We start from the raw sequence: 125,683 nt of genomic DNA, 5'->3' as shown, positions 1-125,683 counted from the left end.
AAAGCAAACACTGACTGGATGTTGGCCCCTGGTGATACCAACCTGTAGATCTCACACTCTTTGGTGTACTTGCAGTTGATGTCGCTGAGCTGCTGGGGAGACAAGTAGCACAGCGAGCTGATGGTTTTCTCCTGCTCTTTACCCTTAGTTGTTCTTTTCAGGGATGTCTCTGTTTTGGCCAGTTCTAACCCTCCCAGCTGAAAACAGAATGAGGGTAAGAAGTGGAAAAACCGCTGCCAGCATCTCATTCCAGTGTGTTTTGACTTTTTTTTTTTTTTTTACCTTCACTCTGTAGTTCTCATCCACCAGGAACTTACTGCTTGTGATGCTCATGTGAAGCTTACTTATTTCCTCAGTTAGATGGAGTCTAGAAGACAACATTATTACACATCATTTTTATTTGTTTATGCATATATAAAACCATCCTGAACTTAGATGCTTTTGTCAAATAAGTGTATAATACTGCTCATCTCAATTTGCTAGCTTTAAGTTACTACACCCTATGTATTTGGGGGAAGTAGATGGAGGTCTAAACATCTCTGCATCAGCTCCTCATGGTGCTTCTGCTCCCAAACTTTAAGTTTTTACTATACCTGGTGAAACATGTGACATGTGACAATCCACATGTTGCTGCCCTGTTTTGTTTCACATCTCAAGAAACCCAAATCTTTCCTTTTTCCATGTAAGCCCACAAATCTGTGGGAGGGATATTTCTTGATCTGAATTTGAGCATGGCTGGACAAGGTGGGTCACGAATTCTGAATTTGAAAAAAATTAAGTTCTACACAACTCGAGATTAATCGAACCTTTTGGGAAAGTGCTTTATATACAAGAAGAAGTTTAAAGTATAAAGAAGACAGTGATGCTGTCTGAACCTTTAAAAAACAGTAAAACCGATGACTCCTGGGTTTAGAAGGAAATTCTGTTTGTTTGAATAAAATTAAATAAAGTTGCTTCCACAGAATCATACACATATAGTAGATAAGTCTCCACTGCCAGCAGTGATCAGATAAAAGACTCGTAGCAGGAGGTTCAGTATCCCCAGCCCCACTATGGACTACTGGGAACATTAAGAACTTTCCTAACAGGCTGAAGTCACAGAGCTGCTGGACAAACTTGAACACATAACAAAACATTCGGGTCTGAAATCTCTGATCTCTGCCTCTACTACTGAGAGCAGGTCAGAGGCCTGGAGCAGATCGTCTGTCCATCGTTTTCTTCCACAAAAACAAAAACCTCAATAAGAATTACTTCCATCTCGTAAAAATGTCCAAACTGTTTCAACTACTTTGGTTTTAGTTCTCTTAAGCTACTATTCACAGACACATTTTCTAATTCCTCTTTGAATCTTTAAATTGGAGTTTCACAGACAGTCAACTTTAGCCAACTTACCGATAAAGTCCCTGTGCTGCATCCAAACACATGGATGCTTTCCTGGTCCATAACAATTCATGTTTGGAGTTCAGAACATCTCGAAGGCTTCCTTTCTCACAATACTCCATGATGACCAGGAACTCGGGATTTGAAGCTGCAGAATTAAGCGTGACATAATCCTTTGCTATTTGAACTATCTTGAGCATTATGTGCATCACTACTCACTGTTCTCTTCTCGGATGCAGATGCCGAACATTCGCAGGATGTTGGGAGACTCAAAGCGTTTCATGGTGTCGATTTCCTTATTGAAGACAGACTTTACCATCCTGCAGGTAGAGAAGGTGTTTATGGCAGCAGTGCATATGCTACAAAGAGTTGAATTTCTGAGAATTAGGTTATGTTTGATAGTCTTATTCAATGTCTAGAGCAGACATGAATTTAATAAATAATAATGATAAAATGGTTGCGCTCAGCCCAGTGAAATGTCTGTCCGCTTGGTTAGAGTCCTAATCTACAGCTCTGCAGAAACTATGAACAGCACTGAACTTGTTCATCTGTGTTTTGCAGAAACACTTTGACGTCGTGTAAACGTTTGTACAATGAAACAGACATTTAAAGCACTTCTTTGATAAAGAAGTTCTCTAATAATTGATATCAATCTGAATATAGTCATTCCAAGGCAGCTGGAAAATAAAAATAAAAATTCTTAGATTATTTTGGATTACACCAAGTGATTGTCTGAGATCCTCCAAACATATAAACTGTGCTTCTCAATTTGCTCTTCAATTTCTGAAACAAAATTCACACATGACTTTAAATAGGCCACAGACCCTGGTTTGGCTCCTGTGTATTTCTTGATGGCCACTGTGAAGCCACCAAATTCTCCTTTGTAGACCTCAGAGGTTGGTGTTGTCATGAAGGGATTTTCTTCAACATTCTTCAGTTCATCTGGTTTAATCATTCGGATGTCCATAGTTATGATTCTGGGTTTATTCACTGTGAAAATAAAAGGCAAATACGATTTGAAAATTTCCCAAAAGGGTTATGATTTTACTCAACTAGAACAGCACTACTCCAGTATCGGCATGCCATTGATTTGGCTAAAAAACATTATGGATAAATAAAGTTCTAACAGTTCAAATATATATCTCGTCTGTCAATTGTCCCATGAACAAGTTTGCTACTATCTGTATGTAATATGGAGAAAGTTTCCCTGGTTGCTGTTGACTCTGGGAAACTGTTACTGCAAGAAGCTCAACTGCATCCATATTTATATTTCAAGCATAGAAAGTTAGGCATTATGATTAATCATGATTAATCACAGAGCTACAGCTAGATTAATCAGTTTCATTTTTTAATCAAGTGACAGCATCACAATATATGTAGACATACAAAATGTTGTTTATTATATATATATATATAGATGTTGAAACGGGTGTGGTAGTTGACTGTTGGTTTAAAATTTTTACATTGTTAGATATTATTTTATAAATATCCTCATAATGTATATCCTCTGCTTTAAGTTAGGTGCTGTCACTGTTTGCACATCTGAATATAACATGTTGCATTTCATGTCACCTTCCACTGTATGACTGAACTGCTGCCTTCATTGCTGTAATATTCCTGACGACGATGAAGTGTGCATAGTGACCATATTTCAGTATGGATGAGTGAATATTTTTGGCAAGAATGAGGTATCAGAAATAATAATTTAAAAAATCAAGTGACAAAATATTAAACCATTGGAATTGCAATCAGACATTTTATCAAGGCTGATGTTTGACAAAGTTTTGTTTTTTCCAAACACCAAAATGGAAACAGAAACAAAAGAGTAATACCTGAGAAAACTACAGTGTCTGGAGTTTCAACAGAGTGAAGTTACTGTATACTCACACATCTCCACAATTTTTACTACATTGGATTTAATGTCTTCAAGATCCCTTTGCATGGTTTCCACATATTCCCCGTATTCCAGGAGCACTGAGGAACAAAAACACCCATGTGACAAAGTAGGCATCAATCTGATCAGCAAGCAGATACTAAAAGGTTTAAATTTGAACTGTTAGTGTTGCATCTGATTACATAAACTGTCTCCTGAAAGTTTAATTGACCTGAATTGCTTTCTTGGCCCACTTTAACAAGGCCAAATAATCAGATCAACTGATTATTTATGCTTTAAAAACAAAACAAAACAAAAAATTATATCCCACAAGTGAGATTCTCTTAATTATCTTAAGCTTGAATCTTTCAAGATAGTTTATTTTTTGTTTGGGCTCTAGGTTAATTAAATGTGTTTTCACAGTAATTATGCTATGGGAGCCAATCCTCCCCTTATATCCTGTCTGCTGCTGTGCTTGTTCTCTTTTCTGCAGTTATCCAAATAGTTACAGAAATACTGGAGTTGCTATATCAAAATAAGTCCTTGTTTAAAATTTATTACCAGCAGCTGACAACCAACTGTGCTTTTAAGATGCAACCTATAGTGGAATGTTAATGCAGAGATGATCCTTTTTTTAAAAGGCAGCCATTTTGTTCCGTTGTGGCTTACACTAGTTTTATGTGATTTGTCAAACGTGTATCAGATTTATTTCCAGATAACTACTGTTTACATCTGCAGTTCCAGTTAACTAAAATGTACAATTTAATCTACCAAGTGAAACCAAGGTCAATTTTTCTTACTTCTTTTCAATTCCGCATCATCTTCCCTGCTGTCAACTTCATCTTCCTTCTGCCTGGAGATCTGCTCAAAAACCCTGAACACCTGATTTCCATGCTCTAGCTGCAGAGCTAAAGCCAGGCTTTGGAAGGCATCGTTGAGCCGTTCATTCACACTGTTGAATTCATCTCCATGACTGCTGGACTTCAGGATGCGCTTCACCAAGTTTGACAAAGTGTATTTCTCAATGAGCTCCTGCGCTGATCTGAGAGTGATTGAGAGTCCCTTCAGGGAACTGTCCACCTCAGCAGAGAGTTCGACCGCGTCCCTCCGTTTGATTGACCTCACCAAGTCCTCCAAGGCTTTTACTCGCTCTACAACACGAGAGCAGCGCTTTTTATTGGCCTTAACATTCTCAACCAGAGTGTAGATCTGTGAAGCAACAGACAGAATGGGCTCTACATAATCCATGGTCAGCTGCAAGGGAGAGAGAGCATGAAGTTTACAACAGAACTTTAGAACATAAGTTAAGGTAAACGCTGTGAGACACTTGCAAAAAAAAAAAAAAAAAAAAAAAAAAAAAACTACCAGAAATATCAAATAACACAGAAATACATGTGTATGTTTTATATTTTATTTTAGTTATCTTTGCAGTTTTTGAAATATACATATGTTTTATTACACTGTATACATACATACAGGAACAGTTTGACAGTGGTTTATTTATTATTAGAATACATTTTCATTTTACCTTGTATAACACCTGAACTCCTCTAATACTATTAAGATCAAAACGATGTAAAAATCAGTGTGTGCTTATTAGCATTAAACAATAAATTCTCATTAAATATCTCAACTATAACTCTTGGTGAAATGTAATGTTTCAATTGTTGACTTTTTTGTGTTTTTATTATATTAAGCACATTGAATGTTAATAAAAAGTGATGTGCAAATAAACTTGTTTGTTTGAAATCAAACATGTTGAAACCATCACTGATTTGACAATGACAGCTTGCAAAATCTAAGTATAGGCATGGTTTGACATTATGAATCATATTTTGAGTTTCAGTTTTAACTCTGCTTGGTTTGCTTTTTGACTGGTATGCAGCTCTTACAAAAACAAAGCAAAAAACCCCATTTGATTCAATTTACCTCCCTGTGATCAAACTTGTCCAGACAAACAGTATTAACATAAAGTTCACTCCAAAGAAAACCTTTTATTTGGGAAGCTGTCTAGCTGTATCTTGTCCTTGTCTCTTGCTGTGCATGTAGCCAGACATTCTTCTGACGCTTGAAGACTTCCTGGTCCAGGAGTGTAATAACCTCTGAAAACTGCTCTCTTGACTTGAGCAGCTGTCAAGATGGAACAGAGGTTCCATTCACAACGGCTTTTTAACAGCGGCCTTGAATGTAACTTTAGGAATTCTAGGTTCCTACATTGAGCCAGCTCAGGTCCTTACAGCTCCTTTTGGGAGTATCATACTGAAGAAGAGAATTTGCTTGTATTTGGTGTCTCTACAACACAGTGACCTGGTTAGCAGAGCTTTCTATGTTACAGAGGATCAAAAGTAAGAAATATAATTTACCTGCAGGAGGTAGTCTGTAGCCAATGTACCTGCTTTCCCAGTGCTGTGCTAGCCGTTAGCATGGGGTGAAAGTGAAACCTTGTAGTTTAGAAGTCCACGGTTCTTCCTGTTTGTCTCTGAAAGTTGCTGCATTGTGGGAGTGTCCTGTGTTCCTATAGTCTGACTTCTATATAAAGCACAAACATGACTCACTGAAACAGGAAGGGTGTGTTGAAGAGTTATTCTGCTGACTGCCTCTGTAATTTGCTGGGTGTCTGGGGATTGATTACAATTGCTTTGAGTAACAAATTAAGGAAAACAGACTTGGAGCAAAAATGCACTAACTCAATTGTGCACAATGTGAATATTATTGTGGTCCACCAGATGGATGTGCTGTTTGTAAAAATAACGACTCAATTCTTCCACACAAGGAAGCCGGGCGTGGAGGTGTTGGGGGATTTGACAGCAGAAGGGAGGAAAGGGGCGCTCATTCTGCTCCCCACAAGATGCCACCCTGGGTGGTTGCCCACCTGAGAGGCATTTTCAGAAACTAATGAGAAACGCATAAAACAAACAGATTTTGAGGACCACAGTTCAACATTTGTGTTTGTAACAACTCCAGCAATAAAATAAGAACTATTAGTTTTAGAGAGGATGACTATTCAGCACGTAGTAAAGAACAGTTCTTTTTTACTGACGTGACATTAAAAAAATTATAACGTTATAAAACAGCAGAGAATAATATGGAAGCCATTGGTGCAGGTCAAAAAATTACTCACATTTTTTAATTCGTTCATTTTTCCATTATTCATCGCAGCACAAGATACACAGTAACAGTAAATTAGTGAAAAACAAAAGTACTATGGGTTAGTGACGGAACATGCATGACCCGTATGTGTACACGTGAAAGCGATGATAGTAAACTGAATGAAATAAGACTGACATCATCATCAGTGGATTAAGAAATTAAAATAACAATTGAATAGTAACAATAATAACAAACAATGATAATATAAAATCAGTAAATTATCTGGAAAAGACAGCAGAATATAGACATATAATGGATCCATTAATAGAGTTAAAAAGTGATTTCTACTAGGTTGAGTTTGTTAGATTATATACAGAATTACATAGAATGGAGGGGAAGGGTGTGCATGTGTGAGGCAGAAGCTCAGATGCTTGGAAACTGAAGCTCGTAGGAGGAGCCGCATCTCGAAGGCGGCGCTAGGTCCAACTTCACCATCATGTAACAGGTGTTTTGCACCACTAAATGGTTGCCACAAGAGACTAAAGGATTTCTCAAACATGCATGAAAAAAATCAAGGCAACACTCCAAGTATGTTTTTCATGAGAAAATAATATTAATAACCTTACAACATGATGTAAAGCTCAAAAATGTTCATTCTACATAACACTGCCCCTTTGATACAACAGAGGCAAGACACTGAAATTCAAGTTACCAACCGATTCTGTGCATGAATGTGTAAATGTGAACATAAGTGTGACTCATAGTGTAAAAGTGCATCAAGGTGCTGATATGCAAGTTGTGTCCATTTAGTATTTCGGACTGCAAATTACTGGAAACCAGGGTTGTTGACTGGATAATGTGTCACAACTGTGGTGTTTTGTATGGTAATGTTCATTACAGCAGCACCAGACATTGATGCAACATTGCCAGGGTTAAGGAGACGGGCTGGAACTGAAGCAGGAAATTGGTGAGGGACCGTAGAGATGGGCCCTGACATGGGAGACAGGATGCGTGGGGCTGGCACAGCAGTCGTAGGGTTAGACCTTGGAATGGCGGGAGGAACGGCGGGTGTTGTGGGTATGAAAGGTCCTGGAGGCCTGAACTGTTGTGTTTGGGGAGGTAAAGGTGCCTGAGGTCTGAACTGTTGTGTTTGGGGAGGTAAAGCTTGTATTAACAAATGAGATTCAGATATAGTTACTTTTAAATACAGTACAGACCAAAAGTTTGGACACACCTTCTAATTGAATCCAATTAGAAGGTGTGTCCAAACTTTTGGTCTGTACTGTACATATTTATAAAAACACATAAATCACTTGCAAATATGCCAGATTATAACCCAAGGCAAATGTGGTCGGTTGACATCAACACATGACATATTTACATAAGGCAACAGATACAACAAGACTCCACTGAAAAGTGGATGCACAAAAATTCAACACCCATCAGTCCACTGATTCTCTGTACCTACTTATTTTTGCTGGGTTATGGAGGGGAGCTGTCTGTCTCCAGCGCTGGGTGAGAGGCAGGGCACAGCCTGAGCAGGTCACCTGTCCAAAGGTCAAAATAAAACAATAAAGCACATGGAGAAACAAAGCTGGCATGTAGTTTTGTCATGTGAAGGCAAGGATAAATGTAAGAGTAACTGTATTGAATATGATTGATGAATGTCTGTCCATAGAGATTTCGTATTTTAAGCCACATCTCCAACTGTTTTAATGTAAAACACAAAAAGTAGTTTTTCCATAATTCTAATTTTAAGAAAAACACTTTTAGCAACAGATCGAGTCGAAACAGGAGGTTGCTTGTGAAGTTGACCTCAAATCCTTCTTTGCAGGGGATTTTGTTCTGAATGTTTTTGTTCTGGTCATTCATACTGACCTCTGAGCAGTGCTTTACAAATTCATCCAATCACACTTATTAATGAGCATAAATTCATATTCAAACACTCACATAGGTAGACAGTCTTGGGATATTATGTAAGTACATTGATGACTTCTTGTTATAATTTATCCTTGAAACTTAATGTGTATGTACTTAATGTTACTTCTGTTTTGTTCTTTGAACAGTTTTGATTTGGTAAAATTCGCATTTTTTGCACAATTTTTGCAAGCAGCTGTTGAACAAATTGGACATAAAGTAACAGAGCTAATCCAACACGCTCCCACTATGAGCGGCGCAATTCTAGAATCTCTTGCTTCTCCAGGATTAAGTCTGAAGCTGCCCAGATTTCCATCTTGTCTCAAACCAAAATAACATGGCCCATATCCACGGCAAATGAAACGAGGCAATCAGGAGCCTGAAGGCCAACATGCCTTTAGACTTTGACAAACATCGCTCCTCCTCCAGTTGTTCAGACAACATGAACAAACAGAAATAACCAACAAAATCTAAATTCAGATGAATGTCATTTTCCAGTTGACATTTGCCAGGTCAATTGAATTGAATTGAACATGCGTGTAAACATGTCATCACAAAGTGAAAGCAATTGAGCAGCAACTCATCTACAAATTACAAAGCGCTGCACAGTGTGGTGACTTTCTGCTGAGTCAACCCATGTGACCTTCAGAGTTCTTTGAGAACAGAATGCGTTACGGGAACAGAGCAGCTTTAATGAAGCCTTCCGGTAAGAGACAGACCCCAGTCCAATGTTGAGGCTGCATTCACGCCTCAGTTAGATCCAATGGAATTATTATTAATGCTATTAGTATAATTACACATTATTATCATTATTATTAAGAAATTAGTTAAGGTTTAGATGAAGAGGAAAAGTACAAATTAAAATTCATAGGATCCACAAAGCCAAACATGTCATAAATCCTAAACCAAAGTTCAAAATCTGCATTCACTGAATCAGTGTAAATAAATTTCAGAATTCTTTCATCAGTATTAGTGAAGTATATGTCAACATCCAGACAAAATGTTTTGGTTCTCTGAAAGCCAAAGACAGAGAGTAGTAATAAATATATTACTATGTAGTGGCACACAGAAACAACTTAGATTTTAATCGCAGGTCTGGTTAACGGTTTGAGCTGCACAGGCTGTAGAGAAATAGTTCAGTTTGTTCATCAAAATAGTAAAATAGTCTGTTCTTTGGCATGAATCCTAACTTCCAAACAGAGCTTCGCTTTTATACAATACCTGTACCTCTGGGACGCTGCATGTTTGTAACATTCATAGAGCTTTAATCTACCAGACATATAAAAAAAGTGTTTCATTTTCCAACACAATAAATGATAAAACCATGCTTGATACACATCAGATGTCCTGGGAAAATATAACTTGCACAATTTAGTTCATGCAGTTTTGTGTCCCACCTGTTAAAGCTCTTCCACAATAATAAAGAGGTCTTAGGTTCAGTTTTCTCATTGTCTAATTTTTAGTGCATATTAAAACAAGTCTACATTTAGACTTGAACTAAAACCAACTCTATATGTGGGGGAAAAAAAAAACGTTCACTTGTATACCAATGTACCAAATTCTTATCGTATCTCTGAGAACCTTTAAAGGCTTTTAGTTTTCAGACATATTTGTACATAAATAGCTGTATGTATATCATAAAGTGCAATAAAAAAATGGCATTTAGCAGTGTAAAGCATGTTGCCCACAGTAACCTGGAGATCGGCACCAGCACCCCTCCTGACACCACTAAGGACAAGGGTGTTAGAAAATGGATGAATGGATGGATGGATTCTCCACACTTAGTCCTCCCGTGGAGGAAATATCATTTTAATACTAAAATGTTTTCTTTGAAAAAATCCAGATCATTGTAATAATATGAGTTACTGTGCTTTAGAAAAGAGCAGAATAAAATATATAGTCAGAAGGCAAAAGATTGCCATTAGACATAATTAAACATACAGAAGCAGGAAGACCAAGAGTTATAAAGAGGGGGAAAAGTTCTTCCTTCTTTCTTCTGTACCCACTTACAGGATTATACATAGTCTGATGACAAATAGTCTCAATATCTCTCCAGATATTGTCACCATTGGGCCATTCTCAATTCTTAGAAATACTCGATTATTTACCTTTTGGTAGACTGTCAGAAGCTGTCTGTGTTCATGACCAACGGCTCGTTCTGAGATCAAACCGGCTAAACTCTCAGGTTATATCTTTACTGTACTTTCTGTTTGGCATCAGAACCAGATGCCACAAATATTTCTGCTAAAGAGGCACCAAATATTTATCTCTAGGTTGAACTTGAATTTCCAGTTGAACCTCTGACTTCCTCCAACTGTCCGTACCTCCACCGTAATTGACTGGCAGCTGTGCTGTGGCACCTGCGTGAAAGAGGTTCTGAAATGCTGACAACAGGAATAAACGTCACACAGCATTCTGGCGAATAAAAGAAGACATGTTTGTCTGTTGTCATATTTTCAGGAGTTGGACCCACGTCCAGACAAGAGCAGTTGTAATCACAATGAACTGAATTTTTAATGAACAAACCGGAAACAGTAAACAACAGGCTTACAAAAGTAAACTGCAGACTCTCCATGCAAGGGAAAACACAGAACCCAGCAGGACAAGAGGTCAGAACCATGAAACCCATACCGGGTCAAACATAAATACAATGAGGAGGCTCGGTGATTACTGGACCAAGAAGCAGGTGGTAATAGGTCAGTAAAGCTCTGGTCTGCAGCAGTGAAGTAAAACACCTGCTGGACGACATCTTGACTTAGTGACGTATGACCTCAGTCCAGAGTGTGTCTGCTTCCTCATTCATGTGAAGTGATAACATCAGATACAAATGGTCAACTGACATTTGCAGTACCCTTCACTACTCCTCTGTTGGGCAGTAAAGTAACGAGCAGCAAAAGTGGCTGAAAATAAAATAATAAAATAAAACAGCATATATGGAGCCAGACTCTGGTCTGAACCAGACGAGTTTCTGCTTCGGTTTTAGATTTTTTTTTCCCCAAATTAAAACCAAACCAGACACTCAGGAATCTTTGGTCTTACTGGTTTATTGGTCAAACTGGGGATATCCTGAAATGATTTTGATGCTCGTGAAGTTATAAATGATATGTGTGCATTAATACAGTAGATATTATTTGAAAGGTTTGCTGTGAACTAAATAATTGCTTTTTCCTAAAAATCCAAAAAGAAAAAATTTTTTAAAACATTAATGCATAAAACAGATTAAATGATTGGAACAGAGTTTTAAAGGAATGGAGTCGAGGTGAAAGCAGCCTTGTACGAACTGTAAAAGCGACATATTTTTGAGTTATCTCCATCTGCCCAGGCAGCCCAATATTCCCACTGCTGGAGCGTTCTGGTCCAGTTAATCATTCACAGTTTGCCTTGTATACCACACACTCTGCCTCCACCATTCATTCAGATTAGTTGTTTCCCATTTTTTTCCAACCATGTCGTTAGGGACGTCTACGTTTCTCATTGTTTTGTGCTTTTGGGGATTTTCTCACTGCGGCCTCCAGACTAAGCCTGGTTCCAGCAGGACAGACCAGGAGCTGTTCTGGGGCGCTGACCAGTACGATTTCTCAGTGGTGCTCCCAGCAGCTGCCACAGAATGTTTCTGGCACTTTGCTCACCATGGAGAAAAATTTTACCTGAGCTTCATGGTGAGTGCTGAGCACACCAAGCCACTGTGGTTTTAATGTATTTTTCTGCATTTTGTGGCTCTGCTACATTTTATAAAATGCACACTTACGTAAAAGATTCCTTCATCTTTTTGTACTTCATTAACTTTTAAATTTTTCCACTACAAAAGACGTCAAAAATCTGAGACAAATTCAACAAAGTCAGAGTGAACCTGTGGCACAAAGATGTCAGAATGTCTCATGTTGACACCATTCCTGTGTAGCGAGTCCTAAAATAATTAGTTTTCTTCCATTTCTAGGTCCAGTGGGTGACAGGAGTCGGCCTCCACAGGGACTTATCAGTCACTGTTAATGCTCCCAGCAGTTTGTTAATATCCACAGCTGACGATACAAAGGGTCAGATCAACTTTGAGGTCAAGGAAACAGGTATCTCAGATTACTGCTGCTGTCATCTACAGCAGCTACACATCTACACATTTTTTTCTACACTTAACGTAATTTGAACAATGAAGTATCAGCGCATTTAATTAATAATAACTCTCTAAATACTAAACAGACTGTCACGCATTTTTGCTGGAAACCTTATTCAAATAGCTACCATAGCTACACGTGTAACAACATTTTTTTTTTTAAGTATTTTTGAATTGGACTGATCCATGGTTCAGCTATTTAAATATTCTTAGTGGGGAAAACAGTTTAAAATGGGAATAGAATATTCTGATGTGATACATGACAAGAATTTTACAAAGCACACAGGCACTTTGTCATTGAGTAACATACATATTTATATAAATATACGAACACAAAATAATACAAACACATTATAGAGAAAAAAATATGATTCAACAATGATTAATACTGAATATTTCATATTAGTCTATTCATATTTATATGCACATGTATTTACATGATACCTGTACATAGGGCTTTTTCATTTTTTCCAGCTGAGAAGTTCTGTTTTAAGAGTTTCAGCAGCTGAGTTTCAACCTGTGCAGTGAATCTGTCTGTCCTCAAAGACATTTCCCACTTCTTCCCCACATCGTGTCTTCAGGAAACCTCCAAAACAAAAATGGGAGATTTGGGAGATATCTTACTTTTTATAGAGTGAAAGAATTACATATGAATAATAGCCTTTGCCGTCTGTGTAAACTAGTGAATGTGGTAATATAATTATCACAATATATATAATATTATTTTATTTTTAAGGTAGGCTCTTGTGTCAGATAATTTAAATTAATTTAGGTGAATAATGAAAAGTTTTTAAGCGGGGGCTGAACCCCGGTATTAAACCAAGCACTACAGCTAATATTAGCTGACATTTCACTGGTGGACATCAATACTGTATCTATTTACACAATATAATATGTCCATCTTATCTGTGAAAAGTTATCCTCTGAACCCACATGTCAATAGTCCATCGATTTGAGCAGAGATATCTTGCAGGCGGATGAATCTCCTGCTGTTTTATTTTAGCCAAGGAGGACAGAAGACAACTCCAAGATGCCTACGATCATGAGCTTTATAATTTGGGTGTAAAGGGCCCGGTCATCAGCCCCGCCCCCGGCCGGGCTCTGATTTGTTCCGCTAGTGGCACCAGTATGTAGTTAGGATGGGTTGGAAACTTTTCCCCCTTAATAAATAAAATCAATATTTGAAACCAGACTTGGGTAAAAACCAGTTGCATTTACTCATTTACATTTACCTGAATAATGTTTTGGATAACATTTACTTTCAGAAGAATTTTTAACATGCTGTACTTTTACGTTAACTTGAGTATTTTTATTATGGAGAAATTTTCATAATAAAATTACTCAGGAATTGTACTTTCTGGATTCTCTACCCACTGTGAGTAACTCTACTGAATTAAGACCATTTTCTGCACTGGATTTTTCGCATTGCATTTTTTACACTGAAAATCCAATGAGCACTGGATTTTTTGCACTGCAATTTCCGCACTGCATTTTCTGCACTGGATTTTTTGCACTGCAATTTCCGCACTGGATTTATTGCATTGCATTTTCCGCACAGGAAATCCAATGAGCACTGGATTTTTCGCACTGCATTTTCCAAACTGGATTTTGAGCACAGGAAAATCCAGTGCACACTGGATTTATAACACTGAATCTTTTGAATCTCCGCACTGGATTTGTCGCACTGGGTTTTCCGCACTGGATTTGTCGCACTGGGTTTGTCGCACTGCATTTTCACCACTGGATTGTTCACACTGGATTTTCTGCACTGCATTTGCGCCCAAGAAAATCCACCGTGCACTGGATGTGTCGCACTGCATTTTTCACACATTTTCCGCACTGGATTTGCGGAAAATGCAGTCAGTGCGGAATGTAATGCGACAAATCCAGTCAGTGCGAAATGCAGGCGAACGCAGTGCGACAAATCCAGTGCGGAAAACGCAGTGCGGAAAACGCAGTGCGGAAAACGCAGTGCGGAAAACGCAGTGCGGAAAACGCAGTGCGGAAAACGCAGTGCGGAAAACGCAGTGCGGAAAACGCAGTGCGGAAAACGCAGTGCGACAAATCCAGTGCGACAAATCCAGTGCGACAAATCCAGTGGGGAAAATGCAGTGCGTCAAATGCAGTGTGACAAATGCAGTTTGGATTTGTCGCACTGCATTTTCCGCACTGGATTTGTCGCACTGGATTTGTCGCACTGCATTTTCCGCACTGGATTTTCTGCACTGGATTTGTCGCACTGGATTTTCTGCACTGCATTTTCCACACTGAATTTGTCGCACTGGATTTGTCGCACTGCATTTGTCGCACTGGATTTGTCGCACTGGATTTGTCGCACTGGATTTGTCGCACTGCGTTTTCCGCACTGGGTTTTCCGCACTGGATTTGTCGCACTGCATTTTCCACACTGGATTTGTCGCACTGCATTTTACGCACTGGATTTGTCGCACTGCATTTTCCGCACTGGATTTGTCACACTGCGTTTTCCGCACTGCATTTGTCGCACTGCATTTTACGCACTGGATTTGTCGCACTGCGTTTTCCGCACTGGATTTGTCGCACTGCGTTTTCCGCACTGGATTTGTCGCACTGCATTTTACGCACTGCATTTTACGCACTGGATTTGTCGCACTGCATTTTACGCACTGGATTTGTCGCACTGCATTTTCCACACTGGATTTGTCGCACTGCATTTGTCGCACTGCATTTTGCGCACTGCATTTTACGCACTGCATTTTACGCACTGCATTTTCCACAATAGATTTGTCGCACTGCATTTTCCACACTGCATTTGTCGCACTGCATTTTCCACACTGCATTTGTCGCACTGCATTTTCCACACTGCATTTTCCGCACTGGATTTGTCACACTGCATTTTCCACACTGCATTTTCCGCACTGGATTTGTCGCACTGCATTTTCCACACTGGATTTGTCGCACTGCATTTTCCACACTGCATTTGTCGCACTGCATTTTCCACACTGCATTTTCCGCACTGGATTTGTCGCACTGCATTTTCCACATTGGATTTGTCGCACTGCATTTTACGCACTGCATTTTATGCACTGCATTTTCCACTATAGATTTGTCGCACTGCATTTTCCACACTGGATTTGTCGCACTGCGTATTCCGCACTGGATTTTGAGCACAGGAAAATCCAGTGCACACTGGATTTATAACACTGAATCTTTTGAATCTCCGCACTGGATTTGTCGCACTGGGTTTTCCGCACTGGATTTGTCGCACTGGGTTTTCCGCACTGGGTTTGTCGCACTGCATTTTCACCACTGGATTGTTCACACTGGATTTTCTGCACTGCATTTGCGCCCAAGAAAATCCCTGCATTTTCACACCAGTGCGAGCAAAAATCCAGTGTGGAAAATGCAGTGCGGAAAATGCAGTGCGTAAAATGCAGTGCGTAAAACGCAGTGCGACAAATCCAGTGCGGAAAACGCAGTGCGGAAAATGCAGTGCGTAAAACGCAGTGCGGAAAACCCAGTGCGGAAAACCCAGTGCGGAAAACGCAGTGCGTAAAATGCAGTGTGGAAAATGCAGTGCGTCAAATGCAGTGTGACAAATGCAGTTTGGATTTGTCGCACTGCATTTTCCGCACTGGATTTGTCGCACTGGATTTGTCGCACTGCATTTTCCGCACTGGATTTTCTGCACTGGATTTGTCGCACTGGATTTTCTGCACTGCATTTTCCACACTGGATTTGTCGCACTGGATTTGTCGCACTGGATTTTCCGCACTGGATTTGTCGCACTGCATTTGTCGCACTGGATTTGTCGCACTGGATTTGTCGCACTGGATTTGTCGCACTGCGTTTTCCGCACTGGGTTTTCCGCACTGGATTTGTCGCACTGCATTTTCCACGCTGGATTTGTCGCACTGCATTTTACGCACTGGATTTGTCGCACTGCATTTTCCGCACTGGATTTGTCACACTGCGTTTTCCGCACTGCATTTGTCGCACTGCATTTTACGCACTGGATTTGTCGCACTGCGTTTTCCGCACTGGATTTGTCGCACTGCGTTTTCCGCACTGGATTTGTCGCACTGCATTTTACGCACTGCATTTTACGCACTGGATTTGTCGCACTGCATTTTCCGCACTGGATTTGTCGCACTGCATTTTCCACACTGGATTTGTCGCACTGGATTTGTCGCACTGGATTTTCCGCACTCCATTTTCCGCACTGGATTTGTCGCACTGGATTTGTCGCACTGGCTTTTCCGCACTGCATTTTACGCACTGCATTTTACGCACTGCATTTTACGCACTGCATTTTCCACAATAGATTTGTCGCACTGCATTTTCCACACTGGATTTGTCGCACTGCATTTTCCACACTGCATTTTCCGCACTGGATTTTACGCACTGCATTTTCCGCACTGCATTTTACGCACTGCATTTTACGCACTGCATTTTACGCACTGCATTTTACGCACTGCATTTTCCGCACTGCATTTTCCGCACTGGATTTGTCGCACTGGATTTGTCGCACTGCGTTTTCCGCACTGGGTTTTCCGCACTGGATTTGTCGCACTGCATTTTCCACGCTGGATTTGTCGCACTGCATTTTACGCACTGGATTTGTCGCACTGCATTTTCCGCACTGGATTTGTCACACTGCGTTTTCCGCACTGCATTTGTCGCACTGCATTTTACGCACTGGATTTGTCGCACTGCGTTTTCCGCACTGGATTTGTCGCACTGCGTTTTCCGCACTGGATTTGTCGCACTGCATTTTACGCACTGCATTTTACGCACTGGATTTGTCGCACTGCTGGTTGTCGCTTTCGTTTCGCACTGGATTTTCACTGGCATTTCGCGCATTTGTCACTGGTTGTGCACTGGATTTTTCGCACTGGATTTGTCGCACTGCGCTTTTTCCTCGCACTGAATTTTGCGCTGCATTTTACGCACTGGCATTTTCGCTTTTCCATTTTCCACAACCAGATTTGTCGCACTGCATTTTTCACACTGGATTTGTCGCACTGCATTTGGCACACTGCATTTTCCGCTGGATTTTACACAAAGCATTGCGCATTTTCCGCGCACTGGATTTCGCACTGCATTTTGGCATTTTACGCACTGCATTTCGCGCACTGCATTTCGCTGCATTTTCACTTTTGCACTGGCTTTTCACGCTCGCACCTGGCATTTTCACTGCGTTTTCCGCGTTGTCGCGCACTGCGATTTTCGCGCTGCGTTGTCGCTGGGTTTTTCCGCACTGGATTTGTCACGCTGCATGGTTTCCGCGCTGGTTTTTAATCACTGCATTTTACGCACTGGATTTGTCGCACTGCATTTTCGCACTGGATTTGTCACGCTGCGTTTTCCGCACTGCATTTGTCGCCACTGCATTTCACGCACTGGATTTGTCGCTTTTCGTTTTCCGCACTGGATTTGTCGCGTCGTTTTCCGCACTGGATTTGTCGCACTGCATTTCGCACTGCATTTTACGCACTGGATTTGTCGCTGCATTTTTTCGCACTGAAGTTTTATCGCACTGCATTTCCACACTGGATTTGTCGCACTGGATTTGTCGCACTGGATTTTCCGCGCTCCATTTTCCGCACTGGTATTTGTCGCACTGGATTTGTCGCACTGGCTTTTCCGCACTGCATTTTCACGTTTTACTGCATTTACGCACTGCATTTTCGCACTGCATTTTTTTCCACAATAGATTTGTCGCGACCGCATTTTCCACACTGGATTTAGCCGCACTTTGCATTTTCCACACTGCGTTTTCCGCACTGAATTTTCGCACTGCATTTTCGCTTTTTCCATTTCGCGCACTGCATTTCGCTGCATTTCGCACTGCATTTGCGCACTGCATTTCGCACTGCATTTTCCGCACTGCGTTTTCCTTTCGCTGGTTGTCGCACTGGATTTGTCGCACTGGATTTGTCGCTTTTCAATTTCCGCCAAGGTTTTCCGCACTGGATTTGTCGCACTGCATTTTCCACACTGGATTTGTGTGACCATTTCACGACTGGATTTGTCGCACTGCATTTTCCGCTGGATTTGTCACACTGCGTTTTCCGCACTGCATTTGTCGCCTGCATTTCTGGCGCACTGGATGCCGCGCCGTTTTCCGCACTGGATTTGTGCGCTTTCGTTTTCCACACTGGATTTGTCGCTGGCTTTTCGCACTGGTTTGTCGCTGGACTGCATTTCCACACTGCATTTTCCGCACTGGATTTTCGCACTGCATTTTCGCACTGGATTTGTCGCACTGCATTTGTCGCACTGTCATTTTCCACACTGCATTTGTCGCTGCATTTTCACACTGCATTTCCGCACTGGTTGTCACACTGCATTTTCCACACTGCATTTTCGCACTGGTTGTCGCACTGCATTTTCCACACTGGATTTGTCGCTGCACTGCATTTTCCACACTGCATTTGTCGCACTGCATTTTACACACTGCAATTTCCGCACTTGATTTGTCGCTTTACTGCATTTTCGCCGCATTGGATTTGTCGCACTGCATTTCGCACTGCATTTTATGCACTGCATTTTCCACTATAGATTTGCTTCGTTTTCATTTTCCACACTGGATTTGTCGCGCTTTTCGTATTCGCACTGGATTTTGAGCACAGGAAAATCCAGTGCACTGGGATTTATTTAACACTGAATCTTTTGAATCTCCGCACTGGATTTGTCGCACTGCTGGTTTTCGCGCACTGGATTTGTCGCACTGGGTTTTCCGCACTGGTTTGTCGCACTGCATTTTCACCACTGGATTGTTCACACTGGATTTTCTGCACTGCATTTGCGCCCACAGAAAATCCACCGATACTGGATGTTCGCACTGCATTTTTCACACATTTTCCGCACTGGATTTGCGGAAAATGCAGCGCTTAAAATCCAGTGCGGAAAATGCAATGGGTCACGACCAAATCCAGTAAATGGCATCGATAAATGCGGAAAATACCGATGCGTGCGGAAAGCATGATCCCCGGAAAAAGTGCGTGCGCAGCGACAAATTGCAGCGCGGTGAATCTGATTCATTGTCGTCGCACTGGACTTTTGCGTGGTGCGGAAAAGCGCTGCGCATTTTCCGCACTGGATTTGTCGCACCTGGATTTGTCGCACTGCATTTTCCGCACTGGATTTTCTGCACTGGATTTGTCGCACTGGATTTTCTGCACTGCATTTTCCACACTGGATTTGTCGCACTGGATTTGTCGCACTGGATTTTCCACACTGGATTTGTCGCACTGGATTTGTCGCACTGGATTTGTCGCACTGCATTTTCCGCACTGCATTTTACGCACTGCGTTTTCCGCACTGGGTTTTCCGCACTGGATTTGTCGCACTGCATTTTCCACGCTGGATTTGTCGCACTGCATTTTACGCACTGGATTTGTCGCACTGCATTTTCCGCACTGGATTTGACGCACTGCGTTTTACGCACTGCATATTTCGCACTGCATTTTACGCACTGCATTTGTCGCACCGTTTTCCGCGACTGGATTTGACCGCGCTTTCGCGATTTGCGATTTTTTTCACTGCATTTTACGCATTTTCGCACTGGATTTGTCACTGCATTTTCCGCACTGGTATTTGTCGACTGCATTTTCCACACTGGATTTGTTCTGGATTTGTCGTGACTGGATTTTCCGCACTCCATTTTCCGCACTGGATTTGTCGCACTGGATTTGTCGCACTGGCTTTTCCGCACTGCATTTTACGCACTGCATTTTACGCACTGCATTTTACGCACTGCATTTTCCACAATAGATTTGTCGCACTGCATTTTCCACACTGGATTTGTCGCACTGCATTTTCCACACTGCATTTTCCGCACTGGATTTTACGCACTGCATTTTCCGCACTGCATTTTACGCACTGCATTTTACGCACTGCATTTTACGCACTGCATTTTACGCACTGCATTTTCCGCACTGCATTTTCCGCACTGGATTTGTCGCACTGGATTTGTCGCACTGCGTTTTCCGCACTGGGTTTTCCGCACTGGATTTGTCGCACTGCATTTTCCACGCTGGATTTGTCGCACTGCATTTTACGCACTGGATTTGTCGCACTGCATTTTCCGCACTGGATTTGTCACACTGCGTTTTCCGCACTGCATTTGTCGCACTGCATTTTACGCACTGGATTTGTCGCACTGCGTTTTCCGCACTGGATTTGTCGCACTGCGTTTTCCGCACTGGATTTGTCGCACTGCATTTTACGCACTGCATTTTACGCACTGGATTTGTCGCACTGCATTTTCCGCACTGGATTTGTCGCACTGCATTTTCCACACTGGATTTGTCGCACTGGATTTGTCGCACTGGATTTTCCGCACTCCATTTTCCGCACTGGATTTGTCGCACTGGATTTGTCGCACTGGCTTTTCCGCACTGCATTTTACGCACTGCATTTTACGCACTGCATTTTACGCACTGCATTTTCCACAATAGATTTGTCGCACTGCATTTTCCACACTGGATTTGTCGCACTGCATTTTCCACACTGCATTTTCCGCACTGGATTTTACGCACTGCATTTTACGCACTGCATTTTACGCACTGCATTTTACGCACTGCATTTTACGCACTGCATTTTACGCACTGCATTTTACGCACTGCATTTTCCGCACTGCATTTTCCGCACTGGATTTGTCGCACTGGATTTGTCGCGCGCTTCCGCACTGGGTTTTCCGACTGATTTGTCGCACTGCATTTTCCACACTGGATTTGTCGACCTGCATTTTACGCACTGGATTTGTCGCACTGCATTTTCCGCGATTGGATTTGTCACACTGCGTTTTCCGCACTGCATTTGTCGCACTGCATTTTACGCACTGGATTTGTCGCACTGCGTTTTCCGCACTGGATTTGTCGCACTGCGTTTTCCACACTGGATTTGTCGCACTGGCTTTTCCGCACTGGATTTGTCGCACTGCATTTTCCACACTGCATTTTCCGCACTGGATTTTACGCACTGCATTTTCCGCACTGGATTTGTCGCACTGTATTTTACGCACTGCATTTGTCGCACTGCATTTTACGCACTGGATTTGTCGCACTGCATTTTCCACACTGCATTTGTCGCACTGCATTTTCCACACTGCATTTTCCGCACTGGATTTTCCGCACTGGATTTGTCGCACTGCATTTTCCACACTGGATTTTCCGCACTGCATTTTACGCACTGCATTTTCCGCACTGGATTTGTCGCACTGCATTTTCCACACTGGATTTGTCGCACTGGATTTTCGCTGCGATTTCACTGGATTTGTCGCACTGCATTTTACGCACTGCATTTTACGCACTGCATTTTCCGCACTGGATTTGTCGCACTGCATTTTCCACACTGGATTTGTCGCACTGCGTTTGCCGCACTGGATTTGTCGCACTGCATTTTCCACACTGGATTTGTCGCACTGGCTTTTCCGCACTGGATTTTACGCACTGCATTTTCCACAATAGATTTGTCGCACTGCATTTTCCACACTGGATTTGTCGCACTGCATTTTCCACACTGCATTTTCCGCACTGGAGTTTTACGACCGCATTTTTCCGCACTGGATTTGTCGTGACTGTATTTTACGCACATTTTTACGCGCACTGCATTTGTCGCTGGATTTGTCTTTTCATTTTCGCTGGATTTGCACTTTTTCGCGACTGGATTTGTCGCACTGCATTTTGTGACACTGGATTTGTCCGTTTTCGCTGCATTTTCGCGCATTTTCGCACTGTATTTGTCGCACTGCATTTTCGCACTGCATTTTCCGCACTGCATTTTCCGTTTGCACTGGATTTGTCGCACTGCATTTTCGCATTTTCACACTGATTTGTCGCACTGCATTGTCGCACTGCACTGGATTTGTCGCACTGCATTTTCCGCACTGGATTTGTCGCACTGCATTTTCCTCACTGGATTTGTCGCACTGCGTTTGCCGCACTGGATTTGTCGCACTGCATTTTACGCACTGCATTTTCCGCACTGGATTTGTCGCACTGCATTTTCCACATTTTCGCACTGCATTTTCCGCACTGCATTTTCGCACTGCATTTGCATTTGGATTTGTCGACTGCATTTTTACGCGCATTGTACATTTTACGCACTGGATTTGTCGCACTGCATTTTCGCACTGGATTTTGTCGTGCTTTTTTTTCCGCACTGGATTTGTCGCGCATTTCGCGCATTTTCCACGACTGGATTTACGTGCATTTTACGCACTGCATTTTACGCACTGCATTTGTCGCACTGCATTTTACGCACTGCATTTTCCGCACTGCATTTTCCGCACTGGATTTGTCGCACTGCATTTTCCACACTGGATTTGTCGCACTGCATTTTCCACACTGGATTTGTCGCACTGCATTTTCCACACTGGATTTGTCGCACTGCATTTTCCACACTGGATTTGTCGCACTTGATTTTCCAGACTGGATTTTTCACTGCATTTTACGTTTTCCGCACTGGATTTGTTTTTTTCCGCACTGGATTTGTCGCACTGTATTTTACGCACTGTATTTTACGCACTGGATTTGTCGCACTGCGTTTTCCGCACTGGATTTGTCGCACTGCGTTTTCCGCACTGGATTTGTCGCACTGCATTTTACGCACTGCATTTTGCGCACTGCATTTGTCGCACTGCATTTTCCGCACTGCATTTTCCGCACTGGATTTGTCGCACTGCATTTTCCACACTGGATTTGTCGCACTGCGTTTGCCGCACTGGATTTGTCGCACTGCATTTTCCACACTGGATTTGTCGCACTGGATTTGTCGCACTGGATTTTCCGCACTCCATTTTCCGCACTGGATTTGTCGCACTGGCTTTTCCGCACTGGATTTGTTGCACTGCATTTTACGCACTGCATTTTACGCACTGCATTTTACGCACTGCATTTTACGCACTGCATTTTACGCACTGCATTTTCCACAATAGATTTGTCGCACTGCATTTTCCACACTGGATTTGTCGCACTGCATTTTCCGCACTGGATTTGTCGCACTGGCTTTTCCGCACTGGATTTGTCGCACTGCATTTTACGCACTGCATTTTACGCACTGCATTTTCCACAATAGATTTGTCGCACTGCATTTTCCACACTGGATTTGTCGCACTGCATTTTCCACACTGCATTTTCCGCACTGGATTTTACGCACTGCATTTTCCGCACTGGATTTGTCGCACTGCATTTGTCGCACTGCATTTTACGCACTGCATTTTACGCACTGCATTTTACGCACTGCATTTGTCGCACTGCATTTTACGCACTGCATTTTCCGCACTGGATTTGTCGCACTGCATTTTCCACACTGGATTTGTCGCACTGCGTTTGCCGCACTGGATTTGTCGCACTGCATTTTCCACACTGGATTTGTCGCACTGCGTTTGCCGCACTGGATTTGTCGCACTGCATTTTCCACACTGGATTTGTCGCACTGGATTTTCCGCACTGCATTTTCCGCACTGGATTTGTCGCACTGGATTTGTCGCACTGGCTTTTCCGCACTGGATTTGTTGCACTGCATTTTACGCACTGCATTTTACGCACTGCATTTTACGCACTGCATTTTCCACAATAGATTTGTCGCACTGCATTTTCCACACTGGATTTGTCACACTGCATTTTCCACACTGCATTTTCCGCACTGGATTTTACGCACTGCATTTTCCGCACTGGATTTGTCGCACTGCATTTTCCACACTGGATTTGTCGCACTGCGTTTTCCGCACTGGATTTTCTGCACTGGATTTGTCGCACTGCATTTTCCACACCGGATTTGTCACACTGCATTTTCCTCACTGCATTTTCCGCACTGGATTTTTTTGCACTGCATTTTCCGCACTGCATTTTCCACACTGCATTTTGCACCGGGGAAAATCCAGTCCGCACTGGATTTTTCGTTCTGCATTTTTCCACTGGATTTTGCCCACAGAAAAATTCAGTGCGATTTTTTGCATTGTTGCATAGCACAATGGATTTTCCATTGCACTATGTACTGGATTATGCAGTGCATTGAATGATCCAGTGCATTGTTATAATCCCGTATGCACAGGGTTTTGTAATGAATAACCCTGTGCATTATGTAGTGCAGTGCAACCTAGTAGTGCACTGCATTATCCACTATATTTTCCACTGCATTACATATTTTTGCTAATGAAATTGTACATGAATCTGTTGGAGGGTTGTTCATCAATGACATCAATTATCAATTGCCAGTGTTTGTAATATATGACAGAAATTGCTTTACCAGAATAACATACATTGTTTAAGAGAGTTAGAATAAGGGAATCAAAACCTTTGCTAAAAAATTACTTGATGGCACATGATTGGAACATTGTCTGTCAACACAAGCATATTAATGAAACTTAAGATACATTTCTGGAAATATCCCTGGAATGTTATGACAAACATTTCCCTTTGAAGGAATGCATTAAAAATAAAAAGCAGTAGAGCAAATATAGTAATGTAGCTTGTAGCACAGCATGAATGATGTAGCAGGTATTGTCTAACCTTCCTTGCTAACTTGTTCAAGCTCAGCATATAGTACGTTTTGGTATCTACATTTAGATATCCTAATATTCTTTGAATCAAAATTAAATGCATGCAGATATTGTGAAATAACCTCAGACTTTAATATCTGCATTCGCCGAAGGTTGTTCTCTGGGGAGGAGATGTGTCCTAGTTGTTTATGGCAAATAATCACTGACACTTTAAGTTAAATTAGAGGTTTCTTTTCTTTAAAAAAAAATAGTCTCCACAGCTACTATTTGCCTTCTAAACATCAAGAACTGGTAAAGGAAGTTCAGCGCAATGCACACCTGATGCAATTGACTATGACTATTTACTATATATTAATCTAGGGGAGGCGATTGCTACAAAGTTACTGCCAGAAACAGAGTATTTAAACCCCTTGGACCTTTTAACTTTTTTTCATGACCCCAAGCTTAAATATATGCTATTGGTAATTTATTTAAAAGTAAACACCTATAAATTTTAATTGTGAAGTTAAAGAAATATATTGTAGATATCTTTTTTTACAATTTATCAGTAAAACTGAAAAGTTCTCCATTTGTGTACTTGTGCACTTGGATCAATAAGCTGTCAAATTATTTTGCTGTTAGTGTTTTACCTTATGGTTTCAACATCAATGCAGATCTAGAGACTACAACACTTGCCCATTCTTCATTACAAAATAACTACTTGAAAAAGTTGGATAAACAAATATGTAGAGCTGTCTTAAAACTGCTCTAAAACTGTAGTGTTGAACATTAGTTAATTTAATATTTCCACGAATGTTTACACCTTTAGTCTTTTATGCACTCTGTTTCACACTTTGCTATTTATTCAAACTATACCCCCCATTTTAGTCTTTTTTAACTTTATCAAAGATCAGTAAACAGACAACATACACGCATATGAACAATTCTTGATGGTGGGTATTTTCACAGAATCAAAATTCTAAACACTGAATTAGCAGAGTCAATCTTTGCAGAAAATTTTACATTTTCAGTTGGCATTGTGCATTTTATATTTTAAGTTGATATTGTCTTTTAAACAAAATAATTTCAAGTTCTTGCCATAACCTTCTTTTTGGGGACCAGGAAAAAGGTGGTACCCCACCATATTTGGAAAAGCGTGTGAATTACAATGAGGTGCAGCACCAATCTGAAACCTTAAGGGGGCAGTATCGGGTCACACACCCTAACACAAAAGTGACAGAAACATGTGATATGGGCCATTGCTGAAACTTCACCAGAACATTTAAAAGGGCTTATACAGTCAGTTAAACCCATCTTCCTTACGGGGACGAACTTCTAGGTCCCCATGAGAGAGGAGGTCCTCATGATATTACTGTGTAAACAGATTGAAGTCCCCATGATGTGATAAAAACAAGATCACACACGCACACCTTGTGAGAACGTAGAGACCAATTAACCTGACAGTCATGTTTTTGGACTGCGGGAGAAAGCCGGAGTACCTGGAGAGAACCCACCATGCACAGAGAGAACATTCAAAGACCCCAGGCCAGGAATCAAACCCAGGACCCTCTTTCTTAATCCTGCAATAACTCAATCAAAGAAATAAAACTAACCTTGTACAATCCGCTACAAAAGCCCCCAAAGTAACTATGTCTGCACTTTTAACTTGATGTTTAATTACACAGGTTTCTATCAGATGTGTTTGAGCAACTTCCACAACCGCTTCAGCACAATGCAGGTCTTCCTCAGCTTTGGCGTTTACTATGACAACCAGAACTCTTCCAAAGACGCGGAGAGGGACATGAAGGAGGAGGAGCTGAACAACACACTGAGCTTCATTCAGGTCTCTTCAATTCCTCTGAGGAATTTACTTTACTGCAAATGAATATATTTTCTGTTCAGATGCAAACAGAACATTTATTTGCATGTAGACGTTATGAATGTAAGTTTCATTCATCTGAAAAAGTAAAAACTTATGCGTTCAAGAGCATGCTTTGCTTGAAGAGCAAATATTCAATAACATTTCAAGAATTAATCTGAGTATTTTACAAATATTTGTAAGCACATTTTACACATTTATTACATGACTAGTTAAGCTGTTTGGTTTGTTTAGAAATGTGCCTGCTTATATAAAGGAGCTGTCCACTAAAAACACTGGGACAAAAACTAGAATCATATCTGACAGAAGCAGCCAGCACTTTTTTTTCTTTTTAAGATTTTGAGATACATTAAAGTCTATTCAAAACTTCTACAAGTTTAAAGTTTTCTACTGGGAATAAAAAGAAAAACAACAAACATGTGTGACTTCTGGCTGCAAAGAAGTCTCTGTTCAGTTTGTGTATACAACATTACATGTCATCTCCGGGTCCTACAAAGTAAAACCAAGCAGTTCCAAGTCTGATGCTAACCAACTGAATACTCAGATGTGCTGCATTAAGCCTTTAAAATTCAATGAAATAAATTTCCAAAATAATTTAAGCATGAGCACGCAACGGGATCACACATTTAATAAAATTATATATTATATCATTAATTATCTAGATCCAAAATGTTGTTTTTTTTATTGGAAGTGTTTCTGTGTTCTGACCTTTTTAGGCTGCCACCAGTAAAGTGGAGCGGGACGTCTTCCACATGTTTCGCTACTACAGCTTCAGCCGCATGAGGAAGAGTGCGGACCACTTCCTGCTGCTGTCCAACTCCCAGTACATCACATGGTGGTCAATGGCCCTCAGCCTGCTGATCGTCACCTCTGGGTACCTGCAGCTCCTCTTCCTCAAAAGCCTCTTTGTGAGCAAAGCTGAGGCTGAAAAGCCTCGATGCTGACAGGCAGCAAACAAACCAAGAAACATCCTGAGCAGACTCCAAACTCCCTTTAGTTCTGGGTCTGTGTGAAACATTAAAGAAATGTTCCAAAAACCTATAATTAGACCTATTTTTGACAATTATATCTGTTTTTATCTAACTGGTAGACTTCTTTTGTTTGTTTGTTTTCCAACAATGGCCTCTCCAGAAACTTAGCATGCTTCAACATTCAGGTGCAGCTTTGCTTCATGCCAGCTTTACAGGAAATGCCTCTATGGCTTCATTTAGGTAAAATATTTCAAGTCTGTATTGCACATGTTTTTAATGATTATGACCATGGAAGTGACTGGAACAGGGACTAATTCACTCAAATACCTGCAAAGTTTTCCAGAGCTGTTAAGACTCTCAGTCTGGGTCAGATGGACGACCATGAGGAAGTTGTAACAAATGTCTTTTCCATAGAAAGTTGAGTGGAAGAAAAACGTGTGACATGTTAGACTAGCAACACGCATAACCCAGTCCTGAAAGGACTGTCTAGCAACAAAGACTGGCCAGACGCTCGAGTCGGCTCAGAGCCGCGGCTCGGACAAACCCTTCACATGGACAACAAACATCACATTCCTGACCCAGAGACGTCTCACACATCCCTGCTGTTCAGAGGATCTTTCAGGGAAAGCAACATCCAGCTGCTGCCAATTGAGGATCATAATTAACTGATCAGCAGCAGTGAGCAGCTCAGGTAAAGCAGGGCGTGGCCCTCTGCTGGTTGGGAGGAAACAGGCGTTTCCCAACACAAAGCCAAGACGGAAAGACATCAGCAACGGTGTAATGCAACAACACTGGTGAAAAACAAACAGGTGATTGGCCGAACACTAAGAGCAAATTAAAGTATGGAGGTCAGGAGACATGTTGAAGCTTGTTATGCACCAAGGCAAGGGTGAAGTCTTCAACACGGCAAGAACGCTGAGCTGGGACCCAAAAGAGCTGAGCAGGAAGAAAGCTGTGCAGAAATAGATGTTAACTAGCCTGAATAAGTTTGGATGAAGTGTCGACAATTTCCTCCAAACATTGGGAGCCTCAACTGAAGCTACCTAAAGTTTATTTGGGGCCCGTGTTTAGGTAATTCCCCCAGACAACTTTTCAATCTTTCTAAAATAGAAGAAAAAAATCCTTTTCATGGTTTGTAGATCTGAAATTAGGTCGAACTTTTCTTAGATTTTGAAAGAGACCAGAATGTTTTTATTGTGTCCTGATACACAAAACTATAGAATTAAGAGTGTTGACTTTCTCTCTAAAGCTACTAAAAACATCTGCAGATAGTGGCGTGCAACAACTGTAGACAAACAGGCTCACTTTTAACACAAACCAGGTTTCTTACTTCAGAAAAAAAAAAACATTAAAATATCAAGCTGACAAATGAAATAGATTTTTTTTTTTTATTGGATTTCATCAAAATGTATTTTATTGAATATTTTGGGTGTAAATAAATAAGGCACATTCAGCAGTTTTAACTTTCAGACCCGAAACGAAAACAGTGCATAAGAATAATTAAAACACGACCAGCAGGCTTTCACACTCTGAGCTCAGAAACAGAAAAAAGGTTTGGAGGAAAACTCACAGGAGGAACAAACATGATGGACGTCCCGCGTGAGGCCGACTGCAGAGAACAGGAACACATACAGTACTGAGGCCGTCGTCATGGTGGAACACAGCTGAGGATGAACATGGTTCACATGCAAACGGATCCCTCCACTGCAGAGCCGCCTGCAGCAGCATCTTATCAGACATCAGCTCCATCTCCACATGGAAGCCTGTGTTTCCAAGCAGCAGATATCAACATGTTTCCTTTATCAACATGAGAGCCCCTTTATGTATTTTTACCGTGTCGCTTTTTGGTGCCTCAGGTCTCTGAAACGCACATCAGAAGTTTCGCAAGAATGACAGATTTATTAAATACTGCATAACTGAGTTCTAGTAAAAAAACACAAAAAAAAAAGGAAGTAAACTCTCCTTAAAATCCAGGGCCGTATGTATTTTGATCATATATCTAGAGTTTAGGAAGCAAACTTTTAAATAAGATTTTCCGCAGATTGACAAGTAAGTAGTGACCTAATGTTTTTTGTACAGTTTTGGACATTTAAACTCCATCATTTCTAAATGTGGACCCTGGAAAACAGAGGATGTCCTTCCTTTTCCCTGTGAATGTGTTGCTGTTGAGCTGCAGCAGCGGCTGTCACCAGCTGACAGAAAACTCTCCGTCCCTCTGACGCTGTGGACTGGAAGACAGCTGCAGTCATGTGACTAACGTGCTCACAGCGTGCCGAGTCAGCACAGGAAGTCATGGAGAAGCTGCAAACTGCAATGAAGCCTCATCAGTACGTCTGAGCAGAATGAAACCGACTGATGCTCATGAACCATATGGTTAACATCTTGCAGTCAGTTACATCTGGTCTTGAGGACAAATAAAACACAGAGCACCGTTTTGAAATAAAGTGTGGTGTTTGGTTTTAAACTGAAACTATTCAGACAGTGTGAAGCCAACATGAGGAAATGGGCTGCATCCCTTTTTCCCATTAAAGGTTCTACGGGTCAGACGTGGTCACAGGGTTCAGATGGAGCAGCTCGATTCAAACACACACATTCTAACAGTTTTAGTTCTCTGACTAGGATGTGATAATCAAGATATTTGAAGAAAATTTCATCCCTTCTCTCATTCCTTTACTTTTTAGTTCTGGTATTTTCATACAAGCTTCCTGGGGCAACATGGCGCCACCTACTGCTGGATGTTTTGTCAATTTTGTGACATTGGGGGAATATTTTATACCTGCCTCTATAACTGAAAATTTAAGTTAATTTCCCACGTCTGACTCAGACTAGTTGTAGAAAAAGTGGTTATTTCAGAGTAACCAGGAGTGAAATAGCCGTTATATTTTAGAAGAATCAAGTGGCTAAAACTGGGATAGGAGCCGGAGTAGCACAATCCCCAGATATTAACAAACAATTGAATAAATGATATGCAAACCTTTGAGCATTTTCCTAACCATTCAACTTCATGATCTATGAAAACACCAAACCCAGAAGAGAAAAGTACAGGAGGGGGAAGAGCTGAGACTAATGTGACAGATGGATTTAATTTAGTAACATGGTGTAAGAATGATCCATCAGCATCATCCTGGATTATTTCATGATATTAAAGTTAAATCAGTAAAAGAAACCGGAGATATTGTGTTTTCACCACAATTTCACCAGAATTCCACACACAACATTACATCAAGCTGCAGAAAGTCAAGTGGGAGAGAATCGTAGGATGGATTCCAGCATTTGACTTGAAATGTTCCTTTTGTCAAATTGGGAAGCTTTCCCATGTTGATGATGTAAATTCAGACAGAGTCAGAATGGAAACAGAAGGAATCAGTGGAGCTTTGTGGGCAGAACTAGCTTCTCCGTATAGCAACCTGTGAAATCTAGTAAAATATTGCATATGTGTAAAAAGGCCCAACAGTGCATCCACGAAACAATCAGCCAGAGAAAGTGACCTAAATCTAAAAGCCGGGGCAAATGAAACCAGATCACACGCTGTGACCCGAAACACATTGTGCGTTAAACTGGTAGAGTGCTGTGAGAAATCCCCTTTCCCTCCAGATTTGTGCTGAAGAATTGTGGTGTCAGGAACCCTGCAGAGACCGGCCGGGGTTCTGCTGCGCAGTGAGCTTGTGGTGACACAGTTAGAGGAGGGGGTAATGATTGTGCTGTCCCATCGCCTGGCTGCACCGCCCCACCAGCTGCTGTCACAACACCGACTTGCAACAAGTGGTCAGTCAGTTTCAGAGTGGGCTGGGGACTGAGCTGGCTCTGGGACCAGTACCCCACCGTCCAGGGTGTGACAACGGACCAGGGGCCGCTCCTTTAGACGAGGTGAAAAGTCAAGGCTTCCTAAGTGGCTGTTGACCTCCAGGGTCTCCCCTCGCCTCAGCCTCCTCCGCTCTGGGTTCACCTGCTGGACAAACACACACTTTCTGTCAGAGCAGCAGACCGGGTTGGCCCTGTTGTCACTCAGATTATCTGATATAGATAAACAGATAATACATACAAACTGTACTTGATTGGTAAATAGGTCAATAAAAGCCTACATATTTCTAGGTTTGTTACTTTTGATCAATATTGTCCAGGTTTAAGAGCCCAGCAGCAGAGACAAGAAGATGATGTTTTAATCTGGATCAACTCTTTTGAATTGGCTTAGAGCTTTAATTTAATTCCTCAATCTACTTAAAGGGGCGGTATTATGAGTTTTTCAGGCACATTGTGCCATTTTACAGCAAAAACAAGAAACAGCGTTATTTTCAGTTATGAATATGATGTATATAGTAAACCCTCACTATAAAACACTTCACCTTTAACGCCCTCACAGATTTTTTTTAGTGCAGTTTTTTTTATTTTATTAAATTTTTTTCCACAGTGTAAGAACTCGCATTATGTTCTGCATCCTGATTGACTTCCCTCGACTCCGTCCACAACAGAATGTATTATTAAGTTATTTGTAAGAAAAACATTTCTATTTTTGTTTCTTAAACAATTGCTTGGGCCTGAAAACAAATTGTGTTCTATAGTTCTGTATAATAACTGTAAAAAATAAAGCTGTTTTTTACAGCTTTATTTTTTAACTGTAAAAAATAAAGCTGACTACTTTGCGGTTTTTGCCTACTGAGGTTTTTATTTTTGGAACGTAACTCCTGCGATAAACAAGGGTTCACTGTACATCAAATATGACTTAAAAGAAATTTGAAATTGGGCCTCTGTCTCTTTAAGAAGCTACAGCTGTTTCTGACAGTCGGCATTCAGCACATCGTCACAACGCTGTTACTCTATTGACCCTTTTATGCAGTAGATTGTTTAATGAGCTCAGCAGATGTGCGCTTCCACCTGGTGTTTGCTAACTGCTGCTGCTAGTCTGAAGGAGCTGAGTGGAGGAGTAGTGCTCTGTGAGGAAGAAGGTTGGCTGGAGACTGCGGCTCCACGGAGCAACTGTATGTAAAAGGCAGAGATCTGTTAGCCTGACTGGTTGCCATGGAAATAAAAGGATTCTCAAACATCTCTGAAGGAATCAAAGTAACCCTACAGGTTTGTTTTTGATGAGGCAAAAACATAACATGATATAAAGCTAAAAGAAAAAGATGATTTCACATAATACTGCCCCTTTAGTAAATTATGCCGTCTTGCATAAATACAAACACAAAGGTTTGTATTTATGTATTTTGTACTTGTAATGGGACTTGATTAACAATTTTAATAAAGTTAATTGCAGAATCTCTAATTAATGAACTTAATTCATTCAAAACTATATATTGACAAACATTTTTCTTCAATCCTCAGGTTGCTGTGAAAGTCATTCAGCTTTCCAGTGTTTCCTGATCCTGATCTCTCATGATCAGTCAGTCTTCGTTACAGAAGGAAGTAGGATGTACCTGGTTAAGAAATGGTGGACTCCTGGGGGGAGAACCAGATGAACCTTTTCTCATGTGCTGCATCCTAAAGCAAAAAAAAAAAAAAAAACATACAAAAGTATTAATGATAAAGTGTATCCTTGTTGATCTTATTAAACTGTTTCTGAATGTGAAGGATGTGTTGGGATCCACCTGCTGGCAGACTGAGCCAGTTTGTGTCTCCGGCCGTTGGAGTTATCCTGCAGCTTCAGGCGCTGCACCAATGAATGAGCTGCAACACAGGAGGAGCAGGCCACAGCTGCAGCAGTGTGCTAACACATCTGAACAGTTAAACAGTTGCAGTGGTCAGCAGGTTAATATTACCCAGAGCCCCTTTGGGCACAGATAGGAGTTTGATTGGTTCATCCTCTGGTGAAAGTCCTGATGCCTTCTGCAGAGCTCGTAACGTTTCAGTGTTCTGTTGAAGGAGGAAACGGGAAAGCAGAATTGAATGTGGCAAGTAACAGGAAACTCATGGCACTTTGGAGAAATGTGAACAATTTATGGGCCACAAACACACACAAAGGTTTGGACTTCTACTGGTACTGGGACTTGATTAGAAGTCTCAATAGGGTTCATTGTAGATTCTGTAATTAATAAATTATATATATATATATATATATATATATATATATACTTTACTTTCTACTTTAGAAATGTGACTGAGGTCACTGATGTTAGCATTGGGGATGTGTGTGCTGCTGCTACATGTTTAGCATTGAGATGCTACTTTAGGCTGGAACAGCTTCACTGACAGGCTAACTCCTTTTAGCACAACATGAACAGAACAAGAGTCTTTCCCAGCGTCCGATCTGATTGCTTTTTGAAGCGAAACTTAACCTTTGGAACTGATCTCAGTAATACAGACTCTTTGGCACATTTGAAATCCAAACTCAAAACTCATCTGTTTCAAGAAGCCTCCTTTGTATTGCAATTGCAGCGTCTTTTTAAAAATCTTATTTCGTACTTGATTCTACTGTGTATTTCAATATTACGTCTTCTTATGTTCAACTATGTGAGGTAACCTTGAGTGTTGAAAAAGGCACACAAGATACAAATAAAATGTATTATGTGATCCTAAAGTCAGCGTGGCTCTGATCTTCTGTCTTGGGCTCATGTTTATCTGTGTGTTGTGTGTGTGAGGAACAACCTTGCCACCAAACTCATAAGCGCAGTCCAGCGGCGTCCTCTGCCTCCTGTTTCTGAGGCTGGGCGAGGCCCCAGACCTAAGCAGCAGCTCCACCACCGCCTGGTGCCCCCCCCGCACCGCCTCATGCAGAGCCGTGTTGCCTTGCAGATTTGCTACGTTCACCAAAGCGTTACTCTGCACGCAAATTTATTTTTATTTTTACGATAGAATATTAGTGAATACTCGTCAGCCAGAAAGCCTCTCCATTAGTTTGAGCGTGTACCTGCAGCAGAATGTTGACGGTTTCCAGGTTACCACAGAGACACGCATGGATCAGAGGGGTGTTTCCATAGTGATCCTTCTTGTTCAGCTTGGCATTGCACTCCAGCAGAAACCTCACAACCTGACAGTAACAAACACAAATTTGGGGATCATGAAATAGTGTGTATATTTTCCTCTGGACATCCTAATCAGAGAGGAATTGAATGAAAACACTGGAATATCAGAGACTTTAGTTTTTATACTGCAAAACACAGAAATATGGCAAAATAGAAATATGTCAGAAATATGTTTAATTGGCCTTTATTGAGAGATTTCAGACAGGAAAGTGGATAATGAGAGGGCAAAGGGCATCAGGCTGGGAATCAAACCTGTGACAAAGTGGGTTGTGCTTTAAGCCTCCACCACAACACCACCTCCATGGCAGGGTTTGTCTGTTTCATGGAGCTCCTGCACTGTGACGAGAGTTATTTCCATCCAGTGCAGCATTCATTTTTCACCAAGATCTGCCACTGTCCAAAGCATTCTGAAGAACAGATCAAAGACTTCCAATGGGGTTAAAGTTCAGACTCTCCTGTACCCACTGTCACAATGTCGGCCCAGTGATCCCTGGCATTGTCATCTTGGAATATTGTCATGCCATAAAATTATCTGGTCATTGAGCATTCAGGTAATCAGTCGTTATCATAACGTTGCTGAACTTTGACCTGACCAGCTGATCTTAGTGCTAGGTTAGGGTAGCCCTAACCCTTCATGACACCAGACATGAAGGGTCCATCAGGGAACAGGGAACACCAACCTGTACATCAGATCACCACCGTCCATTTAATCATTTAAATCCAGCTGGAGACTTTTCTTCTGGCCAGAGAGTTTGTATAATGTCAACACCACATAGACCATCATCAAATAGATGCTCCCCTGCATTCAGGAAAACATTTTCATCACCAGTTGGATCCTCACTGGGCAGGCAGGGTTAAACCCAAAGTCTTACTATAAATCTTTAAATTACAGTCTGTATATGGAGGTTCACTTCCAGTCAACATGTATAATTTATGGCATGTGCAGCATTAGGAAATGATCAAAAATACATCTTAAGCATACTTATTCATAAACAGATTGTCAACACTTAAACTAAACTTTCTATTCCACAGATGGTGCATGTGCAATAAAACAGTGCATCTTGTCATTACAATCATTTTTCTACCAAGATGAGACCAGAGCTAAGGAACACAATAATTGTAGTTCGTATCTACAAACAAAAAATGACAACAACAATAATAAAGTTAGTCTGTAAAACTTCATAACACAAACAAACAATATGCATATCTTAAGCCATGATAATTTTAGCATTTTACAGAGAACTCCAACATATCCATCCATCCATCCATTTTCTGTTCACCCTTGACCCCTAATGGGGTCAGGAGGGTTGCTGGTGTCTATCTCCAGCTAACGTTCCGGGTGAGAGGCGGGGTCACCCTGGACAGGTCGCCAGTCTGTCGCAGGGCAACACAGAGACATAAAGGACACACAACCAGTCACACACACACTCACACCTAGGGAGAATTTAGAGAGACCAATTAACCTGACAGTCATGTTTTTGGACTGTGGGAGGAAACCGGAGAACCCGGACAGAACCCACGCATGCACAGGGAGAACATGCAAAAAGAACATGCAGAAAGACCCCGGGCCGGGAATCGAACCCAGGACCTTCTTGCTGCAAGGCAACAGCTCTACCAACTGCGCCACTGTGCAGCCAAGTCCAACATAATCCACATTATTTTATGTTTGTACTGAAAACTATTTCAACTCTGAGAATATTTTTTTTAAGATCAATAGACTTTTCCAAGCTACAGAAGTGCAAGTTTATTTATTTATATTTAATTTTATTTATTGAGAGTAATGTTTTTGTTCATGGCAATCTCGTAAAACATGTCAAAAGTTATTAATGTTTAATTTGTTATTTTAATTGTATTGAAATTGATATTAAGATGCAGATATTAACTACAATGTGAAGTTGAAACTGTATCATGATAATTCTGACAATCAAGATACAGAAAAAAATTCATTTTTTCCCCACTTATTGCTCCATTTTAAACTTGGTAAACTGAAAGGCACCTCTGTCTCTCAGCTGACTTCTACTTAATGATCTGCTGTTTATGGGGCCCATCCCCTGCTGAAGCATCGTCCCCAGCTGTCCCGGGCCTTCCTACCTGAACATGGCTGTTTTGGCTGGCTAGGTGAAGCGGGGTGGCGCTCTGGATGGTGCGGGCGTTGACGTTCGCCCCGTGGCGGATCAGCAGCGCCGCCAGGGACGAGTGGCCGTGCAGGGCGGCCACATGGAGAGGCGTGAAGCCGTCTGCATTGCAGCTGTTGACGCCCAGCGCTCCAGCCAGATGCAGAGGCAGCTGCAGGGCACCAGAGACGCCATTAAACACAACTGTCTGTCTTCTGACTGGAGAAAGTTTTCTTCAGACAAACCCTGTCGAACCTTCTGAGCAGGACCACAGTTTGGACACTGACAGAGTGGATGACAGAGGTGTGACTCAGACTCCAGCTCTCCTTCATCCTCCTCTTCGTCTGTCCACTCCAACAGGTAGCGCATCTGAAACCCACACACACACAATGGCTCACAAACGGCCCTTTACTGAAAAGAGCTCAGATCGGCTCTCTTCCTTTAAACAACTCACCATCTCCACATCACCATCAGCAACGGCTCTCAGCAACTTCTCCACCTGGAAAACAAGCACGCAGCAGCAGATAGCACGGCTGGATGTCAGGTTCCTACTGCAGCGTCTCTCTGCTCAGCAGCATTAAGGCATAAAACTGTTGGGATCTCAGGTTCTGCTTCAGGTGTTCAGATTTGGGTTTGGCAGACTCTGCTCTGTGTGTGTGGTAGTGTGTGTTTTTGTTCACCTCTCGGTGTCGAACACGCTCAGCCTCAGGCTTGGCTTCAGAGCTCAGAGAAGACGTGCTGGAGACAGAGGAGCGGCGGCTGCTGCTGCAGTCTGAGGCCAGAGGGGAGCAACCTGCAGACTGAGGGCAAGGAACCAAAAACGTCCAACAAGATGTTCGAATGAAAACTCAGCAACTGTGAACAAACCTGTTTGCACACAAAGGTTCTGCTTTGTGTTCAATCAAAAACGCAGATTTTTGTGGTGCAACTTATAGGAACGTCTACAAGGAAATTTGGGACATTTTTTCCTCTTAATGCCCCGCCATTATTTACATATAGACACAATAGTTGAGGAAAAATTAAAAGCAGACAGGCTCGATATAACTTGACATCAAGTAAGGATGAGGCAGCAGTGTGAGAAAGTGTAAGAAATACTGCCACCTGCAGGTGGGAGTGAGCAGGTTTTAACAGAGTAACAGAGTTTAGTGACAATATCATTCAGATAAAAAGTTCCTCTGGTTCAAAATAAATAACTGGATGATTACAACAAGACTCCTTGAGGCCTGATTTCTTTGTGTGAAGCTGATTTGGATAAATGGATTTACACTGAAAAAGGTTTTGGATCAGCTGAATTTGTTTTTCTATGTTCAGTTTTCTGCAAAAATAATGCTTTGTCTGCTTTACTAGAGAAATTATGGAGCTGAGAAATGTGGATTTCTTGAAGAATTTCTGTGTTTGTTAATACTAAGACTGTAACTAAACACTCAGTCTAACTGTAGGTCACTCATTACTGCCATCAATCAGTTTTCCATTTAAAGGTCTGACTGGTATCAGTTGAACAAGCAAAGCTTGTTTCTCCTCAGTAATAACCTTTCTATCTGCTGTAACATTTAGACGCCGTTTAGAACAGGAAGACATAGAAGTAGTGGAGACTCACATCATTTCTGCTGTGCTGATGGTTGTTCTGCGTCAACTTCAACAGCATGAGGATCTGCGGGGAAAGGAAATGATATGGACTAAACAGCTGGGCAACAAGCCGAAATCTGCTTACATTATCCCAGTTAATGAACAAATAGCTTCAACTCATCAATTTTGTCCTCTCCCAATAACACTTTTCACATCTGAATCCAAATCATTAAGCTCTATGATAAATTAATTGTAGAAGAGGGTTTATTACAAAATTGGTTAGATCCTCTAATCCTCAAATGATTAGGGGAACATTCGAAATAGTTCCCCTAATCATTGGGAGGTACTAATTTAAACAGTTTGTTTGCTTTTTATTCTTATATTTTAGAGACAAAAAAAGGACATCAGATGTTGTCACCTTCACCTTTTCTAAGCTCCAGCATTTGTTCAAAACCACTGAAGTGAGACCTTCATTCTGAAGATTGTGCAACACGTTCTCCTGCAGTGAAGTCCTTTGAGTCTATGGCTCACCTTAGAGTTGAGTGCACACTGCAGTGGCGTCTCTCTGTTCTTGTTGAGGATGTGTGTGCTCGCTCCGTTCTCCAGCAGCACCTGGATGATTCCCTCGTATCCCCATCGAGCTGCTATATGCAGTGCAGTGTCACCTTTATCGTTCTGCAGGTCCAGACGGCACGTTTGGACGTCGAAGTACACCAAGGCCTTCACACACTGACGCCAGGCACAGAAAGAAACGTGGCTCTCAAAACTCTCAGCAGATTTTCAACAGGAAAAAATTAATTAAAAAAAATCTACATTCTGGTTTTCGCAGCAAGGCAGTAGAACACCAGCCTCCACAACCTTTAATCTCGTGTTGCATTTACTGCACTTCCAAAGAGAGAAGATGATGCTCTTATAAATGTTAATGTTATACTGGGGAGACTGAGGTAAATTGAGCCATTATTCACCAGATCGCTGCATCAGGGCGACCTTAGTTTGGTCGCACAGAATGTTTTGTTTAGTGGCCCTGGAAAGCAAACATCAGCATGTGGAAAGAACACTAGAACGGAATCTTTGTTGAAGAATCATAGTTTGTTTCTTGATACGTTTGGAAGTTTGGGACTCTGTGGCATCAAAGAAAAGCCTTTTAGCCTCTGCTGCTCCACTGGAGCTTGTCTTTTTCAAAAGTACGTTTTTCTTTTTTGTACCTATTCAGTGTCATTCTGTCTATTTTTGCATCCTTTGCTGCTGCTCAAACACACTTCACTGGTGGCTTTTTCAAAACTTTCAGTAATGGCTGCCCTACTTGTTTGGTGCTTCTGTACATGACACATGAGGTCCACTCTGAACATATAAATGCAGAACATGTAGCCTCCAGCTAAAATATATGCACTATATGTTTGGGGAGGTGGAGCCGGTAGCACACACGTTGGGCCACAAACTGTATGTAGCTCTCCTAACTAGTTCAGAATCAGATACAACTTTTATGCTCGTCTACATCACTGGGAAATGATTAAATGTGCTGCTAAGTCTTGCACAAATTTTTCCCAGGACTTCTCAGATATTGTAAACATCAGAATTATATTATTTTGGATCACATGTGGTATCCAATTCACCATTAATACTAGAAGACTAGAACACATCAACCTCTGAACTGAATGTGATGTTTCTTTAAAGTTTAAAGTTTTTTTCCAACTTGATACAGGTTGGAAAAACTGAACAGCTGATGAAACTGTCCTGGAAAGAATATGATGTTGCCAAAACTCCTTGTACACAATCTGAGAATACATTAGTGTCAGGTATTTTCTTTTTGTTCTGTGTGCGCTGTGATTTAAAAAATAAATACTTGGATTTGTTAACAGGGTAAAAGGTCAGCGGTTGACATACGTCCTCATGTCCATACATGCAGGCCAGGTGCAGCGGTGTGTTTCCGTTGTTGTCCTGGGCCTCTGTGTTGGCCTTGTAGTGCAAAAGCAGCAGCTGGAAGAGAGATGGACAGCAGACCAGAGGGGTGAGTCTTGGCCTCAACAGATCAAAGCAGTGCATTTGTGCATATTCCTGTGTGTTTACACTCACTGAGACGCCCTGGTATCCTCGCTGGCAGGCCATGTGCAGTGGTGTGAGGGCGTGGTAGTCTGTGGCGTTAACTGGAGCTCCTTTATGCACCAGCAAGTCGATCAACTGGGCCTGACCTGCAGTATCAAAAACATTAAGCCTTGTTTTGCTTGTTCAGTGCTTGAACCGTCTTTATTTCAGCAGCAGCTCACCACACATCGCAGCGGCGTGCAGTGGAGTGTGTCCTCTGTCATCTCTGGAGAACGGTGTGATGATGGAGAGATCGTTCAAGCGCCTGAAACAAAAAGTTACCTTGTTGGTATGTTTAAACAGCTGCGCTGCCTGCCCTATCTGAGGCTCTCACTTCACTGAGAACCATGACAGGATAACAAATGTAGACTCAGATCATTTTAATGCTGCTGATGTTTAGTCCTGGCCTAACTCAGAAAGTGAGAGGATGTAGATATGAAGCCAATAGGAACAGCTGTGACAACAGTTAAACACTGTCTGGATGAGGCCATCAGGGCACTGAATGAAGAACAAGATGTCCTTTGTGGACAACCTGGAAAATGTAGATGGCTGGTTACATGTGTGTTGGTTCCTTCAGAAACGCATGTGATGCTTTAGGCAACATTTTGCCAGTAAACCTTTGGTTGGACCATCTGCAGGGACATCACACATCATGTACACTAACAAACAGGATTTCTGTTTGTTTCAAAGTACCAAAGGTTCAGGAATGATTTGAGGCGTTCACTTTGAACCCACTGACGGACCAAATCTCCACTCAGTCATACGTCTATGTATGCACAGACATGTCATATTATTCCTGATTGGTGTGATGCAGAAATGATTTAGTCTTGTCATCACAGATGTGGTAAACGATGTGGGATGCCTGCTTTTCTAATCTAGGGGTGTGAATACGCTACGACACACACTGACCCTGACAGATGGCCGTCACAGAGGTCACAGGAACAAAGAGGATGACACATCCTGACATCTTCATCAGCTTCACCGTCACTCAGCAGACGTTCCACTTCGGCTTCATTTCCATTAGCTATGTGCTACAAAATACAGGCAGAAAACAAGATTGAACTGAGCTACTGGCCCAACAGACAGCAGGACGTGCACAGATTAAAAATATCAGAAGAGATACTTTTATAAAGAGAACAGCTCTGGAGGAATACCAACAACACCACAATGACACGAATGTTCAGATTAAATTCTGAGACTTTGTGACATTACACTTCATCACTTCTTCGGAAGAATCTCTTTACAATGCAACTACATTTAAAGTTTAGTTATGTAGATAAAACATCACACAGTTAAAGATAAAATGGTTCTTCCCACTGGCAGATTTGGATATTAAACTACTTTCACTCAACCAAAAACTTTGTTTCTGAAAGAAAAGGAGGCAGTTGCATCTCAGAAGACAACAAGAAAAAATCAAAAAGAGTGCCAGTTTGGTAAAAATTACATATATATATTTTATTTACAATGTGGCATTTCAAATAGGTTCTTTATCTTTTTTAATAATTAGAGAGAGCACCTTCATCGACATTACAGTACTCAAAAGAAACATCAAAGGACACATTTAGAACATAAACCTGACAGAGGCAGTAGGAATAACTTTGGGCTTAACTATAAATGTCAGAGGTCACAGATCAGTGAGCTCAGAAAACAAGCCAGGTGCATAGACAGGACAACATTATTATCTTGTAACGGACTGTTGGTGTCGTTTCTGTTCTCCAATCAGGACAGAAGTGAAAGCAATTCCCTTCCTGTTTTCCTGTCAATGTGTCACAAGCTTCGATCTGAATGTTTCCAATCACATCCTACTTATTTAAAACGAAAGTTACATATGTAGCTGCGGTTCCATGAATCCTGGCTGACCGCCAGAAGGCGGTGCTGAAAGCACTGAATGTTCCCTTTGCACATGCGCCGTTCTATCAACAGAGTCACACCTGTGACATATCGGATGATCAATCAGAGGCTATATAGCATGACGTCATCCGAGGCTCTGTTCCTACAGGATCTTCTCGCAAAACGCAAGGATTCTGAGTGACAGAGAATCTCTGGCGGTCATCCGGGATTCATAGAACCGTAGTTACATACATAACTTTCGTTCTATTTCATCCCTACTGACCGCCAGAGGGCGGTGCTGAAAAAACTGAATGACTAATACCAGCGTGTCACAAGGAATCCTGAGCACAAACCTCACTGAGAAGGCCCAGAAGACCCTTGTAAAAGAACCTTGTCCAGAGGATGGGAGGAGGTCACATTCACATTGTACAATCTAGTGAACGTGGTCAGAGAAGCCCATGATGCAGCAGCACGTATAGCGACCAGTGGAACTCCTCTCAAGGTTCACCAGGAAATGGAAACGCTCCTGGTAGAGTGTGCAGTCACGCGAACTGGCTGGGGGCGGCGCTCTGCAGCGTAGGCGTAGCAGATGACATCCACAGTCCAATGGGAGGGACGCTGTTTGAACAGAGGACAACCTAATCTAGGCCCCCATAACACAAGAACAGCTGGTCTAAGCATCTTATAGCAGTAGTGGCTGCAATATATGCCTCCAGTGTCCTCACTGGGCACAGTAACTCAGAACTATCACCAGCTTCCCCTGACGTAGGATGAAAACGTGCCAATCTCAATGGTTGGTTACAATGAGAAGAAAACACTTTAGGAACAAACGCTGGGTTTGGCCACAAGGTAACACCAGAGCCATCTGAACTCCATCTGCGACATGATGGGCTGACAGAAAGAGCATGTAGCTCACAGACCCTCTTAGCTGAGAAAATAGCCAACAAAAAAGCAGTCTTACATGACAACCATTTGAGGTCCGCCTGAACCAAAGGCTCAAATGGAGGGTGGCACAGAGCACTGAGGAGCAAGGACAGGTCCCAATCTGATGCTCACGGAACCATTGGCAGGTGTAGACTAAGAGCACCACGCAAAAAAAAGAGAAACCCGATTATGGCTCCCCACTATACAGCCATCAGTGTCAGCATGACTAGATGATATAGCCGCTAAATATGCCTTAAGCGTTGAAGGAGAGCGGCCCTTAACAAGAAGAGACTGAAGAAACTCCAAATAGTGGATGCGCACAGGTGACTGGATCATCATTACAGGCAGAACACCACTGGGAAAACAGACGCCATCTGTTTTCATATTGCTGACGAGTGGAGAATGTCCTGGCACACACAATAGTGTGCTTGACCGGACCTGAATACCCAGTCAGCTGCTGTTCAAGCCTCCCACCCTACCCAATTAATTAAACACGGAGGGGCAACACGTAGCCCAACCCAGAACTCCGAACAGGAGGCTTGCTAAAGTTGGGAGAATGGGCGAAAACGCTGCCATCAATTACAGAAAAACAGCGGACCAACGACAGGCAGACGCGGTCCGCTACGTCCAATAAAGAATGAAAATCAAATCAAGATTGGGAGAAGGGGCGAAAACGCCTCAGTCACCAATTAAAGCAGCAAAGAGTCAGGTGAGCACAACACAAAACTGCGATCAAAAGATCGGCTGAAATTGGGAGAGGGGGCGAGACGCTACCGACATCAATTAAAGCGAAACGTCAAATCTTAGAAAGGCTAACACCGTTAGCTAAGCTCCAACATGTGTACACAGTGGTTATAAGCTGCGAATTGGAAGGAGGCGTGAACGCTGTCATCTCCAACAAACAATACCTTGAACGAAGATCCGTCGCAGCCCTAGGAGGGCGGTACACCGCTACTCCGGCACAACTGGCAGTCGGGCGTCCAACGACGGTGAAAAGATCCAGAAATCCAAAAGGCCGAAGCCATACAAAGTGAACCCCACGCTAGAAGAAAATAGAAACCGAGCCGCGGATGACGTCATGCTATATAGCCTTTGATTGATCGTCCGATATGTCACAGGTGTGAATGTTGATATTATTACTCGAACGGCGCATGCGCGAAGGAACTTTCAGTGCTTTCAGCACCGCCCTCTGGCGGTCAGTAGGGATGAAACAGAACTATTTAAATCAAACTTATAAAACCTTTATGTAGCATTCACAGTGTCAATAATAAAAAGTTACTGAGTGGTTTGAATTGTTTACATGTTTGTACTTTTTTTATGCAGAGATCATCTAAAAAATTGTCTTAATTCAGGTGTACATTTGTTTTCTGTAACTTTTTTTTGTGGGCTAGAGGCCTATATTCATTATTAGCTTGATGTTAATTAGAAGGTTGTGTTAAACAGTTGACTGTGCAAAAGCTGCATTACTAAAACCAGAGGCTGATGAGACCTTGAGTTTAGCTCAAGTCCAGTAAGTCTCTAGAAAAAAACATCTGTGTTGAGTTGACGATCAGGCTGCGTCCACATTAACAGTGGCTACAGGTTTCTGTGGCCCTGCAGAAAGGACAGGTGGGTTCAGGGAAGCAGCAGCGGACTGTTCCAGCTCACCTCAAACAGGCGGTGGACGGGAGCGGCCATGTTCTGAGTCAGCAGACTCATCCTTTCCTTGAATAGAGCTTTGTCTTTAAGCTCACCCGTGACCTGAGAGCAAGAGACAAAAACAGAAATTATAATAATTGCAACCCTCTCAGAACCGTCACATCTGGTGAGATCCAACATGCCGTTCCAGAGTGTGTCTCACAGAGCACGTGTTCTGCAGCTTCCCCAGGTTGATGTACTCCACTGCTGCCTCGAACGTACTCAGGCAGTAGCTGAGCTCATCTTTGTTGGAGTTACTGAAGCAGAAGTTCCTCATGTAGCTAAGGTTGGCCATCCTGAAAACACACAGCAGTTTAACAATCAGCCTGCAGAGCTACAAAACACATCATCTGTATGACATGCAAGTTTAAATGATGCTCAAATATGGGGAATTTCATAATCTTTACAAATATAATAAATGAAGTTACTATCTTCACCTACAGTAGGACTCCAGAGAAGAGGAACTGAAAGCCCAACTTAAACCCGACATTAACTTCAAACCTACACGTTTGACAGGCTCCATTTAAGAGCCACGATTATGTGTTTTCCAGCCACATAATGTCATTTTATAGTACAATCAAGTAACTAGGTTATTTTCAGTTGTAAAAATGTGATATATATCAAATGTAACTTAAAAAAAATTTGATGTCATAATTTAGCACCTTGAAATTGGGCTTCTGTCTCTTTAAGGAACTCATGCTCTTTTTAATTATGCACCTCCAGGAAGTCACCGAAACATCAGGGTTATTAACCTTTAACCAGGTTTTCACCATTGTGGCATTGAGAAGTAGCTCCCATAATGAGCTCAGCTGATGTGCAGTTTGATCAGCAAACAGCTAAATGGTGGGAGTGAGGTGTGAGGGGTTCTCTGTAATGTAGAAGCTTGGAAACTACAGCTCTGAGGACGAGCTTTGTCCCTGAATGCATCGCTGGATACCCTCCAAATGTTCTGCACAGCCGAATGGTTGCCATGGAGATTAAAGCATTGCTCATACATGCAAGAAAGAATCGAGAATCCAGGCATGTTTGAGGGAATATTACTGTAACATAATGTAAAGCTCAGAGAAGTCAACTTTACATAATGATGCCCCTTTAAAGTGACGGAGTTAGACAACCACTTGAAGAAATATATCTGGATAACTGCATCCGGACGGCCAGTTTCCAAGGAAACCACGATTTCCTGTGGACCTAAACACTGCAAAACTTGTTATTTAGATTATTTATAATCTGTCTAATCTGAATTGAATCTGTTTCATTAAGAAACTTGCTTTAGAAAATAAATCAAAGTCTTCTTTGGTATGTCTGAGAATTTTCTCTTTTTTTCTAGAAATCTGAGAGGCTTAAAAGTTAACAAACATGTATGTTTTTCAGAAGGAGTTAACCTGTAGGGCCTTTCCTACCTGTCTGGGTCATTTCAGTTAGTTTTCTTTTTTTAAAATACAGGGAAAACATTCCCAGTGGATCCTCTCCATGCTCACCAGTTGGGGATTTCAGTCTTGACCAAAAGGTAAAGGACAACAGAGAGGAGATCATCTGCACTCACGGCTTCGATACTCACTGGAGGGAAAAAAGCAACACAATTCAACTTTCTTCTCTAAAGAAAAAAAAAAATCCAATGATTTTATCCATTCAGACTGCTTTTAAATCGCTGCACTCCTGACACCAACAGCTCTTCTCCCAGTGTCCAAAGCAAATGCCTAAATTGGCCTTTTGACAAACACAAATTAGGAATGATCATGCCATTCTGAACACAAACAGTCGTGCTGCTGTGAGTCAAAGCAAACCGAACAAACAGATCGGCAGCTGACACAGCGGGCACTGTGCTGCCTGCTGATCTGATTACAGGGAGGTCAGGCTGCTGCTGAGAAAGGTTCCAGACTAATTCACTCAGACTGCACACACAGCTTCTTTCAAGGGTCAATTTTTCTTCATTAGATCTTTAATAAAAGTAGTTTCCTTACACTAATAACCTTTGGTAAGCCAAAGCTCATAAATATGATTCGTTTAAACTACCATGTTTGAAATCAGGTTCCCCTCCCCCCGCCACGTTTAGATTCAATGGATGAATAAAATAATTCATCTTAGTTAGACTTTTATTTTGGACAAAATGTTCTATTTTACCACTGGGACTGCACACTTTGCATCACCTCCCATACTGAGTGAACTTTAGACTGATTTAGGATTACAAATGCTGTGATGTGATTATGTTCTTACATGTAACCTTTTAAATATTACATCTTTTACCCTGCTATTCTAAAACTGGCAGAATTGGATCCAATACCTTATGAGACTGGATTAGTACCATGTTTCCTCTAAAGTAAGTCCATACATGGACACATAAGCATCTCCAGTAGAAATCTAAACGCCGTCATGCTCACCTGTACGTCTGGGTGTATGGGTGGCAGTGAGGATGACTCTGCGCAGACACGACACTTTGAGGAGGGGGGACGTCTGCTGGTTGAGCTGACTCAGCTCTCTCTTTGCCCGAGACAAGTTCATACTGGAGGAAAACAGGGCAGCAGCAGAGAACATGGAGAATCTCAGACACACAGTTGCTTCACTGTGTGAACTGAGCACTTCATGTCCGCATGTTCATTATATATATATATATATATATATATATATATATATATATATATATATATATATATATATATATATATATATATATATATATATATATATATATATATATATTTATTTATTTTTTCTTGCATTATTTATTCCAAATATGTACATAGATAACAAAAATCTCACAATCTGAATTGAAATTTAAGGAAGCACAATGAGTGTGGAACACTAGCTGTCCATTAGCTCGCGTATTTAAAAAGGAGCAGAAGAATAGCTTACTGTCCTCACCACTTTGTTCTGACTTGTGATGCAGAATTTAAACTAAAACTTTAAGTTCATCTGTAGTTTACCAAAACGGTTCTGCAGCTCTGATCAGAATCCGTTTGCCTTGCCAACATATGGATCTCAGTCTTGACATGTTTCTTAACTGTGTCATCATGTGAATACAGTGTCACACCGGCGGCTGAGCGGCTAGCCGAACCTGAACTCTGGTTTCACTCCCAGGTCCTTCAGCTGCAGGTCCTGAAGGCTCCTGGTGATTTTGTTAAAAGAAGCATCCTGTGGAAGAGCAGAGAGTCAGAAGAGCCTTCAGAGAACCGACACAATCCCATCATTATGAAAAACCTACAGCTGCAAAAACAAAATACTGTGACTCTCAGTAATTTCAGTGAGCAGAATTGTCTGTCTTTGCAAAAGATTGGGTACATAGAATGTCTTGTTGCAAAGATAGCCTTGGGCAATGGTAAAAGCTGCATGTAGTAGCTGTAATAGTGAATTCAGCCTTAATCCCACAGATTTCCCCTTCATCTTAACCAAAACTCTAGATTTGAAACATCTATGCTCAGGGTCTGGATTTTGGTTGTTTCTGGGATGCAGGGGGAGCAGGAAGTGGAAAAATATTTAGAAAATGAAAGTTAAAACGATTTTTCACAGGCACACTTATAAGTTAGGGTGGAGCCGGTACTTGAAAATATAAATTTTTCCTTAATTATCATATTTTTTAGCATAGAAAACCATTAATATGAAGATAATATATTTGCAATAAAGAGTATTTTGTCATCAAATTAATTTAGTTTTCCACACCCTGTTATTTTTGCTATTTTTTGGCAATATTCTCAATTTATCTTTTTTAGTAAGCAACATTGGTTTCTAACTGAAAATAGAAAAATACTAAAACACAGAAATGAATATAATTATCAGAATAAATATTTTTAAATAGCTGCATAAACAAAGAGATTTCCATTCTAAAAGCCGGAGGGAAACGATGTTCCAGTAAGCTGAAGAAAATCCATCATTTGAGAGACAGCTTCCAACAGGAAATTTTGTTTTGGTATTTTCAAATGTGTGTTTTATATTTAGGGAAAACAAACCAGGAAGAAATAATAAGAAATGTCGCTGAGTGGGATTTATTTACCTGACAAGCTTCAAGAGTCCCCACAAGGTTAAAGATTAAATCATGGATACCATGATGGATATATATCTGAAAAAAAAGAGGAAGTTAGCATTGTTGTGGCAGACACGTGCACATCTGCGTTTGGAAAACTGATCTGAAAAGTCAAACTTGGTGAGGTTACCCCGACAGCTTGTTTGAGAAGAGTCATCTGAAGCTCCTGTTTTGCCAGGAGTTTCTATGAAACACAAGGACAGAAAAGTAAACGACTTGCTGCAACTCTTTGTCTTAACACAACAATCTGCTGAGGATGAGGATCCTGTGCTGTGACTATAAAACCAGACAGAACATGGATGGTCTGAGCCAGGTCAGGGTTAGGAGGTTCGGTCCTGGAGACCAGAGCAGTCCCTCTTTTTCATGTGATAAATTGTGAGAGTTCAACTTGTTTTGAGCAGGAGCCATCATACCAGCGTCCTGGAGCGAGTGCTGCACCACTGGCAATGCTTGGTCATCTGAGAGTTTAAAGGAGGACTCATCACCCTCTGACCTCCTCCTGCTCTTGTCCACTGGCTTCAGAACCTCAGTAAATGTTCAGCCTATCACACAGACAGCTTCTGGTCTCTACTCACCAGACGAGAGTCTCTCAGCAGGCACTGAAGAGATTTAGTGTAAAGTCCATTTACAGAGTCCTGGTGGGACAGTAAAACACAGAGGGAACACTTAGAACCTCTTTCAATGACGGATGTCCTCTGCTGTAAAGCAGAATAGGGGACACTAAGAGAATAGTGAATTGGAAGTCCAAAGAACAAGAATAAATCCTTCACATGTTTAGGCAAACAGACTGTCCCTTACAATGTGGTATCGGAGGCCTTTCCTCTCCTGCTCTCTGAAAGCCTGACAGAAGCTGTGGATGAACCTGTCCAGCTTGTGGGAGTGATGACCCAGGAACTCCCCGACATCCTCCAGGCTCCTCAGACAGTAAGCCGGTGGTGGACTGACCTCCGCCGGACTCAGCTCCACCTCCAGCGGTCTGGAGATGCACAGGATGCTGTAGCTCTGCTCCTGATCGTTGTAGAAGGTTTCCTCAAACAGAATGGGCACCGCAGACGGAGCTGGGAAGCCGAGGCCCAGCACCACCTGCCTGTCCTGGATTTTGACATCCTGTGAGCAAAGCCGTATTATGCATTACAAAAAGCTTTTCAAAATTCACAGTGTTAACCAAGGGAGAGCAGCATCTAGGCTGGTTTACAATTACACAGTCTAAAGGGATTTTTTTTTTCCTTTGATAAAGTAACCTTTTAAAACAGGGGAGTGTAACTTTAGTAAGAAAAATAATGCTTTTTAGATATTTGTTAAAACTGTCACCGTGTCGTGACTGTAAAGGATGAGACAGATAATCTGTGAGAAAATGGAGCTCCCTTTGCCATCACCCAGTACTCCCAGTTTTAACTGCAGAAACACACTGCAGTCAGAAGCAACCAATCAGAGCCAGGAGGAGGGACTTAATGCTGTAAATCATGTTTGTGTATGCGCTGACGCCACCAATGACATTGGGTAAAATGTTTTCCTCTAAGAGCGAGTTGTTTCTCTGCAATTAGCACATTGAGCAGCGCATTCATGAGAATGACTGACAGCGCTGAGACCCTCCCCCTGGCCTGGCTCTGATTGGTTGTTTTTGACCAGGAATGGCACATTTCTTCAGATGGTAACAGTAGCACTGGGAGGAGATGGAAGAGCTTGATTTTTTTCAGATGATCTGTTTTGTACCATACTGTCACAACATGCTGACAGATTTAACAAATATACAAAAAGCAGAATTTAAAAAAGGGGGAAGTGCATTTCTGAATCTGAAGATAATCACAAATATTCAACAATCTTTTGGATGTTTAGCAAATAGAAATAGTGTTGGTAATCATCCTTAACCTAAAAGGTAACAGGTTAGTAAGATTTCATATCAGCTAGAGTGGAAACAATGCTTATATATTTTTTTTTTTATGCAGTGTATGCAAACATCTGGCTTTACAATCCCTGACAGTAAAAATTATTTAAACCCTCTATAAAATACTTGGATTTTATACACAAGTGATTTGGTTTTTACAAGTGTTAAGAACAACAGATTCCATATAGAGATTACCAGAACAGACATGAAGCTAAAATAAAAAAAATCTTGTGATTTTAGATTTTGTAAAATTTTCAAATCTAAAGGGAGTATCCTGGTTTTCCCAGAGGCTGCAGGCATTAGGTTTGATAGACTAATATAGAAAAGGACAAACCTTTCCATTCACAGTCTTGTATCCTTCCTCCACAGGCTGCAGGATGTAGCTGTCGAAGTGAGAGTCTGAGTAGCTGCTCACACTCAAACTTCCACAACACGGAACCAGAACCTGCAGGTTTTCAACGAGGGGAGACGGAGAAAAGGTTCTGCTATCAGGCCGAGCTCCCCGCATGCATTCCAGTTACCATGACTAACAGCAGTGCTATCAAACTGAAGATGAAGATGCCCAAAATGATATGAATGAGCAGAAATGGAATAATTGTATTTTGTGTGATTACAGTAGTAGGAACTTCATGAATGGGTTGCTAACCAATCACAATCAAAACCAGTCAATTCGAACCACATTACCCACAATTCATGTGATATATTTATACTCTGTACTTCAGTAGACGCCTTACCAAATACTTTTTTTTTTACAAGTATTTTGTTCAATTACTTGTACAAATTACTGGTAAAAGTTTCCATTTTCTTGAGTATAAATATGTTGACGTATCGCTACTCTTACTTTCGTTCAATTTTCTGCCACTCTGCTCTTCTCTGATTCTCAGTTATCAAGAGAGGAGTTGTTACTTGTACAAGAAGCATTTGGCTGAGCTTATTTATTTTTTTAAACTTAGAAAAGTATTTTTTGCTCTACAAAATCCTGTTATTGGACCTCAGTCAATGTAGGTGAATGGTAGTACAGGCAAATGGAGCTATATGAGAAATTAGCCGTCGTACTTTTAATGAATAAAAAGATCTCAGATGTGAATTCTTTGTATTTTTGTTCATTGTATCATTTTCCTGAAATAGTTTTAAAAAAAGAGAATCATTTCTGTAACTCCTGTCCCAACCTTCAGTTCTCAACATCCATGATCAATGTGCAGAGGAAGTGATTGCTGTAAACTCGTCAACTTGATGCAAATATGAACAAGTTGTAAACAGAAGGAACTTTTAGAGAAAGACGAGCACGTAGGACTCACGATGCCATGGAAGTCTGCCACGCGGCTGCAGAGGTCAGGTCTCTGCTTCTCCAAGGCCAAGTAAAAAGGATTCTTCAGGATGTTCTCATCATACAGAGCCATATGGAGCTGAAGGTCTGGGTCCTGCACAGGAAATCAACAGTACACATCAATGTCACTGAAAAAAAAACAACTAACTTTACAGTTTACAGCATCTGTAGGGACAAGAGCTCGGCAGGACAAAGTTTACGTTTTGGTTTGCTAGTGAGATAAAAACTGCTATTCGTCATCTGATGCTGCAGACATCAGTTAAAAGGCTCAGGCTCAGAAAAATCATGTGACTGTTTCAAAGAGTTTACAGCATCAAATAAGAAAATGTTCAGTTCACAAAAAAAAAACACATTTAAATAAATTACATATGTGATGCCTGAGAAAATGAAAACTTGAAATCTGGTTTCCACAATGCCTCAAACTAAAATACTATTTTTGTTTTGCAGTGGTAGAGGATGAACCGTTTTTCTTTGCACACTGTCGTGACCAAGATGTTTTCCATATTTTTTCCAATCAGTGAAGTTTCCTTTCTTCCAGAGCTACAGGCCTGGATCTCCGCTGCAGATGAGGAACATCTGGCCAACCGGACAATGAAGGGTGAAGCACAGCATCACCGTCTACCACGACTGTTTGAAGAATCTTGAATCATTTGAGTCACAACAATCCCTTTAGGATCAATAAAAGTATTTCTGAATTTTCAAAGGAATTCAACCCTGGAAACCTTTTTGGTGTAAAGCAACAATACTGAACGTTACATCACTTCATCACCAGCTCTTTATTTACTACCATTCACTACCCTGCGGAAACCCGACATTAAGCAAATTTATTTTTGATACGTCAACCTGAGCAATTATACAGTTAATGGAAACGCAGCTATTAAGTGTTGTAGGATTGGAGAGTTTCCCTTAATGGGTTCATTAACCTGAAACCTTCAGGACTGTTGTCACAAATCTCTGCAAGGTACTTCCACTGCTGCATGGCTTTACTTACTGCTCTCAGCAGGGTGTTCACAAGGATTATTACAGAATTAAAAATGAGAAAACAGCACACAACTGTCAAAAAGATAAAGAAGAAAAGGATTGCAGTTAACACAGCTGTCTTATCAATGTTAGTCAAACACTGTGGTGTTGCAGACAGGTCAATTGAGCGTTTCTTCAGCCTTCACATACAGACGTCATTTCAGGAATGTGCATACCCTACATCAGGATATGATAGACCAGCTGAGTTTAATGTCTTCAAGTATCAAAGCAGGTCACTGTCAACACTAATAAACTCTACAAAGACGTAGACTACAACACGCTGAAACGGCGCGACAGCATTTGACCGAGAAACTCAGCCGATGTATGGATAAAAAATAAATAAAAATAGAAAAAAAAACTGGTTCTGTTCAAAAAAAAACTAAAAGTGTTTCAGCAAAAACATCCTCATGTAGACGCAAAGAGCTGGAGGATCCAAAGCAGCAGGAAGCAGTGGGACACCATGTTGGGTCCCAGAGAGGCTCTGAGTGGTTCCTCAGGCCCCACTGTCTGCATGTAAAACATACGTCTCTATTCCAGTAGACGTGTCAAATACCTGCACGGCTGTTTCTCTATGCCATCCAGTGCTGCACACGCCTGTTAATCACACATTCATTTAAGTCAGTTGTGTGACAGCAAGGAAACAAGACTTACATCAACTTTCACCTGTCCGCCCATCTATCCATCCCCAAGATGGCTGACAGGTTGTTTCCTGTGATAATAGTTGAAAGTGAATATCATTCCTCAGGTTGGTCAACTTTTCGTTCTAGTTTGTCGTTCAAATTAATTTTTCCCTGTTTGTCTCTTTCTCTGAAGCTGACCTCACTGCAAACACCACATCAATATTTTACAGCCAAATCTCGACACCAAAGATCTCCGGATTGACAGGCAAAAATGTTAACATGCTGACCATAAAACACAAACGGCCTTTTAAAGGATCCTTCCAGAGATCAGATGACTGACTGAATGGTCTCCACACCCAGTTCATCTGAGTCTCAGCGGCAATAAAACAGCAACAGCTCACTTCATCACTCTGCTCCCAGATCAGCTTCATCCTCACTCAGCTCCAGGACACGCCGGCTAACTGGGAGCCACCACAGACAGTCTCCCCATCTGATCAGCCCCCCCGTCAGGCGGCTGAGTGAGGACGAAGCAGAGGACTGAGTCACATGACCGCCGAGGTTCTCGTGACCTCATGGACTCCTAGCAAACAGCGACGAGTGCTGCGCAGGAATGTCCATCCCCTCGGGCTCCACACCAAGCTCATTACACACTTTGAATTAAAGCGGCTCTCTTGGCCGGAGCCTGGCTGTTGATACAGCAGCAGAACTAAAGCGGCGATTATGGGTAATCAACAATGTGCTCTGTTGACATCACAGCTGATAAGATAAGCAGTCGTGGTTCTAAAGAGATGTGAAAACTATTTGCCTCATACAGATTCTCTTGTCACACTTAAATCGATTTATCGATTTTTTTCGAGATCGATTTATTCGTTTCTGTAAAGCAGCTCAAGTAAATAAAGACGTTTTCGAATGATGATTTCATTTAATACAGCCTGGGCCTACATGGAAAAGTTATTGCTTCTCCTCTTAAATCTTGAATTAGCTTCCCAAACACGCTAGCATAAAAAACTAGCTATCCCATTGTGAAGGGTCCGCCAGTAAAGAGGATTTCGCCCTGAGTGTGTTTACCTGTAGTGATGAAGTCCCTCAGGTTAGCAACACGTCGGCATGTTGGAGCCAAAGCCCCACAGCAGCCTCCCAAGAGCCGCGGACACCGGGATGCTAAACAGCTGTCTAGCTCAGACTGGCTCCTCTTCCCCGGAACGGAACCAAAACCGAGCACATAAGGCTGGCAGAGCCTTTTGGGTTTACAGTGTGTTCAATACGTTTAAGGTAATCTAGCAGACTCACGATCCCACAGGCCATAAAAATAACGCACACGGTCAAGAGAATAGCAGTAATCAGCAGCGCTTCCCTTTTATTTTAACTGGTGTGTGTTCATACCTAATTTACAAAGGTTTACAGTGACCTCTACTGGTCACCCGATGCAATCAGTCAGTGGAATCTATATTTTTCATAACAGTCCCGGTGAATAATCAGAATTGCTTAGATTACCCCCACTACACTCTATAGTCACTGCATTCAAATGGAAATAGAGTTTATTACCTCATCCCAAGTTTGAATATTGCATTAAGAAAAAACAGAACATCTTTCTGGATTGATGTTTGTTTAGCAACACTTAACACCTGTTCTTCCAGTTACCTCATCCGGGGGGTATATATATATATATATATATATATATATATATATATATATATATATATATATATATATATATAAATTTATTGTAAATTTATTTAAGGCACATGTGATTTTTGACTGTGTTTTCTGTGTGCTTTGGTGGCCACACAGAAAAATGTTCACTGTTGTGTCTGCAAATCTAAATATGTTCTGGTGTTGAGACTAAGTGATCTTTTGCAATAATAATCTTTAAAAACGAACAAAAAAATTAAAATAAAAACAGGTGCAGATCAATTTCTTGTTTTATGAGATATAGAACAGAAAGTGCATTTACTAATAATTCAAACAACATCCAACAAACAATGGAAAACTGTAGCATCTAAACAAAAGTTTAAAAAAAAAGTACATCAAGTCCTTCAACTGATACATTCTTTTCAGAGCCATCAACAGATACAGAATATTAACAAAATAAGTCAATACAACTTCATTTTAAGGACTGATCAATAAAGCCGTACATGTTCTACTTACAGGACATAGTGACAGTTTTAACAAATATGCAAAAAACATTTTTTAGATTAAAGTTACTAGCTGCAGCTTTAACATAAACTCCTGGTACATAGGCACTTAGGTCCACAATTATTCATAACCCTGGCAGAATTTTCTCTTAAGGCTGCCTTATGGAACTGTTATCGAAAATATATTTTTATACATTTGTTAAAACTGTCTATTAAGCTCTTCTGCATTTTCCCAGTACTAGCTGCAGAAATTAGGAATGCACTGATAAATCCTTTCCAGCATTGGGAGACTGGAGATCAGCTGATACCTACATGTGAAGCCAATCTTATCCACCGATCTTATCGACCTCGACAAAGGTCTAAAAATCAACCACTGTCCTCTGTTGCTCTGCCATGGTCATGCCTGCGTGTTTGCACTAATCAATAACTGAGTTGGCAATCCCACTGTTGCCAACTCAGCAACTTTATTATATTTAGCAACATTTCTAACAAAAAAAAAAAAGAAAAAAAAGAAAAACTAACTTTCTGCCAAAATCGGAATCGGCAGGTCAGGTTTTTTTAAAGATCGGTAATCAGAGATCAGCCAAAAAATAAAAAAAATAAATAAAAAATCTGTGCACCCTTAGCAGAAATACAATGCTCTGTCAAAAACGGTGTCAATCATGCTTGTGTACACGCTGCTTACTCCCCTTGCTCTCTGCTGTGCTACAGCTTCTTCCCCTTAAGACAGCCTGTCACAAATGCTCAGGCTAGTTAGCATGGTCACCAATGACAGGAGGTAAACAGTTTTCCTGTAACAGTAAGTTGTTTCTCCACCATTAGCACATTGAGCAGCACATACACAAGTGTAATTTATAGCGCTATGACCATCCTCCTGGCTCTGATTGGCTGTTATTGACTGGGAGCAGCACATTTCTGCAGATTGCAATAGTAGCACTGGGAGGAGGTGGAGAAGCTTGATTCTGTTCACAGATTATCTGTCTCATACCATTCTGTCAGGACATAGTGACAATTTTAATATGTGAAAAAAATAAATAAATAAAATAAACATTTTTTAGAGTAACCTACTGCAGCTTTAACCACCAACTTTTTTCTGATTGGAAAATGTCAGGTATCTTCCAAAAACTAGGACCATACATACAACATATATATAGTTTTCATTTTTATCCAAAAACAAAAATGTACATGCAAAGAATTACTTACTAAAGTCAATGGAAAATGAACTGCAGCAACCAAATCTTTCCTGTAACACCTCATGCACTTTTTGCCATCTCCATTACTATTTTAGACACTCTTTGTAGTTTGGAAGTCCTTTTTACATTCTGCTAATATTAAACTCCCTAAGCTCCCAGGACTGTGGATGGGCCACTTCAAACTGTTACTATTAGTCCCAGTCATAAGAAGCATGTTGATCAAACTAAAAAGATGACTTTAAATATAAATTTGAAGAACTGTGTAAATAATTTTAACGCAAGAGTAATACAGCACCACAACAACAAAGTAACAGTAATATACCAGTTGCCACAAGGCAGCTGAGGAGGTATGCTTGTCTTACTTGCAGGTTTAAATAAAGCTTTATAGTGCCTCACATTTACTTAGTAAAGCTGCAAACAAAACAGACCGTTGTTCCTCTAAGAGCTCTCCCATGGTTGTGAACAGAAGTCAAGAAGGCAACCAACAACGTGTACTTATATACATGCCATAAAAAAGTAACAACACTAGTGGTTATCACAAATTATAACTTGTGTAGGTTATACTTCATACTTACAAACCCGAGGCAATGACACAAACACCCGGCAAATACTCTGAGGATATCAGTAAAGTTTTTCCTTGTCCGTTTCTGTTTGGCATAAAGTAAAACAGAGAGAATGCTGAAAGTCAATGACTTGATGTACTGGGTTGGGTTTCCTTACAGTAGACAATTACCAGTTGGTACTGTATTATTAATTCAATTTGTAAATTTCAATAACATTGACTTTGAACGTGGATCTTAACCGGTTGGATTATTTTAAAGTGAATTTGAACCAAATTAGATTCTATGAAGCCGGATATGATTAGAGGCCATTTTTTTTGTAAAATACCTTGAGGCAGCATTTGTTGCAAAAAGGTGTTAATTACATCAACAGAAGTGACTGAACATTAGTGCTGCATATTTTGCTTAGGACTGTACCAATCTTGGCAAATCTCAAGCTGGCACCAGGGGGCTAATTTTAATTCCCAATTTTATGGTGCCCTTATATGTTTAGAAAAGGATCTTAACAAAATTGTGAATAAACACAGAAAGTAATAAGTGGCTAGATAAAGTGATTCATGTGCCAAATATAGCATCCAAATAGATTATTTTTAATATTTAATTATACAGTTTATTTTCTTACTTTTTGATAATAAGCCTCACACTGTACTAGCTTGACACTCAGGAAGAGCGCAGCAGATGTCACAGTCAGACAGCAGGAAAGTGGTAGGGGAGTACTGTCAGTTTCCAAAACCATGGATCTCAGTGAGATCAGCGTGACACCAGTGGGACCACGCACAGGGTAAAAAGTTCACACAGAGTCTACTCCACCCCTCTTAGGACTGCAGGTGGGATAAATGATAATGATGTTAAATTAATATTGCGGAAATTATAAATTTATTAATGCTACATTTGATAATCAGAGAAGTTACCAAATTTATTACTTTATCAAGCCATTAATTTATTTCCATATTTATTGTTAACTTTGTCAGGATTCTGCCTCCATACATAATACACACAAAGACGCACAGAGCCTAGCTGGATCCCAACTTGAAACAGCTCAAAGGTAATGAAATTATTTATCACATTTCCAAGCAATTATTTGAACAAGAGATGGGGGAACAATTCAATTCTGTTTAATTTTTACAAGTTAACAACAAAATTTGGTTTCTCAATTGCCCACGCTGTCACAAGCTATCATTAAATCTGATTATGAATTGTTTTTAAAGGAAGAAAACAGTCATGTGTCTTGACCTATATACCCAGACCTAAATGAATGCTGACATAAAATAAAATGAATGAATGAAAATGAATCTTTTAGTATTTGCTCATCTGCGACTGAAACAATAGATTAAAAAAAAAAAAAACGACAATTTCCAAACAACTAGATTTCAGACTCCAAATGTTGGCCTATGAAGGGCACCCATCTAAACTCCACAAGTAAGAACAATAAAACCAACTGCAAAAGGAATCTGAAATATATCTAAAAGGGAAAAGGTGAAGATGGAAACAACAAGAACATTTTGGGTTCAGTCACTATCGCTGCCGCTCTCTGAGTTCAGGTAGCAGCAGTCCTCTCCTGTATTCTCCACAAACACACCTAAAAAAAACAACAAAAAAAACCACAATGAGCATCTGCATGAGCTCCAACATTTTACTTGTTGTATTTTTCAAAATGTTTTGACAGATTTTGTCTTACAACTTGATGATTTTTCTTCGTCGTCGTCAACATGGTCCATGTCGTAACTCACAAAAATATTCTGTGGAATGAAACCACTTTTTAAAGTCACCTTTTTCTCTGAACACCAACATTTGTTTCAGTTTCTCACTGGATAGATTCATTCTGGTCTGGATTACAACCTTTTATTTCTTCTGTTTAATCTGCCACTGTAACAAAATGGGTTTTTTTTGTGTTGTTTGTTAACTGTGTTGTGTTTCCATCATGTATCACACTTTGTACTACTTTACTGTTGAAATAATCTTGACAGAGTCAGCATGATTTTGGTACCTTACTCCTGATGAGTCTCTCCCAGTGTCCTTGCTGCTGTTTTACCAGTTTAAGAACAGGCTGATTGGACTTCATTTCCCAGTGGCAAATGTCGGCTTCTATGTTTTGGTGAAGCTCCAGGTCAGCCCTGTAGGAACGACCGTTCACACTGCCACTGAACACAAAAGAAAGCCTTTTACAGTTTTATTTTAGTGGAAACAGAAGCAGAAAGTTTCAGTCTAAAATCAGCAGCTTCAATTGAGGTAGAGTTTAATACCACACTACAGCAACCACTGAAAGAGGAATCCAGCATCACATTTAACAGCAGTTTTACAGTTCACTTTTTTTTTTTTATCACTGCCAAATTAAGGTGATATTGACCTGTAAATAGTTAACAACTAGTCAACAAATTCTTCGATTTTTCAAGTTCTTGAAGCAGAATTACTGAGATGGTGTTTAAAGAGCGTCTATAAGCTGAAGTTTAAACATCTAAACTTAAGATAAATGGAATACAACCAAACCTACATGATGTTCTAGGGGCAAAACATCTTCTGAGCATTTCAAACCAAAACCTTTCATAACATTCAAGTAATGAATTAGCAGGTTCAGGATCTGCTAATTTAGATGGATCTGGCTGAGGCGGACTTGGGCTCAACTGGTTACAGCCAGTCTAGTGGAGAAGCGGCTTTAGTGTCACTTACAAAAATGAGCAAATGCATCACGAGGTTAATACACTACTTTCATATCAGACAAGAAGCCTGTAAGAGCAGAACGAGACAAAATCCATCTGGTAAAAGATGAAAATGACTTAACGGTCCAAGCCAACCTGGGCAACACAACAGTTTACCTGAGACAAACTGAGGTGACTTTTAGTGCATTAAACGATTTAAACAACCAAAGTGGCCAATCTGATCCTGATCCTCAGATATTGAAAAGGTTGATCTGGCCACAGTGTGGTATAAACATATGACAGAGTTTCGACCAGTAAAAGGTGGATAAACAATCAGACAAAACACCTGCTGACAAGCACTGGCCGAAAGGAGTCAAACAGGAGATTGCACACAATATAACTGAAGTAACACATGAAACATGGATGTGTTACAAAGTTATATTAGAGGAAAAACATAACCACACTACAATTATTTTTGTGTGTGTTCAAACTGCACAAACAGGCTGTGTTCATTGCATGTATCCACTACCAATACTGTGGGGGGAAAAAAAGGTTAAACTGAATATTGAGCAGAATGACAATAAATGAGCCTTTAGTGTTGTGATCATGACTGACCTGTAAACAACTCTGTCTGTGTAGAAATTGCAACGTTGACCCTCTGGGTTCATCAACTTCACTGTTATGATTACAGAGTCACAGGTCTGGTACCAAACAACCTGAGGGTATAAACTGGAATGCAAGCAGACAGAACACAAGAAAGGTTCGAAAAGCAATTTCACTTTTAATTAGCCGTATAAGTTTTCAAATCAGCAATGTTACTAGTCACTTTTCTGTCGTAAACGACATTCTTATATTTACTAAAATAACACCGGAACAACTTCTGTTTAAGAAGTTCCCACAAAATAAGATCACTTAAAGTTCATCATGACATTTACATACATCCTCTTTTCTAGTATTAAAAGTAGGTGATGCCAATTCCAAACCACTCAATAACATTCTAAAGATCATCTAACAAAATAATTATTTTGCACCTCTTTGACAGGTCATTGCAGACCGTTTCATCTCTGGACACAACTTGCTCATCACCATCAGGCTCGCCTGTAAACACACAAAAGCTGATTACCCCAGGAAAACTAACCACCAGGTGGAACTGATGAATATATTTATGGTTTTGTTTAGGGCTGCACCAATGGCAGTTTTCTGGCCGATCGCTGATTACCGATCTTTAAAAAGCCTTACCTGCTGATTCCTATTTTGGCCAATACCAATTTTTTTTTTTGTCTGAAATGTTGCTAAATATAGCAAGAAAGTTGCTGAGTTGGTAACAGTGGAACGGCTATTGTTTACTGTAAATGGGCAGAAATAACCAGAACCTCCTGTAGAAAAGAACGTGCAGCTTTCACACTAAAAATCAGTGTAGGGACAAATTTGAACAACAAAAAAATCTTATGTATAAAATTATGGGCACGCACATGGCTGCGCAACTTTCCTTCACATATATCCCAATCTGCGGGAAATGGAGCTGAGCTGATGGTCCGCCCTGTCGCCACCCATAAGTACATATGTAATTAGTATATATACCCTGAAGGCTGGCACTACGTGTCCCAATAACCATAGCAATGGTTCTTACTTGTAGTAGTTAAAAAAGGTGTATTTCAGGGAACATCACTTCACAAAAAACAAAACTAATATACTTTACAGAAAATAAAAATCTAATAAAAAAAATAAAAATAAAATAAGAAAGCCAGTGTTGATTAATCCAAGTGGTAATACTTGTTGGAAAAGTAGAGCAGAGATTAAAGACAGGCAGTGCATTAGAGAGTCCTTTAATTTGAGTGGCAAATGTGGAAGTTTATTCCAAATGGCTGAATTGTGTGCTGAAGCAGACCAATGGACATCTATATTTATTAGGACTGTTCTGCATACAAGTTGCATATTTAAAGAATAGAAAGGCTTTCTATTCAAAGACACATTCAGAAAACTGACATGACTTGATTGAGGGATGACCGTTTCGACCTGTCAGCAGCTCCAGCTGCGCCGTTAAAGTGTAGCTCCTGAAAGGCTGGGACAAGGTCTGTACAGAACCCCAGCATGACCACTCTGGGAAATCTAAACGCTAATAAACCATCATCAACATTTCCCAGCAGATCAATATAGTTTCTGAACACATGTTCCCTCCAAATTCTTTTATTGGGGATGTTCTCCATCAGTGCCAATTAAACCATTCCACAATTACACAGCACACCTTTGTGCAGCTGCTTATGTAAGTGTGATTATCTACACATCTTGTCCATACTGACCTGTTAATCTGCTGAGCTGACCCCGTTTTCTTTTTCAGGGGGAATGAAAGTGCTTTGGTGCACAGACCAATGCACAGTTACGTCTTTATGGGATGTCACCGTTAGAGGATGCGATGCTTTCAACAGAGCAAATATGAAAAGCTGATGTGGAGTTAGAACTCCATTTTACCGTTTTCATGAAGGTTCATGGAGGCAGCAGGATTACTTTCGCAAATTCCTCTTCTGTCTTCGTCGCTGCAGACATAAATCACAGTTTCTGTTTAAAACACCAGTTACATCTTAGTTTGAGCAAACATCACCACAACCCCCTGTTCTCCTCTCTAGAAACACAAACAAGATGAAAATCAGTAATGGTTGTTCATATTGGCCCAGCCAATATGTTAAAAAATAACCAACATCGGGCGTTACCGATGTTACACAGAGCTTCTCTCACCCAGTGCTGAGAGCTGAGTCAGTGAAAAAAGGATGGAGAGGCAGGTGGACAACAGTGTATTGACCACAAAGCTTTTCCCAAAAATTATAGTATAATCATTGAGCAAAATGGTACTCTAGTTGATCACATTTTTGACCTAATGATATCCAATGCTGAAGATCCCTCCAGGCAAGAGGAACAGAGCTAAGAGAATCCAAAGACGGCCCAACATGGAACTGAAAAGGAAAAGCATCTAACTAACCTGTCGTATGATCAGGCTACTTTTAGGCATCACAACTGGTGAGACCTTAAATGACAATCGCTGCTGAATTTCCCAATTTTTCCCAAATCGTCACATAATTAATGTTTACATGAGCAATTAGCCTGTAGTTGTTGGGTCTGCATTGTCACACACATTTTATGATCATTCTAACACATTTTAAAATCCAATTTACCATAATAAGGAAATAAGAAAAAAATCTCCAGATTACATGAAATGCAATTTGATTTTGTTTAGACACAGACACAACGTCGGAGGAGACGAGAGTTTGAGGTCCGTTGGTGGAGGAGCAAGGACCTGAAGTCCAGAGGTCAGCCGTGGGGCCGGAGGGACCCACAAACAGGCTCTGGCAGGTCCTAACATTACTATCCTACACAATAAATGCATTATTATCCTTTGTTTTATTATGCTATTATTTAGAGGAACATTTTAATAAAATGAAGACAATAGGAATGGGGACCTATATTGAAGTTTTTTCATAGTTTTTTTTATTTATTTTTTTATTTGAACCACATTTATTTAAACTATGAATTTTAATCTTATTGTTTTGTTTTAAGTTTGTATTTCCAAGGTTTGTTCTCATTTACTAGCATTAGTCTGTCATTTGTTTTTAATTGCTCTACCATAAGTACATTTCGGGATGATGAAACTATATTACGAAACTGGAACTTTTACAACACAACAATAACTATCAACTGAGTCCAGCAAATGTAACAGACGGCATTTCTCCAAGCAGCAAACTTCCATTCTGTAAATTACAGTAAAAATGTTGTACTTACCCTCATCAGGAAAGTAAATATAGATATGTACCCACCAGTTTACTTTCAGAATGTAACTTTTTTTTCTAACCTTGATGCGTGATCTCCTCTCTGCTCCTTTTCTTCTCCGTCTTTGCTGCTATTTTCTTGAACCGCTGCTCTGAAGAAGTCCAGATGCTCGGGGTTACTGACTCCCATCCCTGTCTTTAGGATCTCAGTCTGCACATTGTACTCATTTATAAATGTTTTTGTGCCTGGCATCTGAGTAACTCGTACCTAATGAAAGACAGATTGAAAACATAAATAAAAAAATAGAAGTGAAATTCTTATATATAACTTAATCCCATACAATAGCTGTATAGTCCTTCAACTTGAGACAGCCTCCAGTGCTTTAACCATAGGGCTCCCTCGGCACAGCAATTTTTATTAAATAGATGCAACTCTGATTGAATGACAAGGTTAAAATAAGAACTGCTGACTCTCTCCTTCTGTCTTTTTAATCATGCTCCAAGCATTCTATTTAATGCAGATCTTTGCTTGTAATCCTCTTATTTCTGGCCAAGAAACATATATTAACATATTAACATATATTACCGAGATGGTCAGAACGTCGGGCCCATACAGCTGACATGTGGAGAGCACAAATCTCTGCCATTATCAAGGTCGAAAAACTGACTCCTGATCTTCATCAAAAGTCTGACAAATTTCAGAGAATCTGTAAACCATTGCAATCTTTCTTACATAAGCTTCGATATCACCTGGAGATGAGGACTGACTGCTTTTTTTTTTTTTTACCTTCAATGTACTATTTACGTTCCTGCCCTTTGACAGCTTGCTGACATTCTACTTTAAATCACATCAGGGAACGTCTGTATTTTGTGTATATTTTCATGCAGACTCCGTGTTGCTCCGTGTTGATTTGAGGTGGATTGTTTTTGTGTGATTGCTTTTGTATTCTTGTTCACATAAAGTTCTGAAAATCAATCAAATAAAATGGGGAAAAAAAAGGAAATTCACCATAGGATCGACAAAAACTGTATTCCCCAGGCACAGAACGGCTCTGGCTCGATGCTGCAGACCTCGGATCTTCTGGCTGATTGCTCTGGTGACCTGCAAGCAGGAAAAAGAGAATCTTGTTTCTTGAAAACTTGCATGAACTTTATTTAGAAACATTTCCACAACCTCACAAATAACTGAAACTCCCAAAATGAATTGTTTGGGAATGTTGTCAACACAATTAATAGGGCATCGAAGCAATTAAACTTTTAGTCTGGTTAATCACAGGATTACTGTGACTATCACAATCAATTGTTTAAAAAAAAAATGAGCTGAGTTCTGCCACCCAAAGTGGATCTTTATTTTAGGATTGTATGATGATGCTGAGATGTTTAATTTATGGACAAAATTCACACTGTCAACACTTATGTTAATTATTTCAGACTTAGGGAACTATTGTTTTCTTAAATTCATGAGGTATTTTTTTCTTTAATCATAGCTTAACTGCATTTTCTATAACCATCAGAATAAACACCTTTGTTTAATAATAAAAATACAAATTTACCTTTGGTAGTAGTATGTAAAAATTTATTGCTTTTTTATTGTGTAAGGCTTTAGACAATGGACCTTACCAAGCTCCGCCCACAACCGACCCACGTGACCGCAAGTCTCACAAGCAAAGCCTTGTAGCGCATTATTTCTATGTAAACATGACTCCATTAGTCATGCATCATTTCTACCGGATTTTCACAATATATCAGCTACTACAATGGACAGAGGAAATAACAAGTTCATGTCATCATCTGGGAGGAGGTTACTGGTTTTTCAGTCACAAGCTGGTCGCAAACTTGAGGCCAGCAGGTGTCAGTCAGTTATGGTAGATCTGGAATTTGATTTGATGACCTCAATATGAGAAGCTACAGACTGATAAGAGGAACCAAAGAGCTCTGTTAAGGTAAAGAAGCCATTTGTTTGTTAAACAAATGGCAATAAATATCTATTTGATGTTTATTGTGAATGACGTAAACTCACAAACGAACGACGTAATTAGTCCAACCTTTAGAAACTACAGCGGCTGTAATGCGCCGCAGCAAAGGTAAACAAAAGTAAAATAACCTGAACAGGTGATCAACTCAAAACCACTCGTACCTTTTTACTCTCTCTCTCTCTTTGTAGTTTAAGCACACCTGTTACCGTATCAACCGCCTGCACCCCGCAAGACGAGCAAAGATTACGTTAAAAACAAAACATTCAGTCCGTTACGATATCAAGTTTCCAGGCTTGATATTTATTTCTGGATTATTAATCAGCGCTTCCCTGAACACAGCGATGGTTGATTGACTAGCTGTACTTGGTGCTAGAGTGGCTAACACAAGTAACAGTTTAGTCCAAAGCCTTTTCTGCTAAAATAAAATTTTAGTGTATGTCAATTACAGCACACATTGCATATTGATCTGTTTAGCTAATGTAAGACTGTGCAGCAGACAGGCTTCAAGGTGTAGAAGTTGTATCAGAACTGCTATTATGCTGTACTTAGCTAACAAGAAGCGTGTGTTTGTGAGACGGCCACCCACGTGACCACGTAGAATGTGCATCAGCCAATGAAAAGCGGCCCCTCTGGTAAGGTCCATAAAGCCTTACACAGAAAAAAGTAAGGCTTTTTTCTTCTCTGCTCCTTTGACCTGACTTGTATTTTTTTTTCTGCCTGCTGTGCATTTGGAGCCGTCCTTTGAATGAGTTCCTGTTGATATGCAAAGTCAGTGCCATTAAAAACAACAACAAAAAAAACGGTAAAAAATCGGAGCTGTTTGCAAACGTCTGTGGGGAATTCCTGAAAGACACTTATTGGTAGGCATCGATGAAGGAATTTAAGACACATTGACCTCACTATCAAGGATCTGGTAAACTGCTGTAAACTGTCCAAAATGGCACCAACTGTTTTTCTATTTCCACCTGTCATCACATATCAAGTTACCCCGGTCTATTGAATAAATGAAAAGAAAAAATTTAAAAGTACTAAAAAAAAAATAAATAAAAAAAATAGAAAAGAAGTAATCATTAGTAATGATTGTCTAAGTGATGTGATTATGCATTAATGCGATGTGAGGAAGTGGAAAGACCTTTGGATGCCACTCAATCTCAGCATCAGCTGGCTTCACCCTGCAGACCACCATCTCGACGGCTTGGTGAGGCAGAGAATGAAACTGTGGCGGCAGCTCAAGGATCTGATGGGATTTGACATCACTCTCCTTTCCAATGTCAATGAACTGAACCAAGACCTTGTAAAAGATGCTTTGACCATGGTCAGGTAGCGCCAGGATCTTCACTCTGCCAGGAAGCACACAGGAACATTACATAAATCTCACAAATATATCAGGGTTTCCCCTAGAATACTCGGTGGCAGGGGCGCTATGGCAACAATCCAGCAGCCTGTCTGTGAATAAAAAACAAAAAAGTTAAAAGTTGACAGAAAATTTGAAAATATCACTAGCTATATACGTGTTATTGCAATATATTTTAACTATACCTAAACATCAACTATAAAGTTTAAAAAATGGGAAACATAATAGAAAAAAAATACAATTAAAATAAATATAAATTTTTTGCACTTCATTGGTTGAAGTTGTTAGCAGACTGATGAAGTCAGACAGTGGTTATGGAGTTCCATTGAACAAAAAGAACCCTGACCTGAGTCTCCCCAAAATTAATATTGCTTAGGCCGGTGGAAAGCGTAATGAGTGGCGGCCCACCAGCAAAATGTTTCACAGTAACTTCTGCAGGATTTATTCACAGCAAATAGTAGCAAAATACAGCTTAGACAGAAGTCTATTATGCAGAATGAAAAGAACAAAAAACAAAACAAAAAAACAACACATTATCCCAAACCTCTTCAGCAGCAGCAAAGATCTTCTTTCACTGTGGACCAAAAAGTTGCACAAAGTCGAGTCTGACATTTTTTCCCCTATACACTGTCTGGTACTGATGATCGGTCTGCTCATCTTGGACAGCTGCACATATAGGAGTCATATGACGTTGACCACAATTGTGCATGTTAATAGTGGTGACACTTATCAATTGATGAATGAAAAAAAAAGAAAACAAAAAAAAGATATCATGCCCCCTTGCCGCACATTATTCAGATTTTTTTGTAGCCCTTATTTGACAGTAATGCGACTGGAAAGGGACAAACAGGGGGAGGAGGGAGAACTGTGGCAAAAGAACTAAGGATGGAAGTCGAGCTTGGGTCGAACCTCTATATATGGGGTACAGGAGACTCTCCTAATCCGGTAGCTTTGGAGCCTCTGTGCCCCTTTGGTAAATTACTTTATACTTTTATACAATTCAAACTAACCTAACAAACTCACCTAGTTCCTCATTTTCTTAGAAATATTAGTTTTGCCACGTCATTGCAACTTTGGAAACACTTCCGTAATGAATGAAAATAAAGGGTGTGTGAAACTCCCTGATTTTTGTGTGTTGACATTTATTGTCCAGCTTGATAAGAAGTATCAAGCTGGACAAACTGAAAACAAGGTAATTAAGTGCAGTCCTTGTAACATTCCTGAAACAACCTCAGTAATAAACAATGTCAATGCATTTTATGAATAAGAACACTTATGAAAAATGCATGGCTGCCACTATCACAAACCTGTGGAAGATCTCGTCCTCTTGAACTGCATATAAAGCTCCTTCCAGCAGCTCCTTGGCTCCAGGTTTCTTGTCAGCATAATAAGACATCATCTCGGAGGCCATTTTATCAAACTCCTTGTCATTCTGTCTGACCAAACGACCATAGAAGACAGATGCTGTCTTAATGTAGAGCGGTAAGACCTAGAAGTACATAAGAAGAACATCTGACAAAACTGGTCTTGCCAAATATTTCGAAAATGATCCATTTAATGTTTTCATGTATAACCAGAATAGAGAAAAAGGCTTCAAAACAAACAAACTCTCTCACTTCAATGACTCCGGATGAAGGAAGAGCAGACTGATCTGACTGAGGGTTGATTCTGTGACGATCAGGACACACACTCCTATCCCTGCAGGGACAGAATTTAAATGTGGCAATATTTTTCCTCTTGCTGATCATCTTTTCTAATACCTAAATTAGGAGAAAACAGCTTTTACACCAAACTCACACAGACTTGTTGGAAATGTCCCTTTGCTTTTTTATTTAGTCAACTCCTTAAGCTTATGGTTTTTAGAAAGCAACATGTAACATGTAACAGTGCAGAAATGTAAACTTCTCCTTCTGCTGATACTGATTGAATCCAAGTCAAGAGGAGTGTGGGTTGGATATGAGAACTTTTTTCGAGTGGAATTGCACAGGAAGGCAATGGCCAGCCTAGCAGAATTTACCAATATTTTTATTTTTTTAATTTTCTTATTAAATTACTTGATTAATCATCAGAATAATAAATAGATTATTCAATACCTAAAATAAATTACCGCCCTCGTCCTACATGGCGGTGTTTCTCAGCCACTTGTAGCCTCGGTTTACCATGCTGAGCTGTCGCTGTTTTTCAGACGCGTCTTCTAGTTTGATGCGATGATCAAATGCATTCACACTTTAATCGACATTAACGTAAATGACAAGCTTCTGCTTCATCGTTCTCTTTACCAGCAGGGTGTATGCTGACTTGACTAATCTTTACTGTGGATATTTAGATTGATCCATAAAAACTATTATACATTAATAACATAAATAAATGTACTTTGACTCTATTTTGAACAAACATTTTTTCTTTCACTTTGTATTTATTTTGATTTCCAGATCAGTTGTAGAGGCCTTTATTTTATTTTTTTTACCTCATTAAGTATTGCTACTTATTTGAATAGATGTTCATCTGAGAAATGGCTTTGTCTGATCTTTTCAGCAAATGTTGGTTTAATCATTTATTTCCAAAACTATTGGTTATCGGTATCAGCTTAAAGAAAAAGTTACCAAGCAACTTTACTTGTTTTAATGTGAATTTCCTCTGGGATTACTGATGTATATTCATTCCTTCATTGGCTGTCATTTCTGTTTTCTAGTTAGTACACACAAACAGGAATTAGTTTGATTAATAATTGATTAATTATTCAACTCAAGACATGATTTCCATCAAGTTGATGATGGAAATTCAATGGAAATACTCCGACTCAACAGTTTTTGGGTGTATCAGAGAGCTTAAAGCATTGGTGGACGAGAATTTATGGGTTTTTGTTTTTATTTCACACTTATTGTTGAAGAGTACGTATGATGAAAACTAAAGACTAAAGACATGATTTTTTGTTTAAAAAAGCACAAACAAAAACCTGCAAAATCAGCAGTGTATCAAATTCCTATTCTTCCCATTGTAAGACTCTACATAAACTTGGGTAATAGCAGTAACTACAACATCAATGTCACTTTTTGAGATGTAAAAGTGTGACTTATCTGAACTAAACCATACCTGCAGAATCCAAAGCTCTTCAGATAGCTGCAAAAAGGTCGATCTGTCTTCTGGTCTTCGCGGGCCACATGTACCCCCTCAGCAAAGGAGAACAGTACAGGCGGAAGTGGCGCGTCAGTTCGTTCCAGATAACGGAGAACTCCTACAACGTGACGAGCATTTCGTTCTGAGATCAGCAGCACTGATCTGCTGACTGGAGAACCACCGTCTGTTTGATCCTGAGGGAAAACCACAAACCAAAAAAACTTTAACAGTTGGTGTCCAAAAAACATTAATGGATGAATATTTTTGCAACAAGTTCAGATAGCTATTTAATTTAAGTTTGTGATAAATGCTACTTTCTGATGAATGTATAAATGTTAAGGTGAGAGTGAGTCAGTAAATATTAAGTTGAGGAGTCCAAGCTGGGTTTCTTGAGAATAGAATAAACATCATGTTGGGACACATAGGAACAGATTAGATGTCGACCGGAACATCGGCCAATAAGTGCGTGCATACATTAGTGCATTCAGCAACTTCCTCCCTGGTAGAGAGCGACTGGGAATTTTGTAAGACTCGCAGCCAACAAGGTACGTATTCAACAATAATAAATTTCTAACTGTCTAATTTAGTTGCATCTGCCATTTGAAAGTCTTTTTCTGTCTCACTGTGAGCAGGAGGGAACAGAGGTTGTTTCAGGGCCTGAAATTTATTGTGGGATTGCAGGTGTCGCGCATTTTGTAGTCGATTTCCTCAAATCTAGTTTCTACGATGCAGAACATTTCTGCACATAACGCTGTTGGATTCTTTTAACTGTGAGCTAATCAAAACATGGAGCTCGTTAAAATGTTAAATTATCAGCTTGAAGAAGAATTGCAGAACTCCAGCAAAAAAAAAAAAAAACAGCACTGGAGGTGCCAGTAATGATGGCAACAACTCAAATCCTTGTTTCCTCCACCAGGTGGTGATTACCAAGCTGCCCAAAGAGAAAAGTGTCAATCTAACTGGCTCAGAATACATCTGTGGCTTAAATAGCAGAAGTGAAATCAGCAGTTTCATTAATGCTACAAAATATCACCGTTGCTCCGCGGCTCAGATTTTTTTCATTCAGCAGCAGTGAACAGGAAATGTAAGAAATGATAAATTGCCTGTTTTGTATTGCACATCATCAAGTCTCAGGACTTCAACTCTAGATTCAGTCATTCATGCAGATTCACCGACGTACGAAGTTTAAACTCTAGAAGATACGCAGATACAGTGTGAAGACAAAGGCATGGAGCCCAGAATCTGCCCAAATTGTCAATAACTACAGAAAAAAATAATGGCTTGATAAGGTAATTAATGTGGCAAATATTGCATTAAAAATAACAGAACTTTCAAACTCTTTTGATAATGCCATGTGACAAAAGTAATATTTGCTTATAATTTTTAACACTACTGATGTAAAAACTATGACTACTCTTTCATCCCCCCATTTGTTTTTCTTTCCCCATATTTATTGCATTTATTTAATGCAATACTTATTATTTACTTGGACATTTCATAAATTTTCTATATTATGTATTTATTTATTTACCATATATATTTTCCATCACTTTTTTAAAAATCATACATTGACTTATTTTACTCTTTTTATATTTCCTCTTTCCATTTTCTTCCTTCCCTTTTTAAATTGTGTAACATTTGTTATCATGGTGTCATTTTATTCATGTAAATGGAGGAAGAAAAAACAATTTTAGCTTCACGAATCATCCCCAAAATTATCGGCAGCACATACTGGAGATTGGTTTGACTGATGTGAAAATAGATATATTGGCAAATATATCTAAAACCTGTGTTGGTCAATCGCTAGACAGATCAATATTATCCTCTTTCCCTAATTGATGTCTATGCCCCTCCTCACCCCAGCTGTGGCTCCTCCCCAAGTGATGAATTTACATAAATTAGACCATGGATATTTACAAAAAAAAGAAACAAAGATTTTGTGTAGGTAATTTGTTAACCTACTTGTTTAGGTAGATTTCGAAAGTTTTCAGCCATGCAAAAGAGTCTGTAGCCAAACACTTTAGGAGAAGGCGGAAATCCATAGTGGACAACACAAGCTGCATCTCTGATACCAAGGCTCTTCAAGCACTCACTGGTGCTCACTGAAGGATGAAGGAAAAACAAATGCAAAACAGCAGCAATATTACAATTCTGTAAAATCTCAGGTGAATTACTGAAAATTCTTTCACAATCATCTATGACAAGAGTAGTGCCAGGTAATGTAATGAACCTCACAGTTCAGGCCACGATTTGAATTCAATATTGTCTTAAATACTTATGATATTTAATTGACTTGATTTTATTTAATTTAAGAGGGACAGTGCATTTAGAAACAATAACTGCATTGCATGGATGATTATACCCACCCCTAAACAGGAGCAACATTTGTAATAAATTTACCCAGGATAACATGAGTGCCAGGGCCAATGTTTTTCCTCCACTGCTGGATGACAAAGTCAAGCTGGTCCAGTAATCCCTTGTGGATCTTGAGACAGAATGCCGATTTGTTGCCGACAGCCTGCAATACAGAATTATGTAAATCTATCCAGTCTATCCATCCTTTATACACACTCATCTATGCACAGACATTGGTAACATCCACTCTTCCTGTTTAATACACGCTCAAACAAATTTTGTTAACAGACATCTTAATGGTACGACTTCCGTTCCTCTCCCTTATGTCCAGCTGTAATTAAGCAAGAGGGGTAGTTTATTGGACAGGTCGCTAACAAAACGTTGCACTCCTGAGTGCCTGAGTAAATGTAACTGTGGGGATCAAGTGTCACCAGTAAAAAGATCTACACAACAATTAAAAAAAAAAAAAGGCTGACACCACAAAGCAAAGACATTTGAACATTTTAAACTGCATGTTGTGCTAAAGAAAATCTCCCCAAAGAAACATGACAAACATTTCTTAAGAAGAGAGGGCTAAAGAAATAGTATTACCAGCTAAAACTGAAACTGCATTTTACATTTTTCCAAGGAGGAGTGCCACAGGATTTTAGACTTTTGTAGATGTCTAAGACCAGGTCTGAATCCTTGCATTACACCATACACCAATCTATGAAGTGTGAACTTGTCAAAGTAAACATAAGGGTTTGAGTGCACAGGTTACAATTGTGCAAAAACTGAATTGAATTGGGACAGTATGCCTTTGCGTTGCAGCTTCAACATTCAAAATGGCGAACAGATCAGCCTTTAGGCACTTGTGCTGCCAAAAAGTATAACTACAAAAAACAAGTGATTTTAAATTATTTGAAATGTACAATACAAGTATTTTTGCTTTCCAAAGTCATTGCTAGATATATTTGGCTCTCCAAATGCATTTTGTTCAGACTTGTTGAATACAGAGCAATATGAGATAGTATTCACAAATGTTCAATAGAGTGCAACAAGCGGGAGAATGTATTAATAAAACTACCTATTAAACTGTAAAGGACATTATAGCTTTCTCTGTATTCAGTGAGTACTTCTAAAAATTAAATAACATCCTTTCATACTGAAGTAGTTTGGGAAAATATACTGTAAATAAAAACTCATTTGATTTGACTGGTAAAATTATCTTTAAGTTCTATAGTTCAAAGTTATTTTAGTTATTTGGATACTGACAGCGGTACAGCTTGGTACAACTACATCACAGTGTCGTGGTCAGGATTTGACACGTTAAAACGTGATCAACACTACATTTAACCACTTTTATATTCAATTTGATGTAAAATGCCATAAAAAATAATCAACCTACTTTGCTGAATTAATCAATAAAAGACGCACAGAAAAGCAGGAACTGAAATAAAAAATAAGCTAACAAAAGAATTACTATAGTGCAACGTAAAACATCAGGACGATGAGTTAAAACGTTTGTCACCTTAAACACATCTTCAACCTCCTCAGCAGAGTTTGCTACAATCAGGGTCTTTTGGCCAACTTCAGGACTGAAATCCAACACTCCCAGAAGTGCAGATATCTTGTTGCTCTCAACAGTCATCAGGATAACCTGTACAAACCAAAAGTCAGAAAAATTGATATTTTAGTGCACATATTTAGACTGTATATTTCATTCCAAACTGTATTTCTTCTTTTTCATTTACTTGAAACCAAAGCATGGTTCCTTGGGTGTAAAGGATTTTTGTTGACCTTCAGCAGTTTCCTATGTTTTGGTTTCACAATAATTCTGGTCGTCAGGGACCACTGCCTGCATATTTTAGACAAGACAGGGGTGCAGCAGGAGGAAACTCCTAAAATATGCAGGGCAGTGGACCTTGAAGACAGACATTGAAAAACACTGGTACAGGTGGAAAATACCATATCCGACTCGGGGTATGCAAACCATGTTCCAAAGCCTTCAAATTGATTCCTTTGGCTTAAGCATTAGGGAAAGAAAAATTAGATTAAAATTACTGATTTTTCTTACATGCTTATTTCTGCTACTGAACTAAGGTGTTACTGACACCCGCAAAGAAGAACACAAGATTTTTGAGGAGTTGTGAACATTCAATTATCGTGTCACTGTAATCTGAAGTTCTTCAATAGCAGTACAACATTCTCAGTGCATGGTTTGCAAATTTATGGTAAGGATTTGCAGGTTGCCTTAGCCCAAGTTGAACACCACAGTCTGCATTATATTTGACCAACCTGCTGGATGTTACCATACAGTGCAGCCTCCTCAGGGACAGTTATAACGATGGAGGGATCGGGCATATGATTAGAGATTAGATCCTCCATGGGACTGGTCCATCTTTTGGCCACAGCAACCAGTTGCCGAGGACAAGATGTTTTCTCTTCACTGGAAGTCACCTTCTGAAAATGTTGTAGGATGGTTGCCATCTGGGATAAAAAAAGAAAGAAAGAAAAGAGCATCAATACTTACACCTGCACAGAAACAAAAATGACAACACACAATCCTATTTCTTTAAGCACAATATTTCTTTGTTTTCCATTTTTGTCACACATGGTTAACAAAACAAATGGTTGCTTGACAATGATTCAAACTAACAGATTAGTGTTTCACTGGTGCACATGTTAAATTGATGTCCTGCTTTGCCTCTCAAGCTACCGCAGCAAACGCACAAAGTTTCTGACAGGAAAAAGACAGAAGGAACCAACAAGCAGCCAGATTGTAGGACTCTACTGCAAAAACCCCAAAGAACTCATGGCTGACTAAAATCAGAGGGTATGAGACAGCATTTGTGCTAGATGAATGTAGCAATTGAACAAAAGTGAGAAAAAAAACTCTAAAACTCAAAATTTCTTTACATATTTTGTAGCATTGTCTGTGGGTTTGAAAAGGAGGGCCAAGGCATGAAGAGTTTGAAATCCGCTGACCCAGACAACAGCATGCAGCAGCAGACAAACTCCTAAAAATGTTAGTTTGGTGCCGATTTTTAAAGTTCATCGTAACGGCTCCTATTGATAACAAAAACAGTTACCTCATCAGGTGCAAAAGTGAAGAGCTGGTCAGCCTCATCTAATACTAGATGGTACAGTCGCAGGAAAAGAAAGCAGTGACAAGACAGCAAACGGACAAGAGTGAATGGCGTGGTCACTAACAGCAGGCCTGTTGTAAAGAGAATAAAACATTTAAACTTAGATCTAACTAAAGTGAATTATAGTCAGGAACTGAATGGATTGACAAAGCCTTGTTTCTGTTTTGCTCACAGTTTTTGGGGAATTTTACAGCCTTGGCTTCATCCTTGCCAATGCCCACCAAGACAATAATTGGGTGGAGGGTTTGAGAAACCTTGCTTTCCTCCAGCAGGTTGTATATCATCTGAGCCTTTTCCCAGCCTGGACACAGCAGCACTGCTATGGGCTGCATGCAAACACATTATTAGAAAGTATGCACTAATACAAGTGGCTTTGCATTTTACTAAATATTTACTCACCCCTGAACTGGAGAGGTGGGATAAGAGGAGGGAGTTCAAAAAAATGTGGGTGAGCAGGGGGATAAGGTAGCCAAGTGGCTGGTCAGCATTCTGGGAGATAACAAAAGTGTTGCAGCCACGAGCTATAGCTGGCCAACTGTAGCAGTCAGCTGGAGAAAGAGTGCGATAGTTTTTCTGAACCAAGACCTGCAAGAGAAACCAGTTATATGGAATTTAGATCATTTAGAGGAAAAAGATCTTAATGGTGGCGACAGTGGGAGAAGTTCAGCCCACAATCAGTGGGTTACTGGCTCAATCGCTTCGCCCCCGCCTCTGTATCCTTGGGAAAGACACTTCACCCACCTGATGAAGAGAATTTGTGATGGGAGCGTCTTCTAATGTGTTGCATGGTTCCATGGAAAGTGTTGAATGCACTAGAATCCCCTTCACCCAGGGATCATCGAGTGAAACCTAACAAAGATGAATGAGAAGAAACGGCCAGACTAGTCAGGAAAGAGAGAAAGATGAATGCAGCAATGTTCATGCGCAGTCTCACAACTTCCTCCTAGTTTGCTTGTAGAGGAGAAATTTGTGCTAATATTTAGACTGAGCCTATAAAAGCCCAACCTGACCCGGACCGAGACCACAGACATAATGTTCGAGTCCGGTCCAACCAAACTGATTAACTTACATGCAGACATGCTTAAACAGCTACATTATGTCCAGCTGAGATTTAGAATGATTGTTTTTAGACATATCGAGGGGTGGACTCTGCCCCTGACCACAAGCCATCATGTAACCCTGACCAGGATACTGCAGATGTGAAAGATAGAAAGATACATTTTTAAATTTAGGCATACATAAACCAGTGGTCTCAAATTTCAGTCCTCATTGGCCAGTGTCCTGCAACTTTTTGAGTAAAAAGCTCGACTGCATGCTACTGCAGTTAAGCTGTAGCATGCAGCTTGACTTTCATTCATATGACAAAAGATACACTTAAAAGTTGCAGGACTCTGGTACTGGAGGGCAGCAGTTTGAGACCACTGGCATAAACAGCACAATCAAACCCCAACATAAAACACATTCTTACTGAGGCCTTCCATAAGTTATCACGAGTTTAAGAGGAAGCCTTTGCAAAGAATTGTTTCAAATACTTAAAGTCAAGAAAACATACCACCTCATCTCCAGCATCAGGATCGGAGTTGAAAGGCTCTGGGTTCAGCCACTCTAAAAGACTACAGCAGGCAGGGGGGGGGGGGGGGGAATCAGAAATCATAATTTAAGTCACAGCTTTGCAAAGCACCAATAGACTGAAAGAAAAAGATAAAAGGATGAAACCTCACTGTGATTTACAAATATTGTCACAAAGGATTTCTATAGGCAGGGAATACGTTCAATGACTATTCACTTCAAAACATACATTTTCCATATTTTTAAAACAATATTTGATCTGTTCTATGCTCAATAGTGATTAAAACTAGAAGAAGCCTTCTTATAGAAGAATATTAAAACAATAAGATACACTGGATAAACCAAAAAAAACCTTGTTTTACTGGTGAGAGCACAACTGTATGAACTAACTCAGGTGACTGTGTTCACAACAAATTTTTGTAGTTGTTGATCTCCATTAGTGGCTCCTTTAATAGCAGATTTTTTAGTTTCTTTTCACTAGAAACCAAAATAATTGCGGTTAAGCAACAGTCCAATATTAGGAGCAGATCTTGGGCCCACCGTGAGCAGACTCTGTCCTCTTCACACCTCACTCCACACTGCACTGATGTACTTAAATCACTACAATGACAGACAAAATCAGTCAAAGGGAGCTTTTTTTATATGGTACCACATTGCAAACAATATGCAGTCACATTATTAGTTAAACTACATAAATATTTTATTGCCAAATGTATGTTGACAATAATGCACATTCACCTTGCTTCCACATGCCCAGGACTTCCAACTAGAATACTTCGAGAAACATCTCCAGTTTTACTTTGTAGGCTGTTGAAAAACAAGTTCAAGTAAAATTAGTTGAAAGCAATTACTCTTCAAGGGAGTAATATCTCAAGTGGAACAAAATTGGAACTGAAAAATTAAGCATAAAATCTGCTACAAATGTGCTTTGTCACGTTTGTATTTTGTGCGCTGTGTGTGTTCAGTTCTCTATGACAGCATAAGTACTGCCAGAGAAATGTGGCAGCATAAAGGTGGGATTATGGTAGGGTGTGGGGTGGAGAAAACACCCCTTTGATGGATTTAATTTACTACAGATTTTGTGTAGTGATAATCGATGGGGCAAATCAAACACAGTATAGGACGCACAGTAGCATGAGTCCATAGGGACCTGCAGTACATGAGTGATTTCTTCAAGTTCAATCAGGAGTTCAGAACTAGTCATTGGCTGGTTCTTGCTGCAACTAAATAAAAATTACAGTCTCTTGTGTTACTTTTTAACTGAAAGGCATAAATATAAGGAGGACCAATCTTGCCTTAATAAAGGATAGATACAGAGATAGCTTGATGAATGAATAGTTCACACAATATATAGTTAAGCAAAAAAAAAAAACGTGAATGGCCATGGCAAAAGTTTGAAGTCTTCTCAGGGGAATTTTGAGTTATTTACAGATTGTAAAAGTGTGGACTGCGATGTCAAACACATGGATGTCAAACACATGGAAATCAATACAGAAATGAACAAAATATGGCCATTTGAAAGTTTCTCCCCAAACCTGCTGAGCAACCTGGGCTGTTAGCAAAGGCTGTTCATTCACATTACCACCCTGCAGCTAACGGTGGGACTTATGGCCAAACCGAATCTTCAGGATCCATTAACTTTAAAAGTTCCTAAAAAGATCAGTTTTTGAACATCTACATTTTCCTAAGAACAAGTCTTTTTATCTCTAATACAGCTTTTGAAATGAAAAAAAAAAGTTGAATCAACTCTATTAAGTAACATTAAAATTTGTTCAAAGTACAATAATTGATAAGTATCAATTATCTGTTATTCTTTACTGTAAGTGTTGTGTGCATTAACATCCTTTTAGGGCTATTTGTGATTTAGAAGCATGACACAAGAAAAATGCACTTGAGCTGCTTTGGCAGAAAGAAAGACTGCTACAAATACACAGAAAATATTTTAAAAAATTACCCAACCATTTCTATCAATTGTGTTTATCTATTGTATTATTAAATAACCTTAAATTAAGTTGATGTGTGCAGAGCATTATAAAGGAAGCTAGGCTGTAAAAAAACAAAGAACAGCTCTCACTAAATGATAAGAACAATAATAATGGCTACTTGGTTTCTGAGACAATGCTGGCAGCATCCTGCTCTTGTTCAGTGCCAGTTTCAGAAAGTTCAGTCGTCTCAGGTTGACGGTTGTTCAGGTCATCATTCTGCTCCACCTGCAAGAGAGACAAACCAACAGAACCCAACTCTTCTAACAGTATGAACTTTGAGTAAACACGATTCAACATATTAGTGTGAAATTTTAAACGACACTTCCAAAGACAAACTGTCAAAACGAAGAAGGATAAAAAAATAATAATAATTTTTATCCAAGTGGTATGGTGTTTCTGAGTCTGTACCTGGGTCAACTTCAATGAGGTTTGCATTAATAAATCTAAGTTTGAAAATGCAGGATGCTGGTGCAAAAAGAAAAGTGCTGGCTTTACTACATTCAGTGCCAGTTTTAAATTTATTGGGGAAAAAATGCTTAAAGGGGCATTATTATGTAAAATTGACTTCTTTGAGCTTTGCATGTCACGTTTTTCCCTCATCAAGAATATATATGTAGTCTTCCCTTTATTCTTTCATGCATGTTTGAGAAATCTTTTAATCACCCATGGAACCATTCAGCTGTGCAAAATGCCAGGTTGGATCTAGCTCCACTTCCTCCTTGGAGCTGCAGCGTCCAACTACCGAGATTGTGCCTCACAGAGCAGCCCTCGTTTCTGACTCCCCCACTCTGCTCCTTCACACTCAATAGCAGCAAATAGTAAACACCTGGTGGAGGTGTTCAAAAATAAATAAAAATGTCTAAATGCTAACTACACATGGCCTTCTGCCTGTGCTACCTATAATACAGAGAAAAAAATATTTGAGCGTGAAAGAAGTACTTCTGAAATATCCGTAAAAACTCTTTTTTTTTTTTTATCAGGACAAATATCTTTTTCTCAGCAAGTCATAATCTCTTCTTACCTGAGGAGATCCTGCGTCATCATCTCTGCATCTGGCTTCTGGTCTGACGTCTCCTTCCTGGCTTTGCTCTTTCTGTTGAGGTAATAAAGATTTATTTTAAATATGTGGGAAGAACAGTAATCTCAACTTCTGCACTGAAATTAAAGATGGTTTATTCCTGGCATTAACTAAGTTTTTTTTTTTTTTTTTTTGCTGGCTCTGGTAGGTTGTTGAAAAAGACACACACCATGTTCAGAATTCACATCTGGATCTGTACAAATCCGTATGTCCACTAACCACAACGAAACTTACGTTTTCTCTTGATGCTCACCATTTACAATTGTTTTGCTCGCCGTTTTGTCTTTGCAAATCAGGATTTCAAACTGGGACTTAGGATATAAACAATGTTGAAATACTTCACAGTTTTAAAATTTGATTTTTGAAAGAACTTTCTGTTTTGGTTAAATCTTTTAATCCATTTTTATTAAATTCATACTTAATTATCCAGATATCTTTTAATGACAATTGTAGAATTAACATCTTGATCAATTCCTAAATTTAAATATAAATCATAATTGAGATTTTTAAGTAATCTTACGTCTTCCAGTTGATTGCCTCTGCCAGGATTTAGAAACTTCAAGAACCTGCAGAAGAGAAAGGTTCTTACTAACAAGTCAGGAAAGAATCTGCTGTCATGTTCAGCAAATGACATATGCATGCGTAAAATGCCCAACCTCACCTGAACAGACCAAGGCTTTTGGTTAGCGCTGAAGCAAGAGAGAAGTCCGTTTCCTCTGAAGAGTCACTGAAAAATGAGGTCAGTTTATGTCGTTATTTTTTAACTCAGAATTTTACGTTTTTAAAGTTCTGATTCCCCTGTTACAGAATTATGTTGCCAACAGATTCAACAACTAAGATAATACGAAGCTGGTGGAACAGCTTAGAAAAACTATCATCAAATAAACATCCAGATCCACAATAATGAAGACACACACAAGTACATTAAGACACATGAGAAAAGGAACATCAGTCGTCAGTGAGTCAAACGGGGAAAGCGGTCTCCTTCTCACCCTCCATATTAACTCAGTTCTTCAAACACATATTTCAGTGTACCAGATGAATCCCAACTCTCTTAATCAGAAACATTTGCTCAACTTTAAGTTGCACAGCTTACTTACCTCTCTGCCCCTGAAGCTTTTGGGCCATGCTTGGTTTGGTTGTTAAAAAACATTGGTTCTTTAGTATCCTCTGATCTGCTGCCTTCCTCACAAGAAACCAGCTCAGGGATTTGACTCTAAGCGGATTAAAACATCTGAAATCAGCTTCTTCAAAAGGTAGTATTTAGCAGTCAGACAGGAAGTTCAGATGACCACAGTCCTTTACTTAAAGTCAGTCATTAAATCAAACAGGATGGGGAGCTCCTCTTTTTCTTAAACTGGAAAACAAATATAAGGTCAAATTAGTTATTTGTTTTAAAGTGTCTTTGGAAACAAACATGTTTCGCAAAACATGTTTTGTTTTGTTTTCCACTCCTTGAGGGCTTGCATAGGGTATGTACTGGAAATGGTGCATTGCATGGGGCTGAGTGATTGAGGTGTTCAGACCTCAACCACCCACAGCCAATATTTCCGTTTGCTTTACATTATCTGTGATGTATGTACTATTGCAATTTATGTGTGATGAGACGGTTCACAAGACAAACATTTCTTTAAAATAAGGTGTAATAGTAGCCATAACTTGGTAGGAGTTGCTACTTCAAAGCAGAAAGTGCAAAGAGCTGCAAACCTGAGATAGAGAGGGAGTTGTCAGCCAGTCCCCTGCTTCTGAAGCACCAGGACTCTCTGATGACCCTGAGGGTAAGAACAGATCAGAGTCAGTGACATTAACTGGGATACTAAACCTTTTTACTTAATTACCTTTAAAACAGATACTTTAAAGCTGTCTCTCTAAATTCTACCTAGGTGTGTGTGTGTGTGTGTATGGTTGTGTATCCTGTCTGTTTCTGTATTGCTCTGCGACAGACTGGCGACCTGTCCAGGGTGACTCCGCCTCTCGTCCGGAACGTTAGCTGGAGGTAGGCACCAGCACCTCCAGTTTTTCTAAACTTTAAAAATAAGTTTAAAAAAAACTTGAAATAGGTCCCACTGGATAGACTAGCTATGACCACTTATCAATTCAATGAGTTATTTTTATATTTTTCTGGAAACCTCACTCTGACATGGAATCTTCATACCAGTAGAAGAGATGAAACGAAACAAGAGGCCAACCTGCACATACTTGGTTTCCTCAAAAACCCAGGGTTCCAGGAAGCAACCAAGTATTGAGTGCATAGAAATGAACATGCTTTTCAAAAGCTTGACAATACTGTTTAAAATCTATTTATTTTATTGTCCTTATATTATATTCAAATTTTTTGAGACACTACATATTGAGTTTTCATTACATGTAAGCCAGGAATGGTCATAATTCAAGAAATAAAGACTTCAATATTTCAATCTGTGTAATTAATGTATATAACATAAATTTCACTTTCTGAAACCAGTGACAAAAATATTGAACTTGTTCACAATATTCTGAACTGTCCTCATAGATGGGAAAGCTCTCTAATGTTTTGTCAGGTCGCTCTACAACAACTTGGTAGATATTGTTGACTACAAACATGCAGACATGACCAGGGTGAGTCAACCACTTAAGCCCCTCTCACGGCAGAGCAAGAGGGGACAGCGGTTGACTTTTAGACCTTTGCTGAGGTCGATAACATCGGTGGATAAGATCAGGTTCCACATGATGTGACCACAAATCTCCCAGAATTAAGGAAATTAGATTTATTGGTATACCCCTATTTTTACACAAATGATATTTACCCAGCAAATAAGGTAAAACAAAAGACTAAAAAAAAAAGTATGAAAGACCATTAAGATTCTGCCACTGAGACCAAAGGACTCTGCAATTTTTTAACTTGTTTAAATTGAGAAAACTGTCATCACACTGAACACATGTTGAGAGAGCAGGACTCTGATGAGAATAGTAATGTCCACTGAAAATGTTGGAAGAAATGGATCTGTAACTTGCCTAATTGGCAAAGGAAAATTTTAGCTAACCCAAAAATCCTGTTGCACCAGACAGAGGAGTTTCCACAGCGTGACTTTAGATAAATGATCAGGGCAGTTGTCTTCATCTCAACCATATGACTTATTTTAAAAAATGAGATTGGCAGACGTTCCAAGCAGGTGCTGACATCACACTGATGTGACGAAGATGAAGTTTATGATACATTTAAAAAAGTGCTTAAACTGCTATGGTACATTAGAAATTGTATTGCATTTTGTCTCCTTAAATATAACAAAATAACCAGAGTCATTTTTCAATTCAGAATTAGTATCTTTTTGATTAGCCTATTTTTTAGTAAATGGGAAGCCTCTGAGAATTATTAATAATTCTCTTCTGTGCTGGCATGTGTTAACTTACAGAACTGGGAATAGAAGGGTCATACCTCCATGTTCACTGGGAGAATGCTGGTTTTCCTCCATCTGCTTGTCAGAGCATTTGGATGCAGTCTGAGTTAGGATGCTGGGGGACAACATGAGAGGAAATCTGTCACAGGCGTCCAGGCCACTGCTGCTGTAACATGCAAACCTATTGGCCACCAGGTCATCATTCACACAGATCTGTAAAAAGGAAGAAATATTATAAACTTCTTACCCCCAAGTCAGGCTTATAATGAATATTAAAAACAACAAGGTGGATATGAAATAAAAAATACTAAGGCCAGGACTTTAACTTCTTAATTTTTATTAAATGACCAAGTAGATTTTAAAGTGTTACAAAAGTTAATGCATTTCATCAACTTTTTTTTACAAACCAGTTCTAGTCAGAATTTTGTATTCATGAATTTCTGGTAAGCCCATAAATCTGACACACAAGTGACAGCCTCCAAAAACAGCAATAGATGACCAAGTCAGTTCTCTTGGTCCACTGAGGTTTCATTTTTGCTTCAAAAGAACAATTTGACAGGACTCTGGAAAAGACTGTTCACTAGACTTGTGTTCAAGTTGTGCAAAAAGGAGTTGGCCCATCAGCGAAGCTATTCAAGCCTAAAATAGCATCTAAATGCACAACATATTGCAGGAGCACAAACGTCAGCGTCAAGTCACATTTCTAAAGATCCATGACTGGGCTTCCTGAAATACTTGAAAGCCAAATAGGTATAACAGCACTTCACACATGGTTGAATAACCTAATAAATTGAAAGCAATTGAATGTTTTTGTTGTTAAACTTATTCATCTATTATTCAATAATTAAGCAGCGAGTTTTTGAATTGAGAATGTAGCTTATTTTGTCAATATGTAGTTTTCAATCAAAATGTGTTGTGATTCATTACAAATGTTGCAATGAAGAAAAATACATGTACTTATGACAAAGTTCACCTTGATGTTGCTGATGGTAAGATAGAGCTCAATGGAGGTAGAGTCCGACTCCAACTCATGCAACACAGCTTCTGTTTGGGTGGATGCTATAAGGAAAAAAATCAAACAATTGACAAAAATATTTTTGTACAGATATTAACATCTTATTATAATCTTACTAAATACTAATTCTTTTAACCTCGAAGCAAGTTGTGCAGGTAAAGTGTAGCCGAATAGTCCCACTGTCTAGAAGGTCTGCAGGAAATAGCAATAGTAAAATTGGTTAAGTAAAACAGTCAACAATGAAGTGTCAAAAGTTTAAGTATTAAATGAAAACAACTCATTTTCTCACTCAAGTTCTACTTTTTCTGTAAGTACAGATACTCGAAGGGTTATTGGTTGGATTCGTGCCAGATGGAACCTCCTCACCCAGAAAGGAAGCTGAAGGAACTTCTGTGATGACACTCGTATCCTTAGTAGGAGACAGGAAACAAAAAAATTAAATTTAACTATCAGCATAGCCATTACACATCTGAGATTGCAACTGCTACATACTTAGGTAATAAGTAAGTTTAATTTGGAGATGGGAACCAGAGATATAGTTAACTTACTTGTCTAGGGAGACCACAATCATTTCTCCATGGTCAACCAGGAAGCAGAAAGCTCGACAGCATGTTGGGTCGGTGATGACGGACCGCACAACAGCACGACACCATGACTTCTTCACAGCCCAGTACACCACATACACCTGAGAGGTAAAACAGCAACACAAAATCACTACAAGTCAAAGTTGAGCTGTTCTGCAAGACTAAAACTTTGTTATATTGGAAAATCATACAAATACCAAGACAAATACCTTCTTTACTGACAGTCCGTGTGGATTCACATCAAACAATGTAAGATCAAGAATTCTATCGTTAATTATTGCAAAAACTGCTCAATATATTAGCCAAGCTTGCCCAAGTAAGGGTGAAAAGCAAACTCAACACATTATTTGTCATTCGAACACAAAATAGCCTTTCAATTTTTTTATTTTTTTTTGACAGTCAGTGTAAACTGTGATTTAACTAGATAAGATGTTCTATTGATAAACCAACAGTAGTGTTCACTCTTTTTTTCACACACTGCAATGAGGATGACAAACACCCCCCACTGTATAATAAAGGCCCCAACATACTCTGGTGTACTTCTGTGTTGAGGTCCGCGCGGACCCCGTCTGATTACTGTTAAAGCCAACGCAGCTTCCTGCTGCTCCTGTGCCCCGACCCGCAGTAGAATGGTGCACTGCTCCAGGTTCTCTGACTTTGTGGGATGAACCGACATGTGACTGCCTTTCTCTGTCTCACATCGACTGGTGTGTTGAGGCTGCCCAGATCGAGAACAAACAGAGCTAGGCGCCCAAATAGCTCATCAGACTTGCGGGTTCTCACTAGGATTGTGTGAAATAGAGGAATTTGTCATGAGACAATTTTAGGTCATTAGTACGCTCGAGTATGAAAACCCAACAGTCTGCAAACGGTACTTGAGGAGTCCACGCGGTTCATGGAGAGCACACAGTATGCCGGAGTATGTGGGAGCCTTAAGCCTGGCAGGCTACCAGGTTTTACTTGCCCCCACCAGGCTGAGCTCTGTTTATTTTTATTTTCAATTTTTTTTTTTATTAAATTGATATTGAAAAAAGTGGATTGGTGAATTCCCAGCTCAAATCCTTTTATGCATTTCCTGCAAACCTCCCTGTATGTTTGAGAAGTTCAAGATTAGCTGAAAGATGTCTTAATAAAAAAAGAAAGGCTGAATGCAGTCAAAGGCCTGTTGATTCTGGTCAGTGACAAATAATTTAGTCCTGGAGTCAAGATAGGAGGAGTAAGGCAGAGTTTCATGTGTGAAAGACCACAGAATTTCCCCATTTTTGATCTTTGAACAAATGTCTTTTTGATCTGTAAATTAATTACTTAAAAAAATTATACAATGTTATTTTCTGGAATTTTGTTTTCAATTTGATCACTCACACTTGAAGAGTACCTTTGATATACATTCAAGACTTCTAAAAGTGAGAAGATCTGCAAAATCGGCAGTGTATTTCCCCGGTTTAGTGATATTGATACTTTATACTCTTATTTTGCTAAAATTATATACTAACACAGTCCTGGTCTGACCCTTCCTATAAACATGCTTACAATATCACATTGCCTTGCACATTTCACTACGATTATAGAGTTTTTGAGTGTTTTTAGATTGTTTCCAAGATGTTCCAGAGCCAAAAAGATTTAAAAAGGTTTATATGAGAGATCATATCAGCAGAAATTTCCAATCTAGAATTTTAACAAAAAACATGTTTAGCGGGAAGAATTTAATTTCAAAAATACCCAAATCATAGCCAGCTCTAAATGTATCTGACAACAAACTGTTAAGGTTTCAATACCTGTCCTTCCTCTAACGAAGTGGGTTTCAGTTGATGCGGATCTTTAGTGACATCTTGGTAGAAAAGGTTCATCTGAGCCTGGAGAGTAGTGTAATGTTCTGTGGTCTCCACACTGCCATCGGCACCGCAAACAACCCGACCCCAGAGGCATGATGGATTCTCAACCTTTAGAGGTCAGGAGAAACGAACACACAAATCATCTTTCAAACTCATACTTACATACTTCAGGTGACCACAAGCTCTGTTAAATTGATAAATGCTGGAAGAGAAGCGGTTCACTGTTGATGGAACAGTATATTAGGCAAAGAAAAGAATCAATACAGTTAATTTAAATTCTATTTATTTACATACTGCCAAATCACAACAAATATCTCTAAACATTTTACAAAAAAAGTCTAAGTGGAGAAGACCTACAGCTGAAAGCAGATGTTTAAACACACCAAAAGGAGGAAACATTTTTCACTGTCTCAAGTTAAATCAGACCAACAAAAAAATGTATAAATAAAAATTCTCTTGTTCTACATCAGTAAGAAATTCCAAAATTATTTCTACGTGCTAGATGCCACAATAATGAAAGATTGTGTCAAATTTATTTGTCAATGTCTTTGATACAGAATGCTTACCATCTTTATAAACAATAAGGGAAAGCTCAGATGATGAGGGTGTGGCTTTGAAAACTTCTGATAGGCTAACTAACACATTAGGGTTAATTGGAGGCACATTTGTGGATGCATTTTAAGGCCTCAGCTGGAACACACTGCTTTCTGTCACAATGGAGAAGCCAAAAGACAGCCAAAATATCAGGCAGAGAACTGTAAGCTCCAGTCTTCAAAGCTGACCAAACCTATGCCAGTTCTGTCAGGAGGAATGGGCCAGAATTCCTACAAGCTATTGTGAGAAGTTTGAGGAAGGAAACCCAAAACCTCTGACCCAAGCCATACAAAGGCAATGTTACCATACTCAGGAAATTTATGTAAACAAATATGGTGGGCCACTGCTACTGTTGGTTTTATACCAAAGAAGCTCTAAAAGTCTTGAGTCTTCACAAATCATAAAATTGATTTTCTGTAATTTGCCATAAATGTAGAGTACTTCTGTGGTATTCCAATGATTTTTATAAATGTAGCCTAGTCCTTTAAAAAGAGTAAAACTTGCCTTTTCTGAGATACACAAGTTTAATAAAGGGTTAAAAAAAGAGAAAGAAAATCAAGCGCCAAAAACGGCAGCTGCGTATCTGACGCATACTTCAGTACTTCAGTGTCGTGACAGAATGTTTCTTACCTTCAAAATGAATATTTCCAACATTTTGTGAATGAACCGGAAGCTGGGAAACAAGAAAACATAAGCAGCAAGTGTTGAAGTTTATCTGAGACGGAATAAAAGCCACACTCTGACCGTGCCTAACTTGTCAGCTAGCTGTACTTGTTAGCTAAGCTAGCTGACTTTAAGCAAATGGGGTAACACTAATTTACAATAAAATACAGCTCAGACATCCTTAACACACCAACTAATGTCCTTGTAAAGCACATTTTAACATCACTAAAATCACATTCTCTGTTGTTCGTCGGGTTATTTATGGCTTACTCAATGCAGCAAAACATACCTTTCTCAGAGGGTCACCAATTACCGCTGACTGATTCAAAGAAAGGTGGCAGCTATTCTCACACTGTCCGCTAGAGGTAGTGGTATTTTTTTTTTTTCCAAATTGAATTATTTCAGCTGTGTCTTTAGACTTGAGAAGTGAGGGTAAGCTATGTTAAAATTCGGTGGGTCTGTCAGATTTCCGCGCCACTAGATATAAGAAGTTAAAACTTTAAAACAGGTGTTACGTTTTCCCATCAGATACTGGTCCTGTCCGAATACTCGCACTTGCACCTTTATTCCGCCTTTGGCCGTTTCTCAATATGCGTACTCGGGTACTTGGGAAACGTCATCAACAGTGGCCAAAGTATTGTTCCATTTCTAAGTACGCATCAAGGCAAGAACGCTCAACATAACCAGATGTATTCTTGCTCCGCCCATTTTATCAAGGACGCATCCTTGAGCAAGTACACTGAGAGGACCCCTCGCTGCAGCAAACAGAAAGGGGCGGGGACGGACCACTGTCAGTCTCATACCTTATTTGGAAATGGGACCATTGCACTCCGGAAGTGAAGGGGGCGCTATTTCCTATATTATCCATGGTCTCCCGTTTTTATTTTCCTTTGAAATTTGTGATATATCTTCATCTTTAGGAAGGCGTTTCACTCTCATCATGTGTTTGAACTTCTCTCTTTTATTTACTTCAACGCAGCTCACAGTTCTTAAATTCTGTAGCTTTCTGTGTACTTCTAAATCTGCTCTTTCGTTGCATCTTTTTGGGTCTACTACTGCCTCCAGTGGCGTGGAGGTGGTAACAAAACTAATATAATTTACTAAATTAGAATACCACAAAGTCTTATTATTTGGTAATAATTCTGGTATTAGTGGCACCGTAAAAGATAAATTATAAAACACCATATTTTTTCATTTTCTTAATGAAAAATATTATTGTAGAGCTTATTAAATGACATAAACAAGACCTTTTATATATTATAACTAACACCTATATATTTCCATCAATTGTAGGAGGAATAAATGAAATGAGACATGAAAAGCAACATGATCATCTATGATAAAAATACCATGTACAATGTATACATAAGAAACTTAATTGAGCAAAACAACAAACAAATTAATTAGGTTGAGAGATTTTTTTGTTGGTCGAGTCTTATACAGAAGAAAAATAAGATAAAACTATTTAGTCTATTGGGGTGGAAGTATTCCTGCGACTCTAAAACTATAAAACAAAACACATTCATAGAATCACAATATCAACAATTTGGACATCGAGTAAAACACTTAGCATGCTACATGTAAATGTTATTTAGTTTGGTTAAAAATCATTATTGCACAATTAATAAATTACTTGTAATCAATGTTCTTAGGCACCAGAGGGAAACAGTAATGCCTTCATGAGCTTCCTACAATTCAAAATAACATGTTCCACTCTCTCATCTTCCCCGCAGTCACAGTCTTTTGGCTGTGCTTAGGATCAGGTTGTTGTCTGTGCACCATCAGTCACTCCACCTCGTTCCTGTAGGCAGACTCATCGCCCCCTGAAATGAATAAAAATAAATAAATATAATATGCTTCTTTGGTCTGAATAATTTCCTTGTTTGGAACTGACAGAGAATAGACTGGGACAGGCTGCGATTCAAATCAGGTAGAATTTCGCACAAGACCTGGACTTTCTTGCTATGAGGCAGGAATAACATGTTGGCCTAAGGGATTTTCAACTGTTTCCCATTCCATTCCAATAGATGGCGCTAATGCACCTGTACATTGGCTATCAACATCAACTAAAAAAGAAGAAGAAAAAACATTCTTTGGGGATGAGAGGTGGTTGAAAATCATCTGAAGAGTTGTCAGGATGACAACATTTAGTCAGTGTTTAGCAATATGGATCCCAAAGCAGCTGTCTTGGTGAATTCGGATCTTCCGTACGGACACATTCTTTGCCATGAAAAGTGGAGGACTTCGTCTCTTCTTCAGGGCTTAAAAGGTTCAAAGCTTTTTCCCCACTTCTGTAACTTTTAGCGCCGAGCACTGAATATCAGACATCACGAAGAGCCAGTACACAGTTTAAGAACAGAACAGCATGACATCTATATTTGATTCTCCTAGATGTTTAATGACAAGACAGTGAGAAATGTGCAGGTTTCAAAGGCTTTAGGAGAAAACACATTCTCTCCAAAACAAGCATGGCTTATTAAGTTTGTGAACTTCTAGACTGTCCTTTTGACAGATGAGAGCGAAGTAAATTTACCGAAAGTAAAGTTTAAATGAACTGGCAGCATTTTGTTTTCTGCTCTGACCTACGACTTATTGACAGTATATTCCTTTTTTTCAGTACTCCACGTTTAATATTTATTTAATTTTTACGTAGTGTTTTTGTGTTACTGCTGTTCATGCTTCCTCTAACTTTTGACATTTGTTGATCGTTCTTATCTTGTATCAGATTTTCAATCAATTAGTGTTTTTATGGGGGCACAGAACAAAAGAATGAACGAAAACGGGGAAATATTTAATCGTTTAGTAAAAGGGTCAGAGAGCCACTTGCAGGTTCTGGAGCATCAGGTTTCAGACCCTTGGTCTAGCAGATGAAAACTGATCCTCAATACAGCTGAACCTAAAAGTGTAAGAACTTAATTTCTAATTCATTGTTAAAATAAAACTGTGAAAGTAAAAAAAAAAATTAAATGGCTCCAAAGGACCAGTTAGTTGCAATTTCTGTGCCAGCTGTCCAGTCCTTTCTCTAGACCACAGGTGTCAAACTGCATTCCTCGAGGGCCACTGCCCTGCAACTTTTAGATGTGCCTCTGCTGCACCACACCTGAATAATTAGGTCATTAAGGCTCTGGAGAACTTATCTACACAAGGAGGAGGTAATTAAGCCATTTCATTCCTGTGGCACATTTAAAAACTGCAGGACAGTGGCCCTTGAGGACTGAAGTTTGACACCCCTGCTCTAGACCAACAAAGTCTATGGTTCAGGAGTGACTTAACACAACAAATGCAACTGTTATAATCCATGTCCTGGTTATGTCTGTGTGTAGTTGCTCTTTAAGCTCTTACTGAAGCTGCGGTCCACACCTTGTGAGTTTTCCCAGTGGTTGTTTTGGCCATGACATATGCTGTTAGCCATAATTGACAAATTACATAGAACTTGAAAGAAATAGATTTAAAATCAATCATTGTGTATGTAGTAACTCTAAATCATGACTTCTACTGGTGAACTGACCGATGTAGGTTACTGTGTATCAGTTTGAACTCCTGCCATCTTTTCGCATCCCAACGCTAACCTTGCTGAACTTCTTCTGCAGATGGAGGTGTGAAAATCCTCTTTGAAAAGGAGCTGGGTGTCGCCGATTTCCATCTTCCCAGCAAAACGAAGCTTCTTTATGTGTCAGAGTGTGACATCATAGCAGGAAATGGCTACAAAAGGAAGCTGGTTCGATTCAGAAACGTAGGTGATGCCAGTGAGCTGTGTGACAGTATAGTTTTTATGCAAAGCTTCTCACTGGTCTGCACTGTTCTTGTGTCTTTCAGGCCAGTAGCAGCTTTCAGGAGCTGGTATTAGTGGAGAGGACACGGCTCAGTGAGCAATACTTCTCTGCTTTGCAGAGATTTGTTGTGTTTGACTTAGGTTTGTCTCTGCTCCCAGTTAGTGGGCAAACAGAAGCCTCACAGCTCATTAGTCAGATTGTAAGTATCTAATAGTGATCTGGATCACAAACCTACAGCCATGTTTCTTTCTTTGTCCATAGCATATTTTACCTATGTCACAAATAGATAACTTTGGTCTGTTAGTCAGGTCGTCATAGATCCTCAGTCTGTGTCTTCTGGAGTTTCTCACAGAGCAGATCAGACTAAATTGTGCTAAATGCACTGGAAAAATCAAAGAACGTGATTTGATAAGATAAAACCAGTCTTTATTTAAAGCTGTAAATTGTTCATAATTTCCTTGTGAAATACTTACATGTGTAGTATGTGGGTGTTTTTTTTTTGTTGTTTTTTTTTTAAAGCTCTCTTTTGCTGTGTTTACATGATGTCCTGTGCTACAGTGTTCCTGTAAAGTGTCTGAGTTTTTAGCGAAGCGCTTTACAAATAAAATGTATTATTATCATTTATCTTTAGGTTCACGGGGAGGGCAGAGAGAATCCTTTTAGGCGGAAGACTTCAGGTCGGCTGTTGGACTCATTGACCCTGACTCTGGTCCAGCAGATCCCTGGGGTTGGCAGGGTCAAAGCTTTGACTCTGATGCAGAATTTTCCCAGTCTCAAGAAAATCTCCAATGCATCTCCTGCTGAGCTAGAGGCCGTTGTGGGCGAGGGGAGCGCCCAGCAGATTCACAGCTTCTTCCATGTAAACCTTCTTACTGGAACATAAAGACCGACATGTTGAGTCAGTGTTCATTGGGCCGTTATAGAAATTATATGAAGATGCAATGCATCTCATTGTGTAGACTTCAATAAATCTTTTTGTTACTAATAAAAAAATTTAACCACAACTGTGATCAAATGTGTGGAATGACTGTACAATGATCTCTTATGAAGTCATTTTTAGTTTTGGTGATGCCAGTAGTTTGGGTTTACAGCTAATAACTCAGGATTGAAATAACAAAGCTCACTTTGACCATGTTAAATACTTGGCTTTGAAGTTTATACATGAATTCACTGAAAATAGCTAAAGTTGTGCTGCTGCATAAGACTGGGGACAGACACCACTACACAAGTTACTTTACTTCCAAAGTCCTCCCCAATACTACAAAAACTATTCAATAATAAGATAAATTCTTAGAAAAATTTTAATTACTTTCTGAACAAAACTGATTCTTTTCAACATTGGTTACTTGGCTAGAATTGGATGATTGTTTGATGGTCGATCCACTGTAAATTGTCGACCTCAACCAAAAATCAACCATTCTGACTGTAATTCAACGTTGAATTACCATCACGTGTTATCTGAGTTGATTCCCAGTGTGATAATCACTGACAAAATGAGCTGGAAACCTAAAACATGTACAAAATAAACTGAAGGAGCATCTCAGTTACATCCTGAACCACAAACCACTTCACATAGGCACATACAGAATTTATTGTCATTCAACTGCACATTTAAAGAAATTTTATTGCGAGGCTCCAATAATAAGTAATAAAAGTATGTGTGAGTATATATATATATATATATATATATATATATGAAGAATATATGATGTACTCTATTAAGGAACACTATTAATTACAAATTAGTTGTTCTTTAAATCTTTTGTGTCTGTCATTTGTACACCACATGTTTGACAGTACAGACATGACTGCTGCTTTTGTAATCTCAGCAAAGATAACAATACCTTTCAACCACTTCAACATCAACAGAGCAAATGTTCAGGATGGCGATGTACGAGGTTTTAAGTGTGCTTTCTTTGACCATTGCAATGACATATTACTGAAATTCACTGAAGACGCAGGAGAAGGTGGACAACAGTGGTCCAAAGCGTGAGATCCTTACCCTTTTGATGAACTGTTTAAGAACACACAGAATATTTGAGGGACCGGTTGAAGGGAAATTTATCACGTTTGCCAGTGCAGCCATTGATGTCGGTAAGAGAGATATTTCAGAATTTGCTCACAAGAATGTGCCATCTGTTGGTGAATGTGGGATTAAGATGACCAAAATCTATACAGCTCCCAGGCAAAGATGATGAATATTTTCTTGCTGGGAGGATGATTACCTCGTCGATCATTCATGGACGTACCAGCACCTCACAGGATCAACAACTGACACCGAAGGTAAGATTGACGATGTCACCGACAATACCATGAGAGCTTGAGGTTGAATGGCATTATTGACGAAACTTTACAAAAATTTAAAGTGTCAACTGTGTGTTGCTCGATAGCTTAATTTATCACTGAAACCATTTGTATTTTGTGTTTAGAAGACAATTCTATTGTGCAGGATAAATCAGATATTTACTAAATGGGGAATATTATGTATTTCTAAGGCACATAGTGTCATGTTATTGTACAATGTGGTACCTATGTTACGATCAGTTGTTATGAAAATGTTATATATATCAATTATGACTTAAAAGAAATTTGACTTCATAATTTAACATCTAGAAATTGGGCCTTTTCTTGCTTTCAGCACATCATCACATTGCCCCTATGGGTGCAGCTCCAAACAGGAGCTTTTTAGCCATAGACTTGGTAAAACCAAAACATTTTTTTAATGGTCAGCATGGAAGATTAAAGGATTTCTAAAACATTCACAGCGGAATCAAGGCATCACTCCAGCTATGTTTTCAATGAGGGAATAACATTATAACATGATGTAAAGCTAAAAAAAAAAAAAACAGTGAGCAGAAACCAAAATATTGAACTCCCACTGAACTGTGATTTTGAGAAGAAGATCAAGTGTTCCTGTTCACTGCTATCTGGTGCCTTAATATGCCTACATTTGTGGTTTAACCACTTCATCTGGTGTGTCCTTTTTCCTTGTTCAGTGAGAGAAATCTAATCTCTCCTGGACTTTAACGAGTGCATCGAAGTCAGGTTGAATGTCTGAAGTGGAGATGTGAAGCACAGCTGACAGAAGATCATCAGTGAGGGAGGATCTATATCTGGATTTTGACAATTTCATCACTGAAAATGTTTGTTCGCAAATGTAGGTAGAGCCAAAGAGAACAACCATCTTCTGAACATGTTTCCTAATGCTTGGAAAGTTCTCCGCTGAGAGGAGAGTAGAAATCCAGCACTGTCTTAAAGTTCTCGGCCAGTTCTGCATCAGACTGCAGGTCAATCAGTTCCAGCAGAGCTTCATGCATCATCCACACTGAAGGTAAAGGGAGAGGAAATCATGTGCATTTCAGCCTCCATTGTTCTGAGATCCTCAAAGCGCCTTTAGCTTTTTGGTCTAGGAGTGATAACATTTAATTTTTACAGCTAAAAACAATTTTTAAAACATAATATAAATAATTTTGTAATTGACAGGCCCCGTTTTTTGTCTATTTCTATGAACAAAAAATATACACGGCGCCTCTGGCTGCAGAGCTGGATCAACGTTGAAGCACAACAACTTATAACTTCAGTTCCGAGGGCCGTAGAAAAACATGGCTTTAAAGGGACAATGAAGGGTGTTCACAATCACAAGGTGTTTTCACTTAGTTGCTCACTTATTTCCTTATTTTCCTTTGTCTGCAGGTAGCCATGTCCTGCATTGGTATTCTCGGTTGTCCGTTCAAAAGACAGGATACTGAAATCAACTGGTAATTGAAAATTATTAAAACAGGACAAGTAGGATTAGTAAGCGTGCTTCTTAATCCTATTTAAGACATGATTGACATGAACGTTTTAAATTGTTGCCTAAATTTATTCTGTTTAGTTGCAACTGTTTTTTTTTCTATTTTGATTCTCTCATGTAGGGAATAAAATGCAAATGAAGGAATAAAAATGCAACTCGGATTAACCATTAAAAGGGCACATGGCACAGAAATGGACATAATGCCATTCAGTTTCCAATTTTCTAGCTAAAAACTGTAGTTAATTCATAGAGAAAAGAGCTTTTAGAGAAAATCTTAAATGTTGACTTGAGGTGCACATTTTAGCCCTGTGTTTAGGTGTGACATGATGATGAAAGTGATTTTTGTCGCCAGGAACTTTGTCAGAGCTTTCTAAGTGCTCTTGGTGAAAAGTTCTCCCTTTTAAGGTTCCTTCACAGTTCCCTTGTGAACATGACGGTTCCGGTCCAGTACCTTGACTGTCCCTGAAAACTGGATGCGCCTGGAAGGTGCCTCGGCTTTGGGACGGGTCCCCCCGGGGTTCCTGAACGTATCATGGTGGGTTCTGGGTATTTAACATTCTACCCTGGAGAACGGCCTGTCGTTGCGCAAGCGCGGCTCTTTGAACGTGCATGAATGAGGAGTGAGGAAAGCTCAGGAGCTCTGGGAGTACTGGGACCGAGGCGAACTCAGACCGGATCAGACATGGAAGGACAGAACTGCAACAACATCTGCTCCCGGACGCATAAACCCGCTACGGACTCCAAGAAGAAGAAAAAGAAAAAGGAAATCCCGGAGAGGGTGACTTTGAAGAAGGAGATCGGGCTGCTGAGTGCCTGCACAATCATCATAGGTGAGGCAGGAAAACAAGCTGCGTGCTCAGCTCCTCTTCTTACTTTATCACTGCAGAAGTTTTTACGTTTTCCTCACGCTTTTGTTTGGTTCTAACGCTTTTTACCAGGCCTGAAGGGCTGACGTGTACCATATAAGGCCTGTGTGTCAGTGCTGTGGTTTTAACTCATTCCACAGAGGAGTCTAGTCTGTGACACTGACATTACTAGAACCCTTTATTGCACCTCGATTGTTTTTGCTTCAAGTTACAATTTGATGAGGATTGACAAAACAATTTTGGCCTTGACAGTGAAGTGGGAAGGAACTTTTTAATCTAATCTTTTTAATTTAGCTTTTTAGGGGTTTTTTTCCCCACACTTAAATTTTTCCCAGTATGAAAATGCCGCAAAATAAAAACAACAAACTCTAGCCCTGACATTCACTGTATAATTTGAATTTCTGCTCATTTTTCTCTGATGTTCGACATTATCAAGTGCTACTGTCTGCATTCCCATCATGTGAAATCTCCCTTTTGCATGAAAAATGAAGGGCTCCCAAATTTGGAAGGTCTTATGTTTTTGATGTTCTATTATACAAGTAATAAAACAATAGAGTTGATCTATTTTCAACCCTAAAAAAGCGGTTTGGAGACAGATCTGAGAGGAGAGGCAGCAAGCAATCCTGTATCTTATTGTTCGCCTGTCAACTTTGCTTCAGACTGATGACTCTCATGGTGGTTCTGATGTTCTGGAGGCTGAATCTGAACTCTGCTGCCAGATTTGGAGTCTGAAATTTATATTTATATTATTTATAAACTTCAGGTTTTTTTCATCAGTTTATAACCTTTAGTAAATATTTTAAATGTGAAGACTGATTAATGCTTTTGCTGCTGAAAAGCTTATTTAAAAAATTTAGATTCTGTTATAACAATAAACTCCAGTTCCAGGAGAACAAAAGTCTTTTTTCTTTCAAGTCTTTTAGTTCAAATCTATTATAACTGTATTTTATAAGAATTTTCTTCTGCTCAAATTAAATGCAACCAAATATTATGGCGTACCAAAATATTACAAACACTCCACTATTGTTGATCTTTAATTCCTAATACAGAAATATATTTTTTTTATTTCCAAAGTAGAGTGTAATTATAGTACAGTGCTTAAAAAAAAGATAAATAAATGAAAATCTTACCATCTGAGCGTCAGATGTTTTCAAAACATTAAGCAGTCGGGAAACCCCTTTATTTCTACTTGTTCATAATTCCCATTGATAACCTTTTATTTCTGTTCTTTGTTTAAAACTATTCAGTTTTTTTTAACATTCTGTTCAACACTTACCGTAAATTTAATCAAGTTTACGCTGTGTTTGAAAGTAACCAATCTTAAATTTTAAAAACCATTTTTGGCTTAGAAAGTTCTCTACTTTCCCAGTTGCTGTATTTCAGTGACATAATGTTGACTGGAGTTTCCTTCACAGTTTCTCAATCTATGGCTTGTGGACCCTTAGAGTTTAGCTGGCAGTGGTCCTTCTGTTCAGGACTCTGAATTAACAGGAACCACTGAAAAAGTTTCTGTGATATTGAGCATAAAAACCTCTATATAAGTCATTCTTGTCTGCAGTGGCAGTGTGTGTGTGACAACTGTGTGTTTGTGTGTGTAACTTATCTTATTGTCTCTTTTCACTTCTTTTTGCTGCTGGTGTCGCTGCAGCGTAATCCTCCCCCCTTTCTTTCCTCCGGCCCCCCATCAGTCCAACTGGTTCTGGTGTTGGTTCTTTGGGTTTTCCCAGACCGACCCTCTTCCAGTGTCCATGTTGCCCTCAGATGAAATAGGCACCAAGCAGTTCAGTGTGGAGCCTTCTTCTCTCACAGCTCTGAAGCAGGTTTATCTTTTCCTTCTCCATGCTGATATTAGACAGCAGATCAACAGAGGTCATTCACAGGAGACCAGACAGTGAATGGAAAGGTTTCATCAGTTCTCTGGGGTCAAAGATCAGCAGACATCTTCATGATTCTCTGGATCTTCTCCATCACTTTCATCAGCTGGTGGTGTGGGAGGAGAGAGATCACCTGGTCCATGATGGGAGGACAGGGTGGAGGAGTTCAGGTCAGAGGTTAGATGCCCTGAGGCAGTAAGGCTCAGTCAGGGTCGATTATGGTATTATTATTATTTTATTATTATTATTATATATTTTTTGCAGTAGTAGTTACTTAGCTAGTTAGTAGTTTGGTTAAAGTTAGGATTAGTAATAAACTAGTCATTTGCTAGGACAAGAGTAAGTGACTAAAATGGATGGAAATCAATACAAAGTGCTGATATAGAAACATATAAACTTGTGTGTTTGACAGAAAAAGAAAAAGGATTATAAAATGAAAAACAAAAAAAATAAACTTCACCTTTCCGATCATGTAATCATTGTTTATATGAGAACATGGTGAGTTTATTTTTCTCCTATATTACAGCTGTAATGTAACTATTGTGCAGGTACATTGACACGATGATGCTAAAAACGATATACTGTGCAGCTCTAATTTATAAAGTATCGTTTGTTTAAAGTTGCATTTCACATTTGCACTAATGATTCTGAATCTGTCCATCATAGTGTCATGAACAGCACCGTTGGCTTGCAGTTAACAATATTAGAATACTATTTTGATGACATGAGGCAGTCACTTCCCACCTCTCCAGACCAGAGTGTGTGTTTTATGTCTGCTTATGTAAGAGCAGTGTGTGCCACTTGGCTGCCTTCTGCTGCGCTACTGGTAGTGCTGTAGCCTGAATTTGTATGACCTACCGGCACTCTTCTGTGCATACTGAGAATTTATTGAGGAGTGTCCTGATTAATAGCCCCTACATTCCTTCCTAACACCTAGTGTGAGTGTTGCTTAGGAAATTCCCACAGTCATGGAAAACTCCTTCAAATGATAATGACTGATGTAAATTGTGAAGCAGTTTGGTCAAGTTTTTGTTAGAATAAATTTGACTTTGACGACAAACAAATCCACTTAGAATTACCATGTGTGCTGAACCACATGACAGGCTTTTGGACAAACATCCATAAATTGATTTATGCTAAACATTATATCCACGTGGCTCTAAAGTCACAGTAAAAAACACACACAGTTCTAAGGTTTTAGTGTATATATGACTTGGTTTCCACCAGGTTCAAATTTTTCACAGTAAATCTTTTAAACTTTACTGTTCACCGAAGGGCTTTTGTGCATGTTGGTCAAAACAAATGAACAAAACAATAACAATACCACTAGAATTTTTTTTATATTTTCTCCTGTGACAAGCACAAAATTCAATGTGTTTTATTGGGTTTTTAAGGGATAAATAAACATTATTTAATACTTGATTGTGACTTTAAATTTCATTACAATTATATAGCACCAATTGACAACATATATCTTCTTGAGGCATGTTCCAAAAAATATAATTTCAATTCAGTCACACATGAGGAAGGAAGGGAACAAGTATAGTTTAATACCAGCCTAGTAAAACTAGACCCTTCTCCTGCACTACTTGCTTCATACAGAGGAAGTGAGATTTCTTTTTTTTTAGCAGGGCTGCACAGGAAGGCAATTTAATTTAGCTTTTTATAGCATCTGCTGAGGCAGTGCCAACTTGTCATTCAATTCCAAATGAAACAAGTTTAAAACCAAGTCAAAGGGGGATAAATAATCGAATTTGAAAAAACTACATTCTTATTAACTGAGCAAAAAACATAATGAATGTGTTTTATTTAACATAAAATCCATCCATCCATTTTCTGTATACCTTTGTCACTACTGGGGTCCGGAGGGCTGCTGGTGCTGGTGCCTATCCAACGAACGTTTCGGGGAGAGGCGGGTACATCCTGGACAGGTCACCAGTCTGTCACAGTTTAACATAAAATCTCTATCATAAACTATTTTAACAGTTAAAGATGTGATAACTAGCTTCATGCTGACTTTTAGAAATCTGGCTGGATCAGTAGGATTATGTTAGCAAAAGCCAGTTTGCTCATTGTGAGTAAACTGGCTTTTAAAAATGGACCAATTCCCTGAATTACTGAAGAGAAGAGCCAGGAATCACATTTCATTCAGGTTTAAACTCACTCCTCCTGTCCTTGGACTTTTGTCTATGAAAACTTAGAGACCCAAGTAAACTTGACATATTATGATTTTACCACTTTCATGTTACACCATAATTTGATTAAGCGTCTGTTTTTTTGTTTTTGTTTACCATCGTCCAGCTCCATTTTGTTGCTTGCTGTAACCACCAGGGGGTCAAGTGCAGATGATCTGGGATGTGTGACTGATATGAGCAGAGCTGCATGCTCATTTATTGTGGCGTGTATTGATCTTGTTACAGTCTAATGAACTTATGCACCTTATTTTCTTTCTTTCCTCAGCAGGGTAAATGACCTCCACCTATAGACTATAGGTCATTTTATAGCACACATTCACATTTGGTTTTCTTTGTGCTGTATGTATTGCGAGTTTATTAAACATGACACAGAAGCCTGAGCCCAACTAGGTCACGATAACAATTAAAAAATGTTTGGCCTTTTTGGGGTCAGGCCATAGATCTGTAATTGGGAGGCACTGACTATAAATATGGTGTCTCACTGTTTCAATCCCATCATATTTCTGTTTTAAACATAATAGAAAAAAATGCTTTTCAAAAACAGCTATTTTCATCAGTACCATCTTTTGACTTGGCATTAACATGTGAGGTTGAACTTGATAAAGAGATCCAAGATTGCACAGGACGGTCTGGAAAACGAAGCCCTTTGGGTTACATTGACTTTCTTCTTCTCCCCAGGAAACATCATTGGCTCTGGGATTTTTATTTCTCCAAAGGGCGTCCTGGAGCACTCTGGTTCAGTGGGTTTGGCTCTGATTGTGTGGACACTGGGAGGCTGTGTTGCTGCTCTAGGCTCCATGTGCTACGCTGAGTTGGGTGTCACCATTCCCAAATCTGGCGGTGACTACTCCTATGTGACAGAGATATTTGGTGGGCTGACAGGGTGAGTACAAGCTTTCCTTCACTTCACACTGCAGTCAAGAAAGTTAATTTATCATAAAGGTTTTCTGTTAGACCTTTACATACTACTTTCAAAATGTAGTTTTTAAGAGAAATGTACTTTGCACTTTATAACAAATTTGGTGATGTCATGATTTGTGGTTTTGTAGTTCAGACCCAGAAGCAGAGAGGTGAGGCAGCAGCTTAGTATGATGATTTAATGAAGGAACAAACACAAATCCAGGCAGCACAGAAGAGCAGTGGCAAAAGCTCTGAATCTGGTAGCAACTGGTAAATCACTTAAACAACTGACACAAGACAAATGTCAGCAGACAGTAGACACAACAAAAGACAGAATAGACAAGGACCTGACAGAGAACAAGAGACACAGGTGGGTATAAATACACAGGAGGTAATCAAGGGAATTAGACACAGCTGGGATCAATCAAGGGTCGACAGGACAACACAGAGACTCAACTGACACAGAATCCTAAATAGACACACAGAAAACTCAAATCCTTACAGGTGACAACTTTGACTTCTTGCTTGAACTTCAAATAATTCCCCAAAAACAGTATGTCTTATGTCTTACTTCGTTATTGATTAATATTGACTGGTATAAAACCCAATGAGAAAAATGTTTTTTAGTAAAGTTTGATTCGATCAAGGATTTTGGGACGACCTTTGCAATTTCTCCTTTTAATGTGTAGACCTAAAACAAAAAAAAAAAACATCTGTTTTGGAAATTCAGTGCTTCAAGCTGATATACTGGTCAATGTTGATCCGAGCAATTAGTTTGCTTTTTGAGGATATAGAAACCAATACAGAAAATGTGTTTTTGTGTAGAAATTCCATTAAAGTTCTCCTTTTCTTTTGGTGAGTTTTTAATTTTGTCCCATGTCACCAGGGTTTCCTGTCTCTTTCAGGTTTCTGTTGTTGTGGAGCGCAGTCCTCATCATGTACCCAACAACCCTTGCTGTTATTGCCCTTACTTTCTCCAGCTATGTGCTGCAGCCTGTCTTCCAAAATTGTGCTCCTCCATACATGGCAACACGACTTTTATCTGCAACGTGTCTTTGTGAGTGTTTTTACCTTAAGATTTTCAGTTCATTCTCATGTATTGGTGAATCAAGACACCTGGTGTTGGGAGTTTCAGACTGGAATAGAGGAAACTTGGGATTGATCAAATGTTGAGATATACTGACTAGTTCTGTAACGCTGTTGATGCTGGTAAAAAAAACTTGATATATTTTGTTGCCGACAAGTTGGGAGTACACTTCCAACATTATTTCATTAATTAATTTACTTAATTATTTGTATCCATTGCAATTGCTTCGTTTGTTTTTGCCCTTTGAGATCAAAAGATATATAGGGCACTATAAATAGAATATATTATTATTACTGAAGAATTGACATTTTGCTAGGATCTTGTTTTTTAGGATTTTAGGATTCAGCTGAATTAAAATATTTCACTAAGCTTTAAAGATTAATCATTTACCGGTGTCCTGGTCGAACATCTCCAGGCTCGCTTGTCATTTGTTGTCCTCGTGCAGCAGATCTACTAAACTCAACCGCGATCTGGATCACACCCCCTCTCTGAGCCTCATATCCACCAGAACTCCCTATGAGAGATCTTACTTTTGAAATAGTACTAACATATCTTCCTGAGTTGTAAACTTTATACTCTTGAAGTGTGGCAAAGGGGACTCGTGTTTTGTTACTTCTTCCTTTAATGTAAATAGTTTGGTTGTATGGTGCTGATGGGTTTCTTTTCACTGTGAAAAGCAAGGCCACCATGAGCGGGAGCTGGGCAGCGCTGCTGGCTGTGATGGACGTGGTGAAGCAGTCATGCCTTCCCTTGTTCTGCTGTTTCCCACATTCCTGCCGTCAGTAGCAACTGGCTTTAGCTCCTGCTGCCCATTGCACCAGTGCAATGGAACCACATCCTGGATCTGATAACATTCAAAAACACTCCAAATAGTTGTTGTGCAGCATTTTAATAACTGCTCGTGATTACCTGACATGGATGTTTAGGGAAACATCCATGTCAGGTAATATTGACAGAAAGCAGACACACAAAAATGTGAGAAGATCTTGATGTGAAATCTTTGTGCACTGGCAGCTGTAAATAATTTATTCTGTAATCCAAGAAGCACTTTACACTAGAGTCACATTCACCCATTCACACTGACAAACACTCACACATTTATACACTGATCATTAGGTCACTTGGGGTTAAGTGCCTTGCCCAGGGGCATATCAACATGCGGCAGGAGGAAGCTGAAATAGAACCTACAGCCTTCTCATCATAGACCACTACTCTACCCACAGAGCCACAGTCACCCAACAGTAACTAGACTTGAATGTCAGTCACTTGAAAATATAATACAAAGTACAAAATATTGGAACCTATTTTGTGGAAAGACTAAATGTCTTTCAACTCTCAAACATGTAAAAGAAGAAGGTTAAATTCTAAAGTATTTTGCTTGTAATAAAGACCAATTTTCTCACCTCTCAAAGTACCGATAACTTTGTCTTTCAGTATTGCTGACCTGGGTGAACTGCTCCAGTGTCCGTATGGCCACCAGAATCCAGGATGTTTTCACAGTGGGAAAACTTATGGCTTTGTGTCTAATCATTGTTGTGGGTCTGGTACAAATCTTCAATGGTACATCTTTCACAATGGACACCCTTCTACTGCATCCATGTAATTTAAAACTCCAAATAAAAAATGTTGGTGGTTTTTTTCATAGGAAACTATGAAGCACTGACTACTAAGGTGGCCTTTTCCATGGACAGGACGCCGTCCGTTGGACAGATTGCTCTGGCATTCCTGCAGGCCTCCTTTGCCTTCAGTGGGTGGAACTTTCTCAATTACGTTACTGAAGAGGTGGTTGACCCCAGACGGTGAATATCTGCCATTACATTGTACATTGTAGAATGTTCTCTTATTAGGCTTTCCTTCTTACACTGGTTGTTAGAAGATATTTGACCTTTTATGAACATTTATATAAATCTCTTAAATAGAAAGAATAGAATGTAGGAAGATATGTAATGTTGTTGATTCCAGTTTACTGTTTATCTTATAGCAGTCTAGCTAAATTCCTAATTAATGCAAATATTTGGTTTATTTATTCTATTCTTCTGATGGAATGGCTTAGTGGCAGTAAATTTCAATGTCATGTTTAAATAATAATAATATGATAGCATTTCTCAGATACAACAATCATTTTCATTTACTTTCTGTCTTTTTATCGAAAAAGATTTGTACTAATACATTGTTTTTTCATTCACTCTACCGCTCTGTATGACGTAAACTTGGTAAGGAATCTACCTCGCGCCATCTACATCTCCATTCCTCTGGTGACGTTTGTGTACACGCTCACCAACATCGCCTACTTTTCTTCCATGTCTCCCGAGGAGCTGCTGTCCTCCAATGCTGTGGCTGTTGTGAGTAATATCATGGACTGAAAAACCCCATTTGTGTATTTATACAAACTATAAAACATTTTTTCATCTCAGCTAACTTTGACGACAAATAGCATAAATAAAGATTCCTTCAGAATTTTTTGGTTTTCTTCATCAAGTTAAATCGAATTTGAGGTCTGTGCTTATAAATATGGCTGCCTCCACAACTTAATTCTGTGATACTCACATCAACCCTCCTGATCCCACTCAGTCATTGCTTCTGCTCTCCAGGAATTGCTGACTGTTGTTTCTCTACTCAGACATTTGGTGAGAAACTGCTTGGAGCCTTTGCTATCATTATGCCCATCTCAGTGGCTCTGTCCACCTTTGGGGGAATCAATGGCTACCTGTTCACCTCTTCAAGGTACAAATGACAACATTTCCTGCCTCATCTAACTTTTGGTGCACCGTAAGCCCAGCTGCTGATGGCCTGTATGACTTGGCAGGTTGTGTTTCTCAGGAGCCAGAGAGGGACATCTTCCCAGCCTGCTAGCTATGATTCACTACAAGAAATGTACGCCCATCCCAGCCCTCCTGGTTTGCGTATGTATAGTAACACAGTCACATCATGGGTTTCCTTTCATGTGTCTAAAATCTGCACTTTGAATGAGCAGTCTGTGTTTTGTTTGAAAGCAGCTGGACTTAAAGGCATCTATTAACATGCACTAGCCACCTTTTTAGGTAGACCTTGTAAACATTACACAGCTGCTGCAGGTTCAAACCTCTTGTTCAGTCAAGTTAAATAAGCCAGTTTAAGATGATATGACCTCTATGACATGTCACATTATCCTGATGGAGGTGAGGTCACGATCAGAAAATGGGTGGACTGTGTTGAGGGTTCAGCAGCAACACTCTGTGATGATTACAGTAAGTAATTCTCAGATTCAACAATGGGCCCCAACAGCCTGAACTGTTGAGACAAGGCAGGATGGAGCCACGCTTCCAAGGTTATCACTCAATTTATTAATCTGGCCGAGCAGTTATTCTTTTCAGTGATGGCCACTACTTACTAAAAGCCCACATTCTTCTCAGCAACACATTATTTGTCCACACCACTGGAACTCATTTGATATATTTTTTCTTTTTTGGACCATTCTTGGTCACCGTCTTCAATAACTCTCTGAAGAATCTGAGTTAATGAGCTACAACAACATTTAATTTTCCTTTGGGGTTAATAAAGTATTTTTGAACTGAATTTGAACTATAATGTTTCCTTACTTCCACCAACTGAACTAGAGTGTGGACAGTAAATGAATAGGAATTTTTTTAATGACAAATAATGTCACTAAATGTTTTTAAAGCAGTTCTTACTGATTTTGAGAAGGAATCTGGTGGCTGTAAATGTTTTAACTGAGGAATCTTTTAACTCATTTATGACTGCGTTAACATTTCTGTTTTGCTGTGAATGTTCTGTAACCTCTGTGTGTTGCTGTCAGTCTTGGCCAGGATTCTCTGGTAAAAGAGATTTTTGATCTCATTGGGATTTTCCTGGTGAAATAAAATACTTAAATAATATTAAGTTATTTAGTTTAACTAAATTTTCTCTATTAGATTTGTATTTTTGAAAAATAAAATGATTCTGCCCTGTATGTTTAAGATGTTACACCATTTTAAAACACCTGATTCTGAGGAATTATCAGCTAAAGCTTAGTAATTACCCATCAATTGAAATTAGGTTTGCTGAAGCAGGGAAGAATCTAAGACATACAAGGCTATGTGGCTTGAGGAACAGGGTTGTAAAACACATTCTGCTTTTTGTTGAGGTTTTCCATCTGAATGTTCTTTTGTTTTACATATTTCTTACTTACTGGCTAATTCATGATGTTTTAAATAAGACCATCTTTTGGGTATTGTTTTGAAAAGGGTTAAAGAACAATGTGTTGTGAGGTGCTTTAGGTCAGTAAGTAAATTGCTCCTCATCAAATCATCCTGTCATGGTTGTTTTTTTGACAGTGTGCTGCCACTATTGTTATACTGTGCATCGGAGAAACCCACAACCTGATCAACTACGTCTCCTTTATCAACTATCTGTCATACGGTGTCACCATCGCAGGTCTGCTGTGGTACCGCTGGAAGAAACCTAACTTATATCGGCCTATTAAGGTACAATCAACAAACTGAATAAGTTAGTGCAGGATAAATCTCTTCGCTAAAGTCTGCCTGTGAGTTTGAAGTTATGCCGGAAATTGCCTGAGCTGTAAATATCCTCCTCCTCTGCTAAGAGAGAAGAGCTGAGCCGAATGAGGCGGCTGCTAATGTTAATTCAACGCAGACTGGATGGCTTTGTTCACTTCCTCCTCTGCCATCGCCAAAACTAAAGGAAAATCATTATCATTGTTCTCAACTTCTCTTTCTATTCCCTGATTGACCAGGTTGAAATTCTTCCATAGAAATTCCCTTCAATGGGAGAAAGCCCAGACTGAGCAGTGAAGTTAGATGAGAATTGAGAGAAATTGCATAGAAAGTCAATAGCCAGGCAAGGATTGGTTGCTGTAATACCAATGTAGATTTTTCTGTTAATTATTAAGAAGAGTATAAATTGTCTATGTTACTTCTCTGGTTATGAATAAAATCAGAGAAAGTTTTTGTTGTTAGATTTAAGTGATACCCCTTTTATTTTCTTATTATTCTTTGGGAGATGCCTGTGCCAATTCCAGAGAAAAGGTTATTTGTCTATTTCAAAGAAATGTAAATATAAATCTGCCAGGGGTATAAATGATTTTACGTTTAACTGAATGACATGCAGTGATATAACAGGCTGTTTTGACCTAATCATTACATACATTTAAAAAAAGGGTAACTTTTAATTCATAAACTTTTGCTCAAAAAGCTAGATCAGGGCCTACCTCACCTAACAGTTCCACGGCCAACTATCTGCTGTGATGTAGTCTTTAAACTAATTTTCCTGGTGTTCTCTCCCAGGTAAACCTGCTTGTCCCCGTGTCCTACCTTATGTTCTGGGCTTTGCTGCTGGGATTTAGCCTGTACTCAGAGCCAGTCGTTTGTGGTGTTGGTTTGGTCATCATGCTTACCGGTGTTCCTGTCTATTTTCTGGGTGTGCACTGGAAAGAAAAACCAAAGTGTATCGACAGTTTTATTGGTGAGTTTGTAAAAACTGAGACATTTTGATTATTGCTCTTATTAATGTAACTAATTCAAAACTCTGTCCCCTGTTTCTCTCCAGCACGGGCTACATCTGTGGGCCAGAAGTTGTGTTTTGTGGTCTTTCCTCAGATTGACCCTATTGAGATTGCCAGTCCTTCAGAATGGACTGATCGGTCATCCGGCAGAAAAAGTTTCTCTGGCAGATTGTAAAGGTTCCCTTTCTGAACATGTGAAGATTTTTGTCCTGGCTCCTATTTTTAAATTGCTGTTGTTTATGTGGAGGCATTCTTTACTACAATGAAAGTCTCCAGTCTGATTTCTGATCCTGATAAATCAGCTTTTCATCTAATATTCAAGTGGACATGCCTGCTGTTCTGTTTGATGTGTGAATTTTTACATTTCATGTATTGTCTTTTGAGGATCAACGTGTAAAAATCTAATGGCTTTTGTTACCCTTTCATTCTTCTACAGAACCCTGATTGACTGACATTAGGTAATCATGTCTTTTAGTTCTATTTAGGATTTTGTTGTGCTCTAAAGTTTTGATCAACCAGATCAAAACCAATTAAAAGTAAAAAAAAAAAATGAGGCACCGTTTATTTTTGAAAACAATTAAAACTCCACAAAAATGTGCTTTGTCTCTCCCCCTCCATTCCTCTGCTACCTGACCCCTTTGTTAATGTGTTTTATAAAAATTACCACATACTGTAAAATACCCTTTCCCCCTCACACACACACTTTCTGTTGATGTTTATGTTTCAGATCATCAGGCAAATCTGAACATCAAACAAAGCCTCAGTAAACGCTAATATATATATATATAACTCTAAACACTGATTTTGCCCTTCTTCTTGTTGGCACCAACTGAAATCAAGCCCTTGTGGTAGCTGTCGATATTATTTTTGTATTGATATGGACAAAATGTTGAGGCCTGTATACTTTTGCAACCTTAGTTTTCTTCTTTGTTAACCACTATGTTAATTGAGGATTTAACAAGGAGGGGAATTACATTTTTTAACAAAGGTTTGGAAAGCTTTTTCCCTCAATAAATAAAGTCCTGATATAAGAGTTTTTTTGTTTTTACTTAGTTTATCTTTATCTGACATTAAAATGTGCTCAATGAGCCAAACGGTAAGGTTTTACAAAAGACCTTACCGTTTGGCTATAAAAAAACAAAACATAAGAATTGTGTTGCAGGTAACACTCACATTACAATGCTTTTTCATAGCATTGAAACGTGAGCTTCTGGTTTTGTCAAGCAAGACAGATCTACTGCAGCCTGACAGATATCTCACTGATACAGCAGCAACACCGTAATCCAAATTAGCAGAAGCCAAGTTGGGACTGAAAGCCCTTTGTAGTACATTTGGTGCTGGAGGACGTTCATTCCTGTTCATGTTGCCACATCTTTGGCCTGGACTGAAATATTTCAAAGACTACAGAACAATGTGGTATTTTGTATAGTTCTCAAGAGTTTAATAATCATAATACTGTAAATATTCAGTCACTTGGCACCTTTGATCAATCTCACCTTGAATTCACTCCAGACTGGCTTAGACTAACTTTAGGGAGAACATAGCTTTGACATCCAACTGCTGTCGCTTGACCCAGGCAGGAAAACATGTACAGGTTTCACTTTCTCGAAAATGCCAATAGAATTACTCTCAGGGAGAGCGTGAATGAAGCTGGATTTTGGTCAGATGTTATGGATAACTTTTTGCTTGTCTTTTGGTTACATATTTGGCAGTTCTTCAAAAATAATTTCAGAACCTAGAGCAATTTTCAGACTTGTGAATTGCAGTTTTAACTTTGCAACTCGGTATTTCAGCTTAGTGAATCTGAAATATTTGAAAGACTTGTATCTTGTCATGTAGTTGTCAGTTAAACTGTTGATCAGTTATTAACTATAGTTTTTCCCAACAGTTTAGTTTTTGTTGTTGTTGTTGTTTTAATTAACATGTCAATGAACTTACTCACATGTTAAAACGTTGTGCAAATGGTATGAAATAGCATACTGGTTTTTAATATTTTTACAAATGAAATCTAAGCTGTGTAGCCTACATTTACATTTAGCCCTTCTGAGTCATACTTAAAAACTATTTTGGAATGTTGACTTGCTGCAGTTTAACTCCTTACAATTCCTGGAATTGTAAAGACGTCTGGTAGAATTTTACCCGGGTTAGACAAAACTTATTCACGAAGCACCTTAGGTCTTATGAGGGCTCCTGATGTGACTAATTGTTAGGGGGAGTGAGGAGGACTTCGTCAGCATAATGCCTTCAAACTCATATGTCCCTCTGGGATTTCTGTGTTCATAGTTTATATGCGGTTTGCTTTCTGCAACACATTGTGGCCAAAAAGCTAATTGATTTTGGCACCTTCCACATGTTTATTGTGTCCCTTAGCTTGAGGTTAACTGCAAACATGACTCATTATGGCAGTCTTTCTTGTTTGTTTAAGAATTGTTTTTGGCACTACACTAGTAGGGATCTTAATTCTAAAAGATGTTTGTATAAAAAAATGTACGTCATAAAAGCCATGTAATCTTTTCCAGGTTTTAGCATTTTTTTTTCAACCAGGCTTCAGGTGGTTAAAGTTGCACGATGGCCTAATTGTCATTATTTATTCAACAAAGTAAAATTCAATCAAAATGGAAAGTGTAAAAGTAGTGCGCACCCAACCCACTTTGCAGCCTCTTTCTGACAATAAGTCTGTCATATTGTTATGGAAGTCTTAGCCTGCCCTTCTTTCCAACATTGCTTCACTCCATTCATTCCTTCATGCACTGTTCCCGTATACACCACAGCAACTCAGTCAGCTCGGGGTCTGGTTTATTCTATGATTGATTGATTTCTCCCTCTCTTTTAATTCTCTGCTTTGTCATTGCAGTTATTTGTGTATTTTTCTTTAACTTTACTTAATTTACTCAGATCTAAACTTTTAGAGGTGTTATGTCTGTCCCTCATTTTGTAATCTCTAAACACTTTGTTTTACATGTGAATGTACGAAAAGTGTTCTATGAATAAAAATTAATTGATTGATGGATTTATAATCTGTGAAAAGAACATCATTCTAAACAACTGGTGAATCGCACAGACACAACTTTCCAAAACTAAATTATGTCAGTTTCTTTTTAGAGAGAACAAGAATTATCCTGGTAAACCATTGTAATTAGTTGTTGATTCTTTATGTATTTTTTGATAGTTTCTTAAGAGTAAATTACATGCATTTAATGTATGTAGTGCACCCACAAGACATTTTCCTGCTATTTTCATGCAAAATATAAAGCCAACATTGTTGACATTGACTTTTGGTAATTCTTAAGAATAATTTCTGGTGATAGATTATAAATATAAAAATAGGATATAATATCACATTTGTCCATTTTATTTTTCAGGAATGTCAACTGCCTTTATTTTGTTTCCTTTCACCTCAGCTGCTGGAACAAGCAAGCAAAGAAAAAGATGTAAACTTTGAACCTATTTTCTCACATTAGGCTCAGAAAAGCGCTCCTTGCGGCTGCTATCTTTGTTTTTGTTTGTTCTCTGTTGATACGAGGACACTGACATGATACAGTCCTACTGTACTTCAAAAAAAAAAATACTACTACTACTACTACTACTACTACTACTACTACTACTACTACTACTACTACTACTACTACTACTAATAATAATAATAATAATAATAATAATAATAATAATAATAATAATAATAATAATAATAATAATAATACAGTAATAAATTCACCGGAATTTAACTCATTGGTTTTATATCATCTGGAAATTTTAGCTAGATTGGAATACTGACTTCACAACCAAGTTTGAACTTGAATTCATGTCGATACGTCATACGTCATTGCTGACATAATGACGTCGAAGCCTAAACAGGAAGCGTGGCAGCACGTTTCCCTCATGAAGACACAGGACAGCTACAGTCTGAAATGCCGGTAGGTGAATTTTCTGGGAAATGGTTAACCCTGCGAGCTAACATCTTAGTGGTTAGCTTATTGTTGAGAAAGCACGTATAATTTTTGCCAAGAGTTGTTCTGTTCTATATATTCCGCAAAATGTTACTCAGAAAAATTACAGTAAACAGTTGAACGCATGTCGTTCATGTCACAGACCCCTCAAGGTAGAAATGCAGGTTTATTTCTAAATTGGCATATTCCTCCAGCCATCTCGGCCTGGTTTTGATAAATGATTATTTTATTTATTTATTTTTTTGTAGCTTTTGAACAAAAATTTTTATTTTACCGTGGGTTACTGATGTTGGAAGGTTTGCAGATCCACTGAGCAATTAGCATGGCAGCACGCAGGCTCAGTTTCAGAAACATCACAGCCCTGGCCCCGATGGTCCGTGTGGGGACCCTGCCGATGAGGCTGCTGGCTCTGGACTACGGAGCTGATGTGGTTTACTGTGAGGTAGGCTGGCTACCACACAACCCAGAACATTAAACTAGGAAATGCTGTTAAAAGGAACGCGTTATTTTTGTCTTTCCCAGGAGCTGATAGACATTAAAATGGCCCAATGTCAGAGGATAGTGAACGGTAAGACCTTTTTCCAAAGCTTCAGATGAACTGGCCCTCTCACTAACTTGTGATAATTTCTCTTCTCTTTTAATTAAAATTTGTGTGGGGAAAAAAATGACAAATCACAGAATGCAGGTAAACTAAATTCATAATAACTGTGCGTTATGAGGTGCACTGATATTAAATTTAAAAATAAGATTAAATTGCAATCTCAGAACGTTTCCTCTAAGTAATGATTCTTGTATGAATTCCTTCTGCTCACCAACCAATTAAAAAGGAAGTAATTTAATTTTTCCCAGTAATTTCTCCCAGGATTCAGCAGCAAGCAAGGGAAATTTATGCCACTGTACATGGAAACAAAGCAGCAGTGAACTTCTTGGTACGGCTTACAGACTGTTATGACAATTGCTTGTTTCCAGATGTGCTGGAAACGGTGGATTTTGTGGCTCCAGATGAGCGTGTAATGTTCCGGACCTGTGAGAGGGAAAAGGACAGAGTCGTCTTCCAGATGGTGAGACCAAACATAACGGCACCAGCCATCAGCCCAGCTGGTATTATGCAGTGGCTACCAGTTCCTGCAGAAAGAGATGCAGGACTCAGACTCTGTTTGAACACTTTTAGGGAACTGCTGACCCTGACAGAGCTTTAACAGTGGCCCAGCTTGTGTGAGTATTACAGAACATACAATGGAGAGTGGAAGAAGCTCTGCGACAAAGCAGTTAGATAGTAATTATATTAATATTAATAGTAATAGATTAATATTTATGATTCTTAATCATGGAGAGATCTTTCCAGTGCAGAACCTCACCTGCAGAGCTCAACTTTAAATATTTTTGTTATTTCCATAACCTTCACTATTCCTTGAACTTATTGTAACAGTTCAGGACAGCAAACTACACAGCAGTTGGTTAATTTAATATATTTTGACATTTAAAATTCTTCATTACTTCTGAGCAACACATTCAGGTGAGACAATGGCAGAAACAGCATCTACAAGCTTCACATTTGTACACGTCGGCAAAGCACCACAGGAGGAAAACATGCAGTTTATTTGAGTGGTGAATTTGTTCAGTTTAAGGTTTTTATTGGCTTGATGTCTGTCATTTATTCTGTACGTTTCTATAGAAAACAACAGCCAACCTACTTGTATAATTAAAACGTGTCAGTTGGTTCAACTAAGTGAAGTCTTTATTTTTAGTGTTGGTGACATTTATTGGACTTTGAGTTACTTGCATGACTGGTCAGGAAGTTCTTCGCCACACTTCTGTTAAAGTTTCAGGATCAATTAAGCCTCACATTTGACTCTAGAATATCTGATTGTGTTGTCATGAACTTTAACATTTGCCATCAGATGGTGTTTTTTGTAATTTGTCTGAGTCTGTCTTTCTTTAGGGGAAATGTGTGTGTGCTCATCCACCTCTTGATTCTTGAAGGATTGTCATATGTGTGTGGCAAAAAAACCCAAATGCTTCCTGTTGTGAATAATCTTTTTCAACAGTGGAATGATGAACTTTAAATAGTCTGTAAATGGCAGTATAACCACTCCCAGATTGTTGAGCAGCAAATGTTGCAACTCCATTGATGTTATTCCACCAAAGTATTGTTTTAAGACACATTCTGATGTCTTAGAGCTTCCAGTTGAACAAACATAAGGTTCTATAGAGCTGGTCTCACTGATGAGAAATTTAATTAGCAGCAGATGTCTATTTCCTCGTAGGTTCTATGAAGAAAGGAACACTTCATTAGTTTGAAGGAGTGTATTTCACACACACTTTTTCAATTTTCCACATGCAAACACCCTGTAGTTCATCATTTACTGGTAAACTGGTGCATCGTGATATAAATGATAATCTGCTGAAGTGTATTCAGACTGTGTCTGTTGTTCAGGGAGAAGGATGTGGCTGCCATTGATGTGAACATGGGATGTCCAAAGGAATACTCCACTAAGGTCAGTTGATTTGTTCTGTTTTTATTTTCTTAGTGATTGTACCACTCGCATAAAAACAGCTGCTAGAGCTGTTTTTATGTTTTAGAGCAGATCTCCTTCAGGGTAATCGCCTGACTGTGATTGTGATGCATATTATTTTGCTGCCTCTGCTTTGACCTCTGACCCTCCGCTCTGTGTTTTCCTTTAGGGTGGAATGGGAGCTGCTCTACTATCAAATCCAGACAAGATAGAAGCTGTAAGTATATCCACTAAAATATTTTTTAATTGACAAGGAACCACTTTGAAATTTGTGGGTATGCTGTCAAGAGTTTTCTTGATCCAATCTGTGTTTTTCTTCTTTGTTAAAGATCCTTAAAAAGCTCGTGACGGGAGTCTCAGTACCAGTTACGTGTAAAATCCGGATTCTGCCTTCGGTAAGACATTGCATGTCTGTTATCAGATCAGATTTTCTGAGCTGGTGAAGCTTTAAGGCTGTTCCTTTTTTAAGTACTTAATTTTGTTGTAGTCCGCTAACTTGCAGCTTTCATTCACTGATATTCTGATGATAGTTATGATTAGATTCATTGTGCAGCTCTACTATCCACCATTTTATTTCCACATTATAATTATGCACCACTTTGAGTTAGTCCACCACCCAAATCCCAGTTAAAGAAATTGAAGTTTGTGATTCAAATGTGACAAATGCAAAAAAAAAAAAAGAGAAAGAAATGTTTTTAAAATTTTGAAAAATAAAATCTGTACTTCTAGAAGGAATTGTAAACCATGCCGACAAAAGGCTGATATGAGAAATGAAACAAAGCAGAAATGAGATATTGAAATAAGTTTATCTTTCATTCTGTTATGAAAGATAACAGAATGACTAACAGTTCAGTGTTTCACGTTGGTGGTTAACAGTTGGAGGAGACGGTCAGTCTGGTGCAGCGGATTGAGAAGACCGGCGTCGCTGCTGTTGCTGTTCACGGCAGGTAAGACGCACCTTTCTTTCTCCATTATTACCATAGCTGCACGAGAAATATCAATGTTCCCAAATCAGTGATAGATGAGAGTCCTCTCTTTTGTTTCGATGTCTTTTTTTAAAGTTACTTGATGGAATGTAGTGTGGTGCACTAACACCTAGACCTTCAGCATTTGTGCAGGTTTAACACTGGGCTGTATTTATAGTGCAGCACAGTGGTGCACTACAAACACTGTGCTGCACAGTGTTCTATATGTATCAAATATCAAATATCTCTATGAAGATATTTGATACATATATATATATCCATCCATCCATCCATTATCTGAACAACCTTTCTTCCCTAATGGGGTCGGGAGGGTTGCTGGTGTCTATCTCCAGCTGCGTCCCAGGCGAGAGGCGGGGTCACCTTGGACAGGTCGCCAGTCTGTCGCAGGGCAACACAAAGACAAACAAGACAAACAACCATGCACACACACACTCACTCCTAGGGAGAATTTAGAGAGACCAATTAACCTGACAGTCATGTTTTTGGTCTGTGGGAGGAAGCCGGAGAACCCGGAGAGAACCCACCATGCACAGGGAGAACATGCAAACTCCATGCAGAAAGACCCCGGGCCGGGAATCGAACCCAGGACCTTCTTGCTGCAAGGCAACAGCTCTACCAATTGCGCCACTGTGCAGCCCTATATATATATATATATATATATATATATATATATATATATATATATATATATATATATATATATATATATATATATATATATATATATATATCATTAACCCTCTAAAGCTCTGCTTTTCTCACTGATGGCACACTCAAGCTTTTTCTTTATTATAAACACAGATATGTCAGAGTACAACTATTTGTTTACTGATTTTATACATTGTATTTATAGATTTGATGTTTTGTTTTGTGTTGTTTCTAAAGAATCCGTAGATCATAAACATGCAAAATAAAACTCATCCTTATAGACTGTTTACTATTTTGAGGTTTTACATGAAATATAAATGGCCTGAAATCCCAAAAAGCTCATCCACACCGATCTAGTCTGCCTGTTACTTTCAATTCATCTTTAAAAAGAAGTGAAAGTTTGAGATCCATTGCTTTTACTTTCTTTCCTACTATTTAATAGATTTGTTTTATTCAAATGTAAACTGCTTTGAAGACCCTATGCCATCACACTTTAGCCTATTAGTGAAGTTGTTCCTGCAGTGTTGCTAGAAACATCCTGAATGAGATATTTTTTCCACTTTCTGAACCGTGGAGGTTGGTAAGGTTGTGCCACATTTTCTCAGCTTTCCTAAAAAAATAATTATATTTATCAAAATAAAGGCAGCTATTTCCCTCTGCTGAAAACTTTTAAGCCAAAGAAATGTTGTTTTTTTTTCGTACAGCATAAATTATCTCACATTTTTGCCTGGACACATGACTTGGTTAACTGAGTGTGAAGCTGCAGTGTTAGTTGCAGTTGATATTCATGTCATTTTTCCGGCTGTTGCTCAGGTTTAAGGACGAACGTCCCAGACATCCTGTCCACTGCGATTACATTCAGGCTGTTGCACAGGCTGTTTCAATTCCTGTCATCGCAAAGTGAGTATCAGTCATCAGCCACTGCTCTGACTTTTTGTTTCACTAAAACACCAAACCAGTATAAAGACAGCTGCTGGCACCTTTCTGGACCACTTTTTCTCTGTCTAAAAATGTATTTATTTTTTTTAACCAAATGACGATTCTTAATATGCTATTTTTTTTTTAAACCTTTGTGCACTAATGCACTCTGCAACAACTTGTTTTCCAGATGTTGCAGAAGAATCTAAAGTTTTATGTTTCTAAGGGGAAAAAGGAGCTTCTTTTTCCTGCTTTGTTAGTTTTGATTCGTATTATCTTTTGAAAAATAACCTTACTAAATACAACCCTTTCTCCCCCCTAAAAATGATGATTTATTTTAAAGTTAGGAAGCTATCACTGCATCCTGGCTCAATATGAAAATGTTGAGCCAATGCAAATTACCATTCTTATTTAAATCATTAATTAATCAAACACTTTTTTTAGGCTCAGTTTCACAAGCCAAACCCAGATGTGATCACTGCCAGATCCCTAGAATCTAGAAGTCACTCAAAAAGAATCCTTCTTACAGCCTGAGCAGTGTTTCCCCTGGGTACTTGTCCTTGGGGGGAGAAGGGCTCATTTTTAGGGGTTACACATTGATCGCTTTTTAAATATCAATAATCTGGAGCTTTTACAACATTTTTGTGTGTGTGTGGTTTTGGAAACATACGAGACAACACCCAGCTTCACCACGCTCCGATAGGGACATTTGCACCGCTCCTCCTGAGTGCGGCACGGTAAAAACACTGATATCCTGCTTTTCTGTGCGCTCTCTTACATCTCATAAACTAACAGTCAAACATGGCGTTGGTTGTGTGAACGGTTTGGGAGCAGCTTTGCTTCCTCAAGATCATAATGGATTGAATCAGGAATTCTGCTCTCGGTCGTAAACCCATCAGTACAATTATTGTTTCTACTCCCTTTTTTTTGTGTGTTTTAATCCAAAGCAGTTTGCAGAGTTGCTTAATTAAATGTACTGTATCACCTGTCCTGCAGTGGAGGTTCTTTAGATTTGGTGAAGACCAACAGTGATATTGAGAAGTTCAGGAAAGCAACAGGAGCGTCGTCTGTCATGTTGGCTCGTGCTGCCATGTGGAATCCGTCTGTCTTCTGCAACCAGGGGCCATTTCCTGTGGAAAAAGTCATGGAGGAATACATTAAATATGTAAGTTTGTTACTTGAATTTTAAAAAAGGGAAGAGAGGGAACATCTCTGGAGATGCAACTAGAACATATTTTTGTGTCATTGTATGTCTTACTATCATTTTATCTTCATGGGAAGAATTGATGACTTTGATCGAGGTTTTCTATCCGAGCAGTTTTAAGAGGTTTCAGTTTGTTTCATCTAAAGCAATTGACCACACCGCGCTTTATCTGGCCAGGATCGTTTTAGAGAGTGACCAGGCTGGTTAGGATGAAGAGTTCAAATGAGATTCATTTTATTTTAGGCTGCAGAATTAAAGTCTTTAACGAGACTGTATATTTTCTTTTGTCTTACGTGAACTTTTAATTAAGACATATTCTTAACAGGGATGTAACTTTTTTAAAGTTACTATAATTTCTCTATTCATGGTTACATATTTAATAGAGCATAATCACACAAACCAGGGACAAATGTAGCAAACACTTAAAAAAATAAACCTGCCACAACAACGTGAAGTTAATAATAATAATAAAATAAAAAACACGACAACTAAAAGTACAGAATCTCTAATGTATGCTGCATCTAAAAACATCACAAATTATGGGATGGAATCTATTCTCCAAAAGCGTAGGAGCGTTCCACAAAACACTGCTGCATATCGTATCACCAAAGCACATTTGGCAGCTAAATAAAACTAAGCTGCTCACAGACTGGTCCCATCATCGCATGACGTTTTACAGCTGATGAAGATGAGAGTTTGGGATGAGCCAGTGGGGCGGCGCATCCAGGAAAGCCCCATCCACTCAAAATGAGATGGACACGTTTCATTTTGAGTGGCACCAACTAACTCGCTCAGTCTTTGGTTACTGAGCAGTTTCAGGTTTTGCCACCATAACTGCTTCAGAATGAACAACAATGTGGAGGGGAAACTGAATCAAACAGGAGAAGTCATGCCACCAGAGTAGCAGTATTCCACATAGTAAAAAAAACAAACAAATAAATTATTGATATCAGTAATGGATATCAATTATGCCTTAATTGATATCTATCAATTGAATATGGGAAACTTTTAGCAGGTTGCTGCCACCGTTAGAGCGGGAGAGGGACGGACGGAGAGGTGGTTAGTGTGCAGTCAGACCTCATCCCCCTCTTGCGATACTCTACCACCTCCAAACCTCCCCGTCTAACGGTACTCTAACCCTCCCATCCTTCTCCACACTCCAGCTGGAACAGTAACCCTCCTGTCCTTTTACTTCGCTCCTCCCCCTCCCATGCCGTACTCTTACGGTATGCTCTACTCACCTCGCTCTGACTGTAGCAGCGGAGGACTAAAAGTTTCCAATATTCTCAAATCCGAAACTTGTCAGCACTCTTACAGCCATAATCATCCACTCCTGTGAGTTGTGAAGCTCTGCTGAAGAAATACATCCAGTTTTGACACGTTCTGACAACGTTGGTGAGAAAAAGTCCTGTGAACACCTTTACGCATGAGAGCCTGACTTTGACGCAGCATAGACGCACACATTACTCGTGGTTACGCATGCAGCTGGTGGATTCATGTCAAAACAAACCCTAAAATGCCTTATAACCTTATGAATGGACACATGTTGGCTACACATCTGTGGCTTTAGATTTACTCTCAGAGTTGACCAGTCTGAAATATTCCAGAAAGAATACAGGCATGTCAAAATGAGCTCTAGTCGTTCTCTGGATGTTAATGGCTCTGGAAAAGCCATTTCATAACATTATTGGTCGAATGTGGTGTCAATCAAAAGGGGGGTGGGGCTCTAGGCTGCCCAATAAAAGCATCATAATGGACACCGGCAGAGTTTAAAGAGGAGAAAAAGGCAGATAATCCAGACAACTTAGATTTGTCTCATGGATGGGATGCTGCCAGGTATGGAGTTAACTTTTGTTCTGTTTCATTGACAGTAACAGGGAGCTGGTTCCACTGTTGAGAAACCTGACAACTAATAGATCTGCCTCTCAATTTCCCTCGAGAAGCTCTGGTGGAAACTAGCAGTAAACTGACAGTCTGAAAGTGAAGAACACACAGACTGCAGTTCTTTAAAGAGACTCATTTCATTTTGTGAAATGAGTCACTTTTAAACCCAGGGTCATTTCACTGTGGCCTGTGGATTCACCTCACCTTTTTTTAACATCAGAAATTACAGAATGAACTTCTTTTTGTAAATCAACACATTTTTGGGTTTCCTGGTTCCAGGCAATCCGTTATGACAACCATGCTTTCAACACGAAGTACTGCCTGTGCCAGATGCTGAGAGACAAGGTGGAGTCTCCGCTGGGGAAGCAGGTGCAGGCTGCACAGACCAATGCTGAGATAAGGTGCAAGAGTTGTGTTTTCTAAAACCCCTTTCTTCTACAAACCAGAAACAGAATGGAATATTATCAATAAGCTGCCTTGGTGTTGTGTAAAGTGAAAAGATGTGATTTGACTGTACTGCAGTGAGGCATATGGACTGGAGATATTTTACCAGGAGATCCAGCAGGACCTTCAGGCCAAGATGGCCGCCCTTCAGAGCAGTAATCAGCCTAACAAACCCATAATGGATGGAGATGTGACCACCATGGCTGTTAAGTTTGAACGGTAAATCTGTCAAATATCACATTTTAACATGACAGATGTACCTTTTTCGACGTGTGTGTGCTGTACGGACATGGGTTTAAAAGTTTATCATGACATTTTGTAGTTTTAAATGGAAGAATGGTGAAAGTCCGGATACAGGGTAGTTAAGAGGCATTGGAGTTGAAAGGGTGTTTTTTTACATTTTGCCTGCTTATATTTAACGTTTTGGCTTAGAGACTAAAACCGTTAATAGTTAAATTGTAAACTGAGCGGCAACAAACTGATCAGTACATAAAAAGAGAAAAATGTCTGCATAATATTGTGAATAGCAGTCAAAAATCATTTTTGATAAACATGGTGTTACTTTGTCTGTGTTTGAAGGAGAGACTATCCACCGCAGATCACACCCAAGATGTTTCTGCTGGAGTGGAGCCGCAAAGAGAAGCTCCAACAGCCGCAGTATGAAACGGTCCGTTAAACCGTCATGTTCAGTCTGTGTTCAGCTTCTGGAAATAAACTCAGAGTTTCACTCTGAACAACAGGGACACTAAGGAACATTTTTAGGGCTGAGAAAATGACTCCTGTAATATCTGTTATTTTGGTGTGAATGGCTCACTTTAAAAGTGGAGTATGTAACTTTTATTAAAAAAAAAGTTTTTTTTACATATTTTAAACTGTCACTATGTTGTTACAGTATGTTATGAGACAGATAATCGGTGAAAATATCTCTATTACTGTCATTATTTTTGTAGAAATCATGGAAATAATGTTGTCCTTTTGATATTAAAGGGTTTAAAAAAAAAAAAGAAAAGCAAAATTCTGCTTATCATGATTGATTTGTAAGATCGATCAAAAGGATAAAACATGGCTCATCTCACAGTTTCATCCTCCTGATGAGCAGTGTGCAGCCGGCTGCAGATTGATCAGTTTATGTAGGCCTCAGAAGAAAAAAAAACATCCAACATACAATAATTGCATGCAACAAATATGTTCCATGCAAATGTTTTTTAAGTGCATGTGTCTTCCTTTTTTGAATGTGTTGTGCAGATAGTGAGGCAGTGTGAAGTGCCAGGCAAGCAAACATGTCTTCCAAGCATTGCTTCAAACAAAGCAGTATGTTTTCCTTCCTTTTCAGGCGCAGCGCTCTCAGGATCGAGCATTTCAGTCAACTGTGACTGTTGCCAACAAAAAATACAGATCATCCCTTTGGTTAGTACACACACGCATGTTGTTTTTGTCCTGTGTGTGTGTGTGTGTGTGGGTGTGGCTTCACTCAGACAGATCTTCATGATCATGGCAGTCACCTGACATACATCAGGTAAATGAAACATGTTCTGCTTCCTGAGTGGCAACTTTGGTTTAAGCAGAAGTATTGAAGACAAAAGTTCAAATGTAAAAACTGAACAAGCTTTGTCACCTTTTCCCCCAAAACATTTCCCATATTCTTTGTTTTGTTGACGTCCAACAAGTTTGTTTTGTATTTTTGGATGTCACTTTGATCAAATCTATTGCACCAAACGACAGCCTTGTGTGTCGTATGCTGCAAACATTTAGATTTTATAGTAAAAAATTAACCTGAAACATATTAGTTTTTATTTACAGACTTTATCTGGTTCTGAAAATATGACCATGCTTCTGTCTGACCTTCTCCGTGGTGCCAGCTAGTAGCACATGCAAAGATCTAATTTAAGTAATGAGATAAAATCAGCACTATTTTTGCATCTGTAATCAACAGCTCACACGATCTTTAGATTGCCTGCAATATGGCCACTATTTTTTTTTTCACACTCGCACGTTTGCACTCCTTATTTAGAATCTTCTAACATCAGGCCCTTCATGTGTTGTTTCAGAGCCTTTTCATCCAATAACTACATGAAGCCTGTGACCTACTGATTCCCTAAACTTTTAGCATTTTCTTTTGAGATGTTTTCCCAAACTCTTTCCGAAGAGCCTTAGTTAGGAAAGTTAGATGGTTACTAACTGTGAAGACCTCTGTTATTAATCACCTCTGTTAATCCATTCTTTGATTATTTGACCCTATTTTGCAACAAACTATGTTGTCATAATTTAAGATGTTAAACTAATGCTTTCAATGTAAAAAAAAAAAAAAAAAAAAAGCCTTTTTATATATGTTGACGTTTGCTTTTCTGGGTTCTATTTCTAACAGGGAGAAGTCGAAAAAGTTTGCAGAGCAAGCTTCTGCTATTGTCTGCCTGCGAGTGTTGGGTGTGCCAGAGGGTCGCATCGGGGAAGAAGATTCTGGCTTGGTCTGCAAGAGGAAGAGGGAGGGAAAGCCAAACTGCAGCGGTGAGGAAGGGAGGAGCAAAAAGCTGCATGTTGACATCCTGCAGGAAGCGGAAGCCCCAGACCCCACTGTGGAGATGAACGGTGATGAGCAAAACCCAGCCACACCTCCAAAACAAGCAGAAGTTTTAAGAGAAGCTCCCAGTTAAAACAGAAGACAAGACAGCTTTCTGCAATGTTTGACTGAACCAGAGGCCTGCAGATCAGCCTTTTGCTGTTCTAATATTTTGAAGCCTGGAACCTTTCCTTGGAGGAGACACTAAAATAAGACTTTCAAGATTTGCTTAAGTCTTCCATATTTCTAAAAGATTATTTTCCCAGTGGGATCAACTGATTCCATCAGCTGGGACAAAGACAGGTGGCCTTAATGATGCTTTTTTATTTCATGTATTAGAAACTAAACATGTGTTTTAAGTTTAAGTGGCGAGGTTTGTATTTGTGTTTATAGGTAAAGCAGATCAATTAGTTCAGTAAAAGTTTTTCACAAAACTCATATAAACCTAAATGCCTGTGCCTTCCTGCTTAAAATCACCGTTTAAAATTGTTCCCTTTTAGTGATAAAACGTTTCGCTGTCATTGTAAACCTGTCAAGGTGATTTATACATATTTTAATTTATATTCAATCTTTATTTCTTATTTGGATGGAATAGGCTGATTTGTCCTTATGGAAGCTGGTTTTCTGTTTTCTGTTTGTCTCAGTAACCAAACCAACTTTAATGATTGGTTGTAAGAACTGGACAAAACTAAAGGTACAATAAAAACATTTTTGAAAGACTTTCAAACACTCTGCCTGAAATAATGTCATTTTCTAAAGAAATGATGTGAGATAATGCAGAACTGTAGATGTAACATTTTAGCTCTAGTCACATTCATTCTCCTTGTACATTTTGGGGATGAATAGAAATAGTGAGTCTCCTATACTGATCGAGTCAGTGCCTCCTATTGACAATTTTCTGCACGAGCACAGGAAACGCAGAAAGATTTTAAAAATCTGCTGGTGTTGATGTTTGGGATTTGATAAATGGCTTAAAATAAGACAGACGCTGTGGGAGGATGATTGATAAACGTTTTAGGATTTCTGTTTGTATTATTTCAGAATACTATTCTTTATGCTGTCGACTGGATGATGTAATTGTTGTAGCAGATTTTTCCCGGGACAGAAAGAATTTCCCCCAAAGGAAACAAATTGAGATTCTTTACCTGACAAGAACGGGGAGGCGAAATGTTGCTACCTTATTTTATGATTCACTAAAACTGTAAAAAGATGCTAATGGGGAACTTTGACCCTTTTGAGTGTTTTGCTATTCAGGCAAAGACCCTATTTGAACTATTTTTCTAGCCTTGTATGAACTTCTTTGGGAACTTCAGTTATCATTTGTGCTGATTATAGCTGTCAACATGGGGTTGTCAACATGAACGTTGAAGTGTCTCAAAGGAGCAAAAGAACCATATGAAACACTTCAAAATTTTGTTTTGTATCAACATGTTGTACATCAAACACAGAGACACACACTTGACTTGATAATCAGTAAGTTACTGCGGTTCTAAATATTTCCAGTCTCTTTGGCACAGCAATTAGCTGGTAATATCCTTCTAACATTTCAGACATAATCAATACTATGGCTCCCTTTAAAATGAAGATCGTCTTTGGTAGGAAGAAGTTCCTGTAGGGCTCCACTGGTCAGAAGGCAGTGTCAAAGGTTGAACTGTAGGACTGGACTGCAGGTTCACTGTGACATCAATAGAGAGAGACTTCACTTCACGTATGTAACTTACAACTGAAGAATGCAAGGAATCCTTTTCTGAAATAAACCCCCATGTGACCAAGGCAAATTAACTCCAGTCCACCAGGACCTGAAACAATTTTACTAACCTCTTTACTGAGAAAATTCTGAAAATTAGAGGGTCAAGCCCATTACCAGTGTTGTGCCTAATCAATAACAATCTGACCTGTTCACTCCACATCAGGACTCCACCCATCCTGCACACAGATTGTTCCAGATGCTCTAATCAGGCAGGAGGCTGAGAAGC

The 125,683-nt window shown here is 39.5% G+C and overlaps 7 protein-coding genes across 12 annotated transcripts in view; 4 read left to right on the top strand and 3 right to left on the bottom strand.

The window, feature by feature from the left end:
• The window catches only part of LOC122835206 (mixed lineage kinase domain-like protein), a 9,152-nt gene extending 1,289 nt beyond the window's left edge, over positions 1–7,863 (bottom strand). The window contains exons 1-8 of one of the 2 annotated variants that reach the window (XM_044124052.1): positions 7,812–7,863; positions 4,054–4,507; positions 3,268–3,354; positions 2,205–2,370; positions 1,600–1,700; positions 1,393–1,528; positions 283–367; positions 43–197 (exon numbers count right to left, since the gene is read on the bottom strand). In XM_044124052.1, the coding sequence (XP_043979987.1) occupies positions 43–197; positions 283–367; positions 1,393–1,528; positions 1,600–1,700; positions 2,205–2,370; positions 3,268–3,354; positions 4,054–4,501 (1,178 nt within the window). In that variant the 5' untranslated portion in view covers positions 4,502–4,507; positions 7,812–7,863. Of the gene's footprint in view, positions 1–42; positions 198–282; positions 368–1,392; positions 1,529–1,599; positions 1,701–2,204; positions 2,371–3,267; positions 3,355–4,053; positions 4,508–5,616; positions 5,732–7,811 lie in introns of those variants that run through there. The other variant, XM_044124051.1, reaches the window with a different exon arrangement.
• Positions 7,864–11,699: 3,836 nt separating this feature from the next.
• tmed6 (transmembrane p24 trafficking protein 6) lies at positions 11,700–27,712 on the top strand. The gene is made up of 4 exons (XM_044124053.1): positions 11,700–11,919; positions 12,198–12,324; positions 26,523–26,680; positions 27,433–27,712. The coding sequence occupies exons 1-4, from the start codon at positions 11,707–11,709 to the stop codon at positions 27,658–27,660; spliced, it is 726 nt and encodes a 241-aa protein (XP_043979988.1). The 5' UTR covers positions 11,700–11,706; the 3' UTR covers positions 27,661–27,712.
• A 3,039-nt stretch (positions 27,713–30,751) lies between these two features.
• ankrd27 (ankyrin repeat domain 27 (VPS9 domain)) lies at positions 30,752–55,074 on the bottom strand. Of its 2 annotated transcripts, none has more exons than XM_044124050.1 (28): positions 54,775–55,074; positions 52,038–52,160; positions 51,074–51,184; positions 49,653–49,961; positions 49,430–49,489; positions 48,985–49,038; positions 48,825–48,890; positions 47,892–47,968; positions 47,218–47,339; positions 46,318–46,396; positions 45,003–45,135; positions 44,810–44,902; positions 41,318–41,439; positions 40,591–40,673; positions 40,400–40,515; positions 40,211–40,303; positions 38,858–39,055; positions 38,358–38,411; positions 37,441–37,560; positions 37,215–37,259; positions 37,016–37,129; positions 36,738–36,932; positions 34,532–34,651; positions 34,270–34,443; positions 33,444–33,537; positions 33,273–33,351; positions 33,102–33,165; positions 30,752–31,633 (listed from the first exon to the last, which is right to left on the bottom strand). In XM_044124050.1, exons 2-28 carry the CDS (start codon positions 52,137–52,139, stop codon positions 31,454–31,456), a joined length of 3,057 nt encoding a protein of 1,018 aa, XP_043979985.1. In that variant the 5' UTR covers positions 52,140–52,160; positions 54,775–55,074; the 3' UTR covers positions 30,752–31,453. The 2 variants fall into 2 exon arrangements, with proteins under 2 accessions (XP_043979985.1, XP_043979984.1); XM_044124049.1 differs by having other exon boundaries at positions 30,752–31,636; positions 54,775–55,073.
• A 3,613-nt stretch (positions 55,075–58,687) lies between these two features.
• On the bottom strand, positions 58,688–89,265 carry tdrd12 (tudor domain containing 12). Of its 4 annotated transcripts, none has more exons than XM_044124043.1 (37): positions 88,905–89,265; positions 88,583–88,625; positions 87,302–87,466; positions 85,491–85,627; positions 85,232–85,351; positions 85,079–85,134; positions 84,901–84,986; positions 83,966–84,140; positions 82,258–82,322; positions 81,651–81,766; positions 81,212–81,277; positions 81,071–81,116; positions 80,494–80,565; positions 79,591–79,697; positions 78,226–78,294; positions 78,028–78,087; positions 77,471–77,531; positions 76,660–76,767; positions 76,318–76,503; positions 76,091–76,244; positions 75,862–75,989; positions 75,068–75,259; positions 74,301–74,429; positions 72,836–72,953; positions 72,398–72,537; positions 70,412–70,629; positions 68,935–69,016; positions 68,626–68,807; positions 67,097–67,304; positions 64,998–65,090; positions 64,072–64,256; positions 62,700–62,764; positions 61,262–61,328; positions 60,846–60,959; positions 59,582–59,735; positions 59,273–59,333; positions 58,688–59,173 (listed from the first exon to the last, which is right to left on the bottom strand). In XM_044124043.1, the coding sequence occupies exons 2-37, from the start codon at positions 88,604–88,606 to the stop codon at positions 59,103–59,105; spliced, it is 4,080 nt and encodes a 1,359-aa protein (XP_043979978.1). In that variant the 5' UTR covers positions 88,607–88,625; positions 88,905–89,265; the 3' UTR covers positions 58,688–59,102. The 4 variants fall into 4 exon arrangements, with proteins under 4 accessions (XP_043979978.1, XP_043979980.1, XP_043979979.1 ...); XM_044124045.1 differs by having other exon boundaries at positions 77,474–77,531; XM_044124044.1 differs by lacking the exon at positions 88,905–89,265 and having other exon boundaries at positions 88,583–88,842.
• A 1,426-nt stretch (positions 89,266–90,691) lies between these two features.
• On the top strand, positions 90,692–93,401 carry faap24 (FA core complex associated protein 24). Its single transcript, XM_044124047.1, has 4 exons — positions 90,692–90,884; positions 92,206–92,348; positions 92,432–92,587; positions 93,020–93,401. The coding sequence occupies exons 1-4, from the start codon at positions 90,782–90,784 to the stop codon at positions 93,269–93,271; spliced, it is 654 nt and encodes a 217-aa protein (XP_043979982.1). The 5' UTR covers positions 90,692–90,781; the 3' UTR covers positions 93,272–93,401.
• Positions 93,402–96,777: 3,376 nt separating this feature from the next.
• On the top strand, positions 96,778–111,546 carry slc7a10b (solute carrier family 7 member 10b). The gene is made up of 11 exons (XM_044124041.1): positions 96,778–97,011; positions 101,795–101,999; positions 102,922–103,073; positions 104,538–104,663; positions 104,749–104,902; positions 105,322–105,445; positions 105,724–105,827; positions 105,910–106,006; positions 107,417–107,566; positions 108,386–108,563; positions 108,648–111,546. Exons 1-11 carry the CDS (start codon positions 96,795–96,797, stop codon positions 108,776–108,778), a joined length of 1,638 nt encoding a protein of 545 aa, XP_043979976.1. The 5' UTR covers positions 96,778–96,794; the 3' UTR covers positions 108,779–111,546.
• Positions 111,547–112,439: 893 nt separating this feature from the next.
• Positions 112,440–124,427, top strand: dus2 (dihydrouridine synthase 2). The gene is made up of 16 exons (XM_044124042.1): positions 112,440–112,517; positions 112,847–112,992; positions 113,073–113,118; positions 113,520–113,611; positions 113,722–113,765; positions 114,988–115,048; positions 115,236–115,283; positions 115,396–115,461; positions 115,943–116,013; positions 117,514–117,600; positions 118,615–118,783; positions 120,986–121,107; positions 121,229–121,369; positions 121,730–121,817; positions 122,484–122,557; positions 123,516–124,427. The coding sequence occupies exons 2-16, from the start codon at positions 112,873–112,875 to the stop codon at positions 123,799–123,801; spliced, it is 1,515 nt and encodes a 504-aa protein (XP_043979977.1). The 5' UTR covers positions 112,440–112,517; positions 112,847–112,872; the 3' UTR covers positions 123,802–124,427.
• Positions 124,428–125,683: the final 1,256 nt, after the last annotated feature.

This window comes from Gambusia affinis, linkage group LG08 (genome assembly GCF_019740435.1).
Source record: "Gambusia affinis linkage group LG08, SWU_Gaff_1.0, whole genome shotgun sequence".
Lineage (NCBI taxonomy): Eukaryota > Metazoa > Chordata > Actinopteri > Cyprinodontiformes > Poeciliidae > Gambusia > Gambusia affinis.
Note: the sequence above shows the minus strand (reverse complement) of the source record. Positions and strands in the feature narration are given on the sequence as shown.

Coding starts and splice junctions, on each gene's coding strand:
- tdrd12 (XM_044124043.1), bottom strand. CDS start 88,606: ATGTTGGAAATATTCATTTTGAAG. Junction 85,352..85,490: donor ATTGTGGTCTCCCTAGACAA/GTAAGTTAACTA, acceptor TCTCCTACTAAG/GATACGAGTGTCATCACAGA. Junction 76,245..76,317: donor CCCACCTCTCCAGTTCAGGG/GTGAGTAAATAT, acceptor GTTTGCATGCAG/CCCATAGCAGTGCTGCTGTG.
- faap24 (XM_044124047.1), top strand. CDS start 90,782: ATGGATCCCAAAGCAGCTGTCTTGGTGAATTCGGATCTTCCGTACGGA. Junction 90,885..92,205: donor TCTTCTTCAGGGCTTAAAAG/GTTCAAAGCTTT, acceptor CTTCTTCTGCAG/ATGGAGGTGTGAAAATCCTC. Junction 92,349..92,431: donor AGCTGGTTCGATTCAGAAAC/GTAGGTGATGCC, acceptor TGTGTCTTTCAG/GCCAGTAGCAGCTTTCAGGA.
- ankrd27 (XM_044124049.1), bottom strand. CDS start 52,139: ATGGCTCTGTATGATGAGAACATCCTGAAGAATCCTTTTTACTTGGCC. Junction 46,397..47,217: donor CCATACACCCAGACGTACAG/GTGAGCATGACG, acceptor TTTTCCCTCCAG/TGAGTATCGAAGCCGTGAGT. Junction 44,903..45,002: donor AGCTGCAGAACACGTGCTCT/GTGAGACACACT, acceptor TCTTGCTCTCAG/GTCACGGGTGAGCTTAAAGA.
- tmed6 (XM_044124053.1), top strand. CDS start 11,707: ATGTCGTTAGGGACGTCTACGTTTCTCATTGTTTTGTGCTTTTGGGGA. Junction 11,920..12,197: donor AATTTTACCTGAGCTTCATG/GTGAGTGCTGAG, acceptor TTCCATTTCTAG/GTCCAGTGGGTGACAGGAGT. Junction 26,681..27,432: donor ACACACTGAGCTTCATTCAG/GTCTCTTCAATT, acceptor TGACCTTTTTAG/GCTGCCACCAGTAAAGTGGA.
- dus2 (XM_044124042.1), top strand. CDS start 112,873: ATGGCAGCACGCAGGCTCAGTTTCAGAAACATCACAGCCCTGGCCCCG. Junction 113,612..113,721: donor ACAGAGTCGTCTTCCAGATG/GTGAGACCAAAC, acceptor GAACACTTTTAG/GGAACTGCTGACCCTGACAG. Junction 115,049..115,235: donor CAAAGGAATACTCCACTAAG/GTCAGTTGATTT, acceptor GTTTTCCTTTAG/GGTGGAATGGGAGCTGCTCT.
- slc7a10b (XM_044124041.1), top strand. CDS start 96,795: ATGAGGAGTGAGGAAAGCTCAGGAGCTCTGGGAGTACTGGGACCGAGG. Junction 97,012..101,794: donor TGCCTGCACAATCATCATAG/GTGAGGCAGGAA, acceptor TCTTCTCCCCAG/GAAACATCATTGGCTCTGGG. Junction 108,564..108,647: donor GTGTATCGACAGTTTTATTG/GTGAGTTTGTAA, acceptor GTTTCTCTCCAG/CACGGGCTACATCTGTGGGC.